Source organism: Mesoplodon mirus (genome assembly GCF_964341445.2).
Source record: "Mesoplodon mirus genome assembly, chromosome: 1".
Taxonomy (NCBI): Eukaryota; Metazoa; Chordata; class Mammalia; order Artiodactyla; family Ziphiidae; genus Mesoplodon; species Mesoplodon mirus.
Genome location: NC_138976.1, coordinates 98,176,181 through 98,320,359, shown reverse-complemented (window position 1 = coordinate 98,320,359; position 144,179 = coordinate 98,176,181).

The window sequence follows — 144,179 nt, the reverse complement described above, 5'->3', positions numbered from 1 at the left end:
TTCTCCACGTCCTCCTCATAACAATGCTACATGACATTTCTCATCACAATGTTACATGCTCTTGTCATCACAATTCTCCATGCACTTGTCATCACAATGCTCCATGACCCCTGTCATAGCAAGCTCTATGCCCTTCTCATCACAATGCATCACGCCCTTGTCATCAAAATTCTCCATGACCTTTGTCATCACAAAGCTCCTTGATCCTTGGCATCACAATGCTCCATGCTATTGTCATCACAATGCTCCATGAACCCTCTCATCACATTGCTCAATGCCGTTGTCATCACAATGCTCCATGACCCCTGTCATAACAATGCTCCAGGACCCCTGGCATCACAATATTCCATGGCCTTCTCATAACACTTCCCCATGACCCTTGTCATCACAGTGCTCCAGGACCCCTGTATTCACAATGCTCCATGCCCTTGTCATCACAAAGCTCCATGACACATGTCATCAGAATGCTCCATGGCTTTCTCATCACAATGCTCCATGCCCTTGTCATCTCAATGCTCCATGAACCCTGTCATCACAATGCATCATGCCCATCATCATAATGCTTCATGCTATTGTCATCACAATGAAATCAACATGCTCCATGACCTCTGTCATCACAATGCTCCAAACCCTTGTGATCAAAATGTTCCATATCACTTGTCATCACAACGCCCCATGACGCTCATCATCACAATTATCCATGGTCTTCTCATCACAATGCTCCATGACATTTGTCATCACAATGTTCCATAACCCCTCTAATCACAATGCTCTCTGACAATTGTCATCGCAGTGTACCATGACCCTTGTCATCACAATGCTCCATGCACTTGTCATCACAATACTTCTTTACCATTGTCATTCACAATCCTCCGTGAACATTGGCACCACATTACTTCATGCCCTTGTCATCACAATGCTCCATGCTCCTTGAAATCAAAATGATCCATGACCTCTGTCATCACAATGCTCCAAACCCTTGTGATCACAATTTTCCATAACACTTGTCATCAAAACGCTCCATGATTCCTTTCATCACAATACTCCATGCACTTGTCATCACAATGCTCCATGAACTTTGTCATCACAATGCTCAATACACATGTCATCACAATGCTCCCTGACACTTGTCGTCAAAATGCTCCTTGAAACCTATCATGAAAAGTCTCCATGCCTTTTTCATCACAATGCTCCATGCCCTTTTCATCACAATGCTCCATGCCATTGTCATCACAATACTCCACAAGCTTGTCATCAGAATGCTCCATGAGCCTTGTCATCAGAATGCTCCATGACCCCTGTCATCACAATGCTCTATGACACCTATCATCACAATGCTTCATGCCCCTTGTCATTACAGTGCTCCATGACGCTCATCATTACAATTTTCCATGGTCTTCTCATCACAATGCTCCACGATTTTGCCATCACAATGCTCCATGCCCTGGTCATCACAATGCTACATGTCCTTTGTCATCAAAATTCCCCACGTCCTTTTCATCACAATGTTCCATGACACTACTCATCACAATGCTTCATGCTCTTGACATCACAATTCTCCACGCACTTGTCATCGCAATGCTCCATGACCCCTGTCATAGCAAGCTCCATGTGCTTGTAATCTCAATGCTTCACGACCTTGTCATGAAAATTCTCAATGGCCCTTGTCATCACAATGCTCCAAGCCCTTGACATCACAATGTTCCATTACCTTTGTCATCACAATCCTCCATGACACATGGCATCACAATGCTTCATGCCATTGTCATCACAATGGACCATGACCTATGTCATCACAATGCTCCCTGACACCTGTCTTCACAATACTCCGTGACCTTGTCAACACAATGTCCCATGCCCTTGTCAGCACAATGTGCCATGCCCACTGTCATCACAATAATCCATGAAACTTGTCAGACCAATGCTCCATGCCCCTTTTCATCTCAGAACACCATGAACCCTGTCATCACAATGCACCATGGCCATCATCATAAGGCTTCATGCTATTGTCATCACAATGAAATCAAAATGCTCCATGATCTCTGTCTTCACAATGCTCCAAACCCTTGTGATCACAATGTTCCATAACACTTGTTATCGCATCACCCCATGACGCTCGTCATTACAATTATCCATGGTCTTCTCATCACAATGCTCCATGACATTTGTCATCACAAAGCTCAATAAACTTGTCATCACAATGCTCCCTGCCACTTTTCGTCAGTATGCTCCTTGAACCCTGTCATCACAAGGCTCCATGCCTTTTTCATCACAATGATCCATGCCCTTTTCATCACAATGCTCCAAGACATCTGTAATCAAATGGCCCCATGACGTTATCATCACAAAGCTCCATGACGCATGTCATCAGTATGCTCCATGGCCTTCTCATCACAATGCTCCATGCCCTTCTCATCACAATGCACCACGACCTTGTCATCAAAATGCTCCATGACATTGTTCATTCCAAAGCTCCATGACCCTTGGTATCACAATGCCCCATGCCATTGTCATCACAATGCTCCATGAACACTCTCATCACATTGTTCCAGGCCCTTGTCATCACAACGCTCCATGACGCTTGTCATCACAACGCACGATGCCCTTCTCATCACAATGCTCCATGCCCTTGTCATTACAATCCTCCATGACCCATGTATCACAGTGTTCCGTGCCCTTGTCATCACAATGCTCCATGCCCAATCTCATCACAATAATCCGTAAACTTTTCAGACCAATGCTCCATAACCTTATCATCACAATGCTCCATTATCACTGTCATAACAATGTTCCATGAACCCTGCCATCACCGTGTTCCACGGCCTTGTCATCACATGGCTCCATGAACCTTGTCATCACAATGCTCCAAGACCCCTGTAATCACAATGCTCCATGCCCTTGTCATCACAAAGCTCCATGACACATGTCATCAGTATGCTCCATGGTCTTCTCATCATAATGCTCCATGGCCTTCTCATCACAATGCTCCAAGACCCCTATAATCACAATGCTCCTTGCCGCTTTTCATCTCAATGCTCCATGAACCCTGTCATCACAATGCACCATGCCCATCATCATAATGCTTCATGCTCTTGTCATCACAATGAAATCAAAATGCTCCATGACCTCTGTCATTACCATGCTCCAAACCCTAGTGATCACAGTGTTCCATAACACTTGTCATCACAATGCCCAATGACGCTCGTCATCACAATTATCAATGGTCTTCTCATCAAAATGCTCCATAAACTTTGTCATCACAATGCTCAATACACTTGTCATCACAATGTTGCTTGACACTTGTCGTCAGTATGCTCCTTGAACCTTGTCATGACAAGGCTCCATGCCTTTTTCATCACAATGATCCATGCCCTTTTCATCACAATACTCCAAGACCCCTGTAATCACAATGTCCCATGCACTTGTCATCACAAAGCTCCATGATGCATGTTATCAGAATGCTCCATGGCCTTCTCATCACAATGCTATTAGCACTTGTCATCACAATGCTCCAAGACCCCTGTAATCACAATGCCCCATGCCTCTTTTAGTGAGAATGCTCCATGATAATTGTCATCACAAGGCTCCATGGTCCGCTCATCACAATGCTCCAGGACGTTGTCATCAAAATGCTCCATTCCCTTGTCATCTCAATACTCCATGGATATTTTCAGCTCAATGCTCCATGACCTTCTCATCACAATGCTCCATGACCCCTGTCATCACAATGCTCCATGACCACAGTAATCACAATGCTCCATGACCCCTGACAACACAATGATCCTGGACTCTTGTCATCAAAATACTCCATGACACTTGTCATCACAAGATCCATGCTCATGTCATCCCAATGTTCCATGTCCCCTGTAATCACAATACTCCGTGACGCTTGGCATCACAGTGCTCCATCACCCTTGTCATCACAATGTCCCATGCCTTTGTCAGAAAAATTCTACATGACCTTGTCATCACAATGTTCCATGCACTTGTCATCACAATCCTCCATGAACCTTGGGATCACATTGCTTCATGCCCTTGTCATCAAAATGCTCCATGCTCCTTGAAATCAAAATGATCCATGAACTCTGTCATCACTATGATCCAAACCCTTGTGATCACAATGTTCCATAACACTTGTCATCACAATGCTCCATGATGCCTGTCATCACAATACTCCATGCCCTTGTCATCACAATGCTCCATGACCTTTGTCATCACAATGCACAATACACTTGTCATCACAATGCTCCCTGGCACTTGCCATCAGTATGCACTTGAACCATGTCATGACAATGCTCCATGCCTTTTTCATCACAATGGTCCATGCCCTTTTCATCACAATGCTCCAAGACTCCTGTAATCACAATGCTCCATGCCTTTTTCAGCAAAATGCTACAAGACCTTGTCACCACAAACCTCCATGCGCTTGTCATCACAATCCTCCATGAACCTTGGGATCACATTGCTTCATGGTCTTGGCATCACAATGCTCCATGCTCCTTGAAATCAAAATGATCCATGACCACTTTCATCACAATGCTCTAAATGCTTGTGATCACAATGTTCCATAACACGTGTCATCACAACGCTCCATGATGCCTGTCATCACAATACTCCATGCCCTTGTCATCACAATGTGCCATGACCATTGTCATCACAATGCTCAATACACTTGTCATCACAATGCTCCCTGACATTTGTCGTCAGAATGCTCCTTGAACACTCTCATAAAAAGACTCCATGCCTTTTTCATCACAATGCTCCATCCAAATGTCATCACAATACTCCACAAGCTTGTCATCACAATGCTCCATGACACTTGTCATCACAATGCTCCATGACCCCTGTCATCACAATGCTCCATGACACCTGTTATCACAATGCTCCATGGCTCTTGTAATTAGAGTGCTCCATGACACTCGTCATCAACATAATCCATGGACTTCTCATCACTATGCTCCACGGTCTTGCCATCACAATGATCCATTCCCTGATCATCACAATGCTCCAAGTCCCTTGTCATCACATTTCTCCACGTCCTCCTCATAACAATGCTACATGACATTTCTCATCACAATGTTACATGCTCTTGTCATCACAATTCTCCATGCACTTGTCATCGCAATGCTCCATGACCCCTGTCATAGCAAGCTCTATGCCCTTCTCATCACAATGCATCACGCCCTTGTCATCAAAATTCTCCATGACCTTTGTCATCACAAAGCTCCTTGATCCTTGGCATCACAATGCTCCATGCTATTGTCATCACAATGCTCCATGAACCCTCTCATCACATTGCTCAATGCCGTTGTCATCACAATGCTCCATGACCCCTGTCATAACAATGCTCCAGGACCCCTGGCATCACAATATTCCATGGCCTTCTCATAACACTTCCCCATGACCCTTGTCATCACAGTGCTCCAGGACCCCTGTATTCACAATGCTCCATGCCCTTGTCATCACAAAGCTCCATGACACATGTCATCAGAATGCTCCATGGCTTTCTCATCACAATGCTCCATGCCCTTGTCATCTCAATGCTCCATGGACCCTGTCATCACAATGCACCATGCCCATCATCATAATGCTTCATGCTATTGTCATCACAATGAAATCAACATGCTCCATGACCTCTGTCATCACAATGCTCCAAACCCTTGTGATCAAAATGTTCCATATCACTTGTCATCACAACGCCCCATGACGCTCATCATCACAATTATCCATGGTCTTCTCATCACAATGCTCCATGACATTTGTCATCACAATGTTCCATAACCCCTCTAATCACAATGCTCTCTGACAATTGTCATCGCAGTGTACCATGACCCTTGTCATCACAATGCTCCATGCACTTGTCATCACAATACTTCTTTACCATTGTCATTCACAATCCTCCGTGAACATTGGCACCACATTACTTCATGCCCTTGTCATCACAATGCTCCATGCTCCTTGAAATCAAAATGATCCATGACCTCTGTCATCACAATGCTCCAAACCCTTGTGATCACAATTTTCCATAACACTTGTCATCAAAACGCTCCATGATTCCTTTCATCACAATACTCCATGCACTTGTCATCACAATGCTCCATGAACTTTGTCATCACAATGCTCAATACACATGTCATCACAATGCTCCCTGACACTTGTCGTCAAAATGCTCCTTGAAACCTATCATGAAAAGTCTCCATGCCTTTTTCATCACAATGCTCCATGCCCTTTTCATCACAATGCTCCATGCCATTGTCATCACAATACTCCACAAGCTTGTCATCAGAATGCTCCATGAGCCTTGTCATCAGAATGCTCCATGACCCCTGTCATCACAATGCTCTATGACACCTATCATCACAATGCTTCATGCCCCTTGTCATTACAGTGCTCCATGACGCTCATCATTACAATTTTCCATGGTCTTCTCATCACAATGCTCCACGATTTTGCCATCACAATGCTCCATGCCCTGGTCATCACAATGCTACATGTCCTTTGTCATCAAAATTCCCCACGTCCTTTTCATCACAATGTTCCATGACACTACTCATCACAATGCTTCATGCTCTTGACATCACAATTCTCCACGCACTTGTCATCGCAATGCTCCATGACCCCTGTCATAGCAAGCTCCATGTGCTTGTAATCTCAATGCTTCACGACCTTGTCATGAAAATTCTCAATGGCCCTTGTCATCACAATGCTCCAAGCCCTTGACATCACAATGTTCCATTACCTTTGTCATCACAATCCTCCATGACACATGGCATCACAATGCTTCATGCCATTGTCATCACAATGGACCATGACCTATGTCATCACAATGCTCCCTGACACCTGTCTTCACAATACTCCGTGACCTTGTCAACACAATGTCCCATGCCCTTGTCAGCACAATGTGCCATGCCCACTGTCATCACAATAATCCATGAAACTTGTCAGACCAATGCTCCATGCCCCTTTTCATCTCAGAACACCATGAACCCTGTCATCACAATGCACCATGGCCATCATCATAAGGCTTCATGCTATTGTCATCACAATGAAATCAAAATGCTCCATGATCTCTGTCTTCACAATGCTCCAAACCCTTGTGATCACAATGTTCCATAACACTTGTTATCGCATCGCCCCATGACGCTCGTCATTACAATTATCCATGGTCTTCTCATCACAATGCTCCATGACATTTGTCATCACAAAGCTCAATAAACTTGTCATCACAATGCTCCCTGCCACTTTTCCTCAGTATGCTCCTTGAACCCTGTCATCACAAGGCTCCATGCCTTTTTCATCACAATGATCCATGCCCTTTTCATCACAATGCTCCAAGACACCTGTAATCAAATGGCCCCATGACGTTATCATCACAAAGCTCCATGACGCATGTCATCAGTATGCTCCATGGCCTTCTCATCACAATGCTCCATGCCCTTCTCATCACAATGCACCACGACCTTGTCATCAAAATGCTCCATGACATTGTTCATTCCAAAGCTCCATGACCCTTGGTATCACAATGCCCCATGCCATTGTCATCACAATGCTCCATGAACACTCTCATCACATTGTTCCAGGCCCTTGTCATCACAACGCTCCATGACGCTTGTCATCACAACGCACGATGCCCTTCTCATCACAATGCTCCATGCCCTTGTCATTACAATCCTCCATGACCCATGTATCACAGTGTTCCGTGCCCTTGTCATCACAATGCTCCATGCCCAATCTCATCACAATAATCCGTAAACTTTTCAGACCAATGCTCCATAACCTTATCATCACAATGCTCCATTATCACTGTCATAACAATGTTCCATGAACCCTGCCATCACCGTGTTCCACGGCCTTGTCATCACATGGCTCCATGAACCTTGTCATCACAATGCTCCAAGACCCCTGTAATCACAATGCTCCATGCCCTTGTCATCACAAAGCTCCATGACGCATGTCATCAGTATGCTCCATGGTCTTCTCATCATAATGCTCCATGGCCTTCTCATCACAATGCTCCAAGACCCCTATAATCACAATGCTCCTTGCCGCTTTTCATCTCAATGCTCCATGAACCCTGTCATCACAATGCACCATGCCCATCATCATAATGCTTCATGCTCTTGTCATCACAATGAAACCAAAATGCTCCATGACCTCTGTCATTACCATGCTCCAAACCCTAGTGATCACAGTGTTCCATAACACTTGTCATCACAATGCCCAATGACGCTCGTCATCACAATTATCAATGGTCTTCTCATCAAAATGCTCCATAAACTTTGTCATCACAATGCTCAATACACTTGTCATCACAATGTTGCTTGACACTTGTCGTCAGTATGCTCCTTGAACCTTGTCATGACAAGGCTCCATGCCTTTTTCATCACAATGATCCATGCCCTTTTCATCACAATACTCCAAGACCCCTGTAATCACAATGTCCCATGCACTTGTCATCACAAAGCTCCATGATGCATGTTATCAGAATGCTCCATGGCCTTCTCATCACAATGCTATTAGCACTTGTCATCACAATGCTCCAAGACCCCTGTAATCACAATGCCCCATGCCTCTTTTAGTGAGAATGCTCCATGATAATTGTCATCACAAGGCTCCATGGTCCGCTCATCACAATGCTCCAGGACGTTGTCATCAAAATGCTCCATTCCCTTGTCATCTCAATACTCCATGGATATTTTCAGCTCAATGCTCCATGACCTTCTCATCACAATGCTCCATGACCCCTGTCATCACAATGCTCCATGACCACAGTAATCACAATGCTCCATGACCCCTGACAACACAATGATCCTGGACTCTTGTCATCAAAATACTCCATGACACTTGTCATCACAAGATCCATGCTCATGTCATCCCAATGTTCCATGTCCCCTGTAATCACAATACTCCGTGACGCTTGGCATCACAGTGCTCCATCACCCTTGTCATCACAATGTCCCATGCCTTTGTCAGAAAAATTCTACATGACCTTGTCATCACAATGTTCCATGCACTTGTCATCACAATCCTCCATGAACCTTGGGATCACATTGCTTCATGCCCTTGTCATCAAAATGCTCCATGCTCCTTGAAATCAAAATGATCCATGAACTCTGTCATCACTATGATCCAAACCCTTGTGATCACAATGTTCCATAACACTTGTCATCACAATGCTCCATGATGCCTGTCATCACAATACTCCATGCCCTTGTCATCACAATGCTCCATGACCTTTGTCATCACAATGCACAATACACTTGTCATCACAATGCTCCCTGGCACTTGCCATCAGTATGCACTTGAACCATGTCATGACAATGCTCCATGCCTTTTTCATCACAATGGTCCATGCCCTTTTCATCACAATGCTCCAAGACTCCTGTAATCACAATGCTCCATGCCTTTTTCAGCAAAATGCTACAAGACCTTGTCACCACAAACCTCCATGCGCTTGTCATCACAATCCTCCATGAACCTTGGGATCACATTGCTTCATGGTCTTGGCATCACAATGCTCCATGCTCCTTGAAATCAAAATGATCCATGACCACTTTCATCACAATGCTCTAAATGCTTGTGATCACAATGTTCCATAACACGTGTCATCACAACGCTCCATGATGCCTGTCATCACAATACTCCATGCCCTTGTCATCACAATGTGCCATGACCATTGTCATCACAATGCTCAATACACTTGTCATCACAATGCTCCCTGACATTTGTCGTCAGAATGCTCCTTGAACACTCTCATAAAAAGACTCCATGCCTTTTTCATCACAATGCTCCATCCAAATGTCATCACAATACTCCACAAGCTTGTCATCACAATGCTCCATGACACTTGTCATCACAATGCTCCATGACCCCTGTCATCACAATGCTCCATGACACCTGTTATCACAATGCTCCATGGCTCTTGTAATTAGAGTGCTCCATGACACTCGTCATCAACATAATCCATGGACTTCTCATCACTATGCTCCACGGTCTTGCCATCACAATGATCCATTCCCTGATCATCACAATGCTCCAAGTCCCTTGTCATCACATTTCTCCACGTCCTCCTCATAACAATGCTACATGACATTTCTCATCACAATGTTACATGCTCTTGTCATCACAATTCTCCATGCACTTGTCATCGCAATGCTCCATGACCCCTGTCATAGCAAGCTCTATGCCCTTCTCATCACAATGCATCACGCCCTTGTCATCAAAATTCTCCATGACCTTTGTCATCACAAAGCTCCTTGATCCTTGGCATCACAATGCTCCATGCTATTGTCATCACAATGCTCCATGAACCCTCTCATCACATTGCTCAATGCCGTTGTCATCACAATGCTCCATGACCCCTGTCATAACAATGCTCCAGGACCCCTGGCATCACAATATTCCATGGCCTTCTCATAACACTTCCCCATGACCCTTGTCATCACAGTGCTCCAGGACCCCTGTATTCACAATGCTCCATGCCCTTGTCATCACAAAGCTCCATGACACATGTCATCAGAATGCTCCATGGCTTTCTCATCACAATGCTCCATGCCCTTGTCATCTCAATGCTCCATGAACCCTGTCATCACAATGCACCATGCCCATCATCATAATGCTTCATGCTATTGTCATCACAATGAAATCAACATGCTCCATGACCTCTGTCATCACAATGCTCCAAACCCTTGTGATCAAAATGTTCCATATCACTTGTCATCACAACGCCCCATGACGCTCATCATCACAATTATCCATGGTCTTCTCATCACAATGCTCCATGACATTTGTCATCACAATGTTCCATAACCCCTCTAATCACAATGCTCTCTGACAATTGTCATCGCAGTGTACCATGACCCTTGTCATCACAATGCTCCATGCGCTTGTCATCACAATACTTCTTTACCATTGTCATTCACAATCCTCCGTGAACATTGGCACCACATTACTTCATGCCCTTGTCATCACAATGCTCCATGCTCCTTGAAATCAAAATGATCCATGACCTCTGTCATCACAATGCTCCAAACCCTTGTGATCACAATTTTCCATAACACTTGTCATCAAAACGCTCCATGATTCCTTTCATCACAATACTCCATGCACTTGTCATCACAATGCTCCATGAACTTTGTCATCACAATGCTCAATACACATGTCATCACAATGCTCCCTGACACTTGTCGTCAAAATGCTCCTTGAAACCTATCATGAAAAGTCTCCATGCCTTTTTCATCACAATGCTCCATGCCCTTTTCATCACAATGCTCCATGCCATTGTCATCACAATACTCCACAAGCTTGTCATCAGAATGCTCCATGAGCCTTGTCATCAGAATGCTCCATGACCCCTGTCATCACAATGCTCTATGACACCTATCATCACAATGCTTCATGCCCCTTGTCATTACAGTGCTCCATGACGCTCATCATTACAATTTTCCATGGTCTTCTCATCACAATGCTCCACGATTTTGCCATCACAATGCTCCATGCCCTGGTCATCACAATGCTACATGTCCTTTGTCATCAAAATTCCCCACGTCCTTTTCATCACAATGTTCCATGACACTACTCATCACAATGCTTCATGCTCTTGACATCACAATTCTCCACGCACTTGTCATCGCAATGCTCCATGACCCCTGTCATAGCAAGCTCCATGTGCTTGTAATCTCAATGCTTCACGACCTTGTCATGAAAATTCTCAATGGCCCTTGTCATCACAATGCTCCAAGCCCTTGACATCACAATGTTCCATTACCTTTGTCATCACAATCCTCCATGACACATGGCATCACAATGCTTCATGCCATTGTCATCACAATGGACCATGACCTATGTCATCACAATGCTCCCTGACACCTGTCTTCACAATACTCCGTGACCTTGTCAACACAATGTCCCATGCCCTTGTCAGCACAATGTGCCATGCCCACTGTCATCACAATAATCCATGAAACTTGTCAGACCAATGCTCCATGCCCCTTTTCATCTCAGAACACCATGAACCCTGTCATCACAATGCACCATGGCCATCATCATAAGGCTTCATGCTATTGTCATCACAATGAAATCAAAATGCTCCATGATCTCTGTCTTCACAATGCTCCAAACCCTTGTGATCACAATGTTCCATAACACTTGTTATCGCATCGCCCCATGACGCTCGTCATTACAATTATCCATGGTCTTCTCATCACAATGCTCCATGACATTTGTCATCACAAAGCTCAATAAACTTGTCATCACAATGCTCCCTGCCACTTTTCGTCAGTATGCTCCTTGAACCCTGTCATCACAAGGCTCCATGCCTTTTTCATCACAATGATCCATGCCCTTTTCATCACAATGCTCCAAGACACCTGTAATCAAATGGCCCCATGACGTTATCATCACAAAGCTCCATGACGCATGTCATCAGTATGCTCCATGGCCTTCTCATCACAATGCTCCATGCCCTTCTCATCACAATGCACCACGACCTTGTCATCAAAATGCTCCATGACATTGTTCATTCCAAAGCTCCATGACCCTTGGTATCACAATGCCCCATGCCATTGTCATCACAATGCTCCATGAACACTCTCATCCCATTGTTCCATGCCCTTGTCATCACAACGCTCCATGACGCTTGTCATCACAACGCACGATGCCCATCTCATCACAATGCTCCATGCCCTTGTCATTACAATCCTCCATGACCCATGTATCACAGTGTTCCGTGCCCTTGTCATCACAATGCTCCATGCCCAATCTCATCACAATAATCCGTAAACTTTTCAGACCAATGCTCCATAACCTTATCATCACAATGCTCCATTATCACTGTCATAACAATGTTCCATGAACCCTGCCATCACCGTGTTCCACGGCCTTGTCATCACATGGCTCCATGAACCTTGTCATCACAATGCTCCAAGACCCCTGTAATCACAATGCTCCATGCCCTTGTCATCACAAAGCTCCATGACGCATGTCATCAGTATGCTCCATGGTCTTCTCATCATAATGCTCCATGGCCTTCTCATCACAATGCTCCAAGACCCCTATAATCACAATGCTCCTTGCCGCTTTTCATCTCAATGCTCCATGAACCCTGTCATCACAATGCACCATGCCCATCATCATAATGCTTCATGCTCTTGTCATCACAATGAAACCAAAATGCTCCATGACCTCTGTCATTACCATGCTCCAAACCCTAGTGATCACAGTGTTCCATAACACTTGTCATCACAATGCCCAATGACGCTCGTCATCACAATTATCAATGGTCTTCTCATCAAAATGCTCCATAAACTTTGTCATCACAATGCTCAATACACTTGTCATCACAATGTTGCTTGACACTTGTCGTCAGTATGCTCCTTGAACCTTGTCATGACAAGGCTCCATGCCTTTTTCATCACAATGATCCATGCCCTTTTCATCACAATACTCCAAGACCCCTGTAATCACAATGTCCCATGCACTTGTCATCACAAAGCTCCATGATGCATGTTATCAGAATGCTCCATGGCCTTCTCATCACAATGCTATTAGCACTTGTCATCACAATGCTCCAAGACCCCTGTAATCACAATGCCCCATGCCTCTTTTAGTGAGAATGCTCCATGATAATTGTCATCACAAGGCTCCATGGTCCGCTCATCACAATGCTCCAGGACGTTGTCATCAAAATGCTCCATTCCCTTGTCATCTCAATACTCCATGGATATTTTCAGCTCAATGCTCCATGACCTTCTCATCACAATGCTCCATGACCCCTGTCATCACAATGCTCCATGACCACAGTAATCACAATGCTCCATGACCCCTGACAACACAATGATCCTGGACTCTTGTCATCAAAATACTCCATGACACTTGTCATCACAAGATCCATGCTCATGTCATCCCAATGTTCCATGTCCCCTGTAATCACAATACTCCGTGACGCTTGGCATCACAGTGCTCCATCACCCTTGTCATCACAATGTCCCATGCCTTTGTCAGAAAAATTCTACATGACCTTGTCATCACAATGTTCCATGCACTTGTCATCACAATCCTCCATGAACCTTGGGATCACATTGCTTCATGCCCTTGTCATCAAAATGCTCCATGCTCCTTGAAATCAAAATGATCCATGAACTCTGTCATCACTATGATCCAAACCCTTGTGATCACAATGTTCCATAACACTTGTCATCACAATGCTCCATGATGCCTGTCATCACAATACTCCATGCCCTTGTCATCACAATGCTCCATGACCTTTGTCATCACAATGCACAATACACTTGTCATCACAATGCTCCCTGGCACTTGCCATCAGTATGCACTTGAACCATGTCATGACAATGCTCCATGCCTTTTTCATCACAATGGTCCATGCCCTTTTCATCACAATGCTCCAAGACTCCTGTAATCACAATGCTCCATGCCTTTTTCAGCAAAATGCTACAAGACCTTGTCACCACAAACCTCCATGCGCTTGTCATCACAATCCTCCATGAACCTTGGGATCACATTGCTTCATGGTCTTGGCATCACAATGCTCCATGCTCCTTGAAATCAAAATGATCCATGACCACTTTCATCACAATGCTCTAAATGCTTGTGATCACAATGTTCCATAACACGTGTCATCACAACGCTCCATGATGCCTGTCATCACAATACTCCATGCCCTTGTCATCACAATGTGCCATGACCATTGTCATCACAATGCTCAATACACTTGTCATCACAATGCTCCCTGACATTTGTCGTCAGAATGCTCCTTGAACACTCTCATAAAAAGACTCCATGCCTTTTTCATCACAATGCTCCATCCAAATGTCATCACAATACTCCACAAGCTTGTCATCACAATGCTCCATGACACTTGTCATCACAATGCTCCATGACCCCTGTCATCACAATGCTCCATGACACCTGTTATCACAATGCTCCATGGCTCTTGTAATTAGAGTGCTCCATGACACTCGTCATCAACATAATCCATGGACTTCTCATCACTATGCTCCACGGTCTTGCCATCACAATGATCCATTCCCTGATCATCACAATGCTCCAAGTCCCTTGTCATCACATTTCTCCACGTCCTCCTCATAACAATGCTACATGACATTTCTCATCACAATGTTACATGCTCTTGTCATCACAATTCTCCATGCACTTGTCATCGCAATGCTCCATGACCCCTGTCATAGCAAGCTCTATGCCCTTCTCATCACAATGCATCACGCCCTTGTCATCAAAATTCTCCATGACCTTTGTCATCACAAAGCTCCTTGATCCTTGGCATCACAATGCTCCATGCTATTGTCATCACAATGCTCCATGAACCCTCTCATCACATTGCTCAATGCCGTTGTCATCACAATGCTCCATGACCCCTGTCATAACAATGCTCCAGGACCCCTGGCATCACAATATTCCATGGCCTTCTCATAACACTTCCCCATGACCCTTGTCATCACAGTGCTCCAGGACCCCTGTATTCACAATGCTCCATGCCCTTGTCATCACAAAGCTCCATGACACATGTCATCAGAATGCTCCATGGCTTTCTCATCACAATGCTCCATGCCCTTGTCATCTCAATGCTCCATGAACCCTGTCATCACAATGCACCATGCCCATCATCATAATGCTTCATGCTATTGTCATCACAATGAAATCAACATGCTCCATGACCTCTGTCATCACAATGCTCCAAACCCTTGTGATCAAAATGTTCCATATCACTTGTCATCACAACGCCCCATGACGCTCATCATCACAATTATCCATGGTCTTCTCATCACAATGCTCCATGACATTTGTCATCACAATGTTCCATAACCCCTCTAATCACAATGCTCTCTGACAATTGTCATCGCAGTGTACCATGACCCTTGTCATCACAATGCTCCATGCACTTGTCATCACAATACTTCTTTACCATTGTCATTCACAATCCTCCGTGAACATTGGCACCACATTACTTCATGCCCTTGTCATCACAATGCTCCATGCTCCTTGAAATCAAAATGATCCATGACCTCTGTCATCACAATGCTCCAAACCCTTGTGATCACAATTTTCCATAACACTTGTCATCAAAACGCTCCATGATTCCTTTCATCACAATACTCCATGCACTTGTCATCACAATGCTCCATGAACTTTGTCATCACAATGCTCAATACACATGTCATCACAATGCTCCCTGACACTTGTCGTCAAAATGCTCCTTGAAACCTATCATGAAAAGTCTCCATGCCTTTTTCATCACAATGCTCCATGCCCTTTTCATCACAATGCTCCATGCCATTGTCATCACAATACTCCACAAGCTTGTCATCAGAATGCTCCATGAGCCTTGTCATCAGAATGCTCCATGACCCCTGTCATCACAATGCTCTATGACACCTATCATCACAATGCTTCATGCCCCTTGTCATTACAGTGCTCCATGACGCTCATCATTACAATTTTCCATGGTCTTCTCATCACAATGCTCCACGATTTTGCCATCACAATGCTCCATGCCCTGGTCATCACAATGCTACATGTCCTTTGTCATCAAAATTCCCCACGTCCTTTTCATCACAATGTTCCATGACACTACTCATCACAATGCTTCATGCTCTTGACATCACAATTCTCCACGCACTTGTCATCGCAATGCTCCATGACCCCTGTCATAGCAAGCTCCATGTGCTTGTAATCTCAATGCTTCACGACCTTGTCATGAAAATTCTCAATGGCCCTTGTCATCACAATGCTCCAAGCCCTTGACATCACAATGTTCCATTACCTTTGTCATCACAATCCTCCATGACACATGGCATCACAATGCTTCATGCCATTGTCATCACAATGGACCATGACCTATGTCATCACAATGCTCCCTGACACCTGTCTTCACAATACTCCGTGACCTTGTCAACACAATGTCCCATGCCCTTGTCATCACAATGTGCCATGCCCACTGTCATCACAATAATCCATGAAACTTGTCAGACCAATGCTCCATGCCCCTTTTCATCTCAGAACACCATGAACCCTGTCATCACAATGCACCATGGCCATCATCATAAGGCTTCATGCTATTGTCATCACAATGAAATCAAAATGCTCCATGATCTCTGTCTTCACAATGCTCCAAACCCTTGTGATCACAATGTTCCATAACACTTGTTATCGCATCGCCCCATGACGCTCGTCATTACAATTATCCATGGTCTTCTCATCACAATGCTCCATGACATTTGTCATCACAAAGCTCAATAAACTTGTCATCACAATGCTCCCTGCCACTTTTCGTCAGTATGCTCCTTGAACCCTGTCATCACAAGGCTCCATGCCTTTTTCATCACAATGATCCATGCCCTTTTCATCACAATGCTCCAAGACACCTGTAATCAAATGGCCCCATGACGTTATCATCACAAAGCTCCATGACGCATGTCATCAGTATGCTCCATGGCCTTCTCATCACAATGCTCCATGCCCTTCTCATCACAATGCACCACGACCTTGTCATCAAAATGCTCCATGACATTGTTCATTCCAAAGCTCCATGACCCTTGGTATCACAATGCCCCATGCCATTGTCATCACAATGCTCCATGAACACTCTCATCCCATTGTTCCATGCCCTTGTCATCACAACGCTCCATGACGCTTGTCATCACAACGCACGATGCCCATCTCATCACAATGCTCCATGCCCTTGTCATTACAATCCTCCATGACCCATGTATCACAGTGTTCCGTGCCCTTGTCATCACAATGCTCCATGCCCAATCTCATCACAATAATCCGTAAACTTTTCAGACCAATGCTCCATAACCTTATCATCACAATGCTCCATTATCACTGTCATAACAATGTTCCATGAACCCTGCCATCACCGTGTTCCACGGCCTTGTCATCACATGGCTCCATGAACCTTGTCATCACAATGCTCCAAGACCCCTGTAATCACAATGCTCCATGCCCTTGTCATCACAAAGCTCCATGACACATGTCATCAGTATGCTCCATGGTCTTCTCATCATAATGCTCCATGGCCTTCTCATCACAATGCTCCAAGACCCCTATAATCACAATGCTCCTTGCCGCTTTTCATCTCAATGCTCCATGAACCCTGTCATCACAATGCACCATGCCTATCATCATAATGCTTCATGCTCTTGTCATCACAATGAAATCAAAATGCTCCATGACCTCTGTCATTACCATGCTCCAAACCCTAGTGATCACAGTGTTCCATAACACTTGTCATCACAATGCCCAATGACGCTCGTCATCACAATTATCAATGGTCTTCTCATCAAAATGCTCCATAAACTTTGTCATCACAATGCTCAATACACTTGTCATCACAATGTTGCTTGACACTTGTCGTCAGTATGCTCCTTGAACCTTGTCATGACAAGGCTCCATGCCTTTTTCATCACAATGATCCATGCCCTTTTCATCACAATACTCCAAGACCCCTGTAATCACAATGTCCCATGCACTTGTCATCACAAAGCTCCATGATGCATGTTATCAGAATGCTCCATGGCCTTCTCATCACAATGCTATTAGCACTTGTCATCACAATGCTCCAAGACCCCTGTAATCACAATGCCCCATGCCTCTTTTAGTGAGAATGCTCCATGATAATTGTCATCACAAGGCTCCATGGTCCGCTCATCACAATGCTCCAGGACGTTGTCATCAAAATGCTCCATTCCCTTGTCATCTCAATACTCCATGGATATTTTCAGCTCAATGCTCCATGACCTTCTCATCACAATGCTCCATGACCCCTGTCATCACAATGCTCCATGACCACAGTAATCACAATGCTCCATGACCCCTGACAACACAATGATCCTGGACTCTTGTCATCAAAATACTCCATGACACTTGTCATCACAAGATCCATGCTCATGTCATCCCAATGTTCCATGTCCCCTGTAATCACAATACTCCGTGACGCTTGGCATCACAGTGCTCCATCACCCTTGTCATCACAATGTCCCATGCCTTTGTCAGAAAAATTCTACATGACCTTGTCATCACAATGTTCCATGCACTTGTCATCACAATCCTCCATGAACCTTGGGATCACATTGCTTCATGCCCTTGTCATCAAAATGCTCCATGCTCCTTGAAATCAAAATGATCCATGAACTCTGTCATCACTATGATCCAAACCCTTGTGATCACAATGTTCCATAACACTTGTCATCACAATGCTCCATGATGCCTGTCATCACAATACTCCATGCCCTTGTCATCACAATGCTCCATGACCTTTGTCATCACAATGCACAATACACTTGTCATCACAATGCTCCCTGGCACTTGCCATCAGTATGCACTTGAACCATGTCATGACAATGCTCCATGCCTTTTTCATCACAATGGTCCATGCCCTTTTCATCACAATGCTCCAAGACTCCTGTAATCACAATGCTCCATGCCTTTTTCAGCAAAATGCTACAAGACCTTGTCACCACAAACCTCCATGCGCTTGTCATCACAATCCTCCATGAACCTTGGGATCACATTGCTTCATGGTCTTGGCATCACAATGCTCCATGCTCCTTGAAATCAAAATGATCCATGACCACTTTCATCACAATGCTCTAAATGCTTGTGATCACAATGTTCCATAACACGTGTCATCACAACGCTCCATGATGCCTGTCATCACAATACTCCATGCCCTTGTCATCACAATGTGCCATGACCATTGTCATCACAATGCTCAATACACTTGTCATCACAATGCTCCCTGACATTTGTCGTCAGAATGCTCCTTGAACACTCTCATAAAAAGACTCCATGCCTTTTTCATCACAATGCTCCATCCAAATGTCATCACAATACTCCACAAGCTTGTCATCACAATGCTCCATGACACTTGTCATCACAATGCTCCATGACCCCTGTCATCACAATGCTCCATGACACCTGTTATCACAATGCTCCATGGCTCTTGTAATTAGAGTGCTCCATGACACTCGTCATCAACATAATCCATGGACTTCTCATCACTATGCTCCACGGTCTTGCCATCACAATGATCCATTCCCTGATCATCACAATGCTCCAAGTCCCTTGTCATCACATTTCTCCACGTCCTCCTCATAACAATGCTACATGACATTTCTCATCACAATGTTACATGCTCTTGTCATCACAATTCTCCATGCACTTGTCATCGCAATGCTCCATGACCCCTGTCATAGCAAGCTCTATGCCCTTCTCATCACAATGCATCACGCCCTTGTCATCAAAATTCTCCATGACCTTTGTCATCACAAAGCTCCTTGATCCTTGGCATCACAATGCTCCATGCTATTGTCATCACAATGCTCCATGAACCCTCTCATCACATTGCTCAATGCCGTTGTCATCACAATGCTCCATGACCCCTGTCATAACAATGCTCCAGGACCCCTGGCATCACAATATTCCATGGCCTTCTCATAACACTTCCCCATGACCCTTGTCATCACAGTGCTCCAGGACCCCTGTATTCACAATGCTCCATGCCCTTGTCATCACAAAGCTCCATGACACATGTCATCAGAATGCTCCATGGCTTTCTCATCACAATGCTCCATGCCCTTGTCATCTCAATGCTCCATGAACCCTGTCATCACAATGCACCATGCCCATCATCATAATGCTTCATGCTATTGTCATCACAATGAAATCAACATGCTCCATGACCTCTGTCATCACAATGCTCCAAACCCTTGTGATCAAAATGTTCCATATCACTTGTCATCACAACGCCCCATGACGCTCATCATCACAATTATCCATGGTCTTCTCATCACAATGCTCCATGACATTTGTCATCACAATGTTCCATAACCCCTCTAATCACAATGCTCTCTGACAATTGTCATCGCAGTGTACCATGACCCTTGTCATCACAATGCTCCATGCACTTGTCATCACAATACTTCTTTACCATTGTCATTCACAATCCTCCGTGAACATTGGCACCACATTACTTCATGCCCTTGTCATCACAATGCTCCATGCTCCTTGAAATCAAAATGATCCATGACCTCTGTCATCACAATGCTCCAAACCCTTGTGATCACAATTTTCCATAACACTTGTCATCAAAACGCTCCATGATTCCTTTCATCACAATACTCCATGCACTTGTCATCACAATGCTCCATGAACTTTGTCATCACAATGCTCAATACACATGTCATCACAATGCTCCCTGACACTTGTCGTCAAAATGCTCCTTGAAACCTATCATGAAAAGTCTCCATGCCTTTTTCATCACAATGCTCCATGCCCTTTTCATCACAATGCTCCATGCCATTGTCATCACAATACTCCACAAGCTTGTCATCAGAATGCTCCATGAGCCTTGTCATCAGAATGCTCCATGACCCCTGTCATCACAATGCTCTATGACACCTATCATCACAATGCTTCATGCCCCTTGTCATTACAGTGCTCCATGACGCTCATCATTACAATTTTCCATGGTCTTCTCATCACAATGCTCCACGATTTTGCCATCACAATGCTCCATGCCCTGGTCATCACAATGCTACATGTCCTTTGTCATCAAAATTCCCCACGTCCTTTTCATCACAATGTTCCATGACACTACTCATCACAATGCTTCATGCTCTTGACATCACAATTCTCCACGCACTTGTCATCGCAATGCTCCATGACCCCTGTCATAGCAAGCTCCATGTGCTTGTAATCTCAATGCTTCACGACCTTGTCATGAAAATTCTCAATGGCCCTTGTCATCACAATGCTCCAAGCCCTTGACATCACAATGTTCCATTACCTTTGTCATCACAATCCTCCATGACACATGGCATCACAATGCTTCATGCCATTGTCATCACAATGGACCATGACCTATGTCATCACAATGCTCCCTGACACCTGTCTTCACAATACTCCGTGACCTTGTCAACACAATGTCCCATGCCCTTGTCAGCACAATGTGCCATGCCCACTGTCATCACAATAATCCATGAAACTTGTCAGACCAATGCTCCATGCCCCTTTTCATCTCAGAACACCATGAACCCTGTCATCACAATGCACCATGGCCATCATCATAAGGCTTCATGCTATTGTCATCACAATGAAATCAAAATGCTCCATGATCTCTGTCTTCACAATGCTCCAAACCCTTGTGATCACAATGTTCCATAACACTTGTTATCGCATCGCCCCATGACGCTCGTCATTACAATTATCCATGGTCTTCTCATCACAATGCTCCATGACATTTGTCATCACAAAGCTCAATAAACTTGTCATCACAATGCTCCCTGCCACTTTTCGTCAGTATGCTCCTTGAACCCTGTCATCACAAGGCTCCATGCCTTTTTCATCACAATGATCCATGCCCTTTTCATCACAATGCTCCAAGACACCTGTAATCAAATGGCCCCATGACGTTATCATCACAAAGCTCCATGACGCATGTCATCAGTATGCTCCATGGCCTTCTCATCACAATGCTCCATGCCCTTCTCATCACAATGCACCACGACCTTGTCATCAAAATGCTCCATGACATTGTTCATTCCAAAGCTCCATGACCCTTGGTATCACAATGCCCCATGCCATTGTCATCACAATGCTCCATGAACACTCTCATCCCATTGTTCCATGCCCTTGTCATCACAACGCTCCATGACGCTTGTCATCACAACGCACGATGCCCATCTCATCACAATGCTCCATGCCCTTGTCATTACAATCCTCCATGACCCATGTATCACAGTGTTCCGTGCCCTTGTCATCACAATGCTCCATGCCCAATCTCATCACAATAATCCGTAAACTTTTCAGACCAATGCTCCATAACCTTATCATCACAATGCTCCATTATCACTGTCATAACAATGTTCCATGAACCCTGCCATCACCGTGTTCCACGGCCTTGTCATCACATGGCTCCATGAACCTTGTCATCACAATGCTCCAAGACCCCTGTAATCACAATGCTCCATGCCCTTGTCATCACAAAGCTCCATGACACATGTCATCAGTATGCTCCATGGTCTTCTCATCATAATGCTCCATGGCCTTCTCATCACAATGCTCCAAGACCCCTATAATCACAATGCTCCTTGCCGCTTTTCATCTCAATGCTCCATGAACCCTGTCATCACAATGCACCATGCCCATCATCATAATGCTTCATGCTCTTGTCATCACAATGAAATCAAAATGCTCCATGACCTCTGTCATTACCATGCTCCAAACCCTAGTGATCACAGTGTTCCATAACACTTGTCATCACAATGCCCAATGACGCTCGTCATCACAATTATCAATGGTCTTCTCATCAAAATGCTCCATAAACTTTGTCATCACAATGCTCAATACACTTGTCATCACAATGTTGCTTGACACTTGTCGTCAGTATGCTCCTTGAACCTTGTCATGACAAGGCTCCATGCCTTTTTCATCACAATGATCCATGCCCTTTTCATCACAATACTCCAAGACCCCTGTAATCACAATGTCCCATGCACTTGTCATCACAAAGCTCCATGATGCATGTTATCAGAATGCTCCATGGCCTTCTCATCACAATGCTATTAGCACTTGTCATCACAATGCTCCAAGACCCCTGTAATCACAATGCCCCATGCCTCTTTTAGTGAGAATGCTCCATGATAATTGTCATCACAAGGCTCCATGGTCCGCTCATCACAATGCTCCAGGACGTTGTCATCAAAATGCTCCATTCCCTTGTCATCTCAATACTCCATGGATATTTTCAGCTCAATGCTCCATGACCTTCTCATCACAATGCTCCATGACCCCTGTCATCACAATGCTCCATGACCACAGTAATCACAATGCTCCATGACCCCTGACAACACAATGATCCTGGACTCTTGTCATCAAAATACTCCATGACACTTGTCATCACAAGATCCATGCTCATGTCATCCCAATGTTCCATGTCCCCTGTAATCACAATACTCCGTGACGCTTGGCATCACAGTGCTCCATCACCCTTGTCATCACAATGTCCCATGCCTTTGTCAGAAAAATTCTACATGACCTTGTCATCACAATGTTCCATGCACTTGTCATCACAATCCTCCATGAACCTTGGGATCACATTGCTTCATGCCCTTGTCATCAAAATGCTCCATGCTCCTTGAAATCAAAATGATCCATGAACTCTGTCATCACTATGATCCAAACCCTTGTGATCACAATGTTCCATAACACTTGTCATCACAATGCTCCATGATGCCTGTCATCACAATACTCCATGCCCTTGTCATCACAACGCTCCATGACGCTTGTCATCACAACGCACGATGCCCTTCTCATCACAATGCTCCATGCCCTTGTCATTACAATCCTCCATGACCCATGTATCACAGTGTTCCGTGCCCTTGTCATCACAATGCTCCATGCCCAATCTCATCACAATAATCCGTAAACTTTTCAGACCAATGCTCCATAACCTTATCATCACAATGCTCCATTATCACTGTCATAACAATGTTCCATGAACCCTGCCATCACCGTGTTCCACGGCCTTGTCATCACATGGCTCCATGAACCTTGTCATCACAATGCTCCAAGACCCCTGTAATCACAATGCTCCATGCCCTTGTCATCACAAAGCTCCATGACGCATGTCATCAGTATGCTCCATGGTCTTCTCATCATAATGCTCCATGGCCTTCTCATCACAATGCTCCAAGACCCCTATAATCACAATGCTCCTTGCCGCTTTTCATCTCAATGCTCCATGAACCCTGTCATCACAATGCACCATGCCCATCATCATAATGCTTCATGCTCTTGTCATCACAATGAAATCAAAATGCTCCATGACCTCTGTCATTACCATGCTCCAAACCCTAGTGATCACAGTGTTCCATAACACTTGTCATCACAATGCCCAATGACGCTCGTCATCACAATTATCAATGGTCTTCTCATCAAAATGCTCCATAAACTTTGTCATCACAATGCTCAATACACTTGTCATCACAATGTTGCTTGACACTTGTCGTCAGTATGCTCCTTGAACCTTGTCATGACAAGGCTCCATGCCTTTTTCATCACAATGATCCATGCCCTTTTCATCACAATACTCCAAGACCCCTGTAATCACAATGTCCCATGCACTTGTCATCACAAAGCTCCATGATGCATGTTATCAGAATGCTCCATGGCCTTCTCATCACAATGCTATTAGCACTTGTCATCACAATGCTCCAAGACCCCTGTAATCACAATGCCCCATGCCTCTTTTAGTGAGAATGCTCCATGATAATTGTCATCACAAGGCTCCATGGTCCGCTCATCACAATGCTCCAGGACGTTGTCATCAAAATGCTCCATTCCCTTGTCATCTCAATACTCCATGGATATTTTCAGCTCAATGCTCCATGACCTTCTCATCACAATGCTCCATGACCCCTGTCATCACAATGCTCCATGACCACAGTAATCACAATGCTCCATGACCCCTGACAACACAATGATCCTGGACTCTTGTCATCAAAATACTCCATGACACTTGTCATCACAAGATCCATGCTCATGTCATCCCAATGTTCCATGTCCCCTGTAATCACAATACTCCGTGACGCTTGGCATCACAGTGCTCCATCACCCTTGTCATCACAATGTCCCATGCCTTTGTCAGAAAAATTCTACATGACCTTGTCATCACAATGTTCCATGCACTTGTCATCACAATCCTCCATGAACCTTGGGATCACATTGCTTCATGCCCTTGTCATCAAAATGCTCCATGCTCCTTGAAATCAAAATGATCCATGAACTCTGTCATCACTATGATCCAAACCCTTGTGATCACAATGTTCCATAACACTTGTCATCACAATGCTCCATGATGCCTGTCATCACAATACTCCATGCCCTTGTCATCACAATGCTCCATGACCTTTGTCATCACAATGCACAATACACTTGTCATCACAATGCTCCCTGGCACTTGCCATCAGTATGCACTTGAACCATGTCATGACAATGCTCCATGCCTTTTTCATCACAATGGTCCATGCCCTTTTCATCACAATGCTCCAAGACTCCTGTAATCACAATGCTCCATGCCTTTTTCAGCAAAATGCTACAAGACCTTGTCACCACAAACCTCCATGCGCTTGTCATCACAATCCTCCATGAACCTTGGGATCACATTGCTTCATGGTCTTGGCATCACAATGCTCCATGCTCCTTGAAATCAAAATGATCCATGACCACTTTCATCACAATGCTCTAAATGCTTGTGATCACAATGTTCCATAACACGTGTCATCACAACGCTCCATGATGCCTGTCATCACAATACTCCATGCCCTTGTCATCACAATGTGCCATGACCATTGTCATCACAATGCTCAATACACTTGTCATCACAATGCTCCCTGACATTTGTCGTCAGAATGCTCCTTGAACACTCTCATAAAAAGACTCCATGCCTTTTTCATCACAATGCTCCATCCAAATGTCATCACAATACTCCACAAGCTTGTCATCACAATGCTCCATGACACTTGTCATCACAATGCTCCATGACCCCTGTCATCACAATGCTCCATGACACTTGGCATCACAATGCTCCATGCCATTTTCATCACAATGGACCATGACATGTGTCATCACAATATTCCCTGACACCTTTCTTCACAATGCTCCATGTCCTTGTCATCACAATGCTCCATGACCGCTGTCATCACAATTCTCCGTGACTCCAGTCATCACAATGCTTCATGACGTTTGTCATCACAATGGTCCATGACCTCATCATCACAAGGCTCTGTGACCTTTGTTACTACAATGCTCCATGAACTTTTCATCACAATGCTCCATGAAACTTGTCATCACAATGCTCCATGCGCTTGTCAGCACCATGCTCCATGACATGTCATCACAATGCGCCATGTGCTTGTCATCACAATGCTCCACAACCTTGTCATCACAATGCTCCATCAACCTTGTCATCACAATGCTCCATGCACTTCTCATCAAAATGCTCTCTCACCACTGATATCACAATGTTCCATCACTAATCATCAAAATACTCCCTCATGCCTGTCATCACAATATTCCATGACCCCTGTCATCACAATGCTACATGCCCTTATCATCACAAGGCTCCATGATCCCTGACATCACAATGTTCCATAATCCCTGTCATCAAAATTCTCCATGACCATTTTCATCAAATTACAACATGACCCTGTCATCACAATGCTCCCTGCCCTTCTCATCACAATGCACCCTGCCTTTGTCATCAAAATGCTCCATGACCTTGACATCAGAAAGCTCCATGACCATTTGCATCACAATGCTCTATGTCATTGTCATCACAATGCTCCATGAACCCTCTCATCACATTGCTCCATGCCCTTGTCATCACAAAGCTCCACGACGCTTGTCATCTCAATGCTCTATGGCCACTCTCATCACACTAATCCATGAAACTTTTCAGACCAATGATCCATGCCCCCGTCATCACAATGCTTCATTACACCTGTCATAACAATGCTCCATAACCGCGGCCATCACAATGATCCACGGCCTAGTCATCTCAAGTCTCCATGACCCTTGCCATCACAATGCTCCAAGACCCCTGTAATCACAATGCTTCATGCCCTTGTCATCACAAAGCTTCATGAGGCCTGTCATCAGAATGCTCCATGGCCTCTCATCACAATGCTCTATTCTCTTGTCATCACAATGCTCCAAGACCCCTGTAAATACAATGCTCCATGCCCCTTTCCTCTCAATGCTCCATGAACCCTGTCATCACAATGCAGTATGCCCGTCAACATAATGCTTCATGTAATTGACATCACAATGAAATTTAAAAGCTCCATGACCTCTGTCATCAAAATGCTCCAAATCATTGTGATCACAATGTTCCATAACCCTTGTCATCACAACGCCCCATGACGCTCGTCATCACAATTATCCATGGACATCTCAACACAATGCTCCATGACCTTTGTCATCACAATTATCAATACACTTCTCATCACAGTGCTCCCTGACACTTGTCATCAGTATGCTCCTTCAACCCTGTCATGAAGAGTCTCCAGGCCGTTTTCATCACAAAGATCCATGCCCTTTTCATCACAATGCTCCAAGACCCCTGTAATCACAATGCTCCATGCCCTTGTCATCACAAAGCTCCATGACACATTTCATCACAATGTTCCATGGCCTTCTCATCAAAATGCTCCATACCTTTCTCATCACAATGCTCCAAGACCCCTGTAATCACAATGCTTCATGCCCCTTTTTATCAGAATGCTCCATGAGACTTGTCATCACAAGGCTCCATGGTCTTCTCATCACAATGCTCCAGGACCTTGTCATCACAATGTTCCTTTCCCCTGTCATCACAATGCTCCATGACACCTGTCATCACAATACTCCATGAATATTTTCAGCCCAATGCTCCATGACCTTCTCATCACAATGCTGCATTACCCCTGTCATCACAATGCTCCATGACCACAGTCATCACAACTCTCCATGACCCCTGACAACACAATGATCCGGGACTCTTGTCATCAAAATGCTCCATGACCTTTGTCCTCACAATGATCCATGCCCTTGTCATCCCAATGGTCCATGACCCCTGTAATCACAATGCTCCATGACTCTTGTCATCATAGTGCTCCAAAACACTTGTCATCACAATGCTCCATGCCTTTGTCAACAAAATGCTACATGACCTTGTCATCACTATGCTGCATGCGCTTGTCATCACAATACTTTATTCCCATTGTGATCACAACCCTCCATGAACCTTGGATTCACATTGCTTCATGCCATTGTCATCACAATGCTCCATGCGCCTTGAAATCAAAATGATCCATGACCTCTGTCATCCCAATGCTCCAAACGCTTGTGATCACAATGTTACTTAACACTTGTCATCACAACACTCCATGATGCCTGTCATCACAATACTCCATGCCCTTGTCATCACAATGCTCCATGACCTTTGTCATCACTATGCTCAATACACTTTTCATCACAATGCTCCCTGACACTTGTCGTCAGAATGCTTCTTGAACCCTGTCATGAAAAGTCTCCATGCCTTTTTCATCACAATGCTCCATGCCATTGTCATCATAATACTCCACAAGCTTGTAATCAGAATGCTCCATGACAGTTGGCATCACAGTGCTCCATGATCCCTGTCATCACAATGCTCCATGACACCTGTCATCACAATGCTCCATGCCCCTTGTCATTACAGTGCTCCATGACGATCATTATCAAAATTATACCTGGTCTTTTCATCACAATGCTCCACGGACTTGCCATCACAATGCTCCATGCCCTGGTCATCACCATGCTCCATGTCCCTTGTCATCACAATTATCCACATCCATGTCATCACAATGCTCCATGACACTTCTCATCAAAATGTTACATGCTCTTGTCATCGCAATGCTCCATGACACATGTCATAGTAAGCTCCATGCACTTGTCATCACAATGCTTCACGACCTTGTCATCAAAATTCTCAATGGCCCTTGTCATCACAATGCTCCATACCCTTGTCATCACATTGCTCAATGACCCTTGTCATCACAATGCTCAAAGCCCTTGTCATCACAATGCTCCATTACCTTTGTCATCAAAATCCTCCATGACACTTGGCATCACAATGATCCATGCCATTGTCATCACAATGGACCATGACATGTGTCATCACAATATTCCCTGACACCTTTCTTCACAATGCTCCTTGACCTTGTCATCACAATGCTCCATGCCCTTGTCATCACAATGCACAATGCCAACTGTCATCACAATAATCCATGAAACTTGTCAGACAAATGCTCGATGTCCCTGTCATCACAATGCTCCATGTCCTTGTCATCACAATACTCTATGAACCCTGTCATCACAATGCTCCATGACTCCAATCATCACAATGCTTCATTAACTTTGTCATCACAATGGTCCATGCCCTCATCATCACAAGGCTCTGTGACCTTTGTCAAAACAATGCTTCATGAACTTTTCATCACAATGCTCCATGACCCTTGTCATCACAATGCTCCATGCATTTGTCAGCACAATGCTCCATGCGCTTGTCAGCACCATGCTCCATGACCCATGTCATCACAATGCGCCCTGCGCTTTTCATCACAATGCTCCACAACACTGTCATCACAATGCTCCATAAATTTTGTCATAACAGTGCTCCATGCACTTCTCATCAAAATGCTCTCTCACCCCTGTCATCACAATGTTCCATGACCCCGTCATCTCAATGCTACATGCCCTTATCATCACAATGCTCCATGACCCCTGATATCACAATGTTCCATAACCCCTGTCATCAAAATGCTCCATGACCCTTTTCATCACAATGCTCCATGAGCCCTGTCATCACAATGTTCCATAACCACTGTCATCAAAATAGTCCATGACCCTTTTCAACGAATTTCTCCATGTCCCTGTCATCACAATGCTCCCTGCCCTTCTCATCACAATGCACCACGCAATTGTCATCAAAAGGCTCCCTGACCTTTGTCATCACAATGCTCACTGCCCTTCTCATCACAATGCACCACGTCTTTGTCATCAGAATGCTCCATGACCTTTGTCATCACAAAGCTCCATGACCTTTGGCATCACAATGCTCCATGCCCTTGTCATCACAAAGCATCATGACGCATATAATCAGAATGCTCCATGGCCTTCTCTTCACAATGCTCCATGCCCTTGTCATTACAATGCTCCAAGACCCCTGTAATCACAATGCTCTATGCCCCTTTTCATCACAATGCTCCATGACACCTGTCATCACAATGTTCCATGCCCCTTGTCATTACAGTGCTCCATGACGATCGTTATCAAAATTATACATGGTCTTTTCCTCACAATGCTCCACGGACTTGCCATCACAATGCTCCATGCCCTGGTCATCACCATGCTCCATGTCCCTTGTCATCACAATTATCCACGTCCATGTCATCACAATGCTCCATGACACTTCTCATCAAAATGTTACATGCTCTTGTCATCACAGTGCTCCATGAACTTGTCATCGCAATGCTCCATGACCCCTGTCATAGCAAGCTCCATGCACTTGTCATCACAATGCTTCACGACCTTGTCATCAAAATTCTTAATGGCCCTTGTCATCACAATGCTCCATACCCTTGTCATCACATTGCTCAATGACCCTTGTCATCACAATGCTCCAAGCCCTTGTCATCACAATGATCCATTACCTTTGTCATCACAATCCTCCATGACACTTGGCATCACAATGCTCCATGCCATTTTCATCACAATGGACCACGACATGTGTCATCACAATATTCCCTGACACCTTTCTTCACAATGCTCCATGTCCTTGTCATCACAATGCTCCATGACCGCTGTCATCACAATGCTCCGTGACTCCAATCATCACAATGCTTCATGAACTTTGTCATCACAATGGTCCATGCCCTCATCATCACAAGGCTCTGTGACATTTGTCACCACAATGCTCCATGAACTTTTCATCACAATGCTCCGTGACCCTTGTCATCACAATGCTCCATGCACTTGTCAGCACAATTCTCCATGCGCTTGTCAGCACCATGCTCCATGACCCACGTCATCACAATGCTCCCTGAGCTTGTCATAACAATGCTCCATAAACTTTGTCATAACAGTGCTCCATGCACTTCTCATCAAAATGCTCTCTCACCACTGATATCACAATGTTCCATCACTAGTCATCAAAATACTCCCTCACCCCTGTCATCACAATGTTCCATGACCCCGTCATCTCAATGCTACATGCCCTTATCATCACAATGCTCCATGACCCCTGACATCACAATGTTCCATAACCCCTGTCATCAGAATGCTCCATGACCCTTTTCATCACAATGCTCCATGAGCCCTGTCATCACAATGTTCCATAACCACTGTCATCAAAATAGTCCATGACACTTTTCAACGAATTTCTCCATGTCCCTGTCATCACAATGCTCCCTGCCCTTCTCATCACAATGCACCACGCAATTGTCATCAAAAGGCTCCCTGACCTTTGTCATCACAATGCTCACTGCCCTTCTCATCACAATGCACCACGTCGTTGTCATCAAAATGTTCCATGACCTTTGTCATCACAAAGCTCCATGACCTTTGGCATCACAATGCTCCATGCCCTTGTCATCACAAAGCTTCATGACGCATATCATCAGAATGCTCCATGGCCTTCTCTTCACAATGCTCCATGCACTTGCCATTACAATGTTCCAAGACCCCTGCAATCACAATGATCTATGCCCCTTTTAATCTCAATGCTCCATGAACCCTGTCATCACAATGCACCATGCCCATCATCTTAATGCTTCATGCTATTGTCATCACAATGATCCATGCCATTGTCATCCCAATGGTCCATGACCCCTGTAATCACAATGCTCCGTGACGCTTGTCATCACAGTGCTGCAAAACACTTATCATCACAATGCTCCATGCCTTTGTCAACAAAATGCTACATGACCTTGTCATCACAATGCTCTATGCGCTTGTCATCACAATACTCCATTCCCATTGTCATCACAATCCTCCATGAACCTTGGATTCACATTTCTTCATGCCATTGTCATCACAATGCTCCATGCTCCTTGAAATCAAAATGATCCATGACCTCTGTCATCACAATGCTCCAAACCCTTGTGTTCACAATGTTACTTAACACTTGTCATCACAACGCTCCATGATGCCTGTCATCACAATACTCCATGCCCTTGTCATCACAATGCTCCCTGACTCCAGTCATCACAATGCTTCATGACCTTTGTCATCACAATGGCCAATTCCCTCATCATCACAAGGCTCTGTGACCTTTCTCACCACATTGCTCTATGAACTTTTCATCACAATGCTCCGTGACCCTTGTCATCACAATGCTCCATGCATTTGTCATCACAATGCTCCATAACTCTTGTCATCACAATGCTCCATGCGTTTGTCAGCACAATGCTCCATGACCCATGTCATCACAATTTGCCATGCGTTTGTCATCACAATACTCCACAAACTTATCATCACAATGCTCCACAACCTTGTCATCACAATGCTACATAAACCTTGTCATCACAATGCTCCATGCACTTCTCATCCAAATGCTCTCTCATCACTGATATCACAATATTCCATTACTAGTCATCCCAATACTCGTCACCCCTCTCATCAAAATGTTCCGTGACCCCTGTCATCACCATGCTACATGCCCTTATCATCACAATGCTCCATGACCCCTGACATCACAATGTTCCATAACCCCTGTCATCAAAATGTTCCATGACCATTTTCATCACAATGCTCCATGACCCCTGACATTACAATGTTCCATATACACTGTCATAAAAATATTCCATGACACTTTTCATCAAGTTGCTCCATGACCCTGTCATCACAATGCTCCCTGTCCTTCTCATCACAAAGCACCACGACCTTGTCATCAAAATGCTCCATGACCTTTGTCATCACAAAGCTCCATAACCCTTTGCATCACAATGCTCCATGCCATTGTCATCACAATGCTCCATGAACACTCTCATCACATTGCTCCATGCCCTTGTCATCACAAAGCTCCATGACGATTGTCATCACAATGCTCGATGCACTTCTCATCACAATGCTCCATGCACTTGTCATTACAATCCTCCTTGACCCATATATCACCGTGTCCGTACCCTTGTCATCTCAATGCTCCATGCCCACTCTCATCACAATAATCCGTGAAACTTTACAGACCAATGCTCCATGCCCTTTTCATCACAATGCTCCATTACCCCTGTCATAACAATGCTCCTTGACCCCGGCCTTCACAATGTTCCACGGCCTTGTCATCACAAGGCTCCATGACACTTGTCATCACAATGATCCAAGACCCCTGTAATCACAATGCTCCATGCCCTTGTCATCACAAAGCTCCATGATTCATGTCATCAGAATGCTCCATGGCCTTCTCATCCCAATGCTCCATGCCCCTGTCATGACAATGCTCCGAGACCACTGTAATCACAATGCTCCATTCGCTTGTCAGCACAATGCTCCATGACCCATGTCATCACAATGCAGCATGCGCTTGTCAACACAATGCTCCACAATATTGTCATCACAATGCTCCATAAACCTTGTCATCACAATGCTCCATGCACTTCTCAACAAAATGCGCTCTCACCACTGATATCACAATGTTTCATCACTAGTCATCACAATACCCCCTCAGCCCTGTCATCACAATGTTCCATGACCCCTGTCATCACAATGCTACATGCCATTATCATCACAATTCTCCATGACCCCTCCCATCACAATGTTCCATAACCCTTGTCATCAAAATAATCAATGACACTTTTCATCAAATTGCTCATGACCCTGTCATCACAATGCTCCCTGCCCTTCTCATCACAATGAACCACACACTTGTCATCAAAATGCTCCATGACCTTTGTCATCACAAAGCTCCATGACCCTTGGCATCACAATGCTCCATGTCATTGTCATCACCATGCTCCATGCACTTTTCATCCAAATGCTCTCTCACCATTGATATCACAATGTTCCATCGCTAGTCATCACAATACTCCCTCAACCCTGTCATCACAATGTTCCAAAACCCCTGTCAGCACAATGCTACATGCCCTTATCCTCACAATGCTCCATGACCCCTGACATCACAATGTTCCATAACCCATGTCATCAAAATACTCCATGACTTTTTTCATCACAATGCTCCATGACCCCTGACATCACAATGTTCCATAATCACTGTCATCAAAATATTCCATGACACTTTTCATCAAATTGCTCCATGACCCTGTCATCACAATTCTTCCTGCCCTTCTCATCACAATGCTCCATGCCCTTGTCATTACAGTCCTCCACGACCCATGTATCACAGTGTTCCGTGCCCTTGTCATCACAATGCTCCATTCCCACTCCCATCAAAATAATTCAAGAAACTTTTCAGACCAATGATCCATGCCCTTGTCATCACAATGCTCCATTAACCCTGTCATAAGAATGCTCCATGACCGCTACCATCACAATGTTCCACGGCCTTGTCATCACAGGGCTCCATGACCCTTGTCATCACAATGCTCCAAGAACCCTGTAATCACAATGCTCCATGACCTTGTCATCACAAAGCTCCATGGCGGATGTCATCAGAATGCTCCATGGCCTTCTCATCACAATGATCCATGCCCTTGTCATCACAATGATCCAAGACCAATTTAATCACAATGTTCCATGCCCCTTTTCATCTCAATGCTCCATGAACCCTGTCATCACAATGCACCATGCCCATCATCATAATGCTTCATGCTATTGTCATCACAATGAAATCAAAATGTTCCATTACCTCTGTCATCACAATGCTCCAAACCCTTGTGATCACAATGTTCCATAACATTGTCATCACAATGCCCCTTGACGCTCGTCATCACAATTATCCATGGTCTTCTCATCACAATGCTCCATGCCATTGTCATCACAATGGACCATGACATATGTCATCACAATGCTCCCTGACACCTGTCTTCACAATATTCCATGACCTTGTCATCACAATGCTCCATGCCCTTGTCATCACAATGCTCAATGTCCTTGTCATCACAATGTGCAGTTCCCACTGTCATCGCAATAGTCCATGAAACTTGTCAGACTTATGCTCCATGCCCCTATCTTCACAATGCTCCATGCCCTTGTCATCAAAATGCTCCATGACCCCTGTAATCACAATGCTCCGTGACTCCAGTCATTACGATGTTTCATGACTTTGGCATCAAAATTGTCCATGCCCTCGTCATCACAAGGCTCTGTGACTGTTGTCACCACAATGCTCCATGAACTTTTCATCACAATGCTCTATGACACTTCTCATCACAATGCCCCATGCCTTTATCAGCACAATGCTCCATGATATGTCATCACAGTGCTCCATGCGGTTGTCAGCACAATGCTCCATGACCCATGTCATCACAATGCGCCATCCGCTTGTCAACACAATGCTCCATTACATTAGTCATCACAATGGACCCTGACATATGTCATCACAATGTTCCATCGTTAGTCATTACAATATTCCATCACACCTGTCATCACAATGTTCCATGACCCCAGTCATCACAGTGCTATATGCTCTTATCATCACAATGCTCCTTGACCCCTGCCATCACCGTGTTCCACAGCCTTGTCATCACAAGGCTCGTTGACCCTTATCATCTCAATGCTCCAAGACCGCTGTAATCACAATGCACCATGCCCATCAGCATAATGCTTCATGCTATTGTCATCACAATGAAATAAAAATGCTCCATGACTTCTGTCATCACATTGCTCCAAACCCTTGTGATCACAATGTTCCATAATATTTGTCATCACACGCCCCATGACGCTCATCATCAAAATTATCCATGGTCTTCTCATCACAATGCTCCATGAACTTTGTCATCAAAATGCTTAATACACTTGTCATCACAATGCTCCCGGACACTTGCCATCAGTATGCTCCTTGAAACCTGTCATGAAAAGGCTCCATACCATTTTCATCACAATGATCCATGCCCTTTTCATCACAATTCTCCAAGACCCCTGTAATCACAATGTTCCATGCCCTTGTCATCACAAAGCTTCATGACACATGTCATCAGAATGCTCCATGGCCTTCTGATTACAATGCTTCATGCCCTTGTCATCACAATGTTACAAGACCCCTGTAATCACAATTCTCCATGCACCTTTCATCAGAATGCTCCAAGAGACTTGTCATCACAAGGCTCCATGCTCTTCTCATCACAATGCTCCATGACCTTGTCATCACAATGCTCCATTCCCTTGTCATCAAAATGCTCCATGACATCTGTCATCCCAATACTCCATGAACATTTTCAGTCCAACGCTCCATGACCTTCTCATCACAATACTCCTTGTCCCCTGTCATCACAATGCTCTGTGACCAGTGTCATCAAAATGCTGGATGACCCCTACCAACTCAATGATCTGGGACTCATGTCATTAAAATGTTCCATGACACTTGTCATTACAATGATCTATGCCCTTGTCATCCCAATGCTCAATGAACCCTGTAATCACAATGCTCTGTATCGCTTGTCATCACAGTGCACCGTGAACCTTGTCATCACAATGCTCCATGACTTTGTCAGCAAAATGCTACATGACCTTGCCATCACAATTCTCCATGCGCTTCTCATCATAATACTCCATTACCATTGTCATCAAAATCCTCCATGAACCTTGGGATCACATTGCTTCATGCCCTTGTCATCACAATGCTCGATGCTCCTTGAAATCAAAATGATCCATGACCACTCTCACCACAACGCTCCATGACCCCTGACAACACAATGATATGGGACTCTTGTCATCAAAATGCTCCATGACACTTGTCATCACAATGAGCCATGCCCTTGTCATCCCAGTGCTCCATGACCCTTGTAATTACAATGCTCTGTGATGCTTGTCATCACAGTGCTCCATGATATTTGTCATCACAATGCTCCATGTCTTTGTCACCCAAATGCTACATGACCTTGTCATCACAATGCTCCATGCCCTGGTCATCACAATGCTCCATGTCCTTTGTCATCACAATTCTCCACGTTCTTGTCATCACAATGTTCCATGACACTTCTCACCATAATGTTATATGCTATTGTCATCACAATTCTCCATGCACTTTTCATTGCAATGCACCATGACCCCTGTCATAGTAAGCTCCATGCGCTTGTCATCACAATGCTTCACGACCTTGTCACACAAAATTCTCAATGGCCCTTGTCATCACAATGCACCATGCCCTTGTCATCACAATGCTCCATTAACCCTGTTGTAACAATGCTCCATGACCGTTACCATCACAATGTTCCACGGCCTTGTCATCACAGGGCTCCATGACCCTTGTCATCACAATGCTCCAAGACCCCTATAATCAAAATGTTCCATGCCCTTGTCATCACAAAGCTACATAACGGATGTCATCAGAATGCTCCATGGCCTTCTCATAACAATGATCCATGCCCTTGTCATCACAATGACACAAGACCCTTGTAATCACAATGCTCCATGCCCCTTTTCATCTCAATGCTTCATGAAACCTGTCATCACAATGCACGATGCCCATCATCATAATGATTCATGCTATTGTCATCAAAATAAAATCAAAATGCTCCATGACCTCTGTCACCACAATGCTCCAAACCCTAGTGATCACAATGTTCCAAAACACTTGTCATCACAACGCCGCATGACTTTCGTCATCACAATTATCCATGGTCTTCTCATCACAATGCTCCATGACCTTTTTCATCACAATGCTCAATACACTTGTCATCACGATGCTCACTGACACTTGCCGTCAGTATGCTCCTTGAACGCTGTCATGACAAGGCTCCATGCCATTTTCATCACAATTATCCATGCCCTTTTGATCACAATGTTCCAAGAACCCTGTAATCACAAAGCTCCATGCACTTGTCATCACGAAGCTCCATGACGCATGTCATCAGAAGGCTCCATGGCCTTCTCATCACAATGCTCCATGCCCTTGTCATCACAATGCTCCAAGACCCCTGTAATCACAATGCTCCATGCCCCTTTTCATTAGAATGCTCCATGAGACTTGTAATCACAAGGTTCCATGGTCTTATCATCACAATGCTCCTGGACATTGTCATCACAATGCTCCATTCCCTTGTCATCACAATTCTCCATGCCTTTGTCAGCAAAATGCAACATGACCTTGTCATCACTATGTTCCATGCGCTTGTCATCACAATCCTCCATGAACCTTGGGATCACATTGCTTCATGGCCTTGTCATCACAATGCTCCATGCTCCTTGAAATCAAAATGATCAATGACATCTGTCATCACAATGCCTCAAACCCTTGTGATCAAAATGTTCCATAATACTTGTCATCACAACACTCCATGAATCCTGTCATCACAATATTCCATGCCCTTGTCATCACAATACTCAATGACCTTTTCATCACAATGCTCAATACACTTGTCATCACAATGCTCCCTGACACTTGGCGTCAGAATGCTCCTTGAACCCTGTCATGAAAAGGCTCCATCCCTTTTTCATCACAATGCTTCATGCCATATTCATCAGAATGCTCCATGCCATTGTCATCACAATACTCCACAAACTTTTCATCAGAATGTTCCATAAGCCTTTTTATCACAATTCTCCATGGCCCCTGGCATCACAATGCTCCATGACACCCGTCATTACAATGCTTCATGCCTCGTGTCATTACAGTGTTCCTTGACGCTCTTCATCACAATAATCCATGGTCTTCTAATCACAAAACTCCACGGTCTTGCCATCACAATGTTCCATGCCCTGGTAATCACAATGCTCCATGTCCTTTGTCATCACAATTCTCCACATCCTTGTCATCACAATGCTCCATGACACTTCTCATCACAGTGATCCATGCCCTTGTCATCACAATGTTCCATGACCACTGTCAACACAGTGCTCCATGACCCCTGACCACACAATGATCCGGGATTCTTGTCATGAAAATGCTCCATGACCCTTGTCATCACAATGATCCATGCCCTTGTCATCCCAGTGCTCCATGACCCCTGTAATCACAATGCTCCGTGACACTTGTCATCACAGTGCTTCATGACATTTGTCATCACAATGCTCCAAGCCTTTCTCAGCAAAATGCTACATGACCTTGTCATCACAATGCTCCATGCGCTTGTCATAACAATCCTCCATGAACCTTAGGATCACATTGTTTCCTGCCCTTGTCATCACAATGCTCCATGCTCCTTGAAATCAAAATGATCCATGACATTTGTCATCACAATTCTCCAAACCCTTGTGATCACAATGTTCCATAACACTTTTCATCACAATGCTCCATGATGCCTGTCATCACAATACTCCTTGATCTTGTCATCACAATGCTCCATGACCTTTGTCATCACAATGCTCAATACACTTGTCATCACAATGCTACCTGACAATTTTCGTCAGAATGCTCCTTGAACCCCGTCATGAAAAGTCTCCATGACTTTTTCATCACCATGCTCCATGCCCTTTTCATCACAATGCTCCATGCCCTTGTCATCAAAAAGGTCCATGACTAATGTCATCAGAATGCTCCATGGCCTTCTCATCACAATGCTCCATGCCCTTTTCATCACCATGCTCCATGACCCCTGTAATCAAAATTCTCCATGCCCATTTTCATCAGAATGCTCTATGAGCCTTGTCATCACAAGGCTCCATGGTCTTCTCATCACAATGCTCCAGGACCTTGTCATCACAATGCTCCATTCCCTTGTCATCACTATGCTCCATGACCCCTGTCATCACAATGCTCCATGACCACTGTCATCACAACACTCCATGACCCCTGACAACACAATGATCCGGGACTCTTGTCATCAAAATGCTCCATGACCCTTGTCATCACAATGATCCATCCCCTTGTCATCCCAAAGCTCCATGACCCCTGTAAACAAAATGCTCCGTGACGCTGGTCATCACATTGCTCCATGGCCCTTGTCAGCACAATGCTCCATGCCTTTGTCAGCAAAATGCTACATGACCTTGTCATCACAATGCTCGATGCGCTTGTCATCACAATCCTCCCTGAACCTTGGGATCACATTGCTTCATGCCCTTGTCATCACAATTTTCCATGCTCCCTGAAATCAAAATGATCCATGACTTCTGTCATCACAATGCTCCAAACGCTTGTGATCGCAATGTTCCATAACACTTGTCATCACAATGCTCCATGATGACTTTCATCACAATGCTCCATGACCTTTGTCATCACAATGCTCAATACACTTTTCATCACAATGCTCCCTGACACTTGTCGCAGAATGATCCATGAAACCTGTCATGAAAAGGCTCCATGCCGTTTTCATCACAATGCTCCATGCCCCTTTCATCACAATGCTCCATGCCATTGTCATCACAATACTCCACAAGATTGGCATCACAATGCTCCATGACCCTTGTCATCACAATGCTCCATGTCCCCTGTCATAACAATGCTCCATGAACCCTGTCATCACAATGCTCCATGCCCATTGTCATTACAGTTCTCCATGATGCTCATCATCACAATTATCCATGGCCTTCTCACCACAATGCTCCACGGTCTTGCCATCACAAAGCTCCATGCCCTGATCAGCACAATGCTCCATGCCCTGATCAGCACAATGCTCCATGTCCATTGTCATCACAATTCTCCACGTCCTTGTCATCACAATGCTCCATGACATTTCTCATCACAATGTTACATGCTCTTGTCATCACAATTATCCATGCAATTGTCATCGCAATGCTCCATGACTGCTGTCATAGCAAGCTCCATGCACTTGTCATCACAATGCTTCACAAAAGTGTCATCAAAATTCTCAATGGCCCTTGTCATCACAATGCTTCATGCCCTTGTCATCACAATGCTCCATGACCCTTGTCAACACAATGCTCCAAGCGCTTGAAATCACAATGCTCCATTAAGTTTGACATCACAATCCTACATGACACTTGGCATCACATTGCTACATGCCATTGTGCTCACAGTGGACCATGACATATGTCATCACAATGCTCCCTGACACCTGTCTTCACAATACTCCATGATCTTGTCATCACAATGCTCCATGCCCTTGTCATCACAATGCACCATGCCCACTGTCATCACAATACTCCATGAAACTTGTCAGAACTATGCTCCATGCCCTTGTCATCACAATGCTCCATGACCCCTGTCATCACAGTGTTCCATGGCCTTGTCATCACAAGGCTCCATGACCCTTGTATTCACCATGCTCCAAGAACCCTGTAATCACAATGCTCCATGCCCTTCTCATCACTAAGCTCCAAGACGGATGTCATCAGAATGCTCCATGGCCTTCTCATCACAATGCTCCATGCCCTTGTCATCACAATGCACCAAGACCCATGTAATCACAATGCTCCATGCCCCTTTTCATCTCAATGCTCCATGAACCCTGTCATCACAGTGCACCATGCCCATCATCATAATGCTTCATGCTATTGTCATCACAATGAAATCAAAATGCTCCATGACCTCTGTCATCACAATTCTCCAAACTCTTGTGATCACAATGTTCCATAACACTTTTCATCACAACGCCCCATGACGCTCGTCATCACAGTTATCCGTGGTCTTCTCATCACAATGGTCCATGACCTTTGTCATCACAATGCTCAGTACACTTGTCATCACAATGCTCCCTGACACTTGTCGTCAGTATGCTTCTTGAACACTGTCATGACAAGGCTTCATGTCTTTTTCATCACAATGATCCATGCCCTTTTCACCTCAAAGCTCCAAGAGACCTGTAATCACAATGCTCCATGCATTAGTCATCACAAAGCTCCATGACGCATGTCATCAGAATGCTCCATGGCCTTCTCATCACAATGCTCCATGCCCTTGTCATCACAATACTCCAAGACCCCTGTAATCAAAATGTTCCATGCCCATTTTCATCAGAATGCTCCATGAGACTTTTCTTCACAAGGCTCCATGGTTTTCTCATCACTATGATCCAGGACCTTGTCATCACAATGCTCCTTTCCCTTGTCATCACAATGCTCCATGACCACTGTCATCACAATACTCCATGAATATTTTCAACCCAATGCTCCATGATTTTCTCATCACAACGCTCCATGACCCAATCATCACAATGCTCCATGACCCCTGACAACACAATGATCCGGGAATCTTGTCATCAAAATGCTACATGGAAATTGTCATCACTATGATCCATGCCCTTTTCATCCGAATGCTCCAGGAACATGAGGTTTAAGGCTAGGGCTCAGTGCTTGGTTCAGGATTAGAGGTCACAGCAATATGGTTGGGGGGGCTCCCTCTTTCCCAAGTTTCTCCTTACTCCCACCTCTTCTCTGTGGTCTTAAGTCTACTGGAGTGGGAAAGATGGGACACAGCTGGTCCCCCAGATTCCCTGAGGACAATGGCAAGTAGCATGGTAAGACTGGGGAAGATCTCACCAAGGTCTCCATAGGACTATCACAGTGACTGCATATCCCTCATCTGAGACATACTCCTCTCTTCGACAAGCAGGGCTAGAGGGAAAGTTCTTTGAAAGCAGGTCCATCTCCATATCACCCATCTCAGGACTCTAGGGCTTCAACCTCCTGGCCCAGCCAGTACTGTCCCTCTCCCCCATTATTTTCCTGTGCCCCAAACTGAGTCAGAGAATTATCGGTAGCATGAGGGGAACCTGGCTTAGAACACCCCCTTCTGCCATGCCTTCCCTATCCTGGGAATTGAGAGGGGATTTCTGAGGAGAGGGGCTGGTGAGCTCCCAGGGACACAAGGAAACTAGAGATGAGGGAGGGGAGCAAGTGTTTCCCCCACCTGATGAGAGGGACCCAAGAGACGGAGACCAGAGGAGGAGACCTCTCAGGAGACACCAATCGTAGAGTGCTGTCCCTTTAACTTAATTCTGTGGTGCCCTCCCCGGTGCTGGGGCCAGTCCCTAACTGAAAGCAGACCCACTAGGAGTCCCTGACCCTTCATCACTTCAGTTGCTAGTCGATTTCAGCCCAACTCGGTGACAAGACAGAAAGGAAAGTTAGGGAGCAGTGGCCCTTGGGTTCTCCTAGGGAGGTTACACTTCGGGGGGCTGATGCCAAGTATCTATGTACCTTTTTATTTTTATCTTTTGGCTGCACCACGCGGCATGCGGTATCTTAATTCCCCAGCCAGGGATAGAACACATACCCCTTGCAGTGGGAGCATGGAGTCTTATCCACTGGACCATCAGGGAAGTCCCTGATGCCCAGTATCTTTCAACCCGGGATCCAACTGAAGGAGCCAGAAGCTGGGGTGTTAACTGTAGGAAAGACCTCCAACAGTTCTCAGTCATTCCCCTATGGCAGGCCAAGGGTGGCAGCTTCTAGGAATCTTTCCCTCCTCTCACAGCCTACTTCCTACAACTATGGGCTTGAAATATTTTCGATCCACTCCCAGGAGGAGAAGATGCTTCAGGCACCAGGCAAAGTCCTGTCTAGGAGGAAGGTGGCAGCAGAGTGCTGGGATTGTGAGGACTTATGGACGTGGGGACAAGGCTGGGAGGAAGATAAAGCCAGGATTATTGAGCTCCCTCCATCCAGGCCACTCACAGAGGCGAGTGTGTGTGTGGTGGGGCGGGGGCTTAGGTGGTGGAAGGCAATCACTGGTAGTAAGGGGAGGCCTGACTCTGATGAGGGGCCCTTAGGAATAATGGGAGCCTGGACACGGATGGACACCTTATCAGGGAGAGAGGCCCTGTCGATATGGAAACAGCCGGCATGGAGAATGGCTCCCAGCCCGAATGGCAGCAGCGGCGGCAGAATCAGGAGGGCAGGACGGTGGCTTCGGTTTAAATCTTTAACTCACCAGCTGGCTAGGCAGCGGCAGCAGGGGTGCGGTGGGGGATGTTGCGACCGGAGCCCTGGAGAGCAGTGCCCAGTCCGCTTGACAAACAGCTCATCAGGCCCCGCAGAAGCTCCAGCTTCTGCTCCCGAGGGTGCGCTGAGCTGTGTGGGGACTCGACACAGGCATGAGGCGGGGCGGGGGCTCCCGGCTTCCCCGCGACCGGTTCTCCCAGACTGAGCCTCGTCCATGCCCTGGGCGGGTGCGCGGTATCCCAAGCCCTTCACCTCCGCTCCCTCCACCACATGTGCAGCCAGGGGAAAAAGTAGAAACAGCCCCTGCAGATCCTGGAAAGAGAAGGCAGAGCAGGGCGGGGCGGGGCGGGGCTGACTCCACTGACTCCGCCCCTTGGACGCTTCTACCCTCTCGTGGAAGGCTCCGCCCTTTTAGAGGCGGTTAGAGGCGGTTTACAGGCGGTTTACAGGCGGTCTTTAGAGGCTCCGCCCTTTTAGAGGCGGTTAGAGGCGGTTTACAGGCGCTTTACAGGCGGTTTTTAGAGGCGGTTCCTCCAGTCCACGCCCCCTAAGAGGCTCCTCTCCTCCCGCTTCTCCCGCCCCAGAGAACTCGCGCCTTCCCCGCCCCTTCCCCACCAACCGGGAGCAGCTAGGTTCCTCCTCCGCAGAACCCCGCCTGCACTCACGCCTCCTCCTCCTCCTCCTCAGCTTCCTGCATCAAATTGTATCTCCTCAATCCCGACATGTCCTGGGTTCCCAACGTCTCCTGGTGAGCGGCATGATTGGATCAAGGATTCCCCAAATCCTTGGGAGGATCCCCTTCTCTGTCATTCTCTGGACCAGTCTGACTTGTTCTCAGATAATATGAGACAGGTGCCCCCGGGAAGACTCAGTTGCCACATTGGGACAGGGTTGGATTGAAGATTTGGGAGGCACTAGTCGTTAAGGAATTGGGTGGTAGGGCCTCTCGGGGGCATGGGGCATTTAGGGGGTTAGAGCCAAAGGCCTTCGAGGCCATGGGGCTGGGATATTTGGGGTCCCGCGTGAGGATTTTCGGGGATTGTGGTCACCCTGATGGGGGTTGAGTGTTCGGCACAGCCTAAATGCCCACCCTCTCTGGCTCCACCCTGGAAACACGCCGGTGCATTAGGTCACAAAGACAGCATCATGCACTAGGGGTGGGGCTTACCTATTACCAGGAAGGGGCGGAGCCAGGGCATTTCTTCAGAGGAGGGGTAGTCCAGAAGGTGGAGCCAGAGCCTATCAATAAAGAGGCGGAGTTAGGGTTTGTTACAAAGAGGCAGGGCACGGACCCTCTTTTATAAGGGTGGAGTCAGATTTCAGAGCTGCACCCTGGGAAGACGGAGACCTCAGCACCAGGCAGCAAGAAAAGAGCTTTGGGACGCTGTCCAGTACTGTTTTGCCAATCCCCTCTCCTCTCTGTCTTCCTGTCTTCTGCTTCGACAATTACCTTTCTTGTCTGCCCCATTCTGTTTGTACGATTCTGGGCAGAGGAGGAATAGGGCTCCAGAGAGGGCCCAGTCTAGACAGGCCAGGCTATGGGAACACTTGTTGGCTGAGTGGCCTTGGCCAAGTCACTTCATGGTTAGAGGGTCACAGCCCTTCCTCTCTGAGCTGAGACCTCCTTTCATGTGATTTTTGTTCCGGCAGTCACTAATCAACAAATATCTATCGAGTGACTACTAGGTGCCGGGTGATGTGCTTGGGCATGAGGATACAGCAGAGAAGACAGGCACAGACTCTGCCCTCAGAGAGCTTGTCATCTGGGTTGGACAGGGCAGGGGAATCAAAAGAGACAATAAGATCACTACAATAGACGAAGCTGACTGGCTGGGGGCCGTGGAAGGTGCTTTGGCAAAGCCAAGAAAGAGCAATTAACCCACTGTGGGAGGTTGGAAATAGCTGCCCTATTTGGTCTGGGGAGGGGGGAAGGGAGCCTTGTGGCTGGACGGTATGGGAGAGAATGACCAGAAATGAGTGAAATAAAAGTTCCCTCAGGCTGAAGTGTGGAGAATGGATTCACCTATCCTCTTCCCACCATCCCACACTCTTTTCCCCTCTCATACCTATCGTCCCCTGCCTGGGCTACATACAGACAGGTGACAGACAGATCCACGGATGCCAGTGGGAAGCATTGCAGTCTGGGCATGGAGAAGCTGTGCTTCCACCGCACTCACCCTCACTTACACTCACACTCACAGTGACACTCCTGCCCTGCTGCAGCTGGGTCAAGTCTGGTGCACGGGAAGAGGAGGCCTGGTCCCCAGGGCTTCAGTAATTCACATCCCTCCACTCAGATGCAGGGCTCTGTCTGTTGTATACTAAACAATTTGGCTTTTGTCCCTGGTTCCTGAGAGGGAGACTCTAAATCTTTGGAATACCTCAAGTAATACGAGTGTCTTTGTTATCTGTGAGTCCCTCGGCTCACACCTGAGTTGATGCTAAGAGATGAGGTGACTTGGGCTGAGGCCTGGTCAGCAGAAAGACCAACCATATCATTGCAGAATTGGGGTTTTGAGCCAATCCGTCAGAGGAGATCGAGTCATGTTGCCAACAATTCATTCCTGCCTCTGTATGAAACCTCGGTAAAAACTGTGGACCCCAAAGCTCATGGAACTGCCTGGTTGGTGAACATGTTGATGTAATGGGAGGGTGACATGCCCTTTGTGTCTCCATGGGGAGAGAGCATGGGAGCTCTGCACTGAGACCCTCCTTGTGTGTCTTTTCGTTTGGATGTTCCTGATATATATACTTGATAAAAAACTAGTTGTCAGGATAGCACTTCTGAGTTGTGTGAGTCATTCTAGTGAACTATTGGACCTGAGGGGGGTTTGAAGACCTCTGGACTTGTAGCTAGTTAGGCAGAAATGCAGGTGGCCTGGGGACCCCACTTGTGACTGGCAGTTCAAGTGGAGGCAGGCTTGTTGGGACTGTGCCCTTAAACCTGTGGAGTCTAACACTAGCTCTGGGTAGTTAGTGTCTGAATTGAATTGCAGTACACGAGTTGGTAGCAGAATACCTTTCCACTGAGTGCACTCCCCACTGTCTCCATCTATCTGGAACCTTTTCTCCCTTTCATAACTCCTTAGTAGCCTCCCTGTCCCTATTTCCCACTCTTTGTCTTTAGCTCTGAGAACGTCAGCACTCAACATTTTGGACAAGGGAAGTGGGTTGCATTGTCCCTGTTAGGGGAAGGTTTGCAGTGTCGTCCCCTTGAAGGCATTTGAACATGAGTTTTAAGGCTAGGGGTCAGAGCTTGGTTCAGGATTAGAGATCAGAGCAATATGGTTGTGGGGCTCTCTCTTTCCCAGGTTTCTCCTTACTCCCACCTCTTCTCTGTGGTCCTAAGACTACTGGAGTGGGAAAGATGGGACACAGCTGGTCCCCCAGATTCCCTGAGGACAATGGCAAGTAGCAGGGTAAGACTGGGGAAGATCTCCTCCCAGTTCTCCATAGGCCTATCACAGTGACTACACATCCCTCATCTGAGACCTACTCCTCTCTTCGACAAGCAGGGCTAAAGGGAAAGTTCTTTGGAAGCAGGTCCGGCTCCCATATCTCACATCTCAGGACTCTAGGGCTTCACCCTCCAGGCCCAGCCAGTACTGTCCCTCTCCCCCATTATTTTCCTGTGCCCCAAACTGAGTCAGAGAATTATCGATAGCATGAGGGGAACCTGGCTTAGAACACCCCCTTTTGCCATGCCTTCCCTATCCTGGGAATTGAGAGGGGATTTCTGAGGAGAGGGGCTGGTTAGTTCCTAGGGACAGAAGGAAACTAGAGATGAGGGAGGGGAGCAAGTGTTTAACCCACCTGATGAGAGGGACCCAAGAGGCAGAGACCAGAGGAGGAGACCTCTCAGGATACACCAATTGTGGAGTGCTCTTCTCTTTCCCATTCCCAGCCCTAGAGCATATGATGTGAGAAACTTAACTGTGACCCCTTTTTTGTCTGCCTTATCTTTCCATCATCCATCCAACCATTTATCAATTGATCGATCCGTCCATCTATGTGTTCATATGTCTCCCCATCTTTGTCTCGTCAGTGGTCCATTCTCCCATCTTTACTTTCATCTGTCTTTTCACATCTTTCTCTTCATTTATTCATCTGTATTTTTAACCATTAGCTGTATATTTAATGCATCCATTCATCTATTTATCAGTTATGGTAATAATGAACATTTTTTGATACTTAAGTGCCATGCACCATGCTAAGTGCTCTAAAATCATTTTCTCATGACAAATCTATGAAGTAGAATGCTGTGAGTGATGTTTTTGTTCATGCAGACACTTTTTTTTTTTTTTTGCGGTTCGTGGGCCTCTCACTGCTGTGGCCTCTCCCGTTGCGGAGCACAGGCTCCGGACGCGCAGACTCAGCGGCCATGGCTCACGGGCCCAGCCGCTCCGTGGCATGTGGGATCTTCCCGGACCGGGGCACGAACCTGTGTCCCCTGCATCGGCAGGCGGACTCTCAACCACTACGCCACCAGGGAAGCCCTAGATACTTTTTAATACTCCTTTTCCTGCTTCCTTTAGGGAAGTTCTCTCTCACTTCACGTGGTCTTTGTGGCTATGTTCACTACAGTGATCTGATAAGAGTACTCCATTCCCTGGGCACTGTAATATATTGAAGAACTGAGTATGTGTCACAAGCACAGTTCAAAGCTTTTCATGAGCTTTGATATTAGGAGAAAGAGGCCCTGTGTTTTGGATCACTCACTATACAAATGTGGACTTGAGGCTTCCAGTGGTCATATTTTCTGCTGCTAGAAAATCACCTGTCTATAACCAGAATGAGGCCTTCACATAAAAAAAATTAGAGATAATTCGGGGCTTCCCTGGTGGTGCAGTGGTTGAGAGTCCACCTGACGATCCAGGGGACGTGGGTTCATGCCCCGGTCCGGGAAGATCCCACATGCCACAGAGCGGCTGGGCCCATGAGCCCTGGCCACTGAGCCTGGGTGTCCGGAGCCTGTGTGCCACATCAGGAGAGGCCACAGCAGTGAGAGGCCTGCGTGCCACAAAAAAAAAAAATTAGAGAGAATTCAAGTTAAAAGATGGAGATAACATAATTTGATTCCCTGAGTCCAACCAGTGCTGAAGTAGACCAAATCTTAATCTAGTTATGTGATATGACAAATTTAACTTTTTGCTTAAGCTACTTTAAGTTGGGTTTTTTTCACTCGCAATAGAAAGAGCCCTAGATAATGATCATTGTATTATTATCCCCATTTTACAGATGAGGAAACTAATATCCAGAAAGATTAATTTACCCCATGTTTCACTGCTTATAAATGGCAGAATATTGGTACATATTTGGAGCAAATCTCTGACATATTACCCATATATGTCTGTCCATCTGTTGGTTCAGTCCATCCATCTATCCATCCATCCCAGTTATTTATTTATCTGACCATCCTTCAATGTCAAGGCACCAAAGGCAATAAGACTTGCCAACTCCAATTTGAGGCTGGGTTTGGATCAGAGGTTAGCAAACTTTTGTGTTAAAGCTTCAGCTAGGAAATAAGGTTTTGCAGGCCATACTGTCTCTGTAGTCACTTGTCAGCTTTGCTGTTGTAGCCCCAAAGCAGCCATAGACAATATGTAAATGAACAGGCATGGCTATATTCCAATAAAGTTTTATTTACAAAAACAGGCAGCAGGCTGGCTGGGCCATAGTTTGCCAATCACTGATCTGGATCAGTGGGGAAAACATTTATGTTCTGTCATTGTTGGGAACATGAGTAGGGAATGGAAACGTATATTCCTTGCATTTGCCATTACTAATGTAGTGGAAACAACAGGGTTTTTATACTCAAACTCTTCTATTTGAATCTTGTTTTAGAACCCTGGACAGTCGAGGGAACAGGATTTGTAAAATGGGAATAATATGTATCTTGTGAGGTGGTCCATGTGCCTGACACACAGTGGGTGCATTCAGTGGTAGTTAGGTCCATCCCCTTTTCTCATTCATCACCTCCCATATATTACCAGCATCAGGAGGCCTCTCTCTTTTTAGGGTGTCCTGGGATGCAGTGAGGATAGTTCAATCTGGCTTTCTGAGTTCAGGAGCCCAACTTCTAAGAATGTGCTTTCATACAAGTTATATAGATTAAGCTCTTGCAAACTCCAAATTTCTCTTTTTAGTAGCTCTACCCCAACTCTTGTCCATACTGTTCCACAACTGTAACCACTCCAGTGCCCAGCAAAACAAAAGGCTCTCTAGTCAACAGGCCCCATTAGACTGAGAGGCAGTTTAGGTACCTTCTTTTATCAAGTCCACCATTCATGATATTACCCTGTTCCCCAGGTGGCTTTTTAACCTATTTATTCCAAACAAATACTCTTCTCTGGGAGGAAGGATTGTGTCCATATGTGTCTTTGTGTCTGTGTGCCCATGACAGTTTGTGTGTAATAGTGTATGTGTGTCTATATGTCCCCTTGTGTCTGTACTGTGATTATATGCTTAACTGTCTGTGGTGTGTCCTTGGTAGATGCGAGTGATTGGCTGTGTGATTGATTATATGCCTGTGTATGTGTGTGTCGGTATGGACGTATGTAAGTGGGTAAGGGTGTCCCCACTTTTGTGCTTGTGTGTATATGTGTGTTCTGTTTAATCCATCCCATTGTGGCTCTCAACCTCACAAGGCCTGCAGGGGGCATCCAGTGCACAGGGAAAGGGGATGCGAGTTTCCTGGCCTGTGCTCCAACCTCATGGGGCCTGCAGAGGGCATATAGTGTCTAGAGAAAAATAGATTGTGTGGCCTGTGGAAGTGGGGCTCTGGTCTGAGGAGCCTGGGCTCTCATATTCCAGAAAGGAGCTGGAAATGAGCAAGAAGCCTGATGACTCAGCTTCTGAAAGTCCCTGATCCTAGGAGGGGGTCTGCTTCACCCTGCAAATCCTTCTCCAAACCCTCTGTCCACATCCAGAGGTTCCTGACCCAGCCTGCAGGGCAGAGCTTGTCCCTTTAGTCCAAGTGTGCGTAGGATATTGCACAGCACTTCTGGAGGTGACTGGACATCAGGATGGGGGGAAGTCTTGAGCAATAGTACACCCTCCTTCTCTGCCTCCTGCCCTCAGCATCTTGAAGGACTGCCTCAGTCACTGCCAGGATTTCCTGAACACCCCCTCTCTTTCATTTTCTGCAGTTTGGGCCACTCTGGGCCCCAGGATTTCTGGGCCTGGACTGAGCCTTCTCAGGACACGTGCAGGAAACAAGGGCCTCTGAAACCAAGCAGAAGGTGACCTGTGTCACTGGTGATGAGCCTGATGGGTAGGGGGGCTAGAGGGAAGGCAAGGGAGTCTCCATGTAACAGGGAGCTCTGCAGAGCCTTGAGGATGGGTGAGGCAGGAAGTAGGACATTCCAGGTGGAATGAACAGCAAGCACAGAGGCTCAGGAGGAACAGGGCTTTGTGGTTAATCCTGATGTGGGTGAGGCAGCGGAAGGCAAGTGGTGTGAGAAGCTATGTATGTGGGGGTAATCCCTGGGTACTTGGGGCACCTCCTAGTGATGCCATGCCCAGTGGTCAAACTTCATGGAAGACTCCTGTAACCTTAATCAGGCAGGACCATCAGGGACCAGTATTCCCTAGGCATGAAGGTTTGGGTCCCTTAGCCAGCATAGAATATCAACCAGCTGAAGTGCCAGTTGGAGGTAAAGGGAATGAATCATAGAGGAAGTGTGGCAAACAGAATTTAATATTCCTCCCTCATGGTGTGCATATCCTGTATAATCTCGCTTTGAGGGGATCCCCTTGGCCTCCTGGCCTGTGAATATGATGGGATATCAGTGATGTGGTTAGGTTATGCTATATGGCAAAAATGAAGGGGCTTTGCAGATGTAATTAAGGAAGCAAAATCAGTTGACTTTGAGTTAGTTGAAAGGGAGATTACCCTGGGTGGGCCTGACCTAATCAGGTGAGCCCTTTAAAAAAGTGTCTAGGGCTAAGAAATAAAAAGCAGCAGCAGGGAGGAAGATGGCGGAAGAGTAAGATGCGGAGATCACCTTCCTCCCTACAGATACATCAGAAATTCATCTACACGTGGAACAACACCTACAGAACACCTACTGAACTCTGACAGAAGACCTCAGACCCCCCAAAAGGCAAGAAACTCCCCACATACCTGGGTAGGGCAAAAGAAAAAAGAATAAAGAGAAACAAAATGATAGGGACGGCACATGCACCAGTGGGAGGGAGCTGTGAAGGAAGAAAGGTTTCCACACACTAGAAGCCACTTCACAGGCGGAGACTGCGGGTGGAGGAGGGGGAAAGCTTCAGAGTAGCGGAGGAGATCACAGCAACAGGGGTGTGGAGGGCAAAGCAGAGAGATTCTGGCACAGAGGATCGGTGCCCTCAGGCACACACCAGCCTGAGAGGCTTGTCTGCTCGGCCACCGGGGCGGGTGGGGCTGGGAGCTGAGGCTCGGGTATCGGGTTTCAGTCAGAGCGCAGGGAGAGGACTGGGGCTGGTGGCAGGAAGAGAGCCTGAAGGGGTTAGTGCACCATGGCTAACCCGGAGGGAGTCCACGGAAAAAGTCTGGAGCTGCCGAACAGGCAAGAGACTTTTTCTTCCATTTTGTTTCCTGGTGCGCAAGGAGAGGGCATTAAGAGCGCTGCTTAAAGAAGCTCCAGAGACGGGCGTGAGCCATGGCTAAAGGCACGGACACCGGAGACGGGCGTGGGATGCTGGGGTTGCTGCTGCCGCCGCCACAAGGCCTGTGTGCAAGCGCAGGTCACTGTCCACCCTGCCTTCCGGGGAGCCTGTGCAGCCCACCACTGCTGGGGTCCAGGGACACAGGGACGGCTTCCCCGGGAAAGCGCATGGAGCACCTCTGGCTGCTGTGACGTCACGCCGGCCTCTGCCGCCGCAGGCCCGCCCCGCACCGTGTGCCCCTCCCTCCCCTCGGCCTGAGTGAGACAGAGCCCCCAAATCAGTGGCTCCTTTAAACCCGTCCTGTCTGAGCGAAGAACGGACACCCTCCGGCGACCTATGTGCAGAGGCGTGGCCAGGTCCAAGGCTGAGACCCGGGAGCTGTGAGAGCACAGAAGAGACCGGGAAATCTCTCTGTGCAGCCTCGGAGGCAGGGGATTAAAGCTCCACGGTCCACTTGATGTGCCCTGTGTCTGTGGAGTGCATGAATGGATAGAGAATCATCCCAAATTGAGGAGGTGGACTTTGAGGACAAGATTTCAGACTTTTTCCCCTTTTCCTCTTTTTACAACGAATTATCCCAAATTGAGAAGGTGGACTTGGACAGCAAGATTTTCGATTTTTTCCCTGTACTCTTTTTGTGAATGTGTATGTGTATGCTTCTGTGTGAGATTTTCTCTGTATAGCTTGGCTTCCACCATATGTCCCAGGGTTCTATCTGTCCGTTTTTTTTCAATAATTACTTTTTAATTTTAATAATGCTACTATATTTTATAATTTATTCTATTTTACTTTACCTGTTCTTTCTTTTTTTCCTACCTTCCCTTCCTCCCTCCCTCCCTCCTTCCCTCCTGTCTTTCTTTCCTTCTCTCTTTTTCTTCTTTTCTTTCTTCCTTTCTTTCTTTCTTTCCATCCTTCCTCCCTCACTCCCTCCTTTCTTTCTTTCTTTCTTTGTTTCTTCCTTTCTTTCCTTATTCCTTTCTTTCTCTCTTTCTTTCTTCTACTAATTCTTTCTTTCTACTTTTTCTCACTTTAATTCTGAGCTGGGTAGATGAAAGGCTCTTGGTGCTGCAGCCAGGAGTCAGTGCTGTGCCTCTGAAGTGGGAGAGCCAACTTCAGGACACGGGTCCACAAGAGACCTCCCAGCTCCACATAATATCAAGTGGCAAAAATCTCCCAGAGATCTCCATCTGAACACCAGCACCCAGCTTCAGTCAACGACCAGCAAGCTACAGTGCTGGTCACCCTATGCCAAGCAACTAGCAAGACAGGAACACAAACCCACCCATTAGCAGAGAGGCTGCCTAAAAACATAATAAGGCCACAGGCACCCCAAAACACACCACCAGACGTGGACCTGTCCACCAGAAAGTCAAGATCGAGCCTCAACCACCAGAACACAGGCACTAGTCCCCCCCCACCAGGAAGCCTACACAACCTACTGAAACAACCTTAGCCACTGGGGACAGACACCAAAAACAACGGGAACTATGAGCCTGCAGTCTTCAAAAAGGAGACCCCAAACACAGTAAGATAAGCAAAATGAGAAGACAGAAAAACACACAGCAGGTGAAGGAGCAAGATAAAAACCTACCAGACCTAACAAATTAAGAGGTAATAGGCAGTCTACCTGAAAAAGAATTCAGAATAATGATAGTAAAGATGATCCAAGATTCTATTTCCAAGATCCAAAATTTTGGAAATAGAATAGACAAAATGCAAGAAACAGTTAACAAGGACCTAGAAGAACTAAAGATGAATCAAGCATCGATTAAAAACACAATAAATGAAATGAAAAATACTCTAGATGGGATCAATAGCAGAATAACTGAGGCAGAAGAACATATAAGTGAGGTGGAAGATAAAATAGTGGAAATAACTGCTGCAGAGCAAAATAAAGAAAAAAGAATGAAAAGAATAGAGGACAGTCTCAGAGACCACTGGGACAACACTAAACGCACCAACATTCGAATTATAGAGGTTCCAGAAGGAGAAGAGAAAAAGAAAGGGACTGAGAAAATACTTGAAGAGATTAGAGTTGAAAACTTTCCTAATATGGGAAACGAAATAGTTAATCAAGTCCAGGAGGCACAGAGAGTGCCATACAGAAAAAATCCAAGGAAAAATATGCCAAGACACATATTAATCAAACTGTCAAAAATTAAACACAAAGAAATCATAATAAAAGCCACAAGGGAAAAACAACAAATAACACACAAGGGAATCCCCATCAGGTTAACAGCTGATCTCTCAGCAGAAACTCTACAAGCCAGAAGGGAGTGGCAGGACATAATTAAAGTGATGAAGGAGAAAAACCTGCAACCATGATTACTCTACCCAGCAAGGATCTCATTCCGATTTGATGGAGAAATTAAAACCTTTACAGACAAGCAAAAGCTGAGAGAGTTCAGCACCAACAAACCAGCTTTACAACAAATGCTAAAGGAACATCTCTAAGCAAGAAACACAACAAGAGGAAAATACCTACAATAACGAACCCAAAACAATTAAGGAAATGGGAATAGGAACATACATATCAATAATTACCTTAAATGTAAATGGACTAAATGCTCCCACCAAAAGACACAGAGTGGCTGAATGGATACAAAAACAAGACCCATTTATATGCTGTCTACAAGAGACCCACTTCAGACCTAGAGACACATACAGATTGAAAGTAAGGGGATGGAAAAAGATATTCCATGCAAATGGAAATCAAAAGAAAGCTGGAGTAGCAATTCTCATATCAGACAAAATAGACTTTAAAAGAAAGACTACTAGAAGAGACAAAGAAGGACACTACATAATAATCAAGGGATCGATCCAAGAAGAAGATATAACAATTGTAAATATTTATGCACCCAATATAGGAGCACCTCAATACATAAGGCAAATACTAACAGCCATAAAAGGGGAAATCGACAGTAACACACTCATACTAGGGGACTTTAACACCCCACTTTCACCAATGGACAGATCATCCAAAATGAAAATAAATAAGGAAACACAAGCTTTAAATGATACATTAAACAAGATGGACTTAATTGATATTTATAGGACATTCCATCCAAAAACAACAGAATACACATTTTTCCCAAGTGCTCATGGAACATTCTCCAGGATAGATCATATCTTGGGTCACAAATCAAGCCTTGGTAAATTTAAGAAAATTGAAATCATATCAAGTATCTTTTCCGACCACAATGCTGTGAGACTAGACATCAATTACAGGAAAAGATCTGTAAAAAATACAAACACATGGAGGCTAAACAATACACTACTCAATAACGAAGTGATCACTGAGGAAATCAAAGAGGAAATAAAAAAAATACCTAGAAACAAATGACAATGGAGACACGACGACCCAAAACCTATGGGACGCAGCAAAAGCAGTTCTAAGGGGGAAGTATATAGCAATACAATCCCACCTTAAGAAACAGGAAACATCTTGAGCAAACAACCTGACCCTGCACCTAAAGCAATCAGAGAAAGAAGAACAAAAATCCCCCAAAGTTAGCAGAAGGAAAGAAATCATAAAGATCAGATCAGAAATAAATGAAAAAGAAATGAAGGAAACGATAACAAAGATCACTAAAACTAAAAGCTGGTTCTTTGAGAAGATAAACAAAATTGACAAACCATTAGCCAGACTCATCAAGAAAAAAGGGAGAAGACTCAAATCAATAGAATTAGAAATGTAAAAGGAGAAGTAACAACTGACACTGCAGAAATACAAAAGATCATGAGAGATTACTACAAGCAACTCTGTGCCAATAAAATGGATATCCTGGAAGAAATGGACAAATTCTTAGAAATGCACAACCTGCCAAGACTGACTCAGGATGAAATAGAAAATATGAATAGACCAATCACAAGCACTGAAATTGAAACTGTGATTAAAAATCTTCCAACAAACAAAAGCCCAGGACCAGATGGCTTCACAGGCGAATTCTATCAAGCATTTAGAGAAGAGCTAACACCTATCCTTCTCAAACTCTTCCAAAATATAGCAGAGGGAGGAGTACTCCCAAACTCATTCTACAAGGCCACCATCACCTTGATACCAAAACCAGGCAAGGATGTCACAAAGAAAGAAATCTACAGGCCAATATCACTGATGAACATAGATGTAAAAATCCTCAACAAAATACTAGCAAACAGAATCCAGCAGCACATTAAAAGGATCATACACCATGATCAAGTAGGGTTTATTGCAGGAATGCAAGCATTCTTCAATATACGCAAATCAATGTGATACACCATATTAACAAATTGAAGAAGAAAAACCATATGATCATCTCAATAGATGCAGAGAAAGCTTTTGACAAAATTCAACACCCATTTATGATAAAAACCCTGCAGAAAGTAAGCATAGAGGGATCTTTCCTCAACATAATAAAGGCCATATATGACAAACCCACAGCCAACATCATCCTCAATGGTGAAAAACTGAAACCATTTCCACTAAGATCAGGAACAAGTCAAGGCTGCACACTCTCACCACTCTTATTCAACTTAGTTTTGGAAGTTTTAGCCACAGCAATCAGAGAAGAAAAGGAAATAAAAGGAATCCAAATTGGAAAAGAAGAAGTAAAGCTGTCACTGTTTGCAGATGACATGATACTGTACATAGAGAATCCTAAAGATGCTACCAGAAAACTACTAGAGCTAATCAATGAATTTGGTAAAGTAGCAGGATACAAAATTAATGCACAGAAATCTCTGGCATTCCTGTACACTAATGATGAACAATCTGAAAGTGAAATCAAGAAAACACTCCCATTTACTATTGCAACAAAAAGAATAAAATATCTAGGAATAAACGTACCTAAGGAGACAAAAGACCTGTATGCAGAAAATTATAAGACACTGATGAAAGAAATTAAAGATGATACAAATAGATGGAGAGATATACCATGCTCCTGGATTGGAAGAGTCAATATTGTGAAAATGACTCTACTACCCAAAGCAATCTACAGATTCAATGCAATCCCTATCAAACTACCACTGGCATTTTTCACAGAACTAGAACATAAAATTTCAAAATTTGTTTGGAAAAACAAAAGACACCGAATAGCCAAAGCAATCTTGAGAACGAAAAATGGAGCTGGATGAATCAGGCTCCCTCACTTCAGACTATACTACAAAGCTACAGTAATCAAGACAGTGTGGTACTGGCACAAAAACAGAAAGATAGATGAATGGAACAGGATAGAAAGCCCAGAGATGAACCCACGCACATATGGTCAACTTATCTTTGATAAAGGAGGCAGGAATGTACAGTGGAGAAAGGACAGCCTCTTCAATAAATGGTGCTGGGAAAACTGGACAGGGACATGTAAAAGTATGAGATTAGATCATTCCCTAACACCATACACAAAAATAAACTCAAAATGGATTAAAGACCTAAATGTAAAGCCAGAAACTATCAAACTCTTAGAGGAAAATATAGGCAGAACACTCTATGACATAAATCACAGCAAGATCCTTTTGGACCCACCTCCTAGAGAAATGGAAATAAAAACAAAGATAAACAAATGGGACCTAATGAAACTTAAAAGCTTTTGCACAGCAAAGGAAACCATAAACAAGACCAAATTACAACCCTCAGAATGGGAGAAAATATTTGCAAATGAAGCAACTGACAAAGGATTAATCTCCAAAATTTATAAACAGCTCATGCAGCTCAATAGCAAAAAAAGAAACAACCCAATCCAAAAATGGGCAGAAGACTTAAATAGGCATTTCTCCAAAGAAGATATACAGACTGCCAACAAACACATGAAAGAATGCTCAACCTCATTAATCTTTAGAGAAATGCAAATCAAAACTACAATGAGATATCATCTCACACCAGTCAGAATGGCCATCATCAAGAAATCTAGAAACAATAAAAGCTGGAGAGGGTGTGGAGAAAAGGGAACACTCTTGCACTGCTGGTGGGAATGTGAATTGGTACAGCCACTATGGAGAACAGTATGGATGTTCCTTAAAAAACTAAAAATAGAACTACCATATGACCCAGCAATCCCACTACTAGGCATATACCCTGAGAAAACCATAATTCAAAAAGAGACATGTACCAAAATGTTCATTGCAGCTCTATTCACAATAGCCTGGAGATTGAAACAACTTAAGTGTCCATCATCGGATGAACGGATAAAGAAGATGTGGCACATATATACAATGGAATATTACTCAGCCATAAAAAGAAACGAGACTGAGCTATTTGTAATGAGGTGGATAGACCCAGAGTCTGTCATACAGAGTGAAGTAACTCAGAAAGAGAAAGACAAATACTGTATGCTAACACATACATATGGAATTTTTAAAAAAATGTCATGAAGAACCTAGGGATAAAACAGGAATAAAGACACAGACCTACTTGAGAATGGACTTGAGGATATGGGGAGGGGGAATGGTAAGCTGTGACAAAGCAAAAGAGAGGCATGGACATATATACAGTACCAAACATAAGGTAGATAGATAGTGGGAAGCAGCCGCATAGCACAGGGAGATCAGCTTGGTGCTTTGTGACCACCTGGAGGGGTGGGATGGGGAGGGTGGGAGGGAGGGAGATGCAGGAGGGAAGGGATGTGGGAACAGATGTATATGTATGACTGATTCACTTTGTTATAAAGCAGAAACTAATAAATAAATAAATAAATAAATAAATAAATAAATAAATAAATAAAAAGCAGCAGCAGATGCTCTCATGTTGCCCTTGGAGAAGCAAACTGCCACGTTGCAAAGAGGGCCATGGAGCAGGGAGTTGCAGGCAGCTCTAGGAACTCAGGGCTTCAGTCCTAAAACCACAACTGTCAACACCCAGGGAATTTGGAAGAGGACTCAGAGCCTGAGGTGAGATGGCAGCCTGGCTGACACCTGAGATTAGCCTGGTGAGGCCCTGAGCAGAGGACCCAGTTAACCTGTACCCAGACTGTTGACCCACAGAAACTGTGAGATAATAAATTTGGATTGTTCGAAGCTGCTGAATTTGTGGTGATTTGTTACACAGCAATAGAAAACTAATTAAGAAAGAAGTAATAAATTCTAGTTAAGCCCCAGGACTATTTTCAGAACTACTGACTACAGCTTTTATTCATATTTCCTTCCTGGCTCTGAAATGTCTCCATTTCTTTAACTGACTCCTCTTTTCTTTCATCCTCCTTTATTCCATTCTTGAATATAGGTTGTTGTGGACATATTACTACTACTCACCAAGATTCTGGTTTGCTTCTCCTCCTGGCAGTTGCTCCCTTGAAGTTAGACATGGAGGTATGACCCACTTTGGCCAACGAAATGTGTTCAGAAATGGCATGTGCCATTTGTGGATAGAAGCATTTAAGGAAGGGTTCCCCTTGCTGTCTTGCCTGGCTGGAGTCATCATGGAAACATGTGTTGAGATGAAAGAACATGCCAAGAGATCAAAGCAGCCTGGAATGTTGAGCCACCACATGGAGTACAGTTGTGCTAGAGATTGCCTAGACCCACAGCAGGGTTGGTATGTGTGCAGCATAGAATTTTGTTGTGTTCAGCCACTCAGATTTAGGTGTCATTTGTTATTGCAGCATCACCCAACCTATCCTGACCAATCAGGTGCGCTGCTGGTGGTCATCAGGTGTTGTAGAATAGAGAGATGAGATTACAACAAAACTAGAGGAGGAATGGATGTCATTCTGAGTTCTTGGATTTAGATTTGGCTTTTGCTATGGGCTGAACTCTGTCCCCTAGAATTCATATGTTGAAGACCTAACCCTCAATGTGACTGTATCTAGAGATAGGGTATTTAGGAAGTAATTTAGGTTAAATGAGATCATAAGGGTAGGGCTCTAGTCTTATAGGACTGTGGCCTTCAAAGAAGAGGAAGAGAGAGAGATCTCTGCCATGTGAGGACCTAGTAAGAAGGTGGTCATCTACATGCCAGGAAGAGAGCTCTCAATAGAAACTTACCATACTGGCACCTTTATGTTGAACTTCTAACCTCCAGAACTGTGAGAAAATAAATTTCTCTTGTTTAAGCCACTCAGTCCATGGTATTTTATTATGGCAGCTCAAGCTAAGACAGGTGTGGTAATTGCTAAGGCTCTGAAGAGTCTCTTTTTGGGGAGCAATGAATTTTTTGGTTTTATAAACAAAAGTGATCTTATGCTAGGTGACACCCTTAAAATGTTAAGTCTAGGGTTTGGTAAGAAGGATGCATGTTGATGTTGGACAGCCATAGGGTGGACTATCAAGGTATTTATCTTTTTTTTTCACTGCCCACAATCTTAAGCCCTTTCTGTGTTTGAGGAATTTCCTATTATATTAGTCTTAACTTACCAGTAGATCTTGCATTCCATCGTAGAATCCCCAAAGGATTACATTCAGCTCCCTGAATCTCAAGAAAATATCTGTCTTGCTTACTATTGTACCATCAGCACCCAGAACAGTGCCTGGCATGAATAACTATTTCTGGGTTCCAGACAGTGATGTAGCATCACTTTAGACAAAAGGGTTTGCCAGGGCTGGGACTCTATGTCATGGCAGCACCAAGACCACTGGAGACCCTGTGTTAACAGATGCTCTGACGCTTAGGGCTGCCATGCCAAGAGGTGCCATTTACATAGACTACATGGAAAATGGTGTTCCTGGAGTGGTGTGTCGCTGTTGTCCTGCCTGACAGGCTTGGGTGTTCCTGACAGAGATAGGATTTCCCAAGAAGAATGGTGCCCTGATAGTAATGGGGGGACCTTGACATGAATGGGGCTCCTGTCAGTAGTGGGGACACCAATAGGTGTTGGGATGTCCTTCCAGGATTCCTGAATTGATGGAGGGCTTTATAGTGTTGGGTCCCTGGTAGAAAGGGGTGTCTTCCTCTTGGGGGAGGATCCTTGAAATGATAGTCTGACAGGTATGAGGTCGGTAAGGTGATTGAGGTTTTGATGGTAATAAGTCCAGATTTCCAGTGATTGCGATTCTGAGATCCAGAACTCTGGGGGTGGGGGTGGGGGGGTGGAGGGGTCCTGTTGTCTGATAGGGCAGTGTCAAAGCTGCTGGGGTTACAGCCATCCTACTTCGGCCGGGTTGGAGCCCAGGGCAGCTCAGGTCTTATGCTTCCTCTCCGGAGCATGGAAGACTCAAAGGTCCTAGGAATAGAAGTGGGCTGGGAGGTCTGACTCCCCCATCTACTCTGATCCTCAGAGTTTCCACCCCATGCATGGCCCCTCAGGAGATGGAACCAGCCCTCAGAAGTGGGTCCTTCAGGATCTGATCCCACCCTTGAAGTCCCCAGAAGCTCTGCCCTACAGGAGCCCCAGCCAGGCTGGCTCAAGGCCCCCTGAGAGGCCCACTCCTTCCAGAAGTCCCGCCCACAGAACCTCTAGTCCTTCCCCTATCCCTACCCTCCAGATCCCAACCCTGCCCTCCATTCCTCCTTTCCTTTCAACATTACCAGGTCCTGGCCTCTGCTATTCCCCTGGGAATGGAGGTAAGAAGGTGGGCATAGTTGTAGGCTGAGCCCCTTCTCCTCTGCCCCACTCCTGGAAAAACTGAGGCCTGAGAAGACCTTGAGAACCTGTGCCCACTTCCTCCTGGAGGCTCTGGGGAAGCAGGCTCCCCTTCTGCTGGAGAGGCCGGCCCAGGAGGCCTCCAAGGGGCATATCTGTGTCTGAGCTCAAGCACTGGGGTCCTGCCTGAGACCTTCAGCTCCTTCTCTTGTTTTTTTCCCAGCTCTTCTGACAAAGCCAAGCCTTTCTACCCCATCTGGACATCCCAGCCCCCAGCCCTCAGCCTAAGTGCTACCCGTCAGGCAGACGGGCTGCAGTCTCAGCTTTGCCACTCACCAGTTGAGTGGACTTGGGAGATCACTCTACCTCTCTGTGCCTCAATTTTCTCATACATAGAATGGGACTAGCGATCCCCACTTCATAGGGTTGTTTGAGGATGCAATGATAATGCACATAAAGGACTCAGCTTGGAGCCTGGCACATGGTCAGCACCTCAAAGGAACGGTTTTCCCTGTTCTCTGAAGGCCACTTCCTCAGACCTGCACCTGCTGTACTATTTCCCATTTTTATTTAGGAGGTGGATCGACTCAGAGAGGTAGTATGTGTGGTAGCTAAGAGTCAGATTCTGGAGCCCGTCTGCCCAGCCAGGACCTCCAGCTCTGCCACTTTACCGGCCATCCAGCCTGGGTAAGTCATTTAACCTCTGCACCTCAGTTTCCTCAGCTGCAACATAAGAATGATAATAGTGCTTAAAGCAGTGCCCAGCACCTAGTAAACACCAGTGGTGATAGAGCTCGTACTACAGAACCAAGTCCTCCCACGTGGACAGAGTCTCAGGGGCCATCACGAAAGTTCTCTGACCAGAAAAGTGCCTGTTTCTTCTGACAGCGGGCCTCTTGGAGGAAACTCCCCACTTGGGAGTCCTGCTCCCTTGTGAAGCTCTCATTCCCAAGGTTTTCTGGCTGTTTCTGAGTTTCCCGGAGGCCGGAGAAGGGAGTATGTGGTGAAGGCTTGCCGAGAAATTGAACATGAGATGATGAAAACCTGATCAAAACCGTATGGAGCTGGCTCTGACCAAACACTTAGCCATGTAACCGAGACAGCCCCCACCCCGAGAACTGGATGTGCTCCAGGTGTGAGCAGTGCTGGGGTAATCGTGGGAAAGGGTCACGTTCAATTCCATTTTCTGTTACTCACATGTGTACTAGGCCTTGTTCTGTGCCAGGCCCTGGGCAGAGCAATGTTGGCAATGGTAGTTTCCTGGGAACTCTATCAGGGAGCCATTTTTTTGGGGGGCCGAGAGGTTTGTGTGATCTCAGTTCCCCAACCAGGGATTGAATTGGGGTCCCGGCAGTGAAAGCGCCAAGTCCTAACCACTGGACCATCAGGGAATTCCCCCATGGATAGGAAGCTTTTTGTCCCCCATAGAGGTGGACAAAAAGCCTGGGAGCTCCCTAAGTAGGGATGTCAGGTCCCTTTGGGGAGATGTTGGCTGCTGGGACCACAGAACTTCAGGTAGGGAGGTGTCACTCAGCTGCCCGCCTTAAACCTGTAGCAAGTGTCATGTGCCTGAGAGAGGAAGGTGGCTACTTAGAGGCAGGCAGCAAGGCCCCCATATCCTGGTTAGGGAGCTAGGAGTCCACCCCAACCCTCAGAGAGCAGGCAGCTTCATCATTGTCAGGTAGGCAGTCCTGTCAGAACTTGAAATAGATAAAGACTCAACACTTGTCAGTGAATCACTGTGAAACAGGGCAGGTGTTGATTAGGTGAAATCAGAGTGCTGAGAATGTTTAAGTGGATCAGGACAAGTCACAGGTTGCTGGGCTAAGCCCTCCTGTGTCTGGCAGGGAGATAAGGGAAAAAGACCTAGTGTCCGGGAGGGTTGGTGGCTGGGGGTGGGAAAAACAGGGAAGGAGAAAGCCAGGAGGAAAGGCACTGGCCAAAGAAGAGGTGGGGAGGGCTCAGGCTTCTTCAAAATTATTCACCCTCCAGGCCTCCAGGGTCCAGCAGGGGGCTGTTCCAGCCACTTCACCAGCACCTGGATTATTTTCTTTCTTCCTGGACCTCAGCTTTCCCTTTATTCCCAGAGGGTGGTCCCTGGGGCCCCGGGAAGTGAAGACTTTCCTTTCTTTCTATTTTTAAAATAAATAAATAAATTTATTTATTTATTTTTGGCTGCATTGGGTCTTCTTTGAGGCTCGTGGGCTTTCTCTAGTTGCGGCGAGTGGGGGCTACTCTTCGTTGTGGTGCGAGGGCTTCTCACTGAGGTGGCTTTTCTTTGTTGAGAGCAAGGGCTCTAGGTGTGCAGGCTTCCGTAGTTGTGGCACATGGACTCAGTAGTTGTGGCTCACGGACTCTAGAGCACAGGCTCAGTAGTTGTGGCACACAGACTTAGTTGCTCGGCGGCATGTGGGATCTTCCCGGACCAGGGCTCAGACCTGTGTCCCCTGCATTGGCAGACGGATTCTTAACCACTGTGCCACTAGGGACCTTTCTGAATGTGCATGACTTTGGGGAGACTGTGTGAATGCTGGGGAGGGTTAGCCTAAGACCCAAAGATTTAGGAATTGTCTTTGTTTGGAGGGACCCTTAAAAATGAAGCCCCCCATCCCCCACCTGACAGATGGGGGAAGTAAGGTCTTGGAGGGGGCAGTGAGGAAGGGACTTCCCCAGAGTTGCACAGTCAGGGGCAGAAACAGGATTGGGGGATTGGGGACTGGTCATTGAGCTCATGACCTGTTACTGCATCCCTGCGCCCCCCACCTGTGGCAGTGTCAGGGAGGTGGTGTCCAGGTGCCTCTCTCCTGGTAGCAGCACCTACTCAGGGCTCCCACCCTCACCTTCTCTACTCCATCTGTGTGTTTCTGCAAGCGTCCAGAGGGTGGGTTTGTGTCTGCCTCTTTGTCAGGCTGAACTTTGCTTGGTTTCACTGGGGACCCAGAAGGATTTGAGGGGATGTATCCCCCTCACACCTGTGTTTGTCCTCTGCCTGCTACAGTGCAGGGCACAGGTCCAAAGAGTGTCCACAGCTGTGAACTCTGGAACTCCATGGTTGGCTGACTTAATGGACGGATGAGTTGGTGGGGGGTGGGTGGATGGATGGGTGAGGTCTAATGGATGCAGAGACAGCTAGATGGATGGCTGCATGCATGCATGAATGGATAGGTAATTTCCCCCAGGTAGCGGAGCCAAATTTCTGGGCTATACCAGTTGTTCTTGCAAACTATCCGCATTCGACCCACTCCTCTGACTCCAAGACCTGATTTATCTGAGGTTCTGGACACCTCGTCCTAGGAGCAGAGGTGAGGAAGAAGCTGCCATGCTCCCAGCTCAGTGAGGAAGGGCTGGCACAAACCCTCACTGCTGCTTCCCTTCCAAGTTTGCCCAAGCCTGCCCAGGTCTGCTTTTGTTACCAGATAAGGTATATGGTGTAGTGGTGGCCCCTGTTCCCAGGTGAGGATGCTCAGTCTACTGTACTAGCTGTCATCCCAACCCCAGGGGCACAGACTTGCTGCTCCCAGCTGGACAGGCCCTTAGGGGCCATAGTTGGGCAACCACCCAGCTTTCCCAGAGGACTTCCCGAGCACGAGGAGTTCATTCCTCCCAGAACAGTCTTGTGAGATGTCCCAAGAGTCGAGGGCTTTTGTCTCCCAGAGCTGAGACTCCTTCCCTGTGACTCCTCTGGTCTCAGTGTTGCCTTGGCCCTGGAGCCCATGTGGCTATGAGGTGGTGGGGGTCTCCCCATGCTGAATCTCCCCAGCTCTCTGGATGTTCCTTTTTCCTTCCTCTCCCACTCTGACCTCTGGCTCCCAGGTCTGTCCATCAGTACCCCTGAGAAGCATGGCCCCAGGATTGCCACGTGGACCCAGATGGGGCTGGACCTGGCCCAAAGTGACTGGGCGAGAGAAGAGGGCTGGCCTGGAGGTCAGATTCTATGTGGACAGATGGGCCCTCACCTCTGGCTGCTGACCCTTTTCTTATATATTTATCTGCTCTCAAGACAAATATTTTTTTCAGTGACTACCTTGTGCCAAGCCACGTACTTCATACCAGGGAGACAGTGGAAACCAAAATAGACAAGATCCCTGTTCAGGAAGGCTGACAAACTAACAATTATAACTCAGCATCTTGAGTGCTGCAAGAAGAGAGGGGCAGAGGGCCCTGGGAGCTTGGGAGGGAGGGAGGCTGCCTAACCCTGTGTGGAGTCAGGGAAGGCTTCCTGGAGGAGGAGTCATCCAGACTCAGATGGGAAGCCAGGTAGGCAGAAGAGAGAGAAGAATTCCAGACAGAGGGCATGACTTGGGTGGATGGGTTCTTTCACCCCAGGCAACAGAGTTGGGCCTCCTGGCCCTCCCCAGCCATGAGAGCTGGTTCCCAACAACTCCCTTCCCCACCCCCATGATACCACATCCCTGAGACACCTGGATGCTTGAGCACCTGTCCTGGAAGGCAAAAACTCAGAGGGCTCAGAGAGTTTGGGTCATTCAGTGGACGGGCACAAGTTTAATGTTGCTGAGCCGTGGAGTCTGATAGGGCTGTGAGGAGACATGATGTGGGGCCCTGATCATGGGAGCTGATCCTGAGAACACAGCATATTAGGTGGAGGTGGATGAGGATGTTGCTTGGGCTGCAGGGTGGAAACTAACCCGGCCATTCCACCTCACCCTTCCTGTCACAGTCCTCCTGGACAGACAGCAAACAGACAGCAGACAGATGGATTCCTGGGTACAAGCTGGGCTTTATTGGAAACACTGCAGTCTGGGCATGGAGAAGTTGTGCTTCCACCACACTCATCCACACTCACACTCACACTCACACCCACAATCCTGCCCCACCCCAGCTGGGTCAGTTCTGTTGCAGGGGAGCAGGAAGCGTGGTCCTCCCTTCTGGTCCTTGGTTCCCCAGGGCTTCAGTGATTCACATTCTTTCCCTCAGACACAGGGCTCCCTCTGGGGCTATCATGGGCTACCTGCTCTAGTGCTTTCCCTGGGGGAGGAAGGAGAGGCAAGGTCATGGGCTGGGGTCTTGGGCAGGGGCTTGGAGGGAGGAGGCAGGGCTGGGGAGGGCCAGGCTTGCCTTGGCTGAGTTCTTCTGCAGTCTCCGGATGATGCGGCCCACCCAGGGCTGGTCTAGGGTTGCACAGAGCTGGTAACCTCTCAGCGTGGAGAATATGGAGACAGAGGTCAGAGGTCAGAGAAAATAGAGCCCTGGAACCCAGCTTCCTGGAAGGCCCTGGTATGAGGAGCTGTGGCTAGGGACCACACCCAGGAGCCTGTTTCAGGGGCTTCCTTGCAGAGTTTGGGCTTGGCAAGGAGAAGAGAGATAAGAAGGTGGGGGTGGGTCTCCCCAGGGGCTGATGGGGGAGATGAGGATAGTCAGGCTTGTCCTGCAACTCACACAACGGAAGACACCCTGAAGCCATTGTTGATGAGCAGGTAGCGATAGGCTAGCACCAGGAATCCAGGGAAGGGGAGCTGGGTCAAAGACAGGCAGCAGTCTTCAGCGTCGTTGGCATCTCCCAGAGCTGGGGTAGGATTAGTGTCAGGACACAGGGACACTGAGGAACGGAGGCCACAGCCCTCAATGGCATTAAGGATGCCTGTCTGTGTGTGGCGGCAGCTAGACCTGATATTCGCTAAATATATTGAAGCACTTCTAAGCAGTTCGGCAAACGACCGCCGTCCTGAGCCCCACAAATGCCCTCCTGCTGCCCTGATCACCCCAACTTCTCTCCTGAGTCTTTTCAACCTCCCCACAAATGAAGAGTTCACGCTGGTTACAGTGTCAGTGGGGGGAAGGATGTGGGGTAGGGAAGGGGGTGAGGTGGGTAACAGGAGGGTGGCATTAACAGAACATAGGAGTTGTTAAATTTTTTGACCCTTCTTAGACCAATACCTCCCATTCCCTCCACTTTAACAGTATACTGTGTTCTCTCCTGCCTGGGAAACAGAGGCAGCAGGAAATAGAGCCTGAAGAGACGGGGCTAGTCATAGGCCCTGGATACACCAAGAGACAGATACACATTGGAATTCAGGAGCCCAGGTACACCGCCACTCACAGGCAAACACACGGGGCACAACCCAGGTTCACTGAAACATGCAGTCCTAACTCACAGAGTCCCTCACGTCCAGCGTCAAGCAGTGTGAGCCCTAGACACCCCTGATACTTGCCCCCCCACACTAAACCTCCCCTCAGCCTTACCAGGGGAGGTCCATAGATTCAACAGGCTGAGGGCTAGTAGTGCAGCTGCATGGGATGCCATGGAGGATGAGTGGAGACTGACTGCAAGCAAGCTGTGAGAATGAGTGAATCTGGGCAGAGACTGTGTGAAGCCGAGGCCTGGCTGGGAGTGAGTGAGTGTGCTGGAAAGTGCAGGGTGTGAAGGGGTCTGGGAACGTGAAAGTGGACGAAGCTGGAGGAAGCTGTCACTGCCACCCATTTATGGCCCGGAACTAATCATGGAGAAGAGTGAAATTATGCTATTTTCAAAAATATGGGGGATCAGATTTTCTGCCTAATTATATAAGATTTATCTTAAAAAATACATATTATTTTAAAGACTTATTGGCTGTGAAATAAGTTAAGGGTATTTCAAAGGGCTTGTCTGCAAAGAAAGGTGAGAAGCAGGAAGACACAGAAAGTCGAGGGGAAAATATATCAATATATACATTGCTATATGGTGAACTAAGCCTTAGGGCAGCAACAAAGTGGAGGACCTGACCCTTAGATATTTACAAGTAAGCTGGAATCTTTAAAAAGTTCAACTCTTTATAATTAAAAAGATTTATTAAAGTTAATAACCAAGTGTTTTAATTGACATCAGAAGATCAAAACAATAAACCCTGAGAACACAGAAAAATAAAAATAAAGATATGACCAGAAGTTAATAAAACAGAAAACATATAAAATTGAGGTGATTAGTAAGTCAAAAGAATATTCTTTGAAAAGGTTTAAAAAACACACTTTGATTAAGCAAAACAAAAACATAAGTAAAGAATATGAAAGAGTCAGGACAATGTTAGAGCAGAGAATATATGAAATGCCAGTAAATTTGAACATTTCTGTAAAGTGGACCATTTCCTAGCTCCTAAAGTTTACCAAAACTGACACAAGAGGAAATAATTTAAGGCCATCATGCCTGCTCTTGGCATCCTCGGAATGTCCCGGCCTCAGGCTGCAGCTTCTGTAGTCCATGGCAAAATAGGGAGAGGGGCCGGGGCTGCAGTAGGTTGAAACACTGCCCTCACTGAGTGTGTGGGTGTGGCCATCTGTGCAGTGACTGAACAAAGAGCAGGGGAGCAGGGTTCCCATGGCAGGGCCTTCAGAGCCAGCAGGCACAGGGAGTTGGCACAAGCATTCAGGCCCAGAACAAAGAGCGCCTTCTTTGTCAGAACGGCAGACCGGCCTCTCACCTTCCCACTCAGGCTGCTCTCCCACCTGACCTGTGTGTGGAACGTGTCCACAGGGTACACCTGTCTGCACATTTAACCATAGGTCTGGGCGTCGCAGCTTCCAGCCAGGTGAGCGAAGGTCGCAGGCAGGTGGGTCCTGGACACACACGGAGAGTCTCCTGCCTGGGCCCCTGGCCGCTCAGTGCCCCTGCCCCAGAGCGGACACCACAAAGCAGCCCTGTCTGAGTCCCCTGCCACTAGAGGGAGTATTTGCCCAACTCTTCTAGAAAACGGGGTCCTTGCGGGCAATTCAGTGGAGGGACAAAAATAAATCTTTGACAACTTTCTGCTGAAACTTACGAGCGTTCACACCTAAGCCTCTTACAAGGTCAGCTGTTAAGCTAAACATGAGCTCATGATCTAAATTTACACAATAATGAAAAAATCAGCTACAACTGGAGACATTCAGCATAAACAATCAATACCAGAATTAGATTCCCAAGGCCATCCATCAGATGTTGGAATAATCAGGTATAAGGCAGAAAATATACATAAAACTAGAACTGAAACAAGGAACAAGGATGTTTTAAAAGACTGGTAGGGTCTTTAAAACATTTTTAAAGTACATGTCATTAATAAAGCAAAAAATTCGAAGGTTGTGTAATACAACAGATTAATCACGGAGAAGAGTGAAATTATGCTGTTTTGAAAAATATGGCAGATCAGGTTGTCTGCCTAATTATACAAGAAGATTTATCTTAAAAAATACACATTATTTTAAAGACTTATTGGCTGTGAAATAAGTTAAGTGTATTCCACAGGGCTTGTCTGCAAAGAAAGTTGAGAGGTAGGAAAACACAGAAAGTCGAGGGGAAAATATGTGAATATATACATTGCTATATGGTGAACTACGCCTTAGGCCAGCAACAATTTGGAGGACCTGACCCTTAGATACTTACAAGTAAGCTGGAATCTTCAAAATGTTCAAATCTTTATAATTTAAAAGATTTATTAAAATTAATAACCAAGTGTTTTAATTGACATCAGAAGATCAAAACAATAAACTCAGAACATAGAAAAATATAAATAAAGATATGTGCAGAACTTAATTGAACAGAAAACGTATAAAATTGAGGTGATTAGTAAGCCTAAGTAATATTTTTAAAAAGATTTAAAAAACACACTTCGAGTAAGCAAAACAAAAACATAAGTAAATAATATACAGAGAGAATCAGGACACTGTTATAGCAGAGAATATATGAAATGCCAGTAAATTTGGACATTTCTGTAAAGTGGAAAATTTCCTAGCTCCTAAAGTTTATGAAAACTGACACAAGAGGAAATCATTTAAGGCCATCATGTCTTCCCTTGGATAACCTCAGTATGATCTGGCCTCAGGATGCAGCTTCTGTAGTCCATGGCTACCTGCAGAGAGGGGGCGAGGCTGCAGGATGTAGGAACACTGCCCTCAGTGAGAGTGTGGGTGTAGCCATCTCTGCTGTAACTGAACGAATGCAGGGGAGCAGGGGGCCCAGGGCAGGGCACTCAGAGACCGGCAGACCCAGGTGTTTGGCACAAGCATTTAGGCCCAAGCCAAAGAGTGCCTTCTTGGTCTGCATGTCAGTGCGGCCTCTCACCTTCCCACACAGACCACCCTCCTACTTGAAGTGGGTTTGGAACGTGTCTGCAGAGTACACCTCGCTGCACCATTAAGCATAGGTCTGGGCGTCGTAGCTTCCTGCCAGGTGACCGAAGGTCGCAGGCAGGTAGGACCATGGGACGCTCTTAGGCCTAGGCCTAAATGCTTGTGCTACACACCGGGGCCGGCCGGGTTCTGAGAGCCCTGTGCTGGGACGCCTGCTCCCCTGCCCTTTCTTCAGTCACATCAGAGATGGCCACACCCACACCCTCAGTGAGGGCAGTGTTCCAAACTCCTGCAACCCCGAACCCTCTGCACAGGTTGCCATGGATTAGAGAAGCTGCATTCTGAGGTAAGGGCGTTCCGAGGATTCCAAGGGCAGACATGATGGATTTAAAGATTTCCTCTTGTGTCAGTTTTGGTAAACTTTAGGAGCATGGAAATTGTCCACATTACAGAAATGTTCAAATTTACTGGCATTTTATATATTCTATGCTATAACATTGTCTTGGTTCTTTCTGTATATTATTTACTTATGTTTTCGTTTTGCAAAATCAAAATGTGTTTTTTAAATCTTTTCAAAGAATATTCTTTTGACTTACTAAATCACCTCACTTTTATAAGTTTTCTGTTTTATTAAGTTCTGCTCATATTTTTATTTATATTTTTTCTCTATTCTCAGGGTTTATTGTCTTGATCTTCTGATGTCAAATAAAACACTTGGTTATTAATTTTAATAAATCATTTTAATTATAAAGATTTGAAACTTTTGAAAATTCCAGCTTACTTGTAAGTATCTAACGGTCATGTCCTCCACATTGTTGCTGGCCTAAGGCTTAGTTCACCATATAGCAATATATATATTCACATATTTTCCCCTCAAATTTCTGTGTTTCCCTAAACCTCACCTTTCTGTGCAGATAAGCCATTTGAAATACACTTAACTTATTTAACAGCCAATAAGTCTTTAAATAATGTGTATTTTTTAAGATAAATCTTCTTATATAATTAGGCACAAAATCTGATCTGCCATATTTTTCAAAACAGCATACTTTCACTCTTTTCCATGATTAATGTGTTGTATTACACAACCTTCGAGTTTTTAGCTTTATCAATGACATGTATTTTTAAAATGTTTTAAAGACCCTACCAGTTTTTTAAAACATCCTTGTTCCTTGTTTCAGTTCCAGTTTTATGTATATTTTCTGCCTTGCACCTCATTATTCCAACATCTGATGGATGGCCTTGGGAATCTAATTCTGGTATTGATTGTTTATGCTGAGTGTCTCCATTTGTACCTGATTTATTCATTATTGTGTAAATTTAGATCATGAGCTCATGTTTAGCTAAACAGCTGACCTTGTAAGAGGCGAAGGTGTGAATGTTCGTGAGCTTCAGCAGAAAGTCGTCAAAGATTTATTTTTGTCCCTCCACTGAATTGCCCGCAAGGACCCCGTTTTCTAGAAGTGTTGGGCCAATACTCCCTCTAGTAGCAGGGGACTCAGAAAGGGCTGCTTTGTGGCCCCCTCTCTGGAGCAGGGGAACTGAATGGCCAGGGGCGGGTTCAGGAGCTTCTCTGCATGTGCTCCAGGGACCCACATGCCTGCAACCATAGGTCACCTTGCAGGAAGATACGATGCCCAAACCTATGGTTACCTGTGCAGCGAGGTGTAATCCATGGACACGTTGCACACACACTTTAAGTAGGAGGGCGGGCTGAGTGTAAAGATTAGAGGCCGGGATGTCGTGCAGACCAAGAACGTGCTCTTTGGCCTGGGCCTCAGTGCTTGTGCCACCCCCCTGGGCCTGCCGGGCTCAGAGGGCCCTGCCCTGGGCCCCCTGCTTCCCTGCCCTTTGTTCAGTCACAGCAGAGATGGCCACACCCACACCCTAAGTGAGGGCAGTGTTCCAACCTCCTGCAGCCCCGCCCCCACTCCACAGGTTGCCATGGACTACAGATGCTGCAATCTGAGGCCAGGGCATTCCAAGAATGTCAAGGGCAGATATGATGACCTTAAATGATTTCCCCTTGTGTCAGTTGTGGTAAACTTTAGGAGCTAGAAAATTGTCCACTTTACAGAAATGTTCAAATTTACTGGCATTTTCTATATTCTCTGCTGTAACATTGTCCTGATTCTTTCAGTATATTATTTACTTATCTTTTGTTTTGCTTAATCAAAGTGTGTTTTTTAAATCTTTTCAAAGAATATTCTTTTGACTTACTAAATCACCTCAGTTTTATACGTTTTCTGTTTTATTAAGTTCTGCTCATATCTTTATATTTTTTCTCTGTTCTCAGGGTTTATTGTTTTGATCTTCTGATGTCAATTATAACACTCAATTATTAATTTTAATAAGTATTTTTAAATTATAAAGAGTTGAAATTTTTGAAGATTCCAGCGTACTTGTAAGTATCTAAGGGTCAGGTCCTCCACATTGTTGCTGGCCTAGGGCTTAGTTCACCATTTGGCAATGTATATATTGACATATTTTCCCCTCGACTTTCTGTGTTTCCCTACATCTCACCTTTCTTTGCAGGCAAGCCATTTGAAATACCGTTAACTTATTTCACAGCCAATAAGTCTTTGAAATAACGTATAATTTTTAGATAAATCTTCTTATATAATTAGGCAGAAAATCTGATCTGCCATACTTTTCAAAACAGCATAATTTCACTCTTCTCCATGATTAATCTGTTGTATTACACAGCCTTCGAGTATTTAGCTTTATCAATGACGTGCACCTTAAAAATGTTTTAAAGATCCTACCAGTCTTTTAAACCATCCTTGTTCCTTGTTTCAGTTCCAGTTTTATGTATATTTTCTACCTTGCAGCTGATTATTGCAACATCTGATGGATGGCCTTGGGAATCTAATTCTGGTATTGATTGTTTTCGCTGAAAGTCTCCAGTTGTAGCTGATTTCTTCATTATTGTGTAAATTTAGATCATGAGCTCATGTTTAGCTAAACAGCTGACCTTGTAAGAGGCTTAGGTGTGAACGCTTGTAAGCTTCAGCAGAAAGTCGGCAAATATGTATTTGTGTCCCTCCAAAGAGTTGCCCGCAAGGACCCCGTTTTCTAGAAGTGTTGGGCCAATACTCCCTGAAGAGGAATGGGACACAGACAGGGTGGCTTTGCAGAACCCACTCTGGGGCAGAGGCAGTGGGCATCCTGTGGCCCGGGCAGGAGCCTCTCCACAGGTGTCCCAGGTACCCATCGGCCTGCGACCTTTGGTCACATGGCAGGAAGCTACGATGCCCAGACGTATGGTTACCTGTGCAGCGATGTGTACTGTGCGGACGTATTCCGCACACACTTCAAGTAAGAGCGCGGCTTGAGTGGAAAGGTAAGAGGTTGGGCTGCTGTGCAGACATGAAGGCGCCCTTTGGCCTGTGCCTAAATGCTTGTGCCATGCCCCTGGCACTGCTGGGCTCTGAGGGCCCGGCCCAGGGTCCCCTGCTCCCCTGCACTTTGTTCAGTCACAGCAGAGATGGCCACACCCACACCCTCAGTGAGGGCAGTGTTCCAACCTCCTGCAGCCCCGCCCCCCCTCCACAGGTTTCCATGGACTACAGATGCTGCATTCTGAGGCCAGGGCATTCCGAGAATGCCAAGGGCATATATGATGACCTTAAATGATTTCCTCCTGTGTCAGTTTTGGTAAACTTTAGGAGCTAGGAAATGGTCCACTTTACAGAAATGTTCAAATTTACTGGCATTTCATATATTCTCTGCTATAACATTGGCCTGATTCTTTCTGTATATTCTTTACTTATGTTTTTGTTTTGCTTAATGAAAGTGTGTCTCTTAATCTTTTCAAAGAATATTCTTTTGACTTACTAAATCACCTCAATTTTATACGTTTTCTGTTGTATTAAGTTCTGCTCATATCTTTATTTATATTTTTTCTCTGTTCTCAGGGTTTATTGTTTTCATCTTCTGATGTCAATTAAAACACTTGGTTATTAATTTTAATAAATCTTTTTAATTATAAAGAGTTGAAATTTTTGAAGATTCCAGATACTTGTAAGTATCTAAGGGTCAGGTCATCCACATTGTTGCTGGCCTAAAGCTTAGTTCACCATATAGCAATGTATGTATTGACATATTTTCCCTCCGACTTTCTGTGTTTCCCTACATCTCACCTTTCTTTGCAGACAAGCCATTTGAAATAACTTCAATTTATTTCACAGACAATAAGTCTTTGAAATAATGTGTATTTTTAGATAAATATTCTTATATAATTGGAAGAAAATCTGATCTGCCATATTTTTCCAAACAGCATAATTTCACTCTTCTCCATGATTAATTGGTTGTATTACACAACCTTTGAATATTTAGCTTTATCAATGATGTGTACTTTAAAAATGTTTTAAAGATCCTACCAGTCTTTTAAGCCATCCTTGTTCCTTATTTCAGTTCTAGTTTTATGTATATTTTCTGCCTTGCAGCTGATTATTCCAACATCTGATGGATGGCCTTGGGAATCTAATTCTGGTATTGATTGTTTTTGCTGAATGTCTCCAGTTGTAGCTGATTTCTTCATTATTTTGTAAATTTAGATCATGAGCTCATGTTTAGCTAAACAGCTGACCTTGTAAGAGGCTCAGGTGTGATCGCTCATATGCTTCAGCAGAAAGTTGGCAAATATTTATTTGTGTTCCTCCAATGAGTTGCGCGCAAAGACCCCGTTTTCTAGAATTGTTGGTCCAGTACTCCCTCTAGAGGCAGGGGACTCCAACAGGGCTGCTTTGCGGTCCCTATTCTGTGGCAGGGTCATTGGGTGGCCTGTGGCCCACGCAGGAGCCTCTCCACGTGTGTCCCAGGGACCCATCTGCCTGCGACCGTCAATCACCTGGCAGGAAGCTACGATGCCCAGACTTATGGTTACGTGTGCAGCGAGGTGTACTCCGTGAACACGTTCCACACACACTTCAAGTAGGAGGGCGGCCTGAGTGGAAAGGTGAGAGACAGGGCTGATGTGCATATCAAGAAGGTGCTCTTTGGCCTGGTCCTAAATGCTTGGGACACATCCCTGGACCTGCCGGGCTCTGAGGGCCCTGCCCTCGGCCCCCTGCTCCCCTGCCCTTTGTTTAGTCACAGCACAGATGGCCACACAAACACCTTCAGTGAGGACTGTTTTCCAAACTCCTGCAGACCCGCCCCTACTCCGCAGGTTGCTGTGGACTAAAGAAGCTGCATCCTGAGCCCAAGGCATTCTGAGGATGCCAAAGGAAGACATGATGTCCTTAAATGATTTCCCCTTGTGTCAGTTTTGGTAAACTTTAGGAGCTAGGAAATTGTCCACCTTACAGAAATGTTCAAATATACTGGCATTTTATATATTCTCTGCTGTAACATTGTTCTGATTCTTTCAGTATATTATTTACCTATGTTTTGTATTGCTTAAAGTGTGTTTTTTAAATCTTTTCAAAGAATATTCTTCTGACTTACTAAATCACCTCAATTTATACGTTTTCTGTTTTATTAAGTTCTGCTCATATGTTTATTTATATTTTTTCTCTGTTCTCAGGGTTTATTGTTTTGAACTTCTGATGTCAATTAAAATACTTGGTTATTAATTTTAATAAATCTTTTTAATTATAAAGAGTTGAAATTTTTGAAGATTCCAGCTTACTTGTAAGTATCTAAGGGTCAGGTCCTCCACATTGTTTCTGGCCTAAACTTTAGTTCACCATATAGCAATGTATGTATTGACATATTTTCCCTCCGACTTTCTGTGTTTCCCTACCTCTCACCTTTCTTTGCAGACAAGCCATTTGAAATACCCACAATTTATTTCACAGCCAATAAGTCTTAGAAATAATGTGTATTTTTTATATAAATCTTCTTATATAATTGGAAGAAAATCTGATCTGACATATTTTTCAAAACAGCATAATTTCACTCTTCTCCATGATTAATCTGTTGTATTACACAACCTTTGAGTATTTAGCTTTATCAATGACGTGTACTTTAAAAATGTTTTAAAGACCCTACCAGTCTTGTAAACCATCCTTGTTCCTTGTTCCAGTTCTAGTTTTATGTATATTTTCTGCCTTGCAGCTGATTATTCCAACATCAGATGGATGGCCTTGGGAATCTAATTCTGGTATTGATTGTTTTTGCTGAATGTCTCCAGTTGTAACTGATTTCTTCATTATTGTGTAAATTTAGATCATGAGCTCATGTTTAGCTAAACAGCTGACCTTGTAAGAGGCTCAGGTGTGATCGCTCATAAGCTTCAGCAGATAGACGGCAAATATTTATTTGTGTCCCTCCAATGAGGTGCCCGCAAATACCCCATTTTCTAGATTTGTTGGTCCAATACTCTCTCTAGAGCAGGGGAATGCGACAGGGCTGCTTTGCGGTCACCGCTCTGTGGCAGGGCCATTGGGCGCCCTGTGGCCCGTGCAGGAGCCTCTTCACGTGTGTCCCAGGGACCCATCTGCCTGTGACCTTCAGTCACCTGGCAGGAAGCTACGATGCCCATACTTATGGTTACCTGTGCAGGGAGGTGTACTCCGTGGAAACGTTCCACACACACTTCAAGTCGGAGGGCAGCCTGAGTGGAAAGGTGAGAGGCAGGGCCAATGCGAATATCAAGAAGGCGCTCTTTGGCCTGGTCCTAAATGCTTGGGCCACATCTCTGGACCTGCCGGGCTCTGAGGGCCTTGCCCTCGGCCCCCTGCTCCCCAGGCCTTTGTTCAGTCACAGCAGAGATGGCCACACAAACACCTTCAGTGAGGACTGTTTTCCAAACCCCTGCAGACTTGCCCCTACTCCGCAGGTTGCCGTGGACTAAAGAAGCTGCATCCTGAGCCCAGGGCGTTTTGAGGATGCCAAGGGCAGACATGATGGCCTTAAATGATTTCCCCTTGTGTCAGTTTTGGTAAACTTTAGGAGCTAGGAAATTGTCCACTTTACAGAAACGTTCAAATCTACTGGCATTTCATATATTCTCTGCTATAACATTGGCCTAATTCTTTCTGTATATTCTTTACTTATGTTTTTGTTTTGCTTAATCAAAGTGTGTTTTTTAAAACTTTTCAAAGAATATTCTTTTGACTTACTAAATCACCTCAATTTTATACGTTTTCGGTTTTATTAGTTCTACTCATATCTTTATTTATATTTTATCTCTGTTCTCAGCGTTTATTGTTTTGATCTTCTGATGTCAATTAAAACACTTGGTTATTAATTTAAATAAATCTTTTTAATTATAAAGAGTTGAAATTATTGAAGATTCCAGCTTACTTGTAAGTTTCTAAGGGTCAGGTCCTCCACATTGTTGCTGGCCTAAGGCTTAGTTCACCATATGGCAATGTATATATTGACATATTTTGCCCTCAACTTTCTGTATTTCCCTACATCTCACCTTTCTTTGCAGACAAGTCATTTGAAATACCCTTAACTTACTTCACAGCCAATAAGACTTTGAAATAATGTGTATGTTTTAGATAATTCTTCTTATATAATTAGGCAGAAAATCTGATCTGCCATATTTTTCAAAACAGCATAATTTCACTCTTCTCCATGATTAATTGGTTGTATTACACAACATTCGAGTATTTAGATTTATCAATGACGTGTACCTTAAAAATGCTTTAAAGATCCTACCAGTCTTTTAAAACATCCTTGTTCCTTGTTTCAGTTCCAGTTTTATGTATATTTTCTGCCTTGCAGGGATTATTCCAACATCTGATGGATGGCCTTGGGAATCTAATTCTGGTATTGATTGTTTTTGCTGAATGTCTCCAGTTGTAGCTGATTTCTTCATTAATGTGTAAAGTTAGATCATGAGCTCATGTTTAGCTAAACAGCTGACCTTGTAAGAGGCTCAGGTGTGATCGCTCGTAAGCTTCAGCCGAAAGTCGGCAAATATTTATTTGTCTCCCTCCAATGAGTTGCCCCCAAATACCCCGTTTTCTAGAATTGTTGGTCCAATACTCCCTCTAGAGGCAGGGGACCCCGACAGGGCTGCTTTGCGGTCCCTGCTCTGTGGCAGGGGCATTGGGTGGCCTGTGGCCCACGCAGGAGCCTCTCCACATGAGTCCCAGGGACCCATCTGCCTGCGACCTTCGGTCACCTGGCAGGAAGCTACGATGCCCAGACTGATGGTTACCTGTGCAGCGAGGTGTACTCTGTGGACACGTTCCACACACACTTCAAGTCGGAGTGCGGCCTGAGTGGAAAGGTGAGAGGCAGGGCTGATGCGCATATCAAGAAGGCGCTCTTTGGCCTTGTCCTAAATACTTGGGGCACATCCCTGGACCTGCCGGGCTCTGAGGCCCCTGCCCTCGGCCCCCTGCTCCCCTGCCCTTTGTTTAGTCACAGCAGAGATGGCCACACAAACACCTTCAGTGAGGACTGTTTTTCAAACTCCTGCAGACCCGCCCCTACTCCGCAGGTTGCTGTGGACTAAAGAAGCTGCATCCTGAGCCCAGGGCATTCTGAGGATTCCAAGGGCAGACATGATGTCCTTAAATGATTTCCCCTTGTGTCAGTTTTGGTAAAATTTAGGAGCTAGGAAATGGTCCACTTTACAGAAATGTTCAAATTTACTGGCATTTTCTATATTCTCTGCTGTAACATTGTCCTGATTCTTTCAGTATATTATTTACTTATGTTTTATTTTGCTTAATCAAAGTGTGTTTTTAAATCTTTTCAAAGAATATTCTTTTGACTTACTAAACAACCTGAATTTTATACATTTTCTGTTTTATTAAGTTCTGCTCATATCTTTATTTATATTTTTTCTCTGTTCTCAGGGTTTATTGTTTTCATCTTCTGATGTCAATTAAAACACTTGGTTATTCATTTTAATAAGTATTTTTAAATTGTAAAGAGTTGAAATTATTGAAGATTCCAGCTTACTTGTAAGTATCTAAGGGTCAGGTCCTCCACATTGTTGCTGGCCTAAGGCTTAATTCACCAAATGGCAATGTATATATTGACATATTTTCCCCTCGACTCTCTGTGTTTCCCTACATCTCACCTTTCTTTGCAGACAAGCCATTTGAAATACCCTTAACTTATTTCACAGCCAATAAGTCTTTGAAATAATGTGTATTTTTTAGAGAAATCTTCTTATATAATTAGGCACAAAATCTGATCTGCCATATTTTTCAAAACAGCATAATTTCACTCTTCTCCATGATTAATCGGTTGTATTACACAACCTTCGAGTATTTAGCTTTATCAGTGACGTGTACCTTAAAAAAGTTTTAAAGATCTTACCAGTCTTTTAACACATCCTTGTTCCTTCATTCAGTTCCAGTTTTATGTATATTTTCTACCTTGCAGCTGATTATTCCAACATCTGATGGATGGCCTTAGGAATCTAATTCTGGTATTGATTGTTTTTGCTGAATGTCTCCAGTTGTAGTTGATTTCTTCATTATTGTGTAAACTTAGATCATGAGCTAATGTTTAGCTAAACAACTGACCTTGTAAGAGGCTTAGGTGTGAACGCTCGTAAGCTTCAGCAGAAAGTCAGCAAATATTTATTTTTGTCCCTCCAATGAGTTGCCCGCAAGGACCCCGTTTTCTAGAAGTGTTGGGCCAATACTCCCTGAAGAGGAATGGGACACAGACAGAAAGGCTTTGTGGCTCCCACTCGGGGGCAGAGGCTGTTGGCTTCCAGTGGCATGGGCAGGAGCCTCTCCGCATGTGTCCCAGGGACCCATCTGCCTGCAACCTTCGGTCAAATGGCAGGAAGCTACGATGCCCAGACCTATGGTTACCTGTGCAGCGAGGTGTAATGCGTGGACGTATTCCAAACACACTTCAAGTAAGAGCGCGTCTTGAGTGGAAAGGTGAGAGTTTGGGCTTCTGTGCAGACAAAGAAGGAGCCCTTTGGCCTGGGCCTAAATGCTTGTGCCACCCCCCGGGCACTGATGGGCTCTGAGGGCCCTGCCCAGGGTCCCCTGCTCCCCTGCACTTTGTTCAGTCACAGCAGAGATGGCCACACCCACACCCTCAGTGAGGTCAGTGTTCCAAACTCCTCCAGCCCCGCCCCCCCTCCGCAGTTTGCCATGGACTACAGATGCTGCATTCTGAGTCCAGGGCATTCCAAGAATGCCAAGGGCAGATATGATGACTTTAAATGATTTCCTCTTGTGTCAGTTTTGGTAAACTTTAGGAGCTAGGAAATTGTCCACTTTATAGAAATGTTCAAATTTACTGGCATTTCATATATTCTCTGCTATAACATTGGCACTCCACATTGTTGCTGGCCTAAGTCTTAGTTCACCATATGGCAATGTATATATTGACATATTGTCCCCTCGACTTTCTGTGTTTCCCTACATCTCACCTTTATTTGCAGACAAGCCATTTGAAATACCCTTAACTTATTTCACAGCCAATAAATCTTTGAAATAATGTGTATTTTTAAGGTAAATCTTCTTATATAATTAGGCAGAAAATCTGATCCGCCATATTTTTCAAAACAGCATAATTTCACTCTTCTCCATGATTAATCTGTTGTATTACACAACCTTCGAGTATTTGGCTTTATCAGTGACGTGCACCTTAAAAATGTTTTAAAGATCCTACCAGTCTTTTAAACCATCCTTGTTCCTTGTTTCAGTTCCAGTTTTATGTATATCTTCTGCCTTGCAGCTGATTATTCCAACATCGGATGGATGGCCTTGGGAATCTAATTCTTGTATTGATAATTTTGCTGAATGTCTCCAGTTGTAGCTGATTTTTTATTATTGTGTAAATTTAGATCATGAGGTCATGTTTAGCTAAACAGCTCACCTTGTAAGTGTCTTAGGTGTGAACGCTCATAAGCTTCAGCAGAAAGTCGGCAAATATTTATTTGTGTCCCTCCAAAGAGTTGCCCGCAAGGACCCCGTTTTCTAGAAGTCATGGGCCAATACTCCCTCAAGAGGAAGGGGACTCAGACAGGGTGGCATTGCGGCTCCCGCACTGGGGCAGAGGCAATGTGCGGCATGTGGCCTGGGCAGGAGCCTCTCCGTGTGTGTCCAATGGACCCATCTGCCTGCAATCTTCGGTCACTTGGCAGGAAGCTACGATGCCCAGACCTATGGTTACCAGTGCAGCGATGTGTACTGCGTGGATACGTTCCACACACACTTCAAGTAAGAGCGCGGCTTGAGTGGAAAGGTGAGAGGTTGGGCTGCTGTGCAGACAAAGAAGGCGCCCTTTGGACTGGGCCTAAATGCTTGTGCCACGCCCCTGGCACTGCTGGGCTCTGAGGGCCCAGCCCTGGACCCCATGCTCCCCTGCCCTTTGTTCAGTTACAGCAGAGATGTCCACACCCACACCCTCAGTGAGTGCAGTGTTCCAAACTCCTGCAGCCCCACCCGCCCCCCGCAGGTTGCCATGGACTACAGATGCTGCACTCTGAGTCCAGGGCATTCCGAGAATGCCAAGGGCAGATATGATGACCTTAAATGATTTCCTCTTGTGTCAGTTTTGGTAAACTTTAGGAGCTAGGAAATGGTCCACTTTACAGAAATGTTCAAATTTACTGGCATTTCATATATTCTCTGCTCTAACATTGTCCTGACTCTTTCTGTATATTCTTTACTTATGTTTTTGTTTTCCTTAATCAAAGTGTGTTTTTTAATCTTTTCAAAGAATATTCTTTTGACTTACTAAATCACCTCAATTTTATACGTTTTCTGTTTTATTAAGTTCTGCTCATATGTTTACTTATATTTTTTCTCTGTTCTCAGGGTTGATTGTTTTGACCTTCTGATGTCAATTAAAACACTTGGTTATTAATTTTAATAAATATTTTTAATTATAAAGAGTTAAAATTTTTGAAGATTCCAGCTTACTTGTAAGTATCTAAGGGTCAGGTCCTCCACATTGTTGCTGGCCTAAGGCTTAGTTCACCATATAGCAATGTATATATTGACATATTTTCCCCTCGACTTTCTGTATTTCCCTACATCTCACCTTTCTTTGCAGACAAGCCATTTGAAATACCCTTAACTTATTTCACAGCCAATAAGTCTTTGAAATAATGTGTATTTTTTAGATAAATCTTCTTATATAATTAGGCAGAAAATCTGATCTGTCATATTTTTCAAAACAGCATAATTTCACTCTTCTCCATGATTAATCTGTTGTATTACACAACCTTCGAGTATTTAGCTTTATCAATGACGTGTACTTTAAAAATGCTCTAAAGATCCTACCAGTCTTTTAAACCATCCTTGTTCTTTGTTTCAGTTCTAGTTTTGTGTATATTTCCTGCCTTGCAGGTGATTATTCCAACATCTGATGGATGGCCTTGGGAATCTAATACTGGTATTGATTGTTTTTGTTGAATGTCTCAAGTTGTAGCTGATTTCTTCATTATTGTGTAAATTTAGATCATGAGCTCATGTTTAGCAAAACAGCTGACCTTGTAAGAGGCTCAGGTGTGATCGCTCATAAGCTTCAGCAGAAAGTTGGCAAATATTTATTTGTGTCCCTCCAATGAGTTGCCCGCAAAGACCCCGCTTTCTACAATTGTTGGTCCAATACCTCCTTTAGAGGCAGGGGACTCTGAGAGGGCTTCTTTGTGGTCCCCACTCTGGGGCAGGGGCAGTGGGTGGCCTGTGGCCCACGCAGGAGCCTCTCCGCGTGTGTCCCAGGGACCCATCTGCCTGCGACCTTCGGTCACCTGGCAGGAAGCTACGATGCCCAGACTTATGGTTTCCTGTGCAGCGAGGTGTACTCCACGGACACGTTCCACACACACTTCAAGTAGGAGGGTGGCCTCAGTGGAAAGGTCAGAGGCAGGGCCGATGTGCATATCAAGAAGGCGCTCTTTGGCCTTTTCCTATATGCTTGGGCCACATCCCTGGACCTGCCAGGCTCTGAGGGCCCTGCCCTTGGCCCCCTGCTCCACTGCCCTTTGTTTAGTCACAGCAGAGATGGCCACACAAACACCTTCAGTGAGGTCTGTCTTCCAAACTCCTGCAGACCCGCCACTACTCCGCAGGTTGCTGTGGATTAAAGAAGCTGCATCCTGAGCCCAGGGCACTCTGAGGATGCCAAGGGCAGACATGATGGCCTTAAATGATTTCCCCTTGTGTCAGTTTTGGTAAACTTTAGGAGCTAGGAAGTTGTCCACTTTACAGATATGTTCAAATTTATTGGCTTTTTATATATTCTCTGCTGTAACTTTGTCCTGATTCTTTCAGTATATATTTTCTCCTTTTCATCTCAATGCACCATGGACCCTGTCATCACAATGCACCATGCCCATCATCATAATGCTTCATGCTGTTGTCATCACAGTGAAATCAAAATGCTCCATGAACTCTTTCATCACAATGCCTCAAACCCTTGTGATCACAATGTTCCATAACACTTGTCATCACAACGACACATGACGCTCGGCATCACAATTAACCATGGTCTTCTCATCACAATGCTCCATGATTTTTGTCATCACAATGCTCAATACACTTATCATCACAGTGCTCCCAGAAACTTGTCATCAGTATGCTCCTTGAACCCTGTCATGACAAGGCTCCATGCCTTTTTCATTACAATGATGCATGCCCTTTTCATCACAATACTCTAAGACACCTGTAAGCATAATGCTTCATGCCCTTGTCATCACAGATCTCCATGATGCATGTCATCAGAATGCTCCATGGCCTTCGCATCTCAATGCTGCATGCTCTTGTCATCACAATGTTCAAGACCCCTGGAATCACAATGCTCCCCTCCCCTTTTCATCAGAATGCTCCATGAGACTTGTCATCACAAGGCTCCAAGCTCTTCTCATCACAATTCTCCATGACTTTGTCATCACAATGCTCCATTTCCTTGTCATAATAATGCTCCATGCCACTTGTCATCACAATAATCCATGAACATTTTCAGCCCAATGTTCCATGACCTTCTCACCACAATGCTACATGACCACTGTAATCACAACGTTCCATGACGACTGACAACACAATGATCAGGGACTATTGTCATCAAAATGCTCCATGACCCTTATCATCACAATGATCCATGCCCCTTTCATCCCAATGCTCCATGACCCCTGTAATCACAATGATCCATGACGCTTGTCATCAGAGTGCTCCACGGCGCTTGTCATCACAATGCTCCATGCCTTTGTCAGCAAAATGCTATATGACCTTGTCATCACAATGCTCCATCCGCTTCTCATCACAATACTCCATTACCATTGTCATCACCATCCTCCATGAACCTTCGGATCACATTGCTTCATGCCCTTGTCATCACAATGCTCCATGCTCCTTGAAATCAAAATGATCCATGACCTCTGTCATCACAATGATCCAGACACTTGTGATCACAAAGTTCCATAAAACTTGTCATCACAACGCTCCATGAAGTCTGTCATCACAATACTCCATGCCCTTTTCATCACAATGCTCCATGACCTTTGTCATCACAATGCTCAATACACTTGTCATCACTATGCTCCTTGACACTTGTCGTAGAATGCTCCTTGCAACCTGTTATGAAAAGGCTCCATGCCTTTTTTATCACAATGCTCCATGCCCTTTTCATCACAATGCCCCATGCCATAGTCATCACAATACCCCAAATGCTTGTCATCACAATGCTCCTTGACACCTGTCATCACAATGCTCCATGCCCCTTGTCATTACAGTGCTCCATGATACTCGTCATAACAATTTTCCATGGTCTTCTCATCACAATGCTCCACGGTCTTGTCATCACAATTCTCCATGCCCTGGTCATCACAATACTCCATGTCCATTGTCATCATAATTATCCACGTCCTTGTCATCAAAATGCTCCATGACACTTCTCACCACAATGTTACATGCTCTTGTAATCAAAATTATCCTTGCATTTGTCATCGCAATGCTCCATGAACCCTGTCATAGCAAGCTCCATGTGCTTGTCATCACAAAGCTTCACGACCTGTCATCAAAATTCTCAATGGCCCTTCTCATCACAATGCTCCATACCCTTGTCAACACAATGCACCATGACCTTTGTCATCACAATGCTCCAAGCCCTTTTCATCACAATGCTCCATGCCCTTGTCACCACAATGCTCCATGAACCATGTCATCACAATGCTGCATGACCTTTGTCATCACAATGCTCCAAGCCCTTGTCATCACAATGCTACATTACCTTTGTCATCACAAACATCCATGACACTTGGCATCACAATGCTCCATGCCATTGTCATCACAATGGATCATGACATATATCATCACAATGCTCCCTCACACCTGTCTTCACAAATAATCCATGCCATTGTCATCACAATGTGCCATGCCCACTGTCATCGCAATAATCCATGAAAATTCTCAGGCCAAAGTTCCATGCCCCTGTCATCACAATGCTCCATGCCCTTGTCATCACAATGCTCCATGAACCCTGTCATCACAATGCTCCGTGACTCCAGTCATCACAATGCTTCATGACCTTTGTCATCGCAATAATCCATGAAAATTCTCAGGCCAAAGTTCCATGCCCCTGTCATCACAATTCTCCATGCCCTTGTCATCACAATGCACCATGCCCTTGTCATCACAATTCTCCATGAACCCTGTCATCACAATGCTCCGTGACTCCAGTCATCACAATGCTTCATGACCTTTGTCATCACAATTGTCCATGCCCTCGTCCTAACAAGGCTCTATGTCCTTTTTCACCACAATGCTCCATGAACTTTTCATCACAATGCTCTGTGACACTTGTCATCACAATTCTCCATGCCTTTGTCAGCACAATGCTCCATGACCCATGTCATCACAATGGACCATGCGCTTGTCATCACAATGCTCAACAACATTGTCATCACAATGCTCCATAATCCTTGTCATCACAATGCTCCATGCACTTCTCATCAAAATTCTCTCTCACCACTGATATCACAATGTTCCATCACTAGTCATCACAATACTCCCTCACCCCTGTCATCACAATGTTCCACGAACCCTGTCATCATGATGCTACATGCCCTTATCATCACAATGCTCCATGACCCTTGTCATCACAATGTTCCATAAACCCTGTCATCAAAATGTGCCACGACCCTTTTCATCACAATACTCCATGACCCCTGACATCACAAAATTCCATAATACGTGTCATCAAAATGTTCCATGACACTTTTTATCAAATTGCTCCATGACACTGTCATCACAATGCTCCCGGCCCTTCTCATCAAAATGCTCCTTGACCTTTGTTATCACAAAACTCAATGACCCTTGGCATCACAATGCTCCATGCCATTTTCATCACAATGCTCCATGAGCCCTCTCATCACATTGCCCCATGCACTTGTCATCACAAAGCTCTATGACACTTGTCATCACAATGCTTGATGCCCTTCCCATAACAATGATCCAAACCCTTGTCATTACAATACTCCATGACCCATGTATCACTGTGTTCCATGCCCTTGTCATCACAATGCTCCATGCCCACTCTCATCACAATAATCCATGAAACTTTTCAGACCAATGCTCCATTACCACTGTCATAAAAATGCTCCCTGAACCCTGCCATCACAATGTTCCATGGTCTTGTCATCAAAAGGCTCCATGACACATGTCATCAGAATGATCCTGGACTTCTCATCACAATGCTCCATGCTCTTCTCATCACAATGCTCCAAGACCCCTGTAATCATAATGCTCCATGCCCCTTTTCATCTCAATGCTCCATGAACCCTGGCATCACAATGCACCATGCCCATCATCATAATGCTTCATGCTATTGTCATCACAATGAAATCAAAACGTTCCATGACCTCTGTCATCACAATGCTCCAAATCCTTGTGATCACAATGTTCCATAACACTTGTCATCACAACGCCCCATGATGCTCGTCATCACAAATATCCATGGTCTACTCATCACAAATCTCCATGTCCTTTGTCCTCACAATGCTCCCTGACACTTGTCATCAGTATGCTCCTTGAAACTTGTCATGACAAGGCTACATGCCTTTTTCATCACAGTCATCCATTCCCTTTTCATCACAATGCTCCAAGACCCCTGTAATCACAATGCTCCATGCCCTGGTCATCACAAAGCTCCATGACACATGTCATCAGCATGCTCCATGGCCTTCTCATCACAATGCTCCATGCCCTTGTCATCACAATGCTCAGAGAGTATGTCATCACAATGCTCCATTCCCTTGTCATCACAATGCTCCATGACCCCTGTCATCACAAATCTCCATTAATATTTTCAGCCCAATGCTCCATGACCACTGTCATCACAATGCTCCATGACCCCTGACAACACAATGATCCGGGACTCTTGTCATCATAATTCTCCATGACCCTTGTCACCACAATGATCCATGCCCTTGTCATACCAATGCTCTATGACCCCAGTAATCTCAATGCTCCGTGATGATTGTCATCACAATGCTCCATGACATTTGTCATCACAATGCTCAATACACGTGTCATCAGAATGCTCCATTACACTTTTCGTCAGAATGCTCCTTGAACCCTGACATGAAAAGGCTCCATACGTTTTTCATCACAATGATTCATGCACTTTTCATCACAATGTTCCATGCCCTGGTCATCACAATGCTCCATGTCCCTTGTCATCAAAATTATCCACGTCCTAGTCATCACAGTGCTCCATGACAGTTCTCATCACAATATTACATGCACTTGTCATCACAATTCTCCATTCTCTTGTCATCACAATGCTTCACGACCTTGTCATCAAAATTCTCAATGGACCTTGTCATCACAAGTTTCCATGCCCTTGTCATCACAATGCTCCATTACCATTGTCATTACAATCCTCCGTGACACTTGGCATCACAATGCCCCATACCATTGTCATCACAATGGACAATGACATATATCATCACAATGCTCCCTGACACCTGTCTTCACAATACTCCATGAACTTGTCATCACAATGCTCCATGCCATTTTCATCACAATGCCCCATGCCCACTGTCATCACAATAATCCATGAAACTTGTCAGACCAATGCTCCAAGCCCTTGTCATCACAATGCTCCATGACCCCTGTCATCACAATGCTCCGTGACTCCAGTCATCACAAGCTTCATGAACGTTGTCATCACAATAGTCCATGCCCTCGTCATCACAAGGCCGTGTGACCTTTGTCAACACAATGCTCCATGAACTTTTCATCACAATGCTCTCTGACCTTTGTCATCACAATGCTCCTTGCCTTTGTCAGTACAAAGCTCCATGACCCTTGGCATCACAATGCTCCATGACACTTGTCATCACAATGTCTGATGCACTTCTCATTACAATGCTCCATGCCCTTGTCATTACAATCCTCCACGACTCATGTATCACAGTGTTCCGTGCCCTTGTCATCACAATTCGCCATGCCCACTGTCATCACAATAATCCATGAAACTTGTCAGACCAATGCTTCATGCCCCTGTCATCACAATGTTCTATGCCCTTGTCATCGCAATACTCCATGACCCCTGTCATCACAATGCTCCGTGACTCCAGTCATCACAATGCTTCATGACCTTTGTCATCACAATGGTCCATGCCCTTGTCATCACAAGGCTCTGTGACACTGTCACCACAATGAGCAATGAACTTTTCATCACAATGCTCCATGACACTTGTTATCACAATGCTCCATGCCTTTGTCAGCTCAATGCTCCATGACCCTTGTCATCACAATGCTCCATGCGCTTTTCAGCACAATGCTCCTTGACACATGTCATCAAAACGTGCCATGCGTTTGTCATCACAGTGCTCCACAACCTTGTCATCACAATGCTCCATAAAACTTGTCATCAAAATGCTCTATGCACTTCTCATCAAAATGCTCTCTCACTACGGATATCACAATGTTCCATCACTAGTCATCACAATACTCCCTCACACATGTCATCACAATGTTCCATGACCCCTGTGATCACAATGCTACATGCCCTTATTATCACAATGCTCCATGACCCCTGACATCACAATGTTCCATAACACCTGTCATCAAAATGTTCCATGACCCTTTTCATCAAATTGCTCAATTACCCTGTCATCACAATGCTCCCTGCCCTTCTCATGACAATGAACCATGACTTGTCATCAAAATGCTCCATGACCTTTGTCATCACAAAGCTCCATGACCGTTGGCATCACAGTGCTCCATGCTATTGTCATCACAATGCTCCATGAAACATCTCATCACATTGCTCCATGCCCTTGTCACCACAAATCTCCATGAGGCTTGTCATCACAAGGCTCGATGCCCTTCTAATCACAATGTTCCATGCCTTTGTCATTACAATCCTCCATGACACATGTATCACAGTGTTCCTTGCCCTTGTCATCACAATGCTCCATGCCCGCTCTCATCACAATAATCCATGAAACATTTCAGACCAATTCTCCATGCCCTTGTCATCACAATGCTCCATTACCCCTGTCATAACAATGCTCCATGACACCTGCCATCACAATGTTCCACGGCCTTTTTCATCACAATGATCCATGCCATTTTCTTCACAATGCTCCAAGACCCCTGTAATCACAATTCTCCATGACATTGTCATCACAAAGCTCCATGATGCATGTCATCAGAATGCTCCATGGCCTTCTCATCACAATGCTCCATGCCCTTGTCATCACAATGCTCCAAGACCCCTGTAATGACAATGCTCAATGTCCCTTTTCATCTCAATGCCCCATGAAACGTGTCATCACAATGCACCATGCCCATCATCCTAATGCTTCAGGCTATTGTCATCACAATGAAATCAAAATGCTCCATGACCTTTGTCATCACAATGCTCCAAACCCTTGTGATCACAATGTTCCATAACACTTGTCATCACAATGTCCCATGACGCTCATCATCACAGTTATCCATGGTCTTCTCATCACAATGCTCCATGACCGTTGTCATCACAATGCTCAATACACTTGTCATCACAATGCTCCCTGACACTTGTCATCAGTATGCTCCTTGAACACTGTCATGACAAAGCTCCATGCCTTTTTCATCACAATAATCCATGCCCTTTTAATTACAATGCACCAAGACCACTGTAATCACAATGCTCCATGCCCTTTTCATCACAATGCTCCATGGAATTGTCATCACAATACCCCACAAGCTTGTCATCAGAATGATCCATGACCCTTGTCATCACAATGCTACATGACCCATGTCATCACAATGCTCCTTGACACCTGTCCTCACAATGCTCCATGCCCCTTGTCATTACAGTGCTCCATGACACTCGTCATCACAATTATCCATGGTCTTCTCATCACAATGCTCCACGGTCTTGCCATCACAATGATCCATGCCCTGGTCATCACAATGCTCTATGTCCCTTGTCATCACAATTCTCCACGTCCTTGTCATCACAATGCTACATGACACTTCTCATCACAATATTACATGCTCTTGTCATCACAATTCTCCATGCACTTGTCATCGAAATGCTCCATGTCCCCTGTCATAGCAAGCTCCATGTGCTAGTTATAACAATGCTTCACGACCCTGTCATCAAAATTCTCAATGGCCCTTGTCATCACAATCCTCCATGACACTTGGCATCACAATGCTCCATGCCATTGTCATCACAATGAACCATGTCATATGTCATCACAATGCTCCCTGACACCTGTCTTCAAAATACTCCATGACTTTGTCATCACAGTGCTCCATGCCCTTATCATCACAATGTGCCATGCCCTTGTCATCACAATGCTCCAGGAACACTGTCATAACAATGCTCCGTGACTCCAGTCATCACAATGCTTCATGACGTTTGGCATCACAATGGTCCATGCCCTCGTCATCACAAGACTCTGTGACCTTTGTCACCACAATGCTCCATGAATATTTCATCAGAATGCTCTGTGACCCTTGTCATCAAAATGCTCCATGCCTTTGTCAGCAAAATGCTCCATGACCCTTGTTATCACAATGCTCCATGCGTTTGTCAGCACAATGCTCCATGACCCATGTCATCACAATGTGCCATGCGCTTGTCATCACAATGCTCCACAAGCTTGTCATCACAATGCTCCATAAACCTTGTCATCACAATGCTCCATGCACATCTCTTCAAAATGCACCAAGACCCCTGTAATCACAATGCTCCATGCTCTTTTCACCACAAATCTCCATGATGCATCAGAATGCTCCATGGCCTTCTCATCACAATGCTCCATGTCCTTGTCATCACAATGTTCCAAGACCCCTGTAATCACAATGCTCCATTCCTCATTTCATCAGAATGCTCCATGAGAATTGTCATCACAAGGCTCCATTGTCTTCTCATCACAATGCTCCAGGATCTTGTCATCACAATGCTCCATTCCCTTGTCATCACAATGCTCCATGACCACTGTCATCACAATACTCCATGAATATTTTCAGCCCAATGCTCCATGACCTTCTCATCACAATGCTCCATGACCCCTGTCATCACAATGCTCCATGACCACTGTCATCACAATGTTCCATGACCCATTACCACACTATGATACAGGACTCTTGTCATCGAAATGCTCCATGACCCTTGTCATCAAAATGATCCATGCCTTTGTCAGCAAAATGCTACATGATCTTGTTATCACAATGCTCCATGTGCTTCTCATCACAATACTCCATTCCCATTGTCATCACAATCCGCAATGAATCCTGGGATCACATTGCTTCATGCCCTTGACATCACAATGTTCCATGCTCCTTGAAATCCAAATGATCCATGACCTCTGTCATCACAGTGCTCCAAACCCTTGTGATCACAATGTTCCATAACACTTGTCATCACAACGCTCCATGATGCCTGTCATCACAATAATCCATGCCTTTGTCATCACAATGCTCCATGACCTTTGTCATCACAATGCTCAATACACTTGTCATCCCAATGCTCCCTGACAGTTGTCGTCAGAATGCTCCTTGTACCCTGTCATTAAAGTTTCCATGCCTTTTTCATCACAATGATCCATGGTCTTGTCATCACAATTCTCCATTCCCTTGTCATCACAATGCTCCATGTCCCCTGTCATCACAATACTCCATGAACATTTTCAGCCCAATGCTCCATGCCCTTGTCATCCCAAAGCTCTATTACCCCTATAATCACAATGCTACATGCCTTTTTCAGCAAAATGCTACATGACCTGGCCATCACAATGCTCCATAAACTTGTCATCACAATGCTCCATTCTCCTTGATATCAAAATGCTCCATGAACCCTGTCATTAAAGGTTCCATGCCTTTTTCATCACAATGATCCATGCCCTTTTCATCCAAATGCTCCATGCCATTGTCATAACAATGCTCCATGACCCCTCTCATCACATTGCTCCATGCCATTGTCATAACAATGCTCCATGACCCCTCTCATCACAATGCTCCATGCCCTTGTCATCAGAATTCACCATGCCCTGTCATTACAATGCTCCATGAGCCATGTATCACAATGTTTCGTGCCCTTGTCATCACAATGCTCGATGACACTTGTCACCACAATGCTCCATGTCACCTGTCATCACAACGCTCCGTGAAACTTTTCATCAAAAAGCTCCAAGATCCCAGTAATCACAATGCTCCATTGCCATCATCATAATGCTTCATGCCATTGTCATCACAAAAACATTGCCCATTATCATCACAATGGTCCTCCACGCCACTGTATTCAAAATGCTGCATGACCTTGACATCACATGCTCCATGACCCTTTCATCACAATGCTCCATGATCCTTGTCAACACAATGGTCAATGCCCTTGTCATCCCAATGCTCCATGAATGCTGTAATCACAATGCTCCGTGATGCTTGTCATCACAGTGCTCCATGACTCTTGTCATCACAATACTCCATGGCTTTGTCATCAAAATGCTACATGAGCTTGTCATCCCAATGCTCCATGCGCTAGTCATCACAATCCTCCATGAAACTTGGGATCACATTGCTTCATGCCCTTGTCATCACAATGCTCAATGCCCTTCTCTACACAATGCTCCATGCCCTTGTCATTACAATCCTCCATAACCCATGTATCACAGTGTTCCGTGCCCTTGTCATCACAATGCTCCATGCCCACTCTCATCACAATAATCCATGAAATTTTTCAGACCAATGCTCCATGCACTTGTCATCACAATGCTCCATTACCCCTGTCATACCAATGCTCCATGAACCCTGACATCACAATGTTCCACGGCCTTGTCATCACAAGACTCCATGACCCTTGTCATCACAATTTGCCGAGACCCCTATAATCACAATGCTCCATGCCCTTGTCATCACAAAGCTTCATGGCGCATGTCATCAGAATGCTCCATGGCTTTCTCATCACAATGCTCCATGCCCTTGTCATCACAATGCTCTAAGACGACTGTAATCACAATGCTCCATGCCCACTGTCATCACAATAATCCATGACCTTGTCATCACAATGTTCCATACCTTTGTCACCACAGTGCTCCATGACCCCTGTGATCACAATGCTCCGTGACTCCAGTCAACACAATGCTTCATGAACTTTGTCATCACAATGGTCCATACTCTCATCATCACAAGGCTCTGTGACTTTTGTCACCACAATGCTCCATTAAATTTTCGTCACAATGCTCTCTGACTCTTCTCATCACAAAGCTCCATGCTTTTGTCAGCATAATGCTCAATGACCATTGTCATCACAATGCTCCATGCGCTTTTCAGCACAATGCTCCTTGACGCATGTCATCACAATGCGCCATGCGCTTGTCATCACAATGCTCCACAACCTTGTCATCACAATTCTCCATAAACCTTGTCATCAAAATTCTTCATGCACTTCTCAACAAAATGCTCTCTCACCACTGATACCACAATGTTCCATCACTAGTTATCACAATACTCCCTCACCCCTGTCATCACAATGTTCCATAACACCTGTCATCACAATGCTACATGCCCTTATCATCACAATTCTCCATGACCCCTGACATCACAATGTTCCATAACCCCTGTCCTCAAAATGTTCCATGACACTTTTCATCAAATTGCTCCATGATCCTGTCATCAAAATGCTCCCTGCCCTTCTCATCACAATGAACCACGCCCTTTTCATCAAAATGCTCCATGAGCTTTGTCATCACAAAGATCCATGATGCTTGTCATCACAATGCTCGATGCCCTTCTCATCAAAATGCTCCATGACCTTGTCATGACAATCCTCTATGACCCATGTATCACAGTGTTCCATGCCCTTGTCATCACAATGCGCCATGCCCACTCTCATCATAATAATCCATGAAACTTTTCAGACCAAAGATCCATGCCCTTGTCATCACAATTCTCTATTACCCCTGTCATAACAATGCTCCATGACACCTGCCATCACAATGTTCCACGGACTTGTCAACACAAGTCTCCATAACGCATGTCATCAGAATGCTCCATGGCCTTCTCATCACAATGCTCCATGCCCTTTTCATCTCAATGCCCCATGAACCCTGTCATCACCATGCACCATGCCCATCATCATAATGCTTCAGGCTATTGTCATCACAATGAAATCAAAATGCTCCATGACCTCTGTCATAACAATGCTCCAAACCCTTGTGATCACAATGTTCCATAACATTTGTCATCACAACGCCCCATGATGTTCGTCATCACAGTTATCCATGGTGTTCTCATCACAATGTTCCATGACCTTTGTCATCACAATGCTCAATACACGTGTCATCACAGTGCTCCCGGACACTTGTCGTCAGTATGCTCCTTGAACCATGTCATGACAAGGCTCCATGCCTTTTTCATCACCACGATCCATGCCCTTTTCATCACAATTCTCCAAGACCCCTGTAATCACAATACTCCAAGCCATTGTGATCACAAAGCTCCATGATGCATGTCATCAGAATGCTCCATGACCTTCTCATCACAATGCTCCATGCCGTTGTCATCACAATGTTCCACGACCCCTGTAATCACAATGATCCATGCTCCTTTTCATCAGAATGCTCCATGAGATTTGTCATCCCAAGGCTCCACGGACTTGTTATCACAATGCTCCATTCCCTTGTCATCACAGTGCTCCATGACCACTGTCATCAAAACGCTCCATGATCCATGACAACACAATGATCCAGGACTCTTGTCATCAAAGTGCTCCATGACACTCGTCATCAAAATGATCCATGCCCTTGCTATCCCAATGCTCCATGACCCCTGTAATCACAGAGCTCCATGGCGCTTGTCATCACAGTGCTCCATGACGCTTGTCATCACAATGCTCCATGCCTTTGTCAGCAAAATGCTACATGACCATGTCATCACAGTGCTCCATGTGCTTGTCATCACAATACTCCATTACCATTGTCATCACAATCCTCCCTGACCCTTGGGATCACATTACTTCATGCCCTTTTCATGACAAATCGCCATGTTCCTTGAAATCAAAATGATCCATGACTAATGTGAGCACAATGCTCCAAGCCATTGTGATCACAATGTTCCATAACACTTGTCATCACAACGCTCCATGATGCCTGTCATCACAATACTCCATGCCCTTGTCATCACAATGCTCCATGACCTTTGTCATCACAATGCTCAATACACTTGTCATCACAATGCCCCCTGACACTTGTCATCAGAATGCTCCTTGAAACCTGTCATGAAAAGGCTCCATACCTTTTTCATCAAAATGCTCCATGCCCTATTCTTCACAATGCTCCATGCCATTGTCATCACAATACTCCACAAGCTTGTCATCAGAAGGCTCCATGACGCTTGTCATCAGAATGTTCCATGACCCCTGTCATCACAATGCGCCATGAGACCTGTCATCACAATGCTCCATGCCCCTTGGCATTACAGTGCTCCATGACGCTCATCATCACAAGTATCCATGGTCTTCTCATCACAATGCTCCACAGTCTTGCCATCACAATGCTCCATGCCCTGGTCATCACAACACTCCATGTCCCTTGTCATCACAATTCTCCATGTCCTCGTCATCACAATGCTCCATGACATTTCTCATAACAATGTTACATGCTCTTATCATCAAAATTCTCCATGCAATTATCATCACAATCCTCCATGCCCTTGTCATCATAATGCTCCATGACTCTTGTCATCACAATGCTCCAAGCCCTTGAAATCACAATGATCAATCGATCATTTGTCATCACATACATTTGTCATCACAATCCTCCATGACAATTGGCATCACAATGCTCCATGCTATTGTCATCACAATGCACCATGACATATGTCATCACAATGCTCCCTGACACCTGTCTTCACAATAATCAATGACCTTGTCATCACCATGCTCCATGCCCTTTTCATCACAATGCGCCATGCCCACTGTCATCACAATAATCCATGAAACCTGTCAGACAAATGCTCCATGCCCCTTTCATCACAATGCTCCATGCCCTTGTCATCACAATGCTCCATGACCCCTGTCATCACAATACTCCGTGATTCCAGTCATCACAATGCTTCATGACCTTTGTCATCACAATGGTCCATGCCCTAGTCATCACAAGACTCTGTGACCTCTGCCACCAAAATGCTCCATGAACTTTTCATCACAATCCTCTGTGACCCTTTTCATCACTATGCTCCATGTGCTTGTCAGCACAATGCTCCATGACCCATGTCAACATAATGCGCCATGCACTTGTCATCACAGTGCTCCCTGACACTTGTCGTCAGTATGCTCCTTGAACCCTGTCATGAAATGTCTCCGTGCCTTTTCCATCACAATGATCCATGCCCTTTTCATCACAATGCTCCAAGACCCCTGTAATCACAATGCTCCATGGCCTTGTCATCACAATGCTCCATGACACATGTCATCAGAATGCTCCATGGCCTTCTCATCACAATGCTCCTTGCCTTTGTTAGCACAATGCTCCATGACCCTTGTCATGACAATGCTCCATGCACTTGTCAGCACAATGCTCCATAACCCATGTCATCACAATGAGCCATGCGCTTGTCATCACAGTGCTCCATTACCTTTGTCATCACAATCTTGCATGACGTTTGGCATCACAATGCTCCATGCCATTGTCATAACAATGGACGATGACATATGTCATCACAATGCTCCCTGACACTTGTCTTCACAATACTCCATGCCCTTGTCATCACAATGCCCCGTAACTCCAGTCATCACAATGCTTCATGACCTTTGTCATCACTCTGGTCCATGCCCTCGTCATCACAAGGCTCTGTGTCATTTGTGACCAAAATGCTCCTTGAACTTTTCATCACAATGCTCTGTGACCCTTGTCATCACCATTCTCCATGCCTTTGTCAGCACAATGATCCATGACCATTGTCATCACAATGCTCAATGTGCTTCTCAGCACAATGCTCCATGAACCATGTCATTACAATGCGCCATGTGCTTGTCATCACAATGCTCCACAACCTTGTGATCACAACACTCCATAAACCTTGTCATCACTATGCTCCACGCACTTCTCATCAAAATGCGCTCTCACCACTGATACCACAATTTTCCATCACTAGCCATCACAATACAACATCACCTCTGTCATCACAATGTTCCATGACCCCTGTCATCACAATGCTACATGCCCTTATCATCACAATGCTCCATGACCCCTGACATCACAATGTTCCATAACCCCTGTCATCAAAATGTTCCATGACCCTTTTCATCAAATTGCTCCATAACCCTGTCATCACAATGCTCCCTGCCCTTCTCATCACAATGCACCACGCACTTTTCATCAAAATTCTCCATGACCTTTGTCATCACAAGTCTCCATGACGTTTGGCATCACAATGCTCCATGCCATTGTCATCACAATGCTCCATGAACCCTCTCATCACATTGCTCCATACACTTGTCATCACAAAGCTCCATGATTTTTGTCATCACAATGCTCGATGCCCTTCTCATCACAATGCTCCACACCCTTGTCATTACAATCCTCCATGACACATGTATCACAGTGTTCCATGCCCTTGTCATCACAATGCTCCATGCCCACTGTCATCACAATAATCCATGAAATTTTTCAGACAAATGCTCCATGCCCTTGTCCTCACAATGCTCCATTACCCCTGTCATAACAATGCTCCATGACCCCTGCCATCACAATGTTCCACGGCCTTGTCATCACAAGGCTCCATGACCCTTGTCATCACAATGCTCCAAGACTCATCTAATCACAATGCTCCATGCCCTTGTCATCACAAAGCTCCATGACGCATGTCATCAGAATGCTCAATGGACTTCTCATCACAATGCTCCATGCGCTTGTCATCACAATGCTCCAAGACCCCTGTAATCACAATGTTTGATGCTCCTTTTCATATTAATGCTCCATGAATCTTGTCATCACAATACACCATCCCCATCATCATAATGCTTCATGCTATTGTCATCACAATGAAATCAAAATGCTCCATGACCTCTGTCATCACAATGCTCCAAACCCTTGTGATCACAATGTTCCATAACAATTGTCATCACAACGTCCCATGACACTCGTCATCACAATTATCCATGGTCTTCTCATCACAATGCTCCATTTCCTTTGTCATCACAATACTCAATACACTTGTCATCACAACGCTCCCTGACACATGTCGTCAGTATGCTCCTTGAACACTGTCATGACAAGGCACCATGCCTTTTTCATCACAATGATCCATGCCCTTTTCATCAAATGATCCACGACCCCTGTAATCACAAGGCTACATGCCTTGTAATCACAAAGCTCCATGACGCATGAAATCAGAATGCTCCATGTCCTACTCATCACAATGCTCCATGCCCATGTCATCACAATGCTCCATGACCCCTTTAATGAAAATGCTCCATGCCCTTTTTCATCAGAAAGCTCCATGAGACTTGTCATCACAAGGCCCCATGGTCTTACCACAATGTTCCAGGACCTTGTCATCACAAGGCTCCATTCCCTTGTCATCACAAGGCTCCATGACCCCTTTAATGAAAATGCTCCATGCCCTTTTTCATCAGAAAGCTCCATGAGACTTGTCATCACAAGGCCCCATGGTCTTCTTATCACAATGCTCCAGGACCTTGTCATCACAATGCTACATTCCCTTGTCATCACAAGGCTCCATGACCACTGTCATCACAATACTCCATGAATATTTTCAGCACAATGATCCATGAACTTCTCATCAGAATGCTACATGTCTCCTGTCATCACAATTCTCCATGACCGCAGTAATCACAACACTCCATGACCACTGACAAAACAATGATCCGAGACTCTTGTCATCAAAATGCTCCATGACCCTTGTCATCACAATGATCCATGCCCTTGTCATCACAATGCTCCATCACCCCTGTAATCACAATGCTCCGTGACGCTTGTCATCACAATGCTCCATGCCTTTGCCAGCAAAATGTTACACGACCATTTCACCACAATGCTCCATGGGCTTGTCATCACAATCCTCCATGAATCTTGGGATCACATTGCTTCATGCCCTTGTCATCAGAATGCTCCATGGTCCTTGAAGTCAAAATGATCCATGACCTCTATCATCACAATGCTCCAAACCCTTGTCATCACAATGCTCCATAACACTTGTCATCACAACTCTCATGATGCCTGTTATCACAATACTCCATGCCCTTGTCATCACAATGTTCCATGACCCTGGTCATCACAATGCTCCATGACCCTTGTCATCACAATGCTCCATGACTTTTGTCATCACAATGATCAATACAGTTGTCATCACAATGCTCCCTGACACTTGTCATCAGAATGCTACTTGAACCCTGTCATGAAAAGGCTCCATGCTTTTTTCATCACAATGCTCCATGCCTTTTTCATCACAATGATCCATGCCATTGTCATCACAATACTCCACAAGCTTGTCATCAGAATGCTCCATGACCCTTGTCATCACAATGCTCCATGACCCATGTCATCACATTGCTCCATGACCCCTGTCATCAAAATGCTCCATGCCCCTTGTTATTACAGTGCTCCATGATGCTCGTCATCACAATTATCCATGGTCTTCTCATCACAATGCTCCACGGTTTTACCATCACAATCCTTCTTGCCTTAGTCATCAAAATGCCCCATGTCCCTTGTCATCAAAATTCCCCACGTCCTTGTCATCACAATGCTCCATGACACTTCTCATCACAATGTTACATGCACTTGTCATCAAAATTCTCCATGCACATGTCATCACAATGCTCCAAGACACCTGTCATAGCAAGCTCCATGCGCTTGTCTAAGAATGGATTACTCTGTAAGCAGGGGAGTAACACGAGGAAGAGCCCCAGTCCACACAGGAAGCCAAGGATGATATCAATCACCCAGGAAGTTGGGCTGGATCTCAGCCAGATAGCAACAGTGTTTTTCAAAGAAAAGAGATTCTCCGTCTTCTGAACTGCATTGCCGCCCTCAGGCAACAGAGCCCTGGGAGTTCACTTGATGGCAGAACCCCAGGCCTGCATCACAGAGCTGTGGCCTTGTCACAAAGGGCTCCTGAGTGTGGGGGAGGGGCACTAAGAGCAATAGGCTGAATCACTGCCCCTCCTTCCCATCCAGACCTTTATCCAGCTTTATCCGGAGAGAGCTGTGGAGAGCCACACCAGCGGACAGGTGGCGGCGCCGGGGCTGGGCGCCGGTGGGGCCGGCCAGGTGCAGCTGGAGGGGCTCGCGGGCCGCACGGACGGCCCCCGGGCCCGCGACGGAGTCTGGGTCCGGGCCAGCCACCCCCGGAGCGTCGGGTGTGCCGCTGCCTTCCAGGGCCGCCTTCGGGCCGCATGGAGCGGCCCCTCTGGCGCTCTGTGGTGGTGGGGGGGAGCGGAGGAGGTGGGGCCTGTAGCGGTGCCCGGCAGGGGGCGGAGCTGGCGGCCACCGCCGCGGGCGACTAAAGGAGAAGGCGGAGCCGCAGCGGGAGGCCAAAAGCCTACAGCACCTGGTATTCCCAGGCGGTCTCCCATCCAAGTACTAACCAGGCCCGACCCTGCTTAGCTTCCGAGATCAGACGAGATCGGGCGCGTTCAGGGTGGTATGGCCGTAGACGGGGGCAGGGACCGCGGGCTGCCTCTTGAGGCCCAGCTTCGCTTGTCCTTGCGCCTTACCGCCATCCCCGCGGCCAGCCCGCCCCGGCAGCGCCCCGCCGCCCGCCCAGGCAGGGCAACGGAGGCCTCGGGTACCGGGGCGTGGCGGAGGGGCCGTTTTAAACTTCTGGTACAGAAAAACAGAAAAAAACGGAGAGTACAATTAACCTCTTGAAATTGTCCTCTTGCATGGTTGCCCTCTTTAGAAGTTTTGGGTCCATTTTCGACCCCAGGATTGTTTTTCAGGGCAGGTGCCATTTACAGGCTGCAATGAGTGTGGATATTTAGCGACCATGAGCACTGGGTTTAAAGCTGCTGTTGTGGCAAACGGCCACAAGGCGGCAGCATTTCTCCATTCCCAAATCTGGTTACTAGGGCAGCAGAGCCTTTCGGGGACCAATGGGAAACAGAAGAAGGCATCACTGAAGTCTAATACAGAATACCGTGTCCTGGTGGATGGTAGAATGACCAGCAGGGTGTAGGAATTAGGAACTACCGGATGTATATCCTCGGTGGCTTCACTGACTGTCCCGACATCGTTTACCAGGTCCCCAGCAGCCCACGGGGCTCTCGTGGTCAGGGCAACCACAGGATATGGAGCTCACCTGGGCAGGCCCCCCCTCCCCAGCAGCCCATGGCGCTCTCGTGGTCAGGGCCCTCCCAGGATACGGAGCTGCCCTGGGCAGGTACCCCGGCAGGGCTGGGCACACAGGTACCGTGCACGTAGCCCTCATTGCAGAGCAGCCCAGATCACCTGTCACTCAGAGCTGACACAGAGCACCTCAGAGCAGGACTTGAGCTAACAAACAGCAGCTCCGACAGGTCTGTGACCCTGGGCATCACTCTGTGCAGCCTCCCTCTGCCTGGTCTTCCAGAGGCTTCCACCGCAGCCGGGGCACCAGGCCTCTGTCTCCACCCATCACCCCTCCTCTCCCTGACTCCTGGGTTCCTCTCATTAGGAGAGGGTCTTCTTGAAGTTGTCTCCCACTCATGGGCCAGATAAAAGGAATAGAAAACAAGCCGGAGCTGCAGCCCCTTGTCTATCCAGACTCTCAGGAGCCCACACCTGTTCCTTGGACCTTGCCGGTTCAGCGAGGTCCATTTTCTGCAATGTGAGTCCCTGAGGGGTGAGGATGGGCTGACCTGGGCAGCCTGACCCTGCCGGCCAGCCCTCCCCAGGTGTGCCTGGCTTGAGGTCCATATAAACACGGCTCCAGGCAGCAAGAGCCCCTGCAGCTGTGCCTGACGCCATATTCTCTGCCCCGTCAGCAGTCTCGGGGCTGTGCTGGTGGGAGGGAGTGAGGGGCCACGGCTCTGTGGGTGGCCCGGTGTGAGTGGGGCTCTGCTGGACTTTCTGCAGGAGTTGCCGGGCTGCCACCTGCTAAAGAAGAGGATGTGTCACCCATACCTTCCGTTGGAATTTCTCCCCGGGCAGAGGTGAGGAAGGAAAAAAGCAGTGGGGGCCGGGACAGGAGGAGTATCTCAGGCAGGGAAATGGAAAGCTTCCAGAAGAGCGCCCGGGGCCAGGACTATCCTGGCTGGCCTGCAGGCACCAAGTCGGCCTGCGTGCTGTCGCTGCTGTGGCTCCACGGCCCTTCCTCTAGGCTTTCAAGTCCTTGGACATATTCAGGTGTTTTACCTGGGAAGGGTGGGAACAGTTCAGCAGCAGCTGGCCTGGGGCTCGGCTCACGTTGACTCACAGACGCCTCGGCATGGTCCCCCAGCTTTGCAATGAGGACGCTCCTTGCGGGGGTGGGGGGGCTGCTGGCTGCATGGGAGATGATTCCCCACCTCTGACCAACTTCAGAATTGTTTGCCGCTGGAGCCAGTGCCCTGATAGGGTTTTCCTGTGTATAACTGGGGGGTTCAGGTTTTTTTTTTTCTTTTTTGGATCAAGTTAGATTTTATTCCTCTTCTATGTATTTATAGATATAAGCATGGAAATAATTCATTCCTATAAATACATCTGTGTGAAGGGAAGAACTTTTTTTCCGTTTTATTTTAAAATTTTATTTATTTTTAAAAATTTTGAAATTTAAGTTTATTTTTTTATTCAGCAGGATTATTATTAGTTATCTATTTTATGCATATACATGTATACAGGACAATCCCAATCTCCCGACTCATCCCACCACCAACAACCCATGGCTTCCCCCCTCTTGGTGTCCATACGTTTGTTCTCTACCTCTGTGTCTCTATTTCTGCCCTGCAAACCGGGTCATCTGTACCATCTTTCTAGGTTCCACATATATGCATTAATATACAATATTTGTTTTTCTCCTTCTGACTTACTTCACTCTGTATGACAGTCTCTAGATCCGTCGACGTCTCCACAGATGACCCAGTTTCGTTCCTTTTTATGGCTGAGTAATATTCCGTTTTATAGATGGACCACATCATTATCCGTTCGTCTGTCTGTGGGCATTTAGGTTGCTTCCATTACCTGGCTCTTGTAAATAGTGCTGCAATGAACATTGTGGTGAATGTGTCTTTTTGATTTATGGTTTTCTCTGGCTATATGCCCAGAAGTGGGATTGCTGGATCCTATGGTAATTCTGTTTAGTTTCTTAAGGAACCTCCATGCTGTTCTCCATAGTGACTGTATCAATTTACATTCCCACCAATAGTGGAAGAGGGTTCCTTTGGTCCACACCCTCCCCAGCATTTGTTGTTTGTACATTTTCTGATGATGCCCATTCTAACAGGTGTGAGGTGATACCTCACTGTAGTTTTGATGTGCATTTCTCTAATGATGAGTGATGTTGAGCAGCTTTTCATGTGCGTCTTGGCCATCTCTGTGTCTTCTTTGAAGAAACGTCTATTTAGATCTTCTGCCCATTTTTGTATTGGGTTGTTTGTTTTTATTTTAATATTAAGCTGCATGAGCTGTTATATATATTGGAGATTAAACCTTTGTCCGTGGATTCGTTTGCAAATATATTCTCCCATTCTGAGGGTTGCCTTTTTCCATTCCCGTTTTTTTTTTTTTTTTCACAAAGAAAGAAAGAAAGAAAAAGAAGCAGAACCCTAATGTGCAGAACAAATATGCAGAACAAAATATGCCTCTTGAAAGTGTCGTTTTGAAATATGGACATCTTTTGAAATTTTTGGTCGATATATGACCCCAGGATTTGTTTTCAGGGCAGGTGTCATTTACAGGCCTGCAATGATTTTGAATATCAACTGACCATTAGCGCTGGGATTAAAGGTGCTGTTGTGTGAAACGGCCACAAGGGGGCAGCAGTTCTCCCTTACCAAATCTGCTTACTAGGGCAGCAGAGCCTCAATGGAAGTCGTGTTCTAGGTTGTAATTTAGAATGGAATGTGCCAGGAGAAGGCCCCTTAAGTTTGTCTCACTACTTCTTGTTCGTTTTTTTTAATTTAATTTTTTTATTTTTTTTTTTATCACAGCGTGTTTGATTACAATGTTTGGCTTGTTGCAGGTGTGCAAGATGTGGTTCTTTTACACATATACATATGTCTGTTCTTGCTGGGATCCTTTTCCCATGTACGTTATGACAGAATGTTGAGTAGTCTTCTCTTGGTATTCTGTAGGTCTTTGGTGATTATATATTTCACCTGTGTTTGTATATGTCTGTTCACCCCAATCTCGTAATGTATCCAATCCTCACACCTTTCCGTTGGTGAACCATAAGTTTGTTTAATGAATCTGGGATTGCCCTTCTCTGTGGAAATATCTTCACTGGTATCAATTTTTAGGTAACACCTATAAGTGATATCATACGATACGTGTCTTTCTCTTTCTGACTTACTACAAGTCACGTGATCACCTCTAGACTCATCTACGGTGCTGCAAATGGCATGGTGTCCTTTTCTTCCTTGGCTAATATTCTGTCTGTACATGTACCAGTTCTTCTTTGTCCGCTCATCTGTTGATGGACTTTTTGGTTGCTTCCACGTCATGGCTATTGTAATGCTGCGGCAATGCACATTTGCCTGCCTGTGTCTTTCCAATTCTGTCTTCTTAGGTTATAGGCCCAGGAGTGGGCCTGCTGGATCACATGGTAGCGGAATGTTTACCTTGTAGAGGCACCTCCAGTCTGTTCTCATTAGTGGCTCTTACCAGGTTACGTCCCGCTTAAAGTTGAGGGTATGCACTTCTCCACAACACCTTCAACATTTTTTGTTTGTAGTTTTTTTGCTGATGTGTGTTCTGACTAGTGTGAGCCGATACCACTTTGTGGCTGGATTTGCATGCGTCTCATAATCCCTTGAAATTGAGCTTTCTGGCATGTCCTTCTTTTCTTCAACTGTGAGTACAGCTTACCTCTTCAAATTGTCTTCGTGAAGTGTGTGTGACATTTAGAAATATTTTGGCCATTACCTCCCTCAAGACGTTTTGAGGGCAGGTTTCATTCACAGCCCACCAGTACTGCTGCATATGAAGTGACCCTTAGCACAGGTCTTAAAGCTGCTGTTGCAGGTAACGGCCAGAGGGCGGCAGCATTTCTGCTTTTCCCAACCTGGGAACTAGGGAAACAGACCATCCGGGCAGTGGTGTTCCTCGGTTATATATTAGAGTGGAATGTGCCCCCAAAAGCTGATGTCTCCTTACTTATGTTTGTTTTATAAATTGTATTTATATATATTTTTTATTGGAGTCATATTCCATTGTGTACATGGACCACTTCTTCTTTGTGCATTCCTCTGATGATGGACATTTTCGTAGCTTCCAAGTGTTGGCTATGGTAAATATTGCTGGAGTGGAGGTTTGCCCGCCTGTGATTTTTTTTTTTTTTTTTTTTTGCGGTTCGTAGGCCTCTCACTGCGGTGGACCCTCCCATTGCAGAGCACAGGCTCCGGACGCGCAGGACCAGCAGCCCTAGCTCACGGGACAAGCCGCTCCGCGGCACGTGGGATCTTCCCGACCCGGAGCATGAACGCGTGTCCCCTGCATTGGCAGGCGGGCTCTCAACCACTGCGCCACCAGTGAAGCCCAGCCTGTGTTTTTTTGATTCTCATCCCCTCAGGCGATAGGCCCAGCAGTGGGTATGCTTGATTGAATGGTAGCTCAGTATTTACCTTTACAAGGCACCTCGTTTTTCTTTTCATTACTGGCTCTTACCATGTCCCACTTTGGACCAAGGGTAGGCATTTCTCTAAAACCCCTTCAGCATTTACTTTTTGCAGAATTCTTGCTGATGGCCATTCTGACTGGTGTGAGCGGATAGGTTTTTGTAATTTGGATTTGCATATCTTTAATTATTCCTAATGTTCAGCATTTTTCCATGCCGTTTTAAATTTCTCTTTTTTTGCCATTACACTATGCTTTTATTAGAAAAAATATATATATATATATATATATGTATTGGGGAACATTAAATATCTTGGATGTGCTAATGAGAAAATCATTTTCTCTACATGGACTGAATTTTTACTTGGAGACATGTTTTCCTACTAAAGGGAAGACTAAAGAAGGATTTTACTGTCGACCAGGCAAGACACCTCCCCAAAGATGACAATGCCTTGGACAGTGTTTATGGCAGGCTGGGGCACCTGGAATCCTTGGCCTATACTGGCAGGTACTAACTGGAAACACACTCTTCCTGGGGGACAAGGATGGGAGGCACCTTAGGCCCAGCTGCTCATCGTCAAACCTTACACTTTTCAAACTATGTTGGTGTCTGACTTCCCTTTCCCTGACAGAACAACTCTGGCCCTTGGAGGTTGCTTTATGACTGCAGGCTGTAGAACCCATCATTCTCCCTCGCTCTGGGTAGGAGGTAAGCCTATGGTAGCAGAAACCCCCACATACTGGGACTTGGAATTCCAGTCTGTGCTCATTTAACTTTGTGGCATGAAGTCCATGGTGAATTGCTCTTTTTTCTTCTACGATCTGTCCAACAGCTGTCACGAGTGCCTGACCCTCAGCAGTCTCACTCTTCTAGATTGATCTGTTTTTGACTGATCCGTGACTCCGGGCAGTGGCTGATATGGGCTTTTTTTTTTTTCTTTGCAGAGCATCTCGACCATTGACTTTTTATTGGGGAAAATCCACTTTAAAAATAGCCTCATCCTTTTTCTGAAGAGGCTTTCTGGAGGGCTCTATTTCTTCTCTGGCATGAGCTGGAGACATCTGCTCCCAATAGAGTCTGTTATTCCCCTGACCTGGGCAGGGCGGCTCATACTTCCAGCTTGAGGGGTCCCTCATTCTTTAAACCTCTCTTCATGCTCTCCTGGTTTATGCCTCCTACGGTCCTCTCTTTTGTAAGTAGGGGCAATCATCTTGCTCTGGCTCTTCCATGAGTCTTGGAGTTTTGACGTTTGGGGCTCCTGCTGCCCTAGGTTGCTCCTTTGGCCTTCCATAAGGCCACTTGGCTCCTGGGAAGCTAACGTGTCTCTGGTGGGGACTCTCTGGGGATGGCACTGAGGCACCTGAGAAGCCAAGTTGTCTGCAGCAAGGAACCTGTGTTTGGGAAAGTCCTGAAGCTGGTTGTCTGACTGTACCTTTACTTTGGAGTTAAACTCACTACCAACCTCCATGTTAAGGCATGGCTCACCTAGATGTTGGAAAACAGACATTCTAGGTAGTAGGAAACTTTTACTGGCCCCTGGCACCTCTAAACTCCTCATAGGTACATCTGTGGTTTGGGATTTTGTCAACACTTTGGTTTCCAAGATAACACTAGACTGTGGTTGAAGAGCAGGAGACTCCTTGGCCTCCACAGCCTCCCTGGCCTCTTCACCTCTCACAGATTGGGATCCTAAGTTCACCTCCATCACTGTTACCCTATGGCAGGGGTCTCCTGAGGCCTGACCACCACTCTCCTCTCTTGGCTCGTTCCTGACCATTGCTGAACTTGGACCTGGCTCTAGGCTGTCCCTCTTGACCCATTCCACAGTCTCACTCTTCCAGGTTCTGCCCACAAGGCTGAGTGTGAGGGACTGAGAAGGTGGCCTGCCCTGCTGTGCAGTCAGAGAAGCCTTTGAGGGCCCATGGTAGTCACCAGGTGGAATCGCTCCCAGGGCACTCTGGATTTCCTTACACACAGTGGAGGGGACAAGGAGAGGCCTCTTCAGGGCAGGAACGGACTCTTCTGTTCTCACCTTCTCTCCTGAGTGAGCCTGAGGAGGTTTCTCCGGGAACTCAGCAAACGTGACTGTTGAGTGGGACCCAGATACACAGGTGGCTGAAGGGGACGAGGCTAACCGCAGGGTGGTGGAGGGTTGGAACTTTGTCGACTTCAAGAGATTGCTGGTCTTGAGGACCTTGAGGGGTAGGGTCCACCCGTGCTTTACCCAAAACCTTGTAATATGTGCTTCCAGCACCTCTCGAGTGTCTTGAACCAGGAAGGAAACCCTACAGGAGGTGTTCCTGCAGGGTTCCCAACCCTTCAAGCAGTATCCTCCACAGGCTCCAGCAGGCACTGCTTTGCACATCTCACCAGGAGGGTCTTGCCATGAGAGCTGATGAAAGTTGCCCTTGCCAGGAAGCCTCCCCAGGCAGCTCCGCAGAGGTGAAGCCAGGTTGTGAGTCCCCTCCAGTTCTTCCAGGCAATCTCTGCAAGCTTTCAAAGATCGACTTTTCTTCCTACTCCTGCTCCTCCCCTTCAGCTCTACTTGATGCTTCCTGATGTTTCTAGGTTTCCTAGGTGGTGCTAAGAATGGATTACTCTGGAAGCAGGGGAGTAACACGAGGAAGAGCCCCAGTCCACACAGGAAGCCAAGGATGATATCAATCACCCAGGAAGTTGGGCTGGATCTCAGCCAGATAGCAACAGTGTTTTTCAAAGAAAAGAGATTATCCGTCTTCTGAACTGCATTGCCGCCCTCAGGCAACAGAGCCCTGGGAGTTCACTTGATGGCAGAACCCCAGGCCTGCATCACAGAGCTGTGGCCTTGTCACAAAGGGCTCCTGAGTGTGGGGGAGGGGCACTAAGAGCAATAGGCTGAATCACTGCCCCTCCTTCCCATCCAGACCTTTATCCAGCTTTATCCGGAGAGAGCTGCGGGAGAGCCACACCGGCGGACAGGTGGCGGCGCCGGGGCTGGGCGCCGGTGGGGCCGGCCAGGTGCAGGTGGAGGGGTTCGCGGGCCTCACGGACGGCACCCGGGCCCGCGGTGGAGTCTGGGTCCGGGCCAGCCACCCCCGGAGCATCGGGTGTGCCGTTGCCTTCCAGGGCCGCCTTCGGGCCGCATGGAGCGGCCCCTCTGGCGCTCTGTGGTGGTGGTGGGGGCGGGGCGGAGGAGGTGGGGCCTGCAGCGGTGCCCGGCGGGGGGCGGAGCTGGCGGCCACCGCCGCGGGCGACTAAAGGAGAAGGTGGAGCCGCAGCGGGAGGCCAAAAGCCTACAGCACCTGGTATTCCCAGGCGGTCTCCCATCCAAGTACTAACCAGGCCCGACCCTGCTTAGCTTCCGAGATCAGACGAGATCGGGCGCGTTCAGGGTGGTATGGCCGTAGACGGGGGCAGGGACCGCGGGCTGCCTCTTGAGGCCCAGCTTCACTTGTCCTTGCGCCTTACCGCCATCCCCGCGGCCAGCCCGCCCCGGCAGCGCCCCGCCGCCCGCCCAGGCAGGGCAACGGAGGCCTCGGGTACCGGGGCGTGGCGGAGGGGCCGTTTTAAACTTCTGGTACAGAAAAACAGAAAAAAACGGAGAGTACAATTAACCTCTTGAAATTGTCCTCTTGCATGGTTGCCCTCTTTAGAAGTTTTGGGTCCATTTTCGACCCCAGGATTGTTTTTCAGGGCAGGTGCCATTTACAGGCTGCAATGAGTGTGAATATTTAGCGACCATGAGCACTGGGTTTAAAGCTGCTGTTGTGGCAAACGGCCACAAGGCGGCAGCATTTCTCCATTCCCAAATCTGGTTACTAGGGCAGCAGAGCCTTTCGGGGACCAATGGGAAACAGAAGAAGGCATCACTGAAGTCTAATACAGAATACCGTGTCCTGGTGGATGGTAGAATGACCAGCAGGGTGTAGGAATTAGGAACTACCGGATGTATATCCTCGGTGGCTTCACTGACTGTCCCGACATCGTTTACCAGGTCCCCAGCAGCCCACGGGGCTCTCGTGGTCAGGGCAATCCCAGGATATGGAGCTCACCTGGGCAGGACCGCCTCCCCAGCAGCCCATGGCGCTCTCGTGGTCAGGGCCCTCCCAGGATACGGAGCTGCCCTGGGCAGGTACCCCGGCAGGGCTGGGCACACAGGTACCGTGCACGTAGCCCTCATTGCAGAGCAGCCCAGATCACCTGTCACTCAGAGCTGACACAGAGCACCTCAGAGCAGGACTTGAGCTAACAAACAGCAGCTCCGACAGGTCTGTGACCCTGGGCATCACTCTGTGCGGCCTCCCTCTGCCTGGTCTTCCAGAGGCTTCCACCGCAGCCGGGGCACCAGGCCTCTGTCTCCACCCATCACCCCTCCTCTCCCTGACTCCTGGGTTCCTCTCATTAGGAGAGGGTCTTCTTGAAGTTGTCTCCCACTCATGGGCCAGATAAAAGGATTAGAAAACAAGCCGGAGCTGCAGCCCCTTGTCTATCCAGACTCTCAGGAGCCCACACCTGTTCCTTGGACCTGGCCGGTTCAGCGAGGTCCATTTTCTGCAATGTGAGTCCCTGAGGGGTGAGGATGGGCTGACCTGGGCAGCCTGACACTGCCGGCCAGCCCTCGCCAGGTGTGCCTGGCTTGAGGTCCATATAAACACGGCTCCAGGCAGCAAGAGCCCCTGCAGCTGTGCCTGACGCCATATTCTCTGCCCCGTCAGCAGTCTCGGGGCTGTGCTGGTGGGAGGGAGTGAGGGGCCACGGCTCTGTGGGTGTCCCGGTGTGAGTGGGGCTCTGCTGGACTTTCTGCAGGAGTTGCCAGGCTACCACCTGCTAAAGAAGAGGATGTGTCACCCATACCTTCCGTTGGAATTTCTCCCCGGGCAGAGGTGAGGAAGGAAAAAAGCAGTGGGGGCCGGGACAGGAGGAGTATCTCAGGCAGGGAAATGGAAAGCTTCCAGAAGAGCGCCCGGGGCCAGGACTATCCTGGCTGGCCTGCAGGCACCAAGTCGGCCTGCGTGCTGTCGCTGCTGTGGCTCAACGGCCCTTCCTCTAGGCTTTCAAGTCCTTGGACATATTCAGGTGTTTTACCTGGGAAGGGTGGGAACAGTTCAGCAGCAGCTGGCCTGGGGCTCGGCTCACGTTGACTCACAGACGCCTCGGCACGGTCCCCCAGCTTTGCAATGAGGACGCTCCTTGCGGGGGTGGGGGGGCTGCTGGCTGCATGGGAGATGATTCCCCACCTCTGACCAACTTCAGAATTGTTTGCCGCTGGAGCCAGTGCCCTGATAGGGTTTTCCTGTGTATAACTGGGGGGTTCAGGTTTTTTTTTCTTTTTTGGATCAAGTTAGATTTTATTCCTCTTCTATGTATTTATAGATATAAGCATGGAAATAATTCATTCCTATAAATACATCTGTGTGAAGGGAAGAACTTTTTTTCCGTTTTATTTTAAAATTTTATTTATTTTTAAAAATTTTGAAATTTAAGTTTATTTTTTTATTCAGCAGGATTATTATTAGTTATCTATTTTATGCATATACATGTATACAGGACAATCCCAATCTCCCGACTCATCCCACCACCAACAACCCCTGGCTTCCCCCCTCTTGGTGTCCATACGTTTGTTCTCTACCTCTGTGTCTCTATTTCTGCCCTGCAAACCGGGTCATCTGTACCATCTTTCTAGGTTCCACATATATGCATTAATATACAATATTTGTTTTTCTCCTTCTGACTTACTTCACTCTGTATGACAGTCTCTAGATCCGTCGACGTCTCCACAGATGACCCAGTTTCGTTCCTTTTTATGGCTGAGTAATATTCCGTTTTATAGATGGACCACATCATTATCCGTTCGTCTGTCTGTGGGCATTTAGGTTGCTTCCATTACCTGGCTCTTGTAAATAGTGCTGCAATGAACATTGTGGTGAATGTGTCTTTTTGATTTATGGTTTTCTCTGGCTATATGCCCAGAAGTGGGATTGCTGGATCCTATGGTAATTCTATGTTTAGTTTCTTAAGGAACCTCCATGCTGTTCTCCATAGTGACTGTATCAATTTACATTCCCACCAATAGTGGAAGAGGGTTCCTTTGGTCCACACCCTCCCCAGCATTTGTTGTTTGTACGTTTTCTGATGATGCCCATTCTAACAGGTGTGAGGTGATACCTCACTGTAGTTTTGATGTGCATTTCTCTAATGATGAGTGATGTTGAGCAGCTTTTCATGTGCGTCTTGGCCATCTCTGTGTCTTCTTTGAAGAAACGTCTATTTAGATCTTCTGCCCATTTTTGTATTGGGTTGTTTGGTTTTTTTTAATATTAAGCTGCATGAGCTGTTATATATATTGGAGATTAAACCTTTGTCCGTGGATTCGTTTGCAAATATATTCTCCCATTCTGAGGGTTGCCTTTTTCCATTCCCGTTTTTTTTTTTTTCACAAAGAAAGAAAGAAAGAAAAAGAAGCAGAACCCTAATGTGCAGAACAAATATGCAGAACAAAATATGCCTCTTGAAAGTGTCGTTTTGAAATATGGACGTCTTTTGAATTTTTTTGGTCGATATATGACCCCAGGATTTGTTTTCAGGGCAGGTGTCATTTACAGGCCTGCAATAATTTTGAATATCAACTGACCATTAGCGCTGGGATTAAAGGTGCTGTAGTGTGAAACGGCCACAAGGGGGCAGCAGTTCTCCCTTACCAAATCTGCTTACTAGGTCAGCAGAGCCTCAATGGAAGTCGTGATCTAGGTTGTAATTTAGAATGGAATGTGCCAGGAGAAGGCCCCTTAAGTTTGTCTCACTACTTCTTGTTCGTTTTTTTAATTTAATTTTTTTTATTTTTTTTTTATCACAGCGTGTTTGATTACAATGTTTGGCTTGTTGCAGGTGTGCAAGATGTGGTTCTTTTACACATATACATATGTCTGTTCTTGCTGGGATCCTTTTCCCATGTACGTTATGACAGAATGTTGAGTAGTCTTCTCTTGGTATTCTGTAGGTCTTTGGTGATTATATATTTCACCTGTGTTTGTATATGTCTGTTCACCCCAATCTCATAATGTATCCAATCCTCACACCTTTCCGTTGGTGAACCATAAGTTTGTTTAATGAATCTGGGATTGCCCTTCTCTGTGGAAATATCTTCACTGGTATCAATTTTTAGGTAACACCTATAAGTGATATCATACGATACGTGTCTTTCTCTTTCTGACTTACTACAAGTCACGTGATCACCTCTAGACTCATCTACGGTGCTGCAAATGGCATGGTGTCCTTTTCTTCCTTGGCTAATATTCTGTCTGTACATGTACCAGTTCTTCTTTGTCCCCTCATCTGTTGATGGACTTTTTGGTTGCTTCCACGTCATGGCTATTGTAATGCTGCGGCAATGCACATTTGCCTGCCTGTGTCTTTCCAATTCTGTCTTCTTAGGTTATAGGCCCAGGAGTGGGCCTGCTGGATCATATGGTAGCGGAATGTTTACCTTGTAGAGGCACCTCCAGTCTGTTCTCATTAGTGGCTCTTACCAGGTTACGTCCCGCTTAAAGTTGAGGGTACGCACTTCTCCACAACACCTTCAGCATTTTTTGTTTGTAGTTTTTTTGCTGATGTGTGTTCTGACTAGTGTGAGCCGATACCACTTTGTGGCTGGATTTGCATGCGTCTCATAATCCCTTGAAATTGAGCTTTCTGGCATGTCCTTCTTTTCTTCAACTGTGAGTACAGCTTACCTCTTCAAATTGTCTTCGTGAAGTGTGTGTGACATTTAGAAATATTTTGGCCATTACCTCCCTCAAGACGTTTTGAGGGCAGGTTTCATTCACAGCCCACCAGTACTGCTGCATATGAAGTGACCCTTAGCACAGGTCTTAAAGCTGCTGTTGCAGGTAACGGCCAGAGGGCGGCAGCATTTCTGCTTTTCCCAACCTGGGAACTAGGGAAACAGACCATCCGGGCAGTGGTGTTCCTCGGTTATATATTAGAGTGGAATGTGCCCCCAAAAGCTGATGTCTCCTTACTTATGTTTGTTTTATAAATTGTATTTATATATATTTTTTTATTGGAGTCATATTCCATTGTGTACATGGACCACTTCTTCTTTGTGCATTCCTCTGATGATGGACATTTTCGTAGCTTCCAAGTGTTGGCTATGGTAGATATTGCTGGAGTGGAGGATTGCCCGCCTGTGATTTTTTTTTTTTTTTTTTTTGCGGTTCGTAGGCCTCTCACTGCGGTGGACGCTCCCATTGCAGAGCACAGGCTCCGGACGCGCAGGACCAGCAGCCCTAGCTCACGGGACAAGCCGCTCTGCGGCACGTGGGATCTTCCCGACCCGGAGCATGAACGCGTGTCCCCTGCATTGGCAGGCGGGCTCTCAACCACTGCGCCACCAGTGAAGCCCAGCCTGTGTTTTTTTGATTCTCATCCCCTCAGGCGATAGGCCCAGCAGTGGGTATGCTTGATTGAATGGTAGCTCAGTATTTACCTTTACAAGGCACCTCGTTTTTCTTTTCATTACTGGCTCTTACCATGTCCCACTTTGGACCAAGGGTAGGCATTTCTCTAAAACCCCTTCAGCATTTACTTTTTGCAGAATTCTTGCTGATGGCCATTCTGACTGGTGTGAGCGGATAGGTTTTTGTAATTTGGATTTGCATATCTTTAATTATTCCTAATGTTCAGCATTTTTCCATGCCGTTTTAAATTTCTCTTTTTTTGCCATTACACTATGGTTTTATTAGAAAAAAAAATATATATATATATATGTATTGGGGAACATTAAATATCTTGGATGTGCTAATGAGAAAATCATTTTCTCTACATGGACTGAATTTTTACTTGGAGACATGTTTTCCTACTAAAGGGAAGACTAAAGAAGGATTTTACTGTCGACCAGGCAAGACACCTCCCCAAAGATGACAATGCCTTGGACAGTGTTTATGGCAGGCTGGGGCACCTGGAATCCTTGGCCTATACTGGCAGGTACTAACTGGAAACACACTCTTCCTGGGGGACAAGGATGGGAGGCACCTTAGGCCCAGCTGCTCATCGTCAAACCTTACACTTTTCAAACTATGTTGGTGTCTGACTTCCCTTTCCCTGACAGAACAACTCTGGCCCTTGGAGGTTGCTTTATGACTGCCGGCTGTAGAACCCATCATTCTCCCTTGCTCTGGGTAGGAGGTAAGCCTATGGTAGCAGAAACCCCCACATACTGGGACTTGGAATTCCAGTCTGTGCTCATTTAACTTTGTGGCATGAAGTCCATGGTGAATTGCTCTTTTTTCTTCTACGATCTGTCCAACAGCTGTCATGAGTGCCTGACCCTCAGCAGTCTCACTCTTCTAGATTGATCTGTTTTTGACTGATCCGTGACTCCGGGCAGTGGCTGATATGGGCTTTTTTTTTTTCTTTGCAGAGCATCTCGACCATTGACTTTTTATTGGGGAAAATCCACTTTAAAAATAGCCTCATCCTTTTTCTGAAGAGGCTTTCTGGAGGGCTCTATTTCTTCTCTGGCATGAGCTGGAGACATCTGCTCCCAATAGAGTCTGTTATTCCCCTGACCTGGGCAGGGCGGCTCATACTTCCAGCTTGAGGGGTCCCTCATTCTTTAAACCTCTCTTCATGCTCTCCTGGTTTATGCCTCCTACGGTCCTCTCTTTTGTAAGTAGGGGCAATCATCTTGCTCTGGCTCTTCCATGAGTCTTGGAGTTTTGACGTTTGGGGCTCCTGCTGCCCTAGGTTGCTCCTTTGGCCTTCCATAAGGCCACTTGGCTCCTGGGAAGCTAACGTGTCTCTGGTGGGGACTCTCTGGGGATGGCACTGAGGCACCTGAGAAGCCAAGTTGTCTGCAGCAAGGAACCTGTGTTTGGGAAAGTCCTGAAGCTGGTTGTCTGACTGTACCTTTACTTTGGAGTTAAACTCACTAGCAACCTCCATGTTAAGGCATGGCTCACCTAGATGTTGGAAAACAGACATTCTAGGTAGTAGGAAACTTTTACTGGCCCCTGGCACCTCTAAACTCCTCATAGGTACATCTGTGGTTTGGGATTTTGTCAACACTTTGGTTTCCAAGATAACACTAGACTGTGGTTGAAGAGCAGGAGACTCCTTGGCCTCCACAGCCTCCCTGGCCTCTTCACCTCTCAAAGATTGGGATCCTAAGTTCACCTCCATCACTGTTACCCTATGGCAGGGGTCTCCTGAGGCCTGACCACCACTCTCCTCTCTTGGCTCGTTCCTGACCATTGCTGAACTTGGACCTGGCTCTAGGCTGTCCCTCTTGACCCATTCCACAGTCTCACTCTTCCAGGTTCTGCCCACAAGGCTGAGTGTGAGGGACTGAGAAGGTGGCCTGCCCTGCTGTGCAGTCAGAGAAGCCTTTGAGGGCCCATGGTAGTCACCAGGTGGAATCGCTCCCAGGGCACTCTGGATTTCCTTACACACAGTGGAGGGGACAAGGAGAGGCCTCTTCAGGGCAGGAACGGACTCTTCTGTTCTCACCTTCTCTCCTGAGCGAGCCTGAGGAGGTTTCTCCAGGAACTCAGCAAACGTGACTGTTGAGTGGGACCCAGATACACAGGTGGCTGAAGGGGACGAGGCTAACCGCAGGGTGGTGGAGGGTTGGAACTTTGTCGACTTCAAGAGATTGCTGGTCTTGAGGACCTTGAGGGGTAGGGTCCACCCGTGCTTTACCCAAAACCTTGTAATATGTGCTTCCAGCACCTCTCGAGTGTCTTGAACCAGGAAGGAAACCCTACAGGAGGTGTTCCTGCAGGGTTCCCAACCCTTCAAGCAGTATCCTCCACAGGCTCCAGCAGGCACTGCTTTGCACATCTCACCAGGAGGGTCTTGCCATGAGAGCTGATGAAAGTTGCCCTTGCCAGGAAGCCTCCCCAGGCAGCTCCGCAGAGGTGAAGCCAGGTTGTGAGTCCCCTCCAGTTCTTCCAGGCAATCTCTGCAAGCTTTCAAAGATCGACTTTTCTTCCTACTCCTGCTCCTCCCCTTCAGCTCTACTTGATGCTTCCTGATGTTTCTAGGTTTCCTAGGTGGTGCTAAGAATGGATTACTCTGGAAGCAGGGGAGTAACACGAGGAAGAGCCCCAGTCCACACAGGAAGCCAAGGATGATATCAATCACCCAGGAAGTTGGGCTGGATCTCAGCCAGATAGCAACAGTGTTTTTCAAAGAAAAGAGATTCTCCGTCTTCTGAACTGCATTGCCGCCCTCAGGCAACAGAGCCCTGGGAGTTCACTTGATGGCAGAACCCCAGGCCTGCATCACAGAGCTGTGGCCTTGTCACAAAGGGCTCCTGAGTGTGGGGGAGGGGCACTAAGAGCAATAGGCTGAATCACTGCCCCTCCTTCCCATCCAGACCTTTATCCAGCTTTATCCGGAGAGAGCTGCGGGAGAGCCACACCGGCGGACAGGTGGCGGCGCCGGGGCTGGGCGCCGGTGGGGCCGGCCAGGTGCAGGTGGAGGGGTTCGCGGGCCTCACGGACGGCACCCGGGCCCGCGGTGGAGTCTGGGTCCGGGCCAGCCACCCCCGGAGCGTCGGGTGTGCCGCTGCCTTCCAGGGCCGCCTTCGGGCCGCATGGAGCGGCCCCTCTGGCGCTCTGTGGTGGTGGTGGTGGGGGGGCGGAGGAGGTGGGGCCTGCAGCGGTGCCCGGCAGGGGGCGGAGCTGGCGGCCACCGCCGCGGGCGACTAAAGGAGAAGGCGGAGCCGCAGCGGGAGGCCAAAAGCCTACAGCACCCGGTATTCCCAGGCGGTCTCCCATCCAAGTACTAACCAGGCCCGACCCTGCTTAGCTTCCGAGATCAGACGAGATCGGGCGCGTTCAGGGTGGTATGGCCGTAGACGGGGGCAGGAACCGCGGGCTGCCTCTTGAGGCCCAGCTTCGCTTGTCCTTGCGCCTTACCGCCATCCCCGCGGCCAGCCCGCCCCGGCAGCGCCCCGCCGCCCGCCCAGGCAGGGCAACGGAGGCCTCGGGTACCGGGGCGTGGCGGAGGGGCCGTTTTAAACTTCTGGTACAGAAAAACAGAAAAAAACGGAGAGTACAATTAACCTCTTGAAATTGTCCTCTTGCATGGTTGCCCTCTTTAGAAGTTTTGGGTCCATTTTCGACCCCAGGATTGTTTTTCAGGGCAGGTGCCATTTACAGGCTGCAATGAGTGTGGATATTTAGCGACCATGAGCACTGGGTTTAAAGCTGCTGTTGTGGCAAACGGCCACAAGGCGGCAGCATTTCTCCATTCCCAAATCTGGTTACTAGGGCAGCAGAGTCTTTCGGGGACCAATGCAATAAAGAAGAAGGCATCACTGAAGTCTAATACAGAATACCGTGTCCTGGTGGATGGTAGAATGACCAGCAGGGTGTAGGAACTAGGAACTACCGGATGTATATCCTCGGTGGCTTCACTGACTGTCCCGACATCGTTTACCAGGTCCCCAGCAGCCCACGGGGCCCTCGTGGTCAGGGCAATCCCAGGATATGGAGCTCACCTGGGCAGGCCCCCCCTCCCCAGCAGCCCATGGCGCTCTCGTGGTCAGGGCCCTCCCAGGATACGGAGCTGCCCTGGGCAGGTACCCCGGCAGGGCTGGGCACACAGGTACCGTGCACGTAGCCCTCATTGCAGAGCAGCCCAGATCACCTGTCACTCAGAGCTGCCACAGAGCACCTCAGAGCAGAACTTGAGCTAACAAACAGCAGCTCCGACAGGTCTGTGACCCTGGGCATCACTCTGTGCGGCCTCCCTCTGCCTGGTCTTCCAGAGGCTTCCACCGCAGCCGGGGCACCAGGCCTCTGTCTCCACCCATCACCCCTCCTCTCCCTGACTCCTGGGTTCCTCTCATTAGGAGAGGGTCTTCTTGAAGTTGTCTCCCACTCATGGGCCAGATAAAAGGATTAGAAAACAAGCCGGACCTGCAGCCCCTTGTCTATCCAGACTCTCAGGAGCCCACACCTGTTCCTTGGACCTGGCCGGTTCAGCGAGGTCCATTTTCTGCAATGTGAGTCCCTGAGGGGTGAGGATGGGCTGACCTGGGCAGCCTGACCCTGCCGGCCAGCCCTCGCCAGGTGTGCCTGGCTTGAGGTCCATATAAACACGGCTCCAGGCAGCAAGAGCCCCTGCAGCTGTGCCTGACGCCATATTCTCTGCCCCGTCAGCAGTCTCGGGGCTGTGCTGGTGGGAGGGAGTGAGGGGCCACGGCTCTGTGGGTGGCCCGGTGTGAGTGGGGCTCTGCTGGACTTTCTGCAGGAGTTGCCAGGCTGCCACCTGCTAAAGAAGAGGATGTGTCACCCATACCTTCCGTTGGAATTTCTCCCCGGGCAGAGGTGAGGAAGGAAAAAAGCAGTGGGGGCCGGGACAGGAGGAGTATCTCAGGCAGGGAAATGGAAAGCTTCCAGAAGAGCGCCCGGGGCCAGGACTATCCTGGCTGGCCTGCAGGCACCAAGTCGGCCTGCGTGCTGTCGCTGCTGTGGCTCCACCGCCCTTCCTCTAGGCTTTCAAGTCCTTGGACATATTCAGGTGTTTTACCTGGGAAGGGTGGGGACAGTTCAGCAGCAGCTGGCCTGGGGCTCGGCTCACGTTTACTCACAGACGCCTCGGCATGGTCCCCCAGCTTTGCAATGAGGACGCTCCTTGCGGGGGTGGGGGGGCTGCTGGCTGCATGGGAGATGATTCCCCACCTCTGACCAACTTCAGAATTGTTTGCCGCTGGAGCCAGTGCCCTGATAGGGTTTTCCTGTGTATAACTGGGGGGTTCAGGTTTTTTTTCTTTTTTGGATCAAGTTAGATTTTATTCCTCTTCTATGTATTTATAGATATAAACATGGAAATAATTCATTCCTATAAATACATCTGTGTGAAGGGAAGAACTTTTTTTCCGTTTTATTTTAAAATTTTATTTATTTTTAAAAATTTTGAAATTTAAGTTTATTTTGTTATTCAGCAGGATTATTATTAGTTATCTATTTTATGCATATACATGTATACAGGACAATCCCAATCTCCCGACTCATCCCACCACCAACAACCCATGGCTTCCCCCCTCTTGGTGTCCATACGTTTGTTCTCTACCTCTGTGTCTCTATTTCTGCCCTGCAAACCGGGTCATCTGTACCATCTTTCTAGGTTCCACATATATGCTTTAATATACAATATTTGTTTTTCTCCTTCTGACTTACTTCACTCTGTATGACAGTCTCTAGATCCGTCGACGTTTCCACAGATGACCCAGTTTCGTTCCTTTTAATGGCTGAGTAATATTCCGTTTTATAGATGGACCACATCATTATCCGTTCGTCTGTCTGTGGGCATTTAGGTTGCTTCCATTACCTGGCTCTTGTAAATAGTGCTGCAATGAACATTGTGGTGAATGTGTCTTTTTGATTTATGGTTTTCTCTGGCTATATGCCCAGAAGTGGGATTGCTGGATCCTATGGTAATTCTATGTTTAGTTTCTTAAGGAACCTCCATGCTGTTCTCCATAGTGACTGTATCAATTTACATTCCCACCAATAGTGGAAGAGGGTTCCTTTGGTCCACACCCTCCCCAGCATTTGTTGTTTGTACATTTTCTGATGATGCCCATTCTAACAGGTGTGAGGTGATACCTCACTGTAGTTTTGATGTGCATTTCTCTAATGATGAGTGATGTTGAGCAGCTTTTCATGTGCGTCTTGGCCATCTCTGTGTCTTCTTTGAAGAAACGTCTATTTAGATCTTCTGCCCATTTTTGTATTGGGTTGTTTGTTTTTATTTTAATATTAAGCTGCATGAGCTCTTATATATATTGGAGATTAAACCTTTGTCCGTGGATTCGTTTGCAAATATATTCTCCCATTCTGAGGGTTGCCTTTTTCCATTCCTGTTTTTTTTTTTCACAAAGAAAGAAAGAAAGAAAAAGAAGCAGAACCCTAATGTGCAGAACAAATATGCAGAACAAAATATGCCTCTTGAAAGTGTCGTTTTGAAATATGGACGTCTTTTGAATTTTTTGGTCGATATATGACCCCAGGATTTGTTTTCAGGGCAGGTGTCATTTACAGGCCTGCAATGATTTTGAATATCAACTGACCATTAGCGCTGGGATTAAAGGTGCTGTTGTGTGAAACGGCCACAAGGGGGCAGCAGTTCTCCCTTACCAAATCTGGTTACTAGGGCAGCAGAGCCTCAATGGAAGTCGTGTTCTAGGTTGTAATTTAGAATGGAATGTGCCAGGAGAAGGCCCCTTAAGTTTGTCTCACTACTTCTTGTTCGTTTTTTTAATTTAATTTTTTTATTTTTTTTTTATCACAGCGTGTTTGATTACAATGTTTGGCTTGTTGCAGGTGTGCAAGATGTGGTTCTTTTACACATATACATATGTCTGTTCTTGCTGGGATCCTTTTCCCATGTACGTTATGACAGAATGTTGAGTAGTCTTCTCTTGGTATTCTGTAGGTCTTTGGTGATTATATATTTCACCTGTGTTTGTATATGTCTGTTCACCCCAGTCTCATAATGTATCCAATCCTCACACCTTTCCGTTGGTGAACCATAAGTTTGTTTAATGAATCTGGGATTGCCCTTCTCTGTGGAAATATCTTCACTGGTATCAATTTTTAGGTAACACCTATAAGTGATATCATACGATACGTGTCTTTCTCTTTCTGACTTACTACAAGTCACGTGATCACCTCTAGACTCATCTACGGTGCTGCAAATGGCATGGTGTCCTTTTCTTCCTTGGCTAATATTCTGTCTGTACATGTACCAGTTCTTCTTTGTCCCCTCATCTGTTGATGGACTTTTTGGTTGCTCCCACGTCATGGCTATTGTAATGCTGCGGCAATGCACATTTGCCTGCCTGTGTCTTTCCAATTCTGTCTTCTTAGGTTATAGGCCCAGGAGTGGGCCTGCTGGATCATATGGTAGCGGAATGTTTACCTTGTAGAGGCACCTCCAGTCTGTTCTCATTAGTGGCTCTTACCAGGTTACGTCCCGCTTAAAGTTGAGGGTATGCACTTCTCCACAACACCTTCAGCATTTTTTGTTTGTAGTTTTTTTGCTGATGTGTGTTCTGACTAGTGTGAGCCGATACCACTTTGTGGCTGGATTTGCATGCGTCTCATAATCCCTTGAAATTGAGCTTTCTGGCATGTCCTTCTTTTCTTCAACTGTGAGTACAGCTTACCTCTTCAAATTGTCTTCGTGAAGTGTGTGTGACATTTAGAAATATTTTGGCCATTACCTCCCTCAAGACGTTTTGAGGGCAGGTTTCATTCACAGCCCACCAGTACTGCTGCATATGAAGTGACCCTTAGCACAGGTCTTAAAGCTGCTGTTGCAGGTAACGGCCAGAGGGCGGCAGCATTTCTGCTTTTCCCAACCTGGGAACTAGGGAAACAGACCATCCGGGCAGTGGTGTTCCTCGGTTATATATTAGAGTGGAATGTGCCCCCAAAAGCTGATGTCTCCTTACTTATGTTTGTTTTATAAATTGTATTTATATATATTTTTTATTGGAGTCATATTCCATTGTGTACATGGACCACTTCTTCTTTGTGCATTCCTCTGATGATGGACATTTTCGTAGCTTCCAAGTGTTGGCTATGGTAGATATTGCTGGAGTGGAGGATTGCCCGCCTGTGATTTTTTTTTTTTTTTTTTTTTGCGGTTCGTAGGCCTCTCACTGCGGTGGACCCTCCCATTGCAGAGCACAGGCTCCGGACGCGCAGGACCAGCAGCCCTAGCTCACGGGACAAGCCGCTCCGCGGCACGTGGGATCTTCCCGACCCGGAGCATGAACGCGTGTCCCCTGCATTGGCAGGCGGGCTCTCAACCACTGCGCCACCAGTGAAGCCCAGCCTGTGTTTTTTTGATTCTCATCCCCTCAGGCGATAGGCCCAGCAGTGGGTATGCTTGATTGAATGGTAGCTCAGTATTTACCTTTACAAGGCACCTCGTTTTTCTTTTCATTACTGGCTCTTACCATGTCCCACTTTTGACCAAGGGTAGGCATTTCTCTAAAACCCCTTCAGCATTTACTTTTTGCAGAATTCTTGCTGATGGCCATTCTGACTGGTGTGAGCGGATAGGTTTTTGTAATTTGGATTTGCATATCTTTAATTATTCCTAATGTTCAGCATTTTTCCATGCCGTTTTAAATTTCTCTTTTTTTGCCATTACACTATGCTTTTATTAGAAAAAAAAAATATATATATATATATGTATTGGGGAACATTAAATATCTTGGATGTGCTAATGAGAAAATCATTTTCTCTACATGGACTGAATTTTTACTTGGAGACATGTTTTCCTACTAAAGGGAAGACTAAAGAAGGATTTTACTGTCGACCAGGCAAGACACCTCCCCAAAGATGACAATGCCTTGGACAGTGTTTATGGCAGGCTGGGGCACCTGGAATCCTTGGCCTATACTGGCAGGTACTAACTGGAAACACACTCTTCCTGGGGGACAAGGATGGGAGGCACCTTAGGCCCAGCTGCTCATCGTCAAACCTTACACTTTTCAAACTATGTTGGTGTCTGACTTCCCTTTCCCTGACAGAACAACTCTGGCCCTTGGAGGTTGCTTTATGACTGCAGGCTGTAGAACCCATCATTCTCCCTTGCTCTGGGTAGGAGGTAAGCCTATGGTAGCAGAAACCCCCACATACTGGGACTTGGAATTCCAGTCTGTGCTCATTTAACTTTGTGGCATGAAGTCCATGGTGAATTGCTCTTTTTTCTTCTACGATCTGTCCAACAGCTGTCATGAGTGCCTGACCCTCAGCAGTCTCACTCTTCTAGATTGATCTGTTTTTGACTGATCCGTGACTCCGGGCAGTGGCTGATATGGGCTTTTTTTTTTTTTCTTTGCAGAGCATCTCGACCATTGACTTTTTTATTGGGGAAAATCCACTTTAAAAATAGCCTCATCCTTTTTCTGAAGAGGCTTTCTGGAGGGCTCTATTCCTTCTCTGGCATGAGCTGGAGACATCTGCTCCCAATAGAGTCTGTTATTCCCCTGACCTGGGCAGGGCGGCTCATACTTCCAGCTTGAGGGGTCCCTCATTCTTTAAACCTCTCTTCATGCTCTCCTGGTTTATGCCTCCTACGGTCCTCTCTTTTGTAAGTAGGGGCAATCATCTTGCTCTGGCTCTTCCATGAGTCTTGGAGTTTTGAAGTTTGGGGCTCCTGCTGCCCTAGGTTGCTCCTTTGGCCTTCCATAAGGCCACTTGGCTCCTGGGAAGCTAACGTGTCTCTGGTGGGGACTCTCTGGGGATGGCACTGAGGCACCTGAGAATCCAAGTTGTCTGCAGCAAGGAACCTGTGTTTGGGAAAGTCCTGAAGCTGGTTGTCTGACTGTACCTTTACTTTGGAGTTAAACTCACTAGCAACCTCCATGTTAAGGCATGGCTCACCTAGATGTTGGAAAACAGACATTCTAGGTAGTAGGAAACTTTTACTGGCCCCTGGCACCTCTAAACTCCTCATAGGTACATCTGTGGTTTGGGATTTTGTCAACACTTTGGTTTCCAAGATAACACTAGACTGTGGTTGAAGAGCAGGAGACTCCTTGGCCTCCACAGCCTCCCTGGCCTCTTCACCTCTCAAAGATTGGGATCCTAAGTTCACCTCCATCACTGTTACCCTATGGCAGGGGTCTCCTGAGGCCTGACCACCACTCTCCTCTCTTGGCTCGTTCCTGACCATTGCTGAACTTGGACCTGGCTCTAGGCTGTCCCTCTTGACCCATTCCACAGTCTCACTCTTCCAGGTTCTGCCCACAAGGCTGAGTGTGAGGGACTGAGAAGGTGGCCTGCCCTGCTGTGCAGTCAGAGAAGCCTTTGAGGGCCCATGGTAGTCACCAGGTGGAATCGCTCCCAGGGCACTCTGGATTTCCTTACACACAGTGGAGGGGACAAGGAGAGGCCTCTTCAGGGCAGGAACGGACTCTTCTGTTCTCACCTTCTCTCCTGAGCGAGCCTGAGGAGGTTTCTCCAGGAACTCAGCAAACGTGACTGTTGAGTGGGACCCAGATACACAGGTGGCTGAAGGGGACGAGGCTAACCGCAGGGTGGTGGAGGGTTGGAACTTTGTCGACTTCAAGAGATTGATGGGCTTGAGGACCTTGAGGGGTAGGGTCCACCCGTGCTTTACCCAAAACCTTGTAATATGTGCTTCCAGCACCTCTCGAGTGTCTTGAACCAGGAAGGAAACCCTACAGGAGGTGTTCCTGCAGGGTTCCCAACCCTTCAAGCAGTATCCTCCACAGGCTCCAGCAGGCACTGCTTTGCACATCTCACCAGGAGGGTCTTGCCATGAGAGCTGATGAAAGTTGCCCTTGCCAGGAAGCCTCCCCAGGCAGCTCCGCAGAGGTGAAGCCAGGTTGTGAGTCCCCTCCAGTTCTTCCAGGCAATCTCTGCAAGCTTTCAAAGATCGACTTTTCTTCCTACTCCTGCTCCTCCCCTTCAGCTCTACTTGATGCTTCCTGATGTTTCTAGGTTTCCTAGGTGGTGCTAAGAATGGATTACTCTGGAAGCAGGGGAGTAACACGAGGAAGAGCCCCAGTCCACACAGGAAGCCAAGGATGATATCAATCACCCAGGAAGTTGGGCTGGATCTCAGCCAGATAGCAACAGTGTTTTTCAAAGAAAAGAGATTCTCCGTCTTCTGAACTGCATTGCCGCCCTCAGGCAACAGAGCCCTGGGAGTTCACTTGATGGCAGAACCCCAGGCCTGCATCACAGAGCTGTGGCCTTGTCACAAAGGGCTCCTGAGTGTGGGGGAGGGGCACTAAGAGCAATAGGCTGAATCACTGCCCCTCCTTCCCATCCAGACCTTTATCCAGCTTTATCCGGAGAGAGCTGCGGGAGAGCCACACCGGCGGACAGGTGGCGGCGCCGGGGCTGGGCGCCGGTGGGGCCGGCCAGGTGCAGGTGGAGGGGTTCGCGGGCCTCACGGACGGCACCCGGGCCCGCGGTGGAGTCTGGGTCCGGGCCAGCCACCCCCGGAGCGTCGGGTGTGCCGCTGCCTTCCAGGGCCGCCTTCGGGCCGCATGGAGCGGCCCCTCTGGCGCTCTGTGGTGGTGGTGGTGGGGGGGCGGAGGAGGTGGGGCCTGCAGCGGTGCCCGGCAGGGGGCGGAGCTGGCGGCCACCGCCGCGGGCGACTAAAGGAGAAGGCGGAGCCGCAGCGGGAGGCCAAAAGCCTACAGCACCCGGTATTCCCAGGCGGTCTCCCATCCAAGTACTAACCAGGCCCGACCCTGCTTAGCTTCCGAGATCAGACGAGATCGGGCGCGTTCAGGGTGGTATGGCCGTAGACGGGGGCAGGAACCGCGGGCTGCCTCTTGAGGCCCAGCTTCGCTTGTCCTTGCGCCTTACCGCCATCCCCGCGGCCAGCCCGCCCCGGCAGCGCCCCGCCGCCCGCCCAGGCAGGGCAACGGAGGCCTCGGGTACCGGGGCGTGGCGGAGGGGCCGTTTTAAACTTCTGGTACAGAAAAACAGAAAAAAACGGAGAGTACAATTAACCTCTTGAAATTGTCCTCTTGCATGGTTGCCCTCTTTAGAAGTTTTGGGTCCATTTTCGACCCCAGGATTGTTTTTCAGGGCAGGTGCCATTTACAGGCTGCAATGAGTGTGGATATTTAGCGACCATGAGCACTGGGTTTAAAGCTGCTGTTGTGGCAAACGGCCACAAGGCGGCAGCATTTCTCCATTCCCAAATCTGGTTACTAGGGCAGCAGAGTCTTTCGGGGACCAATGCAATAAAGAAGAAGGCATCACTGAAGTCTAATACAGAATACCGTGTCCTGGTGGATGGTAGAATGACCAGCAGGGTGTAGGAACTAGGAACTACCGGATGTATATCCTCGGTGGCTTCACTGACTGTCCCGACATCGTTTACCAGGTCCCCAGCAGCCCACGGGGCCCTCGTGGTCAGGGCAATCCCAGGATATGGAGCTCACCTGGGCAGGCCCCCCCTCCCCAGCAGCCCATGGCGCTCTCGTGGTCAGGGCCCTCCCAGGATACGGAGCTGCCCTGGGCAGGTACCCCGGCAGGGCTGGGCACACAGGTACCGTGCACGTAGCCCTCATTGCAGAGCAGCCCAGATCACCTGTCACTCAGAGCTGCCACAGAGCACCTCAGAGCAGAACTTGAGCTAACAAACAGCAGCTCCGACAGGTCTGTGACCCTGGGCATCACTCTGTGCGGCCTCCCTCTGCCTGGTCTTCCAGAGGCTTCCACCGCAGCCGGGGCACCAGGCCTCTGTCTCCACCCATCACCCCTCCTCTCCCTGACTCCTGGGTTCCTCTCATTAGGAGAGGGTCTTCTTGAAGTTGTCTCCCACTCATGGGCCAGATAAAAGGATTAGAAAACAAGCCGGACCTGCAGCCCCTTGTCTATCCAGACTCTCAGGAGCCCACACCTGTTCCTTGGACCTGGCCGGTTCAGCGAGGTCCATTTTCTGCAATGTGAGTCCCTGAGGGGTGAGGATGGGCTGACCTGGGCAGCCTGACCCTGCCGGCCAGCCCTCGCCAGGTGTGCCTGGCTTGAGGTCCATATAAACACGGCTCCAGGCAGCAAGAGCCCCTGCAGCTGTGCCTGACGCCATATTCTCTGCCCCGTCAGCAGTCTCGGGGCTGTGCTGGTGGGAGGGAGTGAGGGGCCACGGCTCTGTGGGTGGCCCGGTGTGAGTGGGGCTCTGCTGGACTTTCTGCAGGAGTTGCCAGGCTGCCACCTGCTAAAGAAGAGGATGTGTCACCCATACCTTCCGTTGGAATTTCTCCCCGGGCAGAGGTGAGGAAGGAAAAAAGCAGTGGGGGCCGGGACAGGAGGAGTATCTCAGGCAGGGAAATGGAAAGCTTCCAGAAGAGCGCCCGGGGCCAGGACTATCCTGGCTGGCCTGCAGGCACCAAGTCGGCCTGCGTGCTGTCGCTGCTGTGGCTCCACCGCCCTTCCTCTAGGCTTTCAAGTCCTTGGACATATTCAGGTGTTTTACCTGGGAAGGGTGGGGACAGTTCAGCAGCAGCTGGCCTGGGGCTCGGCTCACGTTTACTCACAGACGCCTCGGCATGGTCCCCCAGCTTTGCAATGAGGACGCTCCTTGCGGGGGTGGGGGGGCTGCTGGCTGCATGGGAGATGATTCCCCACCTCTGACCAACTTCAGAATTGTTTGCCGCTGGAGCCAGTGCCCTGATAGGGTTTTCCTGTGTATAACTGGGGGGTTCAGGTTTTTTTTCTTTTTTGGATCAAGTTAGATTTTATTCCTCTTCTATGTATTTATAGATATAAACATGGAAATAATTCATTCCTATAAATACATCTGTGTGAAGGGAAGAACTTTTTTTCCGTTTTATTTTAAAATTTTATTTATTTTTAAAAATTTTGAAATTTAAGTTTATTTTGTTATTCAGCAGGATTATTATTAGTTATCTATTTTATGCATATACATGTATACAGGACAATCCCAATCTCCCGACTCATCCCACCACCAACAACCCATGGCTTCCCCCCTCTTGGTGTCCATACGTTTGTTCTCTACCTCTGTGTCTCTATTTCTGCCCTGCAAACCGGGTCATCTGTACCATCTTTCTAGGTTCCACATATATGCTTTAATATACAATATTTGTTTTTCTCCTTCTGACTTACTTCACTCTGTATGACAGTCTCTAGATCCGTCGACGTTTCCACAGATGACCCAGTTTCGTTCCTTTTAATGGCTGAGTAATATTCCGTTTTATAGATGGACCACATCATTATCCGTTCGTCTGTCTGTGGGCATTTAGGTTGCTTCCATTACCTGGCTCTTGTAAATAGTGCTGCAATGAACATTGTGGTGAATGTGTCTTTTTGATTTATGGTTTTCTCTGGCTATATGCCCAGAAGTGGGATTGCTGGATCCTATGGTAATTCTATGTTTAGTTTCTTAAGGAACCTCCATGCTGTTCTCCATAGTGACTGTATCAATTTACATTCCCACCAATAGTGGAAGAGGGTTCCTTTGGTCCACACCCTCCCCAGCATTTGTTGTTTGTACATTTTCTGATGATGCCCATTCTAACAGGTGTGAGGTGATACCTCACTGTAGTTTTGATGTGCATTTCTCTAATGATGAGTGATGTTGAGCAGCTTTTCATGTGCGTCTTGGCCATCTCTGTGTCTTCTTTGAAGAAACGTCTATTTAGATCTTCTGCCCATTTTTGTATTGGGTTGTTTGTTTTTATTTTAATATTAAGCTGCATGAGCTCTTATATATATTGGAGATTAAACCTTTGTCCGTGGATTCGTTTGCAAATATATTCTCCCATTCTGAGGGTTGCCTTTTTCCATTCCTGTTTTTTTTTTTCACAAAGAAAGAAAGAAAGAAAAAGAAGCAGAACCCTAATGTGCAGAACAAATATGCAGAACAAAATATGCCTCTTGAAAGTGTCGTTTTGAAATATGGACGTCTTTTGAATTTTTTGGTCGATATATGACCCCAGGATTTGTTTTCAGGGCAGGTGTCATTTACAGGCCTGCAATGATTTTGAATATCAACTGACCATTAGCGCTGGGATTAAAGGTGCTGTTGTGTGAAACGGCCACAAGGGGGCAGCAGTTCTCCCTTACCAAATCTGCTTACTAGGGCAGCAGAGCCTCAATGGAAGTCGTGTTCTAGGTTGTAATTTAGAATGGAATGTGCCAGGAGAAGGCCCCTTAAGTTTGTCTCACTACTTCTTGTTCGTTTTTTTAATTTAATTTTTTTATTTTTTTTTTATCACAGCGTGTTTGATTACAATGTTTGGCTTGTTGCAGGTGTGCAAGATGTGGTTCTTTTACACATATACATATGTCTGTTCTTGCTGGGATCCTTTTCCCATGTACGTTATGACAGAATGTTGAGTAGTCTTCTCTTGGTATTCTGTAGGTCTTTGGTGATTATATATTTCACCTGTGTTTTTATATGTCTGTTCACCCCAGTCTCATAATGTATCCAATCCTCACACCTTTCCGTTGGTGAACCATAAGTTTGTTTAATGAATCTGGGATTGCCCTTCTCTGTGGAAATATCTTCACTGGTATCAATTTTTAGGTAACACCTATAAGTGATATCATACGATACGTGTCTTTCTCTTTCTGACTTACTACAAGTCACGTGATCACCTCTAGACTCATCTACGGTGCTGCAAATGGCATGGTGTCCTTTTCTTCCTTGGCTAATATTCTGTCTGTACATGTACCAGTTCTTCTTTGTCCCCTCATCTGTTGATGGACTTTTTGGTTGCTCCCACGTCATGGCTATTGTAATGCTGCGGCAATGCACATTTGCCTGCCTGTGTCTTTCCAATTCTGTCTTCTTAGGTTATAGGCCCAGGAGTGGGCCTGCTGGATCATATGGTAGCGGAATGTTTACCTTGTAGAGGCACCTCCAGTCTGTTCTCATTAGTGGCTCTTACCAGGTTACGTCCCGCTTAAAGTTGAGGGTATGCACTTCTCCACAACACCTTCAGCATTTTTTGTTTGTAGTTTTTTTGCTGATGTGTGTTCTGACTAGTGTGAGCCGATACCACTTTGTGGCTGGATTTGCATGCGTCTCATAATCCCTTGAAATTGAGCTTTCTGGCATGTCCTTCTTTTCTTCAACTGTGAGTACAGCTTACCTCTTCAAATTGTCTTCGTGAAGTGTGTGTGACATTTAGAAATATTTTGGCCATTACCTCCCTCAAGACGTTTTGAGGGCAGGTTTCATTCACAGCCCACCAGTACTGCTGCATATGAAGTGACCCTTAGCACAGGTCTTAAAGCTGCTGTTGCAGGTAACGGCCAGAGGGCGGCAGCATTTCTGCTTTTCCCAACCTGGGAACTAGGGAAACAGACCATCCGGGCAGTGGTGTTCCTCGGTTATATATTAGAGTGGAATGTGCCCCCAAAAGCTGATGTCTCCTTACTTATGTTTGTTTTATAAATTGTATTTATATATATTTTTTATTGGAGTCATATTCCATTGTGTACATGGACCACTTCTTCTTTGTGCATTCCTCTGATGATGGACATTTTCGTAGCTTCCAAGTGTTGGCTATGGTAGATATTGCTGGAGTGGAGGATTGCCCGCCTGTGATTTTTTTTTTTTTTTTTTTTTTTTTGCGGTTCGTAGGCCTCTCACTGCGGTGGACCCTCCCATTGCAGAGCACAGGCTCCGGACGCGCAGGACCAGCAGCCCTAGCTCACGGGACAAGCCGCTCCGCGGCACGTGGGATCTTCCCGACCCGGAGCATGAACGCGTGTCCCCTGCATTGGCAGGCGGGCTCTCAACCACTGCGCCACCAGTGAAGCCCAGCCTGTGTTTTTTTGATTCTCATCCCCTCAGGCGATAGGCCCAGCAGTGGGTATGCTTGATTGAATGGTAGCTCAGTATTTACCTTTACAAGGCACCTCGTTTTTCTTTTCATTACTGGCTCTTACCATGTCCCACTTTGGACCAAGTGTAGGCATTTCTCTAAAACCCCTTCAGCATTTACTTTTTGCAGAATTCTTGCTGATGGCCATTCTGACTGGTGTGAGCGGATAGGTTTTTGTAATTTGGATTTGCATATCTTTAATTATTCCTAATGTTCAGCATTTTTCCATGCCGTTTTAAATTTCTCTTTTTTTGCCATTACACTATGCTTTTATTAGAAAAAATATATATATATATATATATATGTATTGGGGAACATTAAATATCTTGGATGTGCTAATGAGAAAATCATTTTCTCTACATGGACTGAATTTTTACTTGGAGACATGTTTTCCTACTAAAGGGAAGACTAAAGAAGGATTTTACTGTCGACCAGGCAAGACACCTCCCCAAAGATGACAATGCCTTGGACAGTGTTTATGGCAGGCTGGGGCACCTGGAATCCTTGGCCTATACTGGCAGGTACTAACTGGAAACACACTCTTCCTGGGGGACAAGGATGGGAGGCACCTTAGGCCCAGCTGCTCATCGTCAAACCTTACACTTTTCAAACTATGTTGGTGTCTGACTTCCCTTTCCCTGACAGAACAACTCTGGCCCTTGGAGGTTGCTTTATGACTGCAGGCTGTAGAACCCATCATTCTCCCTTGCTCTGGGTAGGAGGTAAGCCTATGGTAGCAGAAACCCCCACATACTGGGACTTGGAATTCCAGTCTGTGCTCATTTAACTTTGTGGCATGAAGTCCATGGTGAATTGCTCTTTTTTCTTCTACGATCTGTCCAACAGCTGTCATGAGTGCCTGACCCTCAGCAGTCTCACTCTTCTAGATTGATCTGTTTTTGACTGATCCGTGACTCCGGGCAGTGGCTGATATGGGCTTTTTTTTTTTTTCTTTGCAGAGCATCTCGACCATTGACTTTTTTATTGGGGAAAATCCACTTTAAAAATAGCCTCATCCTTTTTCTGAAGAGGCTTTCTGGAGGGCTCTATTCCTTCTCTGGCATGAGCTGGAGACATCTGCTCCCAATAGAGTCTGTTATTCCCCTGACCTGGGCAGGGCGGCTCATACTTCCAGCTTGAGGGGTCCCTCATTCTTTAAACCTCTCTTCATGCTCTCCTGGTTTATGCCTCCTACGGTCCTCTCTTTTGTAAGTAGGGGCAATCATCTTGCTCTGGTTCTTCCATGAGTCTTGGAGTTTTGAAGTTTGGGGCTCCTGCTGCCCTAGGTTGCTCCTTTGGCCTTCCATAAGGCCACTTGGCTCCTGGGAAGCTAACGTGTCTCTGGTGGGGACTCTCTGGGGATGGCACTGAGGCACCTGAGAAGCCAAGTTGTCTGCAGCAAGGAACCTGTGTTTGGGAAAGTCCTGAAGCTGGTTGTCTGACTGTACCTTTACTTTGGAGTTAAACTCACTAGCAACCTCCATGTTAAGGCATGGCTCACCTAGATGTTGGAAAACAGACATTCTAGGTAGTAGGAAACTTTTACTGGCCCCTGGCACCTCTAAACTCCTCATAGGTACATCTGTGGTTTGGGATTTTGTCAACACTTTGGTTTCCAAGATAACACTAGACTGTGGTTGAAGAGCAGGAGACTCCTTGGCCTCCACAGCCTCCCTGGCCTCTTCACCTCTCAAAGATTGGGATCCTAAGTTCACCTCCATCACTGTTACCCTATGGCAGGGGTCTCCTGAGGCCTGACCACCACTCTCCTCTCTTGGCTCGTTCCTGACCATTGCTGAACTTGGACCTGGCTCTAGGCTGTCCCTCTTGACCCATTCCACAGTCTCACTCTTCCAGGTTCTGCCCACAAGGCTGAGTGTGAGGGACTGAGAAGGTGGCCTGCCCTGCTGTGCAGTCAGAGAAGCCTTTGAGGGCCCATGGTAGTCACCAGGTGGAATCGCTCCCAGGGCACTCTGGATTTCCTTACACACAGTGGAGGGGACAAGGAGAGGCCTCTTCAGGGCAGGAACGGACTCTTCTGTTCTCACCTTCTCTCCTGAGTGAGCCTGAGGAGGTTTCTCCGGGAACTCAGCAAACGTGACTGTTGAGTGGGACCCAGATACACAGGTGGCTGAAGGGGACGAGGCTAACCGCAGGGTGGTGGAGGGTTGGAACTTTGTCCACTTCAAGAGATTGATGGTCTTGAGGACCTTGAGGGGTAGGGTCCACCCGTGCTTTACCCAAAACCTTGTAATATGTGCTTCCAGCACCTCTCGAGTGTCTTGAACCAGGAAGGAAACCCTACAGGAGGTGTTCCTGCAGGGTTCCCAACCCTTCAAGCAGTATCCTCCACAGGCTCCAGCAGGCACTGCTTTGCACATCTCACCAGGAGGGTCTTGCCATGAGAGCTGATGAAAGTTGCCCTTGCCAGGTAGCCTCCCCAGGCAGCTCCGCAGAGGTGAAGCCAGGTTGTGAGTCCCCTCCAGTTCTTCCAGGCAATCTCTGCAAGCTTTCAAAGATCGACTTTTCTTCCTACTCCTGCTCCTCCCCTTCAGCTCTACTTGATGCTTCCTGATGTTTCTAGGTTTCCTAGGTGGTGCTAAGAATGGATTACTCTGGAAGCAGGGGAGTAACACGAGGAAGAGCCCCAGTCCACACAGGAAGCCAAGGATGATATCAATCACCCAGGAAGTTGGGCTGGATCTCAGCCAGATAGCAACAGTGTTTTTCAAAGAAAAGAGATTCTCCGTCTTCTGAACTGCATTGCCGCCCTCAGGCAACAGAGCCCTGGGAGTTCACTTGATGGCAGAACCCCAGGCCTGCATCACAGAGCTGTGGCCTTGTCACAAAGGGCTCCTGAGTGTGGGGGAGGGGCACTAAGAGCAATAGGCTGAATCACTGCCCCTCCTTCCCATCCAGACCTTTATCCAGCTTTATCCGGAGAGAGCTGCGGGAGAGCCACACCGGCGGACAGGTGGCGGCGCCGGGGCTGGGCGCCGGTGGGGCCGGCCAGGTGCAGGTGGAGGGGCTCGCGGGCCTCACGGACGGCACCCGGGCCCGCGGTGGAGTCTGGGTCCGGGCCAGCCACCCCCGGAGCGTCGGGTGTGCCGCTGCCTTCCAGGGCCTCCTTCGGGCCGCATGGAGCGGCCCCTCTGGCGCTCTGTGGTGGTGATGGGGGGGGGGCGGAGGAGGTGGGGCCTGCAGCGGTGCCCGGCGGGGGACGGAGCTGGCGGCCACCGCCGCGGGCGACTAAAGGAGAAGGCGGAGCCGCAGCGGGAGGCCAAAAGCCTACAGCACCCGGTATTCCCAGGCGGTCTCCCATCCAAGTACTAACCAGGCCCGACCCTGCTTAGCTTCCGAGATCAGACGAGATCGGGTGCGTTCAGGGTGGTATGGCCGTAGACGGGGGCAGGAACCGCGGGCTGCCTCTTGAGGCCCAGCTTCGCTTGTCCTTGCGCCTTACCGCCATCCCCGCGGCCAGCCCGCCCCGGCAGCGCCCCGCCGCCCGCCCAGGCAGGGCAACGGAGGCCTCGGGTACCGGGGCGTGGCGGAGGGGCCGTTTTAAACTTCTGGTACAGAAAAACAGAAAAAAACGGAGAGTACAATTAACCTCTTGAAATTGTCCTCTTGCATGGTTGCCCTCTTTAGAAGTTTTGGGTCCATTTTCGACCCCAGGATTGTTTTTCAGGGCAGGTGCCATTTACAGGCTGCAATGAGTGTGAATATTTAGCGACCATGAGCACTGGGTTTAAAGCTGCTGTTGTGGCAAACGGCCACAAGGCGGCAGCATTTCTCCATTCCCAAATCTGGTTACTAGGGCAGCAGAGCCTTTCGGGGACCAATGGGATACAGAAGAAGGCATCACTGAAGTCTAATACAGAATACCGTGTCCTGGTGGATGTCAGAATGACCAGCAGGGTGTAGGAATTAGGAACTACCGGATGTATATCCTCGGTGGCTTCACTGACTGTCCCGACATCGTTTACCAGGTCCCCAGCAGCCCACGGGGCTCTCGTGGTCAGGGCAATCCCAGGATATGGAGCTCACCTGGGCAGGCCCCCCCTCCCCAGCAGCCCATGGCGCTCTCGTGGTCAGGGCCCTCCCAGGATACGGAGCTGCCCTGGGCAGGTACCCCGGCAGGGCTGGGCACACAGGTACCGTGCACGTAGCCCTCATTGCAGAGCAGCCCAGATCACCTGTCACTCAGAGCTGACACAGAGCACCTCAGAGCAGGACTTCAGCTAACAAACAGCAGCTCCGACAGGTCTGTGACCCTGGGCATCACTCTGTGCGGCCTCCCTCTGCCTGGTCTTCCAGAGGCTTCCACCGCAGCCGGGGCACCAGGCCTCTGTCTCCACCCATCACCCCTCCTCTCCCTGACACCTGGGTTCCTCTCATTAGGAGAGGGTCTTCTTGAAGTTGTCTCCCACTCATGGGCCAGATAAAAGGATTAGAAAACAAGCCGGAGCTGCAGCCCCTTGTCTATCCAGACTCTCAGGAGCCCACACCTGTTCCTTGGACCTGGCCGGTTCAGCGAGGTCCATTTTCTGCAATGTGAGTCCCTGAGGGGTGAGGATGGGCTGACCTGGGCAGCCTGACCCTGCCGGCCAGCCCTCGCCAGGTGTGCCTGGCTTGAGGTCCATATAAACACGGCTCCAGGCAGCAAGAGCCCCTGCAGCTGTGCCTGACGCCATATTCTCTGCCCCGTCAGCAGTCTCGGGGCTGTGCTGGTGGGAAGGAGTGAGGGGCCACGGCTCTGTGGGTGGCCCGGTGTGAGTGGGGCTCTGCTGGACTTTCTGCAGGAGTTGCCAGGCTGCCACCTGCTAAAGAAGAGGATGTGTCACCCATACCTTCCGTTGGAATTTCTCCCCGGGCAGAGGTGAGGAAGGAAAAAAGCAGTGGGGGCCGGGACAGGAGGAGTATCTCAGGCAGGGAAATGGAAAGCTTCCAGAAGAGCGCCCGGGGCCAGCACCATCCTGGCTGGCCTGCAGGCACCAAGTCGGCCTGCGTGCTGTCGCTGCTGTGGCTCCACGGCCCTTCCTCTAGGCTTTCAAGTCCTTGGACATATTCAGGTGTTTTACCTGGGAAGGGTGGGAACAGTTCAGCAGCAGCTGGCCTGGGGCTCGGCTCACGTTTACTCACAGACGCCTCGGCATGGTCCCCCAGCTTTGCAATGAGGACGCTCCTTGCGGGGGTGGGGGGGCTGCTGGCTGCATGGGAGATGATTCCCCACCTCTGACCAACTTCAGAATTGTTTGCCGCTGGAGCCAGTGCCCTGATAGGGTTTTCCTGTGTATAACTGGGGGGTTCAGGTTTTTTTTTTCTTTTTTGGATCAAGTTAGATTTTATTCCTCTTCTATGTATTTATAGATATAAGCATGGAAATAATTCATTCCTATAAATACATCTGTGTGAAGGGAAGAACTTTTTTTCCGTTTTATTTTAAAATTTTATTTATTTTTAAAAATTTTGAAATTTAAGTTTATTTTTTTATTCAGCAGGATTATTATTAGTTATCTATTTTATGCATATACATGTATACAGGACAATCCCAATCTCCCGACTCATCCCACCACCAACAACCCCTGGCTTCCCCCCTCTTGGTGTCCATACGTTTGTTCTCTACCTCTGTGTCTCTATTTCTGCCCTGCAAACCGGGTCATCTGTACCATCTTTCTAGGTTCCACATATATGCATTAATATACAATATTTGTTTTTCTCCTTCTGACTTACTTCACTCTGTATGACAGTCTCTAGATCCGTCGACGTCTCCACAGATGACCCAGTTTCGTTCCTTTTTATGGCTGAGTAATATTCCGTTTTATAGATGGACCACATCATTATCCGTTCATCTGTCTGTGGGCATTTAGGTTGCTTCCATTACCTGGCTCTTGTAAATAGTGCTGCAATGAACATTGTGGTGAATGTGTCTTTTTGATTTATGGTTTTCTCTGGCTATATGCCCAGAAGTGGGATTGCTGGATCCTATGGTAATTCTATGTTTAGTTTCTTAAGGAACCTCCATGCTGTTCTCCATAGTGACTGTATCAATTTACATTCCCACCAATAGTGGAAGAGGGTTCCTTTGGTCCACACCCTCCCCAGCATTTGTTGTTTGTACATTTTCTGATGATGCCCATTCTAACAGGTGTGAGGTGATACCTCACTGTAGTTTTGATGTGCATTTCTCTAATGATGAGTGATGTTGAGCAGCTTTTCATGTGCGTCTTGGCCATCTCTGTGTCTTCTTTGAAGAAACGTCTATTTAGATCTTCTGCCCATTTTTGTATTGGGTTGTTTGTTTTTTTTTTAATATTAAGCTGCATGAGCTGTTATATATATTGGAGATTAAACCTTTGTCCGTGGATTCGTTTGCAAATATATTCTCCCATTCTGAGGGTTGCCTTTTTCCATTCCCGTTTTTTTTTTTTTCACAAAGAAAGAAAGAAAGAAAAAGAAGCAGAACCCTAATGTGCAGAACAAATATGCAGAACAAAATATGCCTCTTGAAAGTGTCGTTTTGAAATATGGACATCTTTTGAAATTTTTGGTCGATATATGACCCCAGGATTTGTTTTCAGGGCAGGTGTCATTTACAGGCCTGCAATGATTTTGAATATCAACTGACCATTAGCGCTGGGATTAAAGGTGCTGTTGTGTGAAACGGCCACAAGGGGGCAGCAGTTCTCCCTTACCAAATCTGGTTACTAGGGCAGCAGAGCCTCAATGGAAGTCGTGATCTAGGTTGTAATTTAGAATGGAATGTGCCAGGAGAAGGCCCCTTAAGTTTGTCTCACTACTTCTTGTTCGTTTTTTTAATTTAATTTTTTTATTTTTTTTTATCACAGCGTGTTTGATTACAATGTTTGGCTTGTTGCAGGTGTGCAAGATGTGGTTCTTTTACACATATACATATGTCTGTTCTTGCTGGGATCCTTTTCCCATGTACGTTATGACAGAATGTTGAGTAGTCTTCTCTTGGTATTCTGTAGGTCTTTGGTGATTATATATTTCACCTGTGTTTGTATATGTCTGTTCACCCCAATCTCATAATGTATCCAATCCTCACACCTTTCCGTTGGTGAACCATAAGTTTGTTTAATGAATCTGGGATTGCCCTTCTCTGTGGAAATATCTTCACTGGTATCAATTTTTAGGTAACACCTATAAGTGATATCATACGATACGTGTCTTTCTCTTTCTGACTTACTACAAGTCACGTGATCACCTCTAGACTCATCTACGGTGCTGCAAATGGCATGGTGTCCTTTTCTTCCTTGGCTAATATTCTGTCTGTACATGTACCAGTTCTTCTTTGTCCCCTCATCTGTTGATGGACTTTTTGGTTGCTTCCACGTCATGGCTATTGTAATGCTGCGGCAATGCACATTTGCCTGCCTGTGTCTTTCCAATTCTGTCTTCTTAGGTTATAGGCCCAGGAGTGGGCCTGCTGGATCATATGGTAGCGGAATGTTTACCTTGTAGAGGCACCTCCAGTCTGTTCTCATTAGTGGCTCTTACCAGGTTACGTCCCGCTTAAAGTTGAGGGTATGCACTTCTCCACAACACCTTCAGCATTTTTTGTTTGTAGTTTTTTTGCTGATGTGTGTTCTGACTAGTGTGAGCCGATACCACTTTGTGGCTGGATTTGCATGCGTCTCATAATCCCTTGAAATTGAGCTTTCTGGCATGTCCTTCTTTTCTTCAACTGTGAGTACAGCTTACCTCTTCAAATTGTCTTCGTGAAGTGTGTGTGACATTTAGAAATATTTTGGCCATTACCTCCCTCAAGACGTTTTGAGGGCAGGTTTCATTCACAGCCCACCAGTACTGCTGCATATGAAGTGACCCTTAGCACAGGTCTTAAAGCTGCTGTTGCAGGTAACGGCCAGAGGGCGGCAGCATTTCTGCTTTTCCCAACCTGGGAACTAGGGAAACAGACCATCCGGGCAGTGGTGTTCCTCGGTTATATATTAGAGTGGAATGTGCCCCCAAAAGCTGATGTCTCCTTACTTATATTTGTTTTATAAATTGTATATATATATATATTTTTTATTGGAGTCATATTCCATTGTGTACATGGACCACTTCTTCTTTGTGCATTCCTCTGATGATGGACATTTTCGTAGCTTCCAAGTGTTGGCTATGGTAGATATTGCTGGAGTGGAGGATTGCCCGCCTGTGATTTTTTTTTTTTTTTTTTTTTTTGCGGTTCGTAGGCCTCTCACTGCGGTGGACCCTCCCATTGCAGAGCACAGGCTCCGGACGCGCAGGACCAGCAGCCCTAGCTCACGGGACAAGCCGCTCCGCGGCACGTGGGATCTTCCCGACCCGGAGCATGAATGCGTGTCCCCTGCATTGGCAGGCGGGCTCTCAACCACTGCGCCACCAGTGAAGCCCAGCCTGTGTTTTTTTGATTCTCATCCCCTCAGGCGATAGGCCCAGCAGTGGGTATGCTTGATTGAATGGTAGCTCAGTATTTACCTTTACAAGGCACCTCGTTTTTCTTTTCATTACTGGCTCTTACCATGTCCCACTTTGGACCAAGTGTAGGCATTTCTCTAAAACCCCTTCAGCATTTACTTTTTGCAGAATTCTTGCTGATGGCCATTCTGACTGGTGTGAGCGGATAGGTTTTTGTAATTTGGATTTGCATATCTTTAATTATTCCTAATGTTCAGCATTTTTCCATGCCGTTTTAAATTTCTCTTTTTTTGCCATTACACTATGCTTTTATTAGAAAAAAAAAAAAAAAATATATATATATATATGTATTGGGGAACATTAAATATCTTGGATGTGCTAATGAGAAAATCATTTTCTCTACATGGACTGAATTTTTACTTGGAGACATGTTTTCCTACTAAAGGGAAGACTAAAGAAGGATTTTACTGTCGACCAGGCAAGACACCTCCCCAAAGATGACAATGCCTTGGACAGTGTTTATGGCAGGCTGGGGCACCTGGAATCCTTGGCCTATACTGGCAGGTACTAACTGGAAACACACTCTTCCTGGGGGACAAGGATGGGAGGCACCTTAGGCCCAGCTGCTCATCGTCAAACCTTACACTTTTCAAACTATGTTGGTGTCTGACTTCCCTTTCCCTGACAGAACAACTCTGGCCCTTGGAGGTTGCTTTATGACTGCAGGCTGTAGAACCCATCATTCTCCCTTGCTCTGGGTAGGAGGTAAGCCTATGGTAGCAGAAACCCCCACATACTGGGACTTGGAATTCCAGTCTGTGCTCATTTAACTTTGTGGCATGAAGTCCATGGTGAATTGCTCTTTTTTCTTCTACGATCTGTCCAACAGCTGTCATGAGTGCCTGACCCTCAGCAGTCTCACTCTTCTAGATTGATCTGTTTTTGACTGATCCGTGACTCCGGGCAGTGGCTGATATGGGCTTTTTTTTTTTTTCTTTGCAGAGCATCTCGACCATTGACTTTTTTATTGGGGAAAATCCACTTTAAAAATAGCCTCATCCTTTTTCTGAAGAGGCTTTCTGGAGGGCTCTATTTCTTCTCTGGCATGAGCTGGAGACATCTGCTCCCAATAGAGTCTGTTATTCCCCTGACCTGGGCAGGGTGGCTCATACTTCCAGCTTGAGGGGTCCCTCATTCTTTAAACCTCTCTTCATGCTCTCCTGGTTTATGCCTCCTACGGTCCTCTCTTTTGTAAGTAGGGGCAATCATCTTGCTCTGGCTCTTCCATGAGTCTTGGAGTTTTGACGTTTGGGGCTCCTGCTGCCCTAGGTTGCTCCTTTGGCCTTCCATAAGGCCACTTGGCTCCTGGGAAGCTAACGTGTCTCTGGTGGGGACTCTCTGGGGATGGCACTGAGGCACCTGAGAAGCCAAGTTGTCTGCAGCAAGGAACCTGTGTTTGGGAAAGTCCTGAAGCTGGTTGTCTGACTGTACCTTTACTTTGGAGTTAAACTCACTAGCAACCTCCATGTTAAGGCATGGCTCACCTAGATGTTGGAAAACAGACATTCTAGGTAGTAGGAAACTTTTACTGGCCCCTGGCACCTCTAAACTCCTCATAGGTACATCTGTGGTTTGGGATTTTGTCAACACTTTGGTTTCCAAGATAACACTAGACTGTGGTTGAAGAGCAGGAGACTCCTTGGCCTCCACAGCCTCCCTGGCCTCTTCACCTCTCACAGATTGGGATCCTAAGTTCACCTCCATCACTGTTACCCTATGGCAGGGGTCTCCTGAGGCCTGACCACCACTCTCCTCTCTTGGCTCGTTCCTGACCATTGCTGAACTTGGACCTGGCTCTAGGCTGTCCCTCTTGACCCATTCCACAGTCTCACTCTTCCAGGTTCTGCCCACAAGGCTGAGTGTGAGGGACTGAGAAGGTGGCCTGCCCTGCTGTGCAGTCAGAGAAGCCTTTGAGGGCCCATGGTAGTCACCAGGTGGAATCGCTCCCAGGGCACTCTGGATTTCCTTACACACAGTGGAGGGGACAAGGAGAGGCCTCTTCAGGGCAGGAACGGACTCTTCTGTTCTCACCTTCTCTCCTGAGTGAGCCTGAGGAGGTTTCTCCGGGAACTCAGCAAACGTGACTGTTGAGTGGGACCCAGATACACAGGTGGCTGAAGGGGACGAGGCTAACCGCAGGGTGGTGGAGGGTTGGAACTTTGTCGACTTCAAGAGATTGCTGGTCTTGAGGACCTTGAGGGGTAGGGTCCACCCGTGCTTTACCCAAAACCTTGTAATATGTGCTTCCAGCACCTCTCGAGTGTCTTGAACCAGGAAGGAAACCCTACAGGAGGTGTTCCTGCAGGGTTCCCAACCCTTCAAGCAGTATCCTCCACAGGCTCCAGCAGGCACTGCTTTGCACATCTCACCAGGAGGGTCTTGCCATGAGAGCTGATGAAAGTTGCCCTTGCCAGGAAGCCTCCCCAGGCAGCTCCGCAGAGGTGAAGCCAGGTTGTGAGTCCCCTCCAGTTCTTCCAGGCAATCTCTGCAAGCTTTCAAAGATCGACTTTTCTTCCTACTCCTGCTCCTCCCCTTCAGCTCTACTTGATGCTTCCTGATGTTTCT